Genomic DNA, 144,179 nt, shown 5'->3' on the forward strand with positions numbered 1-144,179 from the left:
AGCTACAGAAATAAATCATTTCCATTTATCCAGATTTGAATGTGGACTCATGAATGTCTAAACTCTCTGGGGTGACTTCGTAACTTTCAGTTCTTGTTAATGCCATTAGCTGAGGGTTCACATTCTTTTTCAAACCTACACAACAATGTACAAAGATATTTTCAATATGGACATGACCAAAAGAATGATTTGTGTATTTTTAGCTCAAATTTTGAGTTGTATTTGTTGATAATTGAGGATGTGATGATATTTCAGGACAAAGGTTCACTAACTCTTACTTGCCACTGTACATATGAATCATTAAAACATGAGTGTCAAACCTTTACTTGAACTGACCCCCTACATCATGATCTGTCTGATCACTCCTTGGTAGCTTTGCCAAACAACAATAGCTGGTTTAAGTCATTTTTATATCAAGGACTTAAAGCTTGTTTTCTTTTAAATCTATTGTTTTTGTCTAATTGCAGTAACTGATCCTCAATATTGTGTGATGACATGAAATAACCACCGCCCTCTTGCAAACAAGATGACTTTCTTTCTCCGGTTAGGCACAGCTTCTTCTATATTATGTACTTGAAAAAGCAACAAAAATGAAACAAGATGAATTTATATTGGGGAAAATGAAACTAGAGCAAGATAGAACCATAAGCATGATCTGACTTCTGTGATATCCACTTGTTGATCTCATGCCACAGAATAATAAACAGCAAGAGGGACTCTCGTAACAAAAGCAAAAAGAAGCTGTTCTTCAACCAGAAAATCAACCTGCAAAGAAAAATAACAGCTGCACTTAGAGCTGCAGTGCAGATAGTAGTCATTTAATTTAAAAAGTGACAGCAGTGAATACAAACGCACTTCTCCGTCTTTTGTTGAACAAAATGTGAAGTACAAACTCTCATGTCCCCCTCACTCATTTTCTTTAGTAGTGGCAATAAAACAAACAGTAGCATGCTGTCCCGATTCTTTCTTCAGATAACCAATAAATAGAAAATAAATAAAAACTACACTTCTCTCCGTTCAGTAGCCACAGTCTACAAAGCTAAAGGGTTCATCCGAGTCACACAGTCCACATGGCACTAGAGATTTTGTCCACTGAGCACACACAGCGCACCAGCCAGGCTCATCCTGAATGGTTTATGGGTGCTATGGCAACAAAGATTGCACTGGAGTGATACACCGAGGCGGGAAATCCAGATACATTTACCACTCCTGACAGGTAGGTGGTACAGCTACAAAGTTAAAATCCATACACTCAGAAGTGGCCGCGCTGTGGCAGCTGATGGGTTGGTTTCTGTGCATAAACATAACAATGAACATGAAATTTTCCACACTGCAAATACGGCATCTATATGAAAGAACACCGGGCGAGAAAGTGAAGGCAATGTCCTTAAGAGACATTGTGAAAATGTTCTGGATGATGCAATCTAAAAATCAGACTGGGACGACATTATATTACCAGAAACCCAAGTGAGGCAAATGAGGGGCAAAAAGCTTGTGATGTAACAATTTGGCATCTCTTCCTGCAATCGTGGCCAAATTCTCAACCACAAAACAATAAATACCAAATACCTAGCCACTGCAAATCGATTCAAAATAAACTGTATGCTTGCAAAGGGCAGCACTGTTTCTGGCAGTGGTGAATAAAACTGCTTGACATGTTCAATAAACAGCAAGTCCCTCCCATCGTGATTTCAATCCCTCTGGTGCTATAAGGCAGTCCGAGCTCCCTCCTCAGTGACATCAGGCCAGAGAAAGTTCGGAAGTCGCCAATTACAATTCTTCTCTGGAGTCGTCTAATCTCAGCCGGCGGGAACCGTTGAAGGGATGAAGGATAACCGTAGGTCGAGGTCTTTGTCATTGTTCAAACAGAACACGTTTCTTTTGTCACTTGTACCTTTGCACCAGGTGAAATCACTTTGAGAAACCCCTGAAAATGAAGGTATCAAAAAAAAGAAACTGGCAGGATGTGTTATGTTTTTTTTTTTTTTTTTTTACACTTTTTTTTTTTCGTTGCTTATTTGTTATAAGCGCTTCTCGTCAGGCCGGTCATCATTTCTGTGGCAGCGTTGCATGCTGGTTGCCATATTGGAGTTACGGAGGGAAGGCGATAGAGGGTGTGATCAGGGTGTTCGGGGGGTCATGATGGGGTGGCGTGGTTTCTGGAGCCGGTCAAAACCCAGAGCAGCGTCAGCTGAAGGCCGATCATCAGCCAGAGCGAGGGGCTCAGGCCGGATGCCCCGCCACAGTCAGGGTCCTCCTCCTGGTGCCGCACAGGGAGGAGAAGAAGTTGAGTTAATATTTGTTTAAAAAACCAACACAATTAACATTTTTTCCAGCTGGTCATTACAGTACCAAACTCCTGCTCACAAACAGCTATTGTCCAAATATAGCTGAATCCACTTAAAAAGGGAGGTAACGTCCTGCTACACTGGAGTTAAAACATCTACATTTCCTGATATAGTGTTACATTTGTAAAACATATTCATATTTAAATCCTCTTTTATGATTCTAGATTTAAAACAAACAAACAAATCAGCTACAGACATTAAAAAGTCAACTAGTGACAGTATTTTTAACCAATATATGACGCCAGTTTGTTTAATTAGCTAGCTAGCTACTGTAGAGGCTACGTAATGTAATTTCTGCTGGTGACCATTGTTTTTTTCTTCCTCTGTACACTGTAAACTGCGTGACAAACGTAGCTATTTAGCAAAACTAGCAAAGCCGGGAGAGGCTCGGCAAATGGTCAAGTGAAGCTCCACAGGGATGAAGAGGTTAGAAAATAGAATACGGCTTCAAAATGGTTTTTTTGTACTTGACTGGAAAACTTTCTGCCGTTATGTGTGACAAAAACGGATATGATACTCTCTGAGTGCTTAGCATCTGGAGAGGTAGTGAGGGAGGAATGTCTTTCCTCGATATATTTTTGGCCGAGACAGAAACAGTTGACAATCATTAAGAGACGTACAAGCGTCTGGATGCAAATGAGTAGTGAGCGGTCTGTTTTAGCTAGCGTCTGGCTACATTAGTAATCAGATGTCAGTTGAGATTGAAGCTAGAATTTATTGCCTGGGACGGATAATGATAGATGGGGAAAGGTACAAAGAGCATAGTTTGAAGTTCAAAGTCAGGTGGGATGGAGAAAATGTTGGCGAGAGTCAGAAAGAGACAGGGAGGTAAGTTGGGGGAGGTGAAGACAGATGGGGGTAGAACGTAAGAGAAAGTGACAGGTAAAGATGATAACTGAGGGAAAACAATAGAAAAGGCATGAAATACTGGAAGAGAGCAAAGACGTAAAATACAAGAGAAGATAAGGTGTGGAAAACAAACTGAGAAGAGAAACATCAGGGGAAAGAGAGCAAGGGTCACAAGCCAATGACTGTTAGATTGAATGTAAGATGATGATAAAATGTTAATGAGAGAGAGAAAGAGCTAGCGTTATGGGACTGACCCGAGACAGCACATGAACAGTGGCAGCAGTAACATGAGCAGAGAGGAAACCAATGGGGAGCCTGCGCTCCTTCGGCACATGGCCTCATCCTAACCATCAACAGCCAATCACAGAGCAGGAAACAGAGAAAAGAGAGAAAGAGAGAGTCATGCAGCAAAAGGTCCACATAGTTAGCAAGAAGTTAGAAGCAGAAAAAATTAGTTTAAGTGGACAAATAGTACAAGACGGATGCATTCACTTCTGTGACACAAGTGTGAGAGGGAGAGTTAGTGTGTGGGTGGGTGGATGTTTGTGCGTACGTGAGTGTGAGTGAGCAGGACAGTGCAAGCGTCAAGAGTTAATACAAAAGACCCAAATAGTCCGACATTGGAAAAAGACTATAGAGTGAAAACAAACAGAGCAGTCAGGCACAGAGGTTTCACACGCAGAGATCCTGTGCTCCTCCTAAAAAATGTTTGTTTAGCTTAGCTACTCATAAGTCGAGCAACAGCCGACTCTCTGTCTTTGCGTGGGAAATCCGCGCACGTAAAGCTTTAGAGGGATTGCGAAAAAACAAAAAAACAAAATGACATGCTCCATGTAAAGATATTAGTGATGGAAAGGTGCTATGGGTAGGGTTTCTTCACTGATATATTGTTTCCATATCAGGAGAGCAGCTTAGGGATTTTGGGCTCTGGCCAGAGAGGTTTAAAAAAAAAAAAAAAATCCTTCTGGTCTGTGTTTTTTATTGGTCCCTAATATGCTGCTGTTGCTACCTCTTATTTTCCAGGTGATGTGTCAAAACAGATCAGGATGTACACTCTTAGAAAGAAGGGTTTCAAAGGGGTTCTTCTAGAAGGGCTGAGTTTCTACCCAGAAGAGCAGTAATAAGTAAGAGTAATTATATGGTTTTCGCTTTCCCACAGAATAAGTAGTTTCCTGCAAACATGTGTCAGTGTTTATTTGAATATACTGTACACTTATAAAAGATCCACTCTCTGGTTTGTTTTAGTGGTATTCCGAATTAAGTGTGGAACTCCCTGAGTGAGTTCTAGGTGGAACCCATAGAAGTCGTAAAGGTTCTGGATGGAACCCCCAGTAAGGGTTCTGTCTGAAACCAATACACCATAGAAAGGTTTTTTGTAGGACCTCTCATTGGGGGTTCTGGGTGTAATTGTTTATGTTGGGTTCTAGGTGAAACCTTTATAAAAGGTTCTACCAGGAGCCAAAAAGGGTTCTTCTATGAGGACAAGCTGAAGAACCTTATATGGTTCTACTTAGCACATCTATTTCTAAGAGTGTATCATCATGAGAAAAAATGAAAAAAATGCTCTCAATAGCAGACACTCAAGATAATATGCACCTACAAGTATATGACAATAAATTATCACATTTACCTTGACAACCTTTCATGTAACTGTAATATTTTTGGCTGATAAACTGCAGTCTGATCAGTTACAGATGGATTTTTTTTGTGGCTGTGCTTTTGGTTACATGTTGTAGATATTCTCAGCTAATGGATCAAATGATAATGAGGAATGTCAAAGGTTTTGGCCAATGGGAAAAAAGTCGATTTTTTATTCTGGTGTTGTCTACTAATATACCGTTTCTATTTCTTATTGTATGTAATCACTTATTTCTGACATCTTTTGGCATTGGTGTTCCATGAGTCCTATTTGTATGTCTTTATGTGCTGTATACAGTATATCCCACTGCTGTACACCCTGAAATCATTGATTTAAGTTATGTAACAGCATCAAACAGCTAAAGAGCCTTCAGTAGTTATTAAAAACAAAACAGAGCTTAAGGAAAAAAAGTTTCCCCTGATTCATGACTCCAAATAAATGATGTTTGTAACCGATGTCTGGATGTATTAATATCCAACTCTTTTATAACACAGTGACCACATAAACTGTTTAAGGTTTGATTATATTGGATTCAGACAATGTGATACGGTTAATTTAAGGTCATATACTGTAGTTATATTACTGCTCCGGTAAAATGTCAGGTTCGGATTTCCAGATGATAATAATAGTCTTAGTTGGTGCTGTGAGTCGTGAACTAATTGAGAACCTGTCCTGTAACCAAGCCTTAAATTTCCTTGACATCGTCTGATTTTAGCAGTCAAACCTAAACAGTGGCCTCGGGGGGGGAACGCAGTTTAATTTGAAAGGCTTTTCTCAATTTCAGGCTGGATTTTCTGCAAACTTATTTCACTCTTATGAAAGCAATAAAGCAGCAACCGTCTCACATGAAACTCTACACAGAGCACCAGCAGCCACACATTTGCACAGTTCAAATTGTCCTAGACTAGAAGCAGTCAGACAGCTACTTACCTGTCCAGTGTTGTCGAAGCAGGCTGACGGGCCTTTCCTGTACCGAGGATTCAGAGCCAGTTCACAGGGGTCAGGACCATCAGCTGGATGAGTGACGTCAGGAACATAACATAGTTTACTGTATTCATACGAACGAATATACTTGAGCTTGATTACCACACGGAAGATTATTATATTAAACATTTTGATTGCTCAGGACAGGATGTTATTACATTAAGCTTCAAAATAAGGTAGATCCAGAAGGACTACGGAACCAAGTTGCCTCTTTATAGAAGCTGAATACATTGCTCAATACCTCAATGACGTGGAGGTCATTTTCAAGCATTGTGTTTTCCAAGGAGTTGAAACTATAATTGACCACAGCCCTGTGTACTTGAGAGATTGTCATAGGCTTGTTTATAAGCTGTTCGGCTGTTACCCTGTACAACCATCTGCTAGACAGACACGGAGAAGAACCCTGAGTAGACATGTCTAAACTCCAGGCCAAATTTTAAACGTCAATGCGGAAATGCTCGCTCATTATTGTTGCTGTGGGATTTGTGAGGCAAATGAGAGAAATGGCGAGTGGTGAGAACCGCAAACGATGGGAAACAAGGCTTTTTTTTTTACAGAAGCTTTGGAGAAGGATCGTTCTGTTGTTTACGGAAAGTTTTTCTTTCAACACTCAGTGGTAAAAATATCAGCTAATAGCAACATGTCATAATCAGCGTCTGTTCATGTTTATCTCGTCAAAACATAAACGTTTCAAACATCTGCTGACCGAATCAAAGATGTATATTTTCTGCCAGATGAAAGCTGTGTTTGGTAAAAAAAAAAAAAAAGAAAAAAAAAAAGGATACATGGCTCCTCATCCTGTTTCATCGGGGTGGTGTCACAGTACAAGCAGGTGTGTCTTGCATCAGCAATGATAAAGACCAGGTTTGTCTTGGGCAGCTTTTCAGCGTGGTACATCCTGGAGAGGAGCAGACACACGAGAGACACAAGAGCAGTTGTTGACACATGGGCCTGAGTCCAGGAAAGACGGAGATAAAGTTTCAATGAAACATGCTCACAGGAGATACAGGAAGCTGAATATTTAACCAGAAAGCAATGGAAGCAGGAGACTAGTCTAGTCTGTTACTTTAATATCGTTTTCACAGAGGAGCTCCGAAAGTAGACAGTAATTACTCCTCATACATGACTAAGCAACACTCCACAAACCCTTTAATCTTGAACACAACCCCCCAAGTCTGCAAACACAATGAAAAGAACACCGTGGGTCACTAAATCAAGTTCCTTAACTGCTTCTATTCCTAAGGGGACAAAAACCTGCTGTGCCACCCCACTGTCGTCCAAGACCTTTACTGAAACCCACATGTCGCTGGTGCACAAATGATTTTCTCTGCTTTTTTATGGCGGTCGTTAAAAAGAAACGTGTGTGCGGCTAATGTGCAGGAACGCCGCACGGCATGCGGGCAGGCACTCCATTAGCCGGCACGAGGGGGCCTTAAAACGGCGTACGCACACACGCGCGCAAAGTGCACAGTCGGTCAAGACGGTGGTCCGTGCGAGTGACTTGACTTCACCTTCATGGCATGTGAATTTTTACGGCCCTGCCTCTCTCTTTCTCTCGAGCGCCACCTCTTAGGGACTTCATTTGTATCTCATGGATGCAAATGTATCACTGCGGGTCAGGAAGGTGTTTGGACTTTAGCTGTACTCTGGGAGTGGTTTTGAAACTTTTACCTGGAGCAGTTTTCACAGTCGACTGAGCCTCTGAAAGACACGTTGTTGTTCAGAAAGAAATACTGAGTCTGTTTGGTGATGCAGACCTCTTTAGTCAAGGCATCGGACACCCCATCATCCATTTCAGCTGTAGAAGAACACATGATTACATCAAAACATGTTTAATGTAGAAATGCATTTTTTGCTGCTGAAATGTAAAATGTAGTGAAAAAAATATTAAATACGAAAACTTTCCATTTGGTAGAAATGATAGAAATATAAGCAAGCGACTGCCTCCTTACTGTATCTACCAGTCAAAGAGCATTTGGCAGACACACTTATTTGCACACATGCATACATGACAGCCATACACACACTCAAACACTGATGCAGCAGCTTATAGGGGCTATGTGGGGTTTCATTTTGCCACTTTGATACACAGCGATCGAGCCACCGACCCTCTGGTGGACAAACTCCTCCTTTTAGCTCATTTTTGGTCTCCTCCAACTCGTGAGGGAAATGCCTAACTTTACCTGCTAAATGCTCCACAAACTCGTCTGATTATTGAGACTTTTCTTAGCAGCTGCCCACTGCTCCTCGATAAGCTCGGTGAGAGTGACCTAAAACTGTGGAATTCTGGGTGATAAAACCAAAACAATGAGCTGAAAGATACTTCAACAGAAGCTTTAAGCCTCCGAGGACTCGTCATTAACACTGATGTCATTTCGGCCATTAATGAAATAAGAGCAGCAACTGAGCAGTTGAGCTTTTAAAGTCTTTGTCCATCAGCCTCGTGGATCTGTAGTGGTACAAAATAACTTGAAAAAGAAAAGAAGAAAGATGCATCCGTGCCAACATCAGCTGACTGTCTGACTCCTACTGTACATCCAGATGCAAAAGAGCATATTGGATTTCAATTTTTGCAGCAGACTTTTCAGACTCCATGGTGCTTAAGCCTGGCTCTTACTGCGTTGTTCCTCCGCTCATGCACTGAACAGTTGGTTCGCTCCAATTTTCTCACTTATTCTCTGTGGTGTCTCCGTTGATTTGGTTTTTGAGTATTCTGAGCTACAAAACATTTCTTAAGAATAATCTTAAATCAATTATGAAGAGACATGTTGACCTTTTGTTTTGTTTCAGATCTGTTGGAAATCTGAATTTTATGAGAGCACATTAGCACATCATGAAAACATTGCTCACAAACAAGATGTTTTCAATTCACATCCATCTTCCTCAGAAAAAGAGATTAACTGTTTTTATTGTGACACTACATGTTCCTTGTTAGTGTTGATAGAGATTTCCCGGATAAATAAACTGCTCCCAGACAGTGTGTTTTTTTTCCTTTGTCTAAGAAAACACTTAATGACATTCAAGTTATACAATGAAGCCACTGTTTGGAGTAGCAAAGCACTTCTCTTTTATCTGGGTTCTCTCACCTGCGTCCAGGAAGTTGGGGAAAGTGATGCTGACCAGTATCTGTTGCAGTATTGACCTAATAACAAAAAAAAACAAACCCCAAGGATGACAAAGTGGATAACATCTTATAGAAAATCATCAGTGTAGTTGCTAACACGATTCAAAACCTCAAAACATGCTGAACCTCATAAAGGATTTCATCAAAACGTCTTGTACGCTATGACTTAACTCTAAATACGACCACATTGTGTGTGACCAGATACGAAATTTTTATTGGACTTATGGTAAAACAAGCTGTTAATGACATCAAGTCATAAAGACAAGAGTATAAATCAAGTGAAGATTTTGTGGAATGTCGACTGCCTTGGGAATAATTCAACTATTAAACAGATGCTATACAGTACATCCATCCTGGAGGAGCAAATCCCTGCCTGCTTTCCATTAGGATCTGAAGTTAAGGAATCACATTTCTGGTTTTATATTGTTATTTTGTTATTCATCACTGGGAGTAAAAAATGGGATGACACTAATACCAACCATATTGGAAAAGGTTAAAAGAAAAATAATTTTTTTTTCGAACTCACCAGGCTGCAGCCGTCGCCCACCATCCTAAACTCAAAATGTCTGCTATTGTGGGCTGAGAGGAGAAAAACAAAAATGAAAATGGATCAGAAGAAAACAAAATTATGACTATAATGAATTGTGTAACAAATGGTTTTTGAGCTGGCTGATTCCAAACCTGAACATCCTGCTTGTGTTTACAGTGGCTGCAGACAGTTCACTTTTGCCAGGCACACAGACCAAAAGGTCCGGCCAGAGATTTTATTTTCTTCCCTCTCGGAGGAAATTAGTGCACAATCCCCCTCGACAGACGCAAGTATAAATATGTAAACAAAGGGCTAGTGAGAAAACAAAGTAGCACACGGTTTAAATAAAAGGCCCAACATGCTGTTTTGATTAAACTTAGCATGCGAGGGCCTTATTTTGGTCAATCAGGGCTGTATCCTTTCCCTTCAGTTGACGGTGTGTTGAGTCATCAGGCAGTCTTAACTAACCGTGTTAGAGGCATCACCAGTTGTTGACGGTGGCTTTGATCAGAAGGTGCGTCCTGCTTTCATCTCACCTTGGCATACTGTCCGTGTTTAAAGTCATAGATAGGAAATTATGTGGAAATTTGTCTGTTTTTTTGCCCAAACTAAACCCCTTCCTCTTTTCTTTTGTTTCAATTTATTACCTCAACCTCACTCGCGCTACCACTAACATCAACCCCTCAGGACCTGAGACCAATCCATCCGTTCTGGGGGATTGTCTGCCCAAAATCTGCATCATTTCACTTCAACTAGTGTGTTTCGTAAGTGATGAAAAACAGTGCCGCTTTCTACATCGCTTGGTGTGTTAGCCAAGCACGCCAGACCACCTAATCCTGTTACTGTTACTGCAACTCCCGCTCTAACACTTTCACCATACCCTCTGCTTCCCTTCTCATCTGCTCCACACAGATTTATGGCTCCCTGGTGAGTGATGGTTTGTGTGTAAGCATGGGCGTGTGAGGGAGCACTTATTAGTAAAAAGAAAAGGCTTCATGTGTACTTCTGCATCTGTCTGTATGTTCATGAATGGGTAAATGTATGGATATCAAAATGTGTGAACATGTATGTGAAGGGGATGTGGTGCTTAAGTGTGTGCGGTAGGTTGTGTGTGTGTGTGTGTGTGTATAAAATCTCTGGCTTATGTAACTCACCACATAGACGGATCGCAAGCCTGCATCCGTCTTGCCGCCCTTCTTGGGGTCACAGAGCGACTGGTAGTCGTAGGTCTGCTTCAAGGTGAACAGGGAGTCGTTCAGGCTTCTCATGAGGGCGGGGTCGATCAGTCCAAAGAAACGTCCGATCTAATAGAAGGAAGGAGAATGTAGAAGGAAGTAGAAAATGTTAAAGGGATAGACAGTCACTGGCACAAAATTGGGAGCATATTTCTAAAATGACCAAAAGCTCTGAAACCTTTACTTTCCTTCTGCAAAAAAATAGTTTCATATCCATGAACCTTTAACACAGGATTAAAATTTCATAAGGTGACCCACAATGGAAGTAGAAAATAATATATCTCTGAATAATATATGTGTGCAGTCAAATAGAAACTCTACAACACATAACCACACCAGACTTCGTTAAAAAACACCGTCTTTTTAACACACAATAATGTAAACCAACCCTTCGTCCATTATTACGCCTCAGTACCAGCATATGACCTCACAGATTCATAGAGGAAACAATTTCAGTAACAAGGGTCCACTGAGAAATGTTTGAACCCTCTGTGTGAGCAAAAAAAAAAACTTTAACTTGCACATTGTGTGTCAGGGACTGAGGATTTCCTCAATATTTCTCATTTACAGAGTGCTTAAACACTTTTATACTTTGGGCTCGCAGCAGTTAAATCTATGTAAAACACATGCACAAAACAGCCAAGAATGTGTAAACATGTGCAGAAAATGTTCACAGTAAATTTATAGACACACACACACAGTAAATCTCCCTCAAACCAGGATGATGGACCTCACTTTAATCTGATTAACACAGTTCACAGCACAACTATAAATTTCTACTCAGAGGAAGTAGTTTGTCTCGGCGTCTAAGAGGTGTGACACCACCGCGTGCACGGGAGTGTTTAAGTACTTGTGTATCTAAGAGGTAATATGTAAAGTTAGTAATATTCATCTGTGTGTTTTTGCTGAAAGATGTGGAGCTTTGCATGCACTTGAATGCATGTATATGTGCACAAACTATCCCTTTCCATGCACTTTGTAAGGTCACTGTTAACAAGCCGTCATTCACATATCCATTCCTTAAGTCCAACAGCCAAAGGATAAATCTTCCAATCTATAAGGTAAAGGAAGCCTTCACTCCTTCCCCTGTGCAATAACACAAATAATGAATTAACAGTCACAACCCTGTTGGCTGCAGACTCCCTGAGGGACGTGGAGAAAGAAAAGAGAACGAGCCGGAGAGAGAAAGACATAAAGCGGCAGAGAAAGCAGAGAAGCTTACAGAGCGAGAGAGACTTCGCTCCTGTAGGAAATATGATTGAGGGCACACGGCCTTTTCCAAACAAGGCCTCAGGACCCCGGGTTTTAGTGCCGCTGCCAAACTTCAGAGGGCCACTGATTTATCCAGCGCACACCCAGCCCTGATTAGGAAGGGGCCGAGGCCGCATGAAAAAACATTTACTCAGACGACAGCAGGGGCCCGCTCTGAGTGTTTAGGATAAGGGCGAAGAGGAGCGGGGAGAAACGAGCGTGCTTACTGTATACTGTAGGTGTTTACACGTGCATCTGTCAGTTACTGGAAAAAAATGTGTCACATTGCATTTGAGAGGCTTCATTGGTTTATTTTAGTTCAGGTTGTTATGGTTGATTCTGAGTTCACAACAGGTGTGAAGGTATTGCCTCAGGTTTGAACATTTATGGACAAACTGAGTGTCATTTAGATTATGAAGTTTTTATAGATGACTTCAGTGCAGTAATCAAAACTTTAGAAGTGCTATAACGTCAGTGAGGTGAGTGTTTCATACACAAAAAGGATTTCCACTGAAATTCAATTGAAATTCGACTCAATTGCACTTCATGTACGGGCTTTGCTCAGTTTTCAAGGAGATGGCGCAGTTGTGATCATGTCTCATGACCACAGGTGACCATACATATGAGCTTGGAACCCTTCCAGTCTGGGAAGAGATAATGTGTGTATGAAAGCTGTTAAAAACACAATATTTACAGATTAAATGAATCACTAGATTGTCATAAAACATCCCAAAATATGAATCAAACAGAGGGGAAACTGTCATGTGGAGCATTTTTCCATGAATTATGGAGCTAATTAGTCCATTATGCCTAAATGTACAGAAGATTTCCATTACTGCTCCTCTGTGTTGAATAAACTGTTAATAATCCTTTTAAATTTCTAATGACGCAACCTTTGGAAAGATGTTTCATCATCCTATTTATAGTCAATAACCCTTCGCTAATGCTGATAGATCTGGTGTAAGTCACTGATGATATCATCTTCTGTGTTGCCAGGTCGTGTGAAACATTTTAAGAGCTGAAATATTATAGACACTTACAAATCAAGATAGGATAACCTTAATTAACTACTTTTTCATATTTATAACTGCTGACCTGCTGGGAGTGTTAGAAACTGTGAGACCCATGAGCACAATAAAGGAATAATAAGCAACACAGAAAACTGTTTTTCTTTTTAAATTACAACTTAAACCTGAGCTATAAACCCGAAGTAAATAGTTTGATTGATGCTTCACCTATTAACCTGCTTTAAAAGGTGTCTAATTAGATAATAGTGCTACATTTTAGTAGTATGCACTAGGGGTGTTTTATAACTTTATGTAGTATAACATATCTTAAGCTACATTTTTGTGAGTGGTAGTAAAACGCAGCACCTACCTGATCATTATATTGATCTCGATTGGACATCACCAGGAAGCCCCCGTCATCCAGAATGACACAGTCTACGTACTGGAGAGAGAGAGAGGAATGAACTGGCGTTGCACTCCCCCCATGATTCGTATCTATAAATAACTGCTGAATTATGAAGCATGAAAATATTCAATTAAAGCTCTTACCACATCGTCTCTCTGACAGCCGCAGATCTCATCATTGCACTGGAAAACACAGTGGAGCGAGCAGAGTGATGAAAGCCACAGTCTGGATCGTGTGTGTGTCCGTGCACACATGTGTGTGTCGTGCGGACAGAAAAATACTCACATTCATCCTCTGCGTCGTGTTGATGAATCTGGCCATCCAGTCACTTTTGTCCAACATCACGCCGACCACTGGGATAAAACACAAAAGCCAGACATCCTACATCATGTTGGACCTCTACGTCAACTTTACTCTCTGAACTTCGAAAACGCAAACTTGGCCACGGATCAGAGGAGACGAGACAACCTGATGTGTGGTTTGTGTGTGTTTGTGTGCATGTGTCAAGGGGAGGGGGAAAATAGACAAACGAGGAGTAGCAGACTTTGAATAAGAGCTGGAGAGTGTGTCAGAAACAACAGAGGCATGAATAGGTTTAAAGCTATAGGGTTGCAAATGTATGTGTGTGTTTATGTGTTAATGTCATAGAGAGCGATTCAATATGAGAAATTATGCGTATAAATGTGTAAATACACTCCCCTCAGTCTCTCTGTGTGTGTGTGTGTGTGTATGTGTGTGTGTCCTCACCAGCTGGTTTCACTGTGATTTCATCAATTTGGAGGTTTACTGCTCTGCTCACCAGGACCGAGTCGTCGCTCGCTGCAAGAAGATGGACAACAGAATCACTGTGTGTACTGTATGTTCAAATACATAAATGAAAACACACACAAATACACATACTCCACATGGTGGCCGTTACTCACTGTTCTCTTTTTGGGGGTAGGGCGTAGGAGTGAAGATGTACACATCATTGTCTAAACTGCGCTTATAGAAACTCGACTCGTACGTCTCTGCTTTTTCTTTCCAGTACATCCCGGCACTGTGAAGGCATTCACACAAAACAACACACACATGGACACAAACGCACAATTTAGCAATTGTCTGAGAACCCAAACCATGTCTTAGATACATTTAGCAACTATAGACCCATTCCTAATCACCATGTTTTTTCATGTATGATAATGGCAAATGCCCCTAACTGACTGATCATATGTCCACCATTGGTCAGTCAAAAAATGTCATGTGACTGATTTGGAGTTCCTCACTGGTCATTTTCAAACTGATTTGACAATCTGTTTTTATATGTGGGACATTTACAGTCCTCGGTTTTACCAACTTAGTGCATTTGTTGCTTGATTTAAAGACTTCAAACAAGATGAGGTATAAACCTTGTGGACTGTAGCAGCTGATGGATGAAATGGAATTCAAAAGATCTGGTTCATTAAAAACCATCTCAACCATCTAAGATGTGTTTTTCTTGTCTGACCACATCACTTTTTCTTATCAGGAAAATCCCAAACATTATCTACTCCCTCCCATGCACCTAAATCAACCCACACACAGACACAAACCTTTTGGGGAAGACCCGAGTGATTCCTCCATCAGTGGCAACAAATCTGGCGATGACACCGAACCTGACAAGCAGAGAAGATGAAGCTTTAAAACCACAAATCACAACCACATTTGTGCTGGAAAAAATATAATTGTGCTCGACTTACTGCATCTCGGTCTGTTTCCAAATCTTGATCAGATCCGAGGTGATGCCGGCATCTAGGAGCAATCTGTTCACCAGCTCCACGTTACCTACACAACAAAAACAACAAAGTTCAGCTTCAATCTTTGAGTAGCATTGAAGCGTTTGAATGCTCGATCCTCGATCAGTCAGACATCAGCTCTCCAGAGTGTCTCATCTTAGCAAAAAAAAAAAAAAGATGTTGTAAATTTGTTGTAGCCAGAAAGCTGCGACGGCAATGTGCCAGAAAATGTAATTCAACAGAGAACCAAACAATAATGTAATAATGTGAGAAAAATGAGAGAAGGAAGGAAAAGAAAAAGGAAACATTTACATCACATTTCAGGCATCCATAATGAATGTCAAATCGAGTTTCAAATGGGAATAAACTTCACTTGATATATTGCTACATGTTGAAGCCTGTGGAAGGTCCAAATGCAAGCAAACGCAACAAAACAAACAAAACAGAATCCAACTGAGAGAGAAACCTTTTTTTTCTTCCACTTTTTAAAAAGAAGAAAAGACTGTGAAGAAAAAGGTTATATCTCAAAATGTCCTGTGAAACAAAACAGAAACAGACTCGGTCCAATAATGAAACTGACGCAACCAAACCGACTTCCAATGAAATATGTATTTAATTTCGAAAAAGATTAAACAAACGTGTCTGATGCTGGCAAGGTGCGAGGTGTAGGTGCCGGGTTGATATAGGTGTAACAAATTATTTTCTGAGACATCCGACAAGACCACATGACAAACATAACAGGCGATAAAAGCCGTTCGCCCATTTTTTGGGCCGTGTCCGTCCCTTTGAACCCTCCGACGACCCGCTTCAGTCCATTAACGTTGAGGCTCGTCGATACGCCCCCACCACCTCCTCCAACCTTTATGACACACCACACACATCAGAGAAAACAGCTGGTGTAACACTTTATTTCTCCCACCCCACCCCACCCCACCTTCCCTCCGTGTCCAGTGGTTTTCATTAGGGATCCTTTATTGAAGGCAGCCCAGGAATTCCTAATGTACTTCAACTTCTTCGCCACTGCAGTGGCTTAACCAAGTAAAGCGTGTAATGATACTCGAGCTGCCAATAGTCCACATGGACCGTACTCCTCTCCCTCTCTCTCCCTTTCTCTCCCTCGACGCTCCCTATGGACTCCATTAAACTAGCAGGTAATAATGGTGAAAGAAATATTTCAATTGGGTGAAAAGTTTTATTGGCGTGATCATGTGGAGATGTTTGAAGTGAAGTTCTTCAATGCAACGCATCAAATTATACTGCGGGACAAAATAAAGGATTCTTTTATGAATATCTGGGGACCTTTTGTTTTACTCAACAGGCAACAAAAACTGAGCGATGCATATCAATGAGTGTATGCAAGAAATGGCAAGGATGTTAATGCGTTGGTCAGATGTTTGGGAGAAGGTCAACTGGGCCCTGATTTGTGTTTTATTGCTCCGCTCGCGCTCTTGGCTTGACGTGTCCTGCTCTTTCTCACAAACACACAGTAATTGGATGAGGTCGAGCGGCTGTAGGTGGGGTGTGGAAGGAATATTACTGGTGAATATTGTGTGTGTGTGTGTGTGTGCGGGCGCGCCTGTGTCGCATCTAAGCCGACGCACCTCACACATGTGCACTTAGGCGTGTGATGGTCAGGCTTTTAGAGTTAGCATCAAATGGGTAACACGAACTCAGGGGTTCCACATTACAAAGCTTTGCCTGGTCATGCACAGCAAACCATCCAGCCAGACCTGGGTTTCACTGGAAAGAGAGACCTCTGGGGGGAATGGGTTTCGGTTGGCGCTCCTCCATTAAAATGTTCAATGCACACCTCGATGCCAGGCCAGATGTCTGAGATTCATTCACATATTCATACTACAGCAAACACCGAGAGGCTCAGCAGCTCTTTGACATGTAAATAGGAGTCTGTAGTGAGAGTGAGGTCCAAGTGCTGCACAGTACATGCAGATCCAGTGTAAAAGCTTTGAATCTTTAATGAAAATGTCACAGCTGATGGCACCAGGAGTGTTTAAGATGGAAAGAGGTAAGTTACTGTAGATACTCACACATGGGGTTGTTAGGAGTCTTTGTGTCGATGTAAGCGTTGAACTCCATGAGGAACTCGGTGTTGTTTTTATTCTTGTCAGGTGTCTTCAAGTCCTTACAGTACTCCCTATGGGAAACAAAAGTCATTCATAGTGAGCTAATGTAAGAAGAATAAAAATGCTATTCAGTCATGTTAAAAAAAATCAGTAATTGAAATTTAATAAACTAAATGTCATCTTACCTCGGTGCAATAAACGTATAGCCGTATTCATCAAACTTGTCCGCAAGCAGGCTTTCAGAAACTAATGAAAAGGTACAAAGTATTATGAGTTTCCCATTTTAGATCAAGATTAATTAATATCAAGCTTAAAGAATCAATTTACACAGATGAAACTGAGCTCCTTTGAATAGAGTGCTAACACCTGTTGAATATTTAACAGTGCACCAGTAAAAGAGAAATCCTACAGGGACCAAAAACTGAAATGAGATTTCATGTCTAGCCAGGAATGAAAAAAAAGAAATGAAAATCAGCATCATAGCTCCATATAATTAGCATTTCTACGCTTTCCTTTTAAAAACAATAAAACGATATTCAGTTAATATGCAGAGGAGCTTTGTAAAGTGAGTGGCTGGTACTTTAAGACAAAATAGGGAAATTAAAAACCAAACTCATAAAAACGGACTAACTGAAGCTTAAGACAGTTTTACACTGTACAGATATAGAGCTCGGCCTTGCACAAATCAGGTATAAATAAGAAGGACCAGAATAGACTTGGCCAGACATGCCGGGTAAAAATGACCGACAAGGCTCAAAAAACAGGAGGGAGATGAAAGTAAAAGGAATAAAAAAAATACTTGCCATTTTTCCCTGGAGTGGAAAAAAATCCCGGCAGAGAGAAAGTGAGCGAACAAGAGAATCAGCCCCCGGGGAGGTTAAAGACGAGAGGGAAAAGAAAGGGAAAAAAAGACAGGGTAAAACCACAGGGGTCAAAGGAGACACAATATTTTATTCACAGAGCGAGTCCTGAATAGAAATATTGCATTCCAAACAAAAGGTTTTAGGCCTTTGGATGTAAATGGAGACAGTGCTGATGGAGAGGCTTAAAAATGTGGTCACGAGTGTTTAAAGTGATGATTTAGAAGTTTTCTTAGCATTAATATTAGCATTCTTTCGGTGATACAGTAAATCCGAGGACTTACTGCTCCTCATTGATGTATTCGCATCAGAATATGAACTGAGGAAAAATTAACCGCAGCTCATAACCTTTACGTTCCTTTGACATTCTCCAAAGCGCACTGTGTCGACACTTGATTATACAGTGCGGCAGATTTTCTCATGACGACATGGGCTACTCCTTGTCCTCTTTGGTGTTCACGATTGGGAGATAATTGCCCCCATGTGGTTTTCCTTTGATATTCGGTCACCGCTTGCTAATCCAACAAAGTATCTAGTAATGATGGATAGCAGGGAGATTTTTTAGGGGGGAGTGACGACTGCATATATTTCCTCCAGCCTTGCACGCTTTTTCACACTGACGATGACATTCCTGCCAGTTCTGTGAATATTTTGAGTCAGTAAAATATCCACGAAACGCAGCTCAAATTCGCCCAAAGTGTGAATTGGATTTCAGCACGAATCAATCTCGCACACACAGAAACGTGCGAGACGAGAAGTGGTGACGACTTAACAAATGCATGACAAGTAGAGAGGGGAATTGGGACATGATACGTTTCCAAATTGACATTTATATTCGCTGTCTGAAAGAGCATAAAACAGACATGAGTCAAGCTTCAGTTTCAGATAAAAACCGCAAGAGCTTAACAATGTCCTGTGAAGAGTTTGGCTTGGACTGCCACAAACAAGATGAAGATGATGACAAAGCACACAGAAGGACGAGCAGAGGAGATGAAAGTTAGTGTCCTAATAGGGAGCCTGTCTTTCATTAGGAGTTATTTAACCAAGTTGTAAAACTCAAAGTGAGTGGATAACAAAGAAAAGCACCGACTCATGTTTTGGGTGCAGACCTACAGCTCTCCTTTATGGCTTCACCTTTAAATAATGCAAACATCCTGTTCTCTGTTGTTTCTGCTACACTGGGTTCGAGCCAAAACCACATCTGAGGGCCACTGGAACAGGTGGGGGTTAAATACATACATGCGCACACACAGACACACACGCACACACGCGCGCCGTCTGCAACGTGCTGTGTGGGCACGCATCGCATGCGAAGCGCTGCCTCTGGGAGCAGATGCGAGTTTGATTCAGAGAAACACAATCGTCATTATTTATTAGAGAACAACAGATAGTGAGAATGAATGAGTGTTTATGAGTCCATCACCACATTTGATGCACAAAAGTTAGAAGTGAGGTTACATCCAAAGTCTGGTGGTAGTGGTGGTGGTGATGATGTGAGAGTGAGAACAGGACATGGGTTAAGAGGTAAAGCACAGGAGGAGAATACTTGCCCAAAAATGCTGCAGGGGGTCCAACACAGCAGGATTGGTCAGGAGTTGAGGAGGGAAACAGGAGGAGGAGGAAACAGGGAGTTGGAAAAGAGAGCACGGAAGGAAAGAAGGTTGCTTAATTCAACTCAAAGTTGAAGTAAGGAGCCAGACGAGGATACACGGGGTGTTTCAGGTAATTTAGGGTGAGTTTGTGTGTGTGTATGTGGACACAAGATTGTTACGTTGTGGATTCCAGCTTAAAGTTGAAGTTTTATTAATAAAGTGTGGTTATGGTTACGATTCGAGTGAATTTCCTGGGAAACACATGTAAATCAAGACAATGTGCTCCAGAGGAGACAAACACACTGAAACGTCAAGATGATTTTCTACAGATTCACATGTTTTAACTGAGTAATCACTGAGTGTGACGCTTCACTGCTTTAACTACATTCACACAGTATTTTCACAGGCGCATGTTGAGTTTTAGATTGAACACCTATCGTTCAACTAATTTCACTCGCAGGGATTTGGCACATGCTGAAGATTCATTCTACATTTTGATACATTTAGTAAATTAAGTCATTAACTGTGTTTAATGATGTTCTTTTAATGTTTGGATCCAGATGTGAAACAAAAAAACACAGTTGTAGGAACAACTGTGAGAGCACAAGCGGACCGAGTTTTCTTCCTGCTCGCAACTGCACTTAATGAAACTCTGCTAGAAAAAAAAAAAGAAAGGTGGTGAAATGTTCACTGTGATGGATTACCATGGTCGAGAAAACTTCAAGCTGCTGCCAACTGATTTTTACAGCTCTGTGATATAAAGAGCAGTCGATTCCTGCCTGTATGGTAGACAGAGTAGTCCGGAAAAAAAAGAACCATGTGCTTCAAAAAGTGGTTGTTATTCATGTCAAGTCAATGGAAATCTATAAATATGTGTTCATTAAATGGATTAATTAGCTGAATAGCCTGGTTTCAGCTACAGAGAGCAGACAGACGGACAGACCTTAAGCAGGGATGGCTCCATCCTAACACACACTATAAAACTGTCCTTTGAGTAACACTATGAGTCAATGACATCTTTTACTAGTGGGAACAGTCAGAACTCAAAAGAGACATGAGACGACGGCGCTGCACATATGGAGCGTCTGATCCAATGTATCCATTCACTAGGCCTGAGCATGGACACACACACACACACACACACACACACACACACACTTGTGGACAAACACATTCGTACAAATACACACACTCACAGGGTGAGGCACTGAGCTCTAAATGAATTGATGAGTACTGTATGTGTGAAAGGCGACACTGGAGCCGCTCGTCCCGCTGTCTGGCGACAAAAAACTTTGAAACGGTACCACAACTGAGGGTGTGTGTGTACGTGTTACCATAGCGATCAAGAGGCGAGGGCATGCAGCGGTGGTGTGGATGTACAGTATGTGTGTGTGTGTGTGTGTATGTGTGTGTGTGTGGGTGGGGGGGTGCTGTGAATGATGGATAGGAACCATAAGCTGAGGCACAAGCATTTCTCAGCCTTACATGGAGAACAGTGACTGGACAACGTTAGAGTCGCTTTCCACCCGGTGCTATTTATCTAAAGACTGTAGAGGTGGCACAAGAGGCTCAACTGATTTAAGGTGGAACTTACATTTTGCTTGAGTGATCGTGTCACCGATTGTGGCCCTGATGTAGTGCATACTGTACTCAGGAAGGACCAGGCCCAGGCTGAGAGAGGAGAGACAAACACACACACATGAACACGTCATTGCAAAATATCAAAACAGTGTAATTTTTCACCTTCTGTTCTACATCTATTTTGTTTTTCCAATAACTTCTGTGAATCTGTATTTCTTTGTTTTGTCACATTCTTTCACAAAATACGCATTGCATTGTCTGAGTCTGAGTAACTGTGTGCACACAATCTTGCTCAACCAAAAACACAAAAACACCTAACCAGATTATAGCAACTTCCTGACCCCTGAAAATTGTTTTATGAGATTATGATGACATTTTTTTAGAGTCTGCCAACACGAAGCATCTGGAGCTCCTCAATTTCTGGATGTAATTTGGTTTAAAAAAAGGACTTATTCAAATACAATGGAATATCACTTTGTGGCACGTATACCTGTAATCCGTCCCCTTCACTGGTCCATACGTATACAACCTCTGACCCTGGTCCATGTAGCGCTTTGAAGAAAGGAAGGCGGTTTGGTCAGTAAACACAATCGTTTATCAGCAGATTCACTTATTACCGACATAAACTATGAAACTGTGCAATCAAAAAAAAAAAACATTATAATAATTACCTCATCTTGGGATTTCACCAGTGTATTTATTGTGTGACTTCCTTTTTCTCCGTCAATCATTTTTGTGCGCATCTGTTGACCGTTTAGAAAGAAAAAAAAAAGTTAAGAATAACCAAATTTGTTATTATGAGAAATTGCACTGCTACTGAGTCTGATTTGAGCTCATGAAATCATACAAGTTGGGGTCATTCATTTTTTCTACCTCCACTTTGATCTCATTCTCTATCTCTGCATCCAGGAAGTCCAGCGTTACAGGTTCATTAAACTTGGCCGTCTACGTGGAAACGCAAGCAATTAGTCAGTCTTACAATTAATCATTTGAGTACAAAGGGGAAAAAGTAAGCAATGAACAGCAGTTACTCATCTTCTCTTTTCAAAAACAGACTGACATTTTGTAGCCTTGAAGAGGAAACAAATTATAGACCAAACTGTTAACTCTTGACTTTTTAATGTTGTGATCATCTGTGACCAATGTGTGTGCGATTCACAAGAAGAGTGCATATCTAAAAGGTCAATGGGAAACACATTGGGATGTTTCGACAAACATCCTGAAGCCATGTGATCAAATTATTCATAAAAAAAAGAAAGAAAGAAGACAGGAACTGAAATGTCAGCCAAGTGATACAAACTGTCATGTTTAAAATGTCATGTGTGATCAAAGCGTGTTGTGTAACATGTAACAGTGGGTTGCTGACAGGTTTGACTGATGCTAATGTGACCCTAATGGGTTTTTAGAAAAATAACTGACCACATTCGTTCACTGAAAATAGGAAACATCCAAATCCAACATAGGAACAGTCCCTGTAAACAAAAAAAGAAGTAATGTTCGGTTGTTTCTTTATCAATCGGCGACAGATTCGGCCTACCAGAGGCTGGAGGTTAGGATGAAGCAGCACATATCCGTTAGGGTCAATGGCAAAGTAGTAACCATTTGGTCCAAACTACAAGAAAAAGAAAGAAAAGAAGGAGATATCTGTGAAAGCAGGGAACAAAATATGACATCTACTGTATCTTCTGTACAGTGTTACTTGTGCTGTGTGTGAGCTCTTACAGTAAACCGAGGTGTGAGTCTCTTGATATCTTCCAGGGAGACATCAACAGCCATGACTCCCAGGATGAGCTGGTTTTGGGATTTCTGAGAGAAAACAATAAGAAAAGGAAAAAAAAAAGACAGACAGACGGACAGACAGAGAGAGTCACTGTTAGACCTGTGTATGAGTCTTGTTGTTCTTTCTGGATGAGTCAAGTCCCTCTGTGCACTCTGAATGATTTCAAGGAAATGGAGTGCAACAGAAATCTGGTCAGTCTCATTCCCAAAAGCCTTACAGGCCGCCATGACTCACTGACAAGGCATTTCCAGCCTTGTGTTCAGTCGTATTGGAGGTAAACCCTGAAACCTGCGAGGTAGACATGTAAACTCATCTTGAAGCACTTAGCTACTGGATCATTTGTCTCTCTGATGTGCAGGTTTGATCTCATTTTGATTCCTGCTGCAAGACATCCTAGATTCTCTTCCTGTGGAGGCACGTGGGAGAGCTTCGAGGGGCCTCAGCGTCAACAGAGGATATAAGGAAGAGCCACAAGAAAAGCAGAGGATAAAAGTAAAGGATGGGATGGGATGATAATTGAGAGTATTCATGTTGTATGTTTGTTTTTTTTGGTCTGGCCCACATTATGGAGTGTCACGAAACTGCAGACTCTCATGGGGTCAAAGTGTAAGCCACAGTCAATTTAGTCAGTAAAGTCAGCTGTAAAAAGATGGATGTGAGGGAAGACAGAATGAAAGAATGAATCAAGCAATTTAAAAATGGAAACGTAAAAGAAAAAGGTGGGATTTACATTGACTCGCTTTCTCCCAACCTTTGAGCCTGTGCTGGTTTTGTTGAAGACGGGCAGAGTTCCAGTGATCACCAGGTCGAGCTCCTGGAAGATCAAACACAAAACAAATTGTAAATACATTAAGTATTTAAGCAGTTCACTCGTGTCGGATTCATTTCTCATGGCCTAAATTCACAGAGGACTTACTGCACTCGCTCTGCATTCACTGTGAGTATAACTGCGAGCTATACGGCTTAGAAATAAGAAGTTACCCTGAACAAAAGGCAGATGCATTTCTGGTGCTGAGGAGGTCAGTACAGTCACAACAGTTGACAGCGTCTTATCAGCAAACTGATGGCAATATCCAAACCATTTGGCTCAGTTTACCAGTCTGCTTTCTTATCTACACTCTCGCCTAAAAGTTAATCTTGACAGAAGCTTAAGCGCCACTTTAAAAAAAATGGCTCCATGTAGCCTGTTTGAAATGACGGTAATCTGTCCTTTCACAAACACAGGGTTGTAGCAGGGTTGAAGTTGAGTTTACCAGGATGGCCAACAGCAAATGTTTGGCACGACTGGACGAGACTTATCTGAAATTCTTCATCTGACAAAAAACAGATTTCATTCCCTAAATGTGAATACATATCCCACATTCACAGTTTTAAACCCCCCACATCTGTCTCACGGTTCTTCATGTCTTCGCTTAAACTTATGGGAAACGCATGCGACATACCAGTGCATCCAGGTAGACATTGGTCCACTGCACCTGCTTGGCCCTTTTGTCTGCCTTAACCATAGGCCTGCCCAAAACATCCAGGTACTCCTGCAGTAAAAAAAAAACACCCAAAAAACAAAGGAGACCAGTTTTATTTCTCAACTTGCACAGCAGCCATTCAACCACAAGAGGGCGTAATATACATCTGGTTGAGTGAGCCACAGTAGCAGGGATACACAGTTTAAATCAATGTGTGTACAAGAGTGAATGTGTTTACCTGGGTGTTGAGCCTAATGGCGCCTATGGATGGGATCTCATAGTAATAACCTGAGACAGAGAAATAAGTCATCATCTGATTACAACATGTTTAGCAACAATACTCACATTTATCCAATACCCTAATGTCCAAAAGCTAAAAATATGCTTTCTTGGTAAGAATAACCGGATTTGCCAATAATGGAATTGCACTGATAAGCAAACACTGCTGGCAAACAATTTAAAACAATAATTTCTTTACATTTCAATCATAGTAATCAATTATTTTTTTAACCTCATCCTAGAAAAACAAAACAAAACACACATACACATATATTCACATCAGATTTATGAATGAAGACGATGTGTCATAAGATCAGTGGAGCTCTGATGCACCCTCATACCTTTATTTGCACAGGCCATCCACTGTATTGGTCCCTTGTCGTAGTTGTGTTGACCGACTGAAAATGTGAAGATGCGAACCTGAAAGAGGGGGAAATTAAATGTAGAAATCAATGACTGAATATGATGAAAAACAAAAAGCTTTTGCATTCTTCTATGTGAATATTGTGTGTCGTCTGTCCTACCGTTTGTTTTGGGTTGTATTTTTCAAAGATCTCCTCCGCCCTTTCCTCTCCTCCGTCAGTGAAGAGCATGATGATCTTGTTACAGTTTGCCCTCGACACATTCGTCTGTGGGATACGAAGGCAAATTTGAAAAAAATCTGTTGAACCACGAAAAATGAAAGACAGATCCAGGGCCGAGGAAGTTGCAAAACGGAGAAATATGAGCAGGAGAAGCATGGGAAAAAAAACTGCACTGTCCAAAACAACCAGAAGAGGTCGACACATACTCACTCTTCCAGGGGGACACAACTGGGACTGAGTTGTCAGTATGTCCAATGTCCCATCATTTTTTAAAATAATTGAATAAAATGATAAATTAGATAAACAGAAGCGTTAAGTGGATTTAAGTTAAGAGGTGTCACACTGCATATTTTAGGGGGCACTGCTGGGTAAGATAATTAAATGCAACAGACTGAGAGCGACGTCCTCTACATCACTACACCTACACACATCCACACACCCTCCTACATCCCTTATGTTAGCCAGACAGATATATTCCAGCACGCTCTCCCACGCTGACACCTTACCTGTGAGAGCTGGTCAAAGGCCAGCTCGAAGCCGCCTTTGTAGTTGGTGATACCCTTCGCAAGGATGTTCTTAACGGCGTCCTTGAGAATCCTCTTGTTGCGCACGTTGGCCTGAACCAGGTTCTGAAAGCACGCTGCATGTGTGGCCTTTTCATTGAACTGGAGGGGAAGAGGGAAGGAGGGATGATGGGAAGTGGTGGGAAGGCACTTGCACATATTTTCTGTTAAATATGTGGCCTGTTTTCCCTTCGTTGCAGAGTCATGCTATGTCCCTTAAACATATAGGATGTACTTTAAATACAATATGTTAAGAGAGATTAAATGATTCCATTATGAAAGAAAAATAATAACTAACAAAGGAAATAAAATAAATAGATCTGCTTTAGTGAGACTTTCACTTCTTGGTCTTGCTGTTGTAAAAAAAATCTGTGTGAAATGAAATCAATTTTAATCAAATCTGCACAAACCGAAGGGATCTATAGGAGCAGAAGGAAGGATTGGCAGGAGAGCAGGTAGGGACGTGAACACAGTGGCATAAGGAGGTAAAAAAAACAAAACAATGTTGATTATGGTGAGGTTATGCCACAGAGACAGATATTAGTGTAACTCCATTTTCACAACTCTACATGTTAAGTATGTTTAGATTAATATTGGTGAATAGTTAATGTGGGGAAACAGATGGAACCCAATCAATTCATGCACACACACATATAAACATACACAGACTCACACCATCTATGGAGGACTGGGATGTGGCTCATTAATACCCAACATCTGTTTTGGCCTTGACTGTACCCCTCCAATTATGGTCATGAAACCCACACACTCTTAGACGTGTGCACTCACAGACACCAGAGGTGTGAGCTGCTCGCTTATTTGGGGATCACCGAAAAACTTTGCAGTACACTAACACAGGCAGCCACAAACAGAAGTCATCATTGAGCTGGCAACCAGTAAGGACAAGCTTTTAAAAGATTATCCTCGCTTTTAAGTGCACTGTCGGAACAATAGTGAGTGTTTATAGGCCCATCAGGCTCAAAATAACAGCTAATTTCACTGGTGCAAGAGGAAATATTTCAGAGATCACTGCAACATATGCCAAACACAGAATAAAGAGTAGAAAAATGTGCCTGAACTAAAAAAGAAATCTATGTTAAGAGATTCACACAAAAAACAGGATGTCCAAGGAAAAGATAAAATCTAACAGAACTCGTTCCCATGAGCTATTTTTCTCCATCTACTTGGGTTTATGTTTTTAGAGCGCCAAAGGATGCTGCGGCTCATAATGTCTCTTTCCAACTATTCAACATGTTGGCGGAAGTTTCAGGGCAAATAGCTGCCAAGACATTTGTCCTCTAAACAGAAGCACGCCTCCGCACACGCTAATATAAACCACAGTGAAGCCCAGAACTTCATCTAACTATAATGCACACATCTTAAAATATCACAGACACAGTAATATGGTCTCTCTCTCTATATATATATACACACACACACACACACTGTATGCTTGTGTACTTGTCCTAACAACAACACTGTCAAGACCCTTTCAGTGCAAACACAGATATGTATCCAGACTCAAAGCTTGGATATAAATTATACTAAAAGGGAATTAATTTAGTTCAGAGTTTTAAAGTCAGTGCAGAGCAGGCTTGCTGTAGACACATTTAGAATAATGTACATTTGTCTACAAACAAGCTTGTTGTTGAACAAATAGAGTGAAAGATGAGTGTGTCAGTTTTAAATGAGACTTGATGGAAATTTGCTCCAATATTTTTAACTCAATACAACTCAAGCAGCTGTCTTTGAATATTGGCACTATCATTTGCTTTAAATCAGAACCAAATTACAAACTTCCCCCCAAGAGGATTTCGAGAGGTCTGATGGGACCCAACACAAGTTTAATACTCATACTCTTATGCAAGTCCTGGTAATGACAATAATTCACTACGATGGCTAATATACTGTATGTTTGTAAATCAGACACGTCAAAGAAACATAAAAAGGAGGAATAAAAGATTTAGATGTAAAAAGTCCAACTGAAATATAAATGTTCACATCACAGGGAAAAAACTGTCAAAGTCTACAATCACACAAAAACGTACTGGCTGGGTGAATGAATCAGTCAGAACAGCTCCACACGCACCCATCAGAGTTGTGAGTAGACCCAGTTCCTTTTAATTACAGTTTTATTATGAAAGGCTGCAACAGACTGCACCTTCAAAAAGCTTCAAAATGCTACTGGAAGGTCTACAAATTGAGCTGGATGCCATCAATATCCTTATTACGATGCTGCCTGACTTGATTAAATTCAAAAGCCTTTTCACTTAGTTGATTTGAAAGCTCCAAACAAAAACATAAACCTCTGCGTTATTAAAGGAAGTGAAAGAAAATGTAATTAATGGTTCATTTGGAAAGCAGACTGCAAAATGAATTCATAACCACACTCCCCGCATTAGGAGAGAATAAAGGGATTACAAAGAAGAGATAGCCTACACACTGTATGGATCAAGGAGATTTTAAGTACATTATTCACCCTGTGCCAAAAATGTCAAGGTCCATAATGTGACATTTTGCTTTTGCATGTCGAGTCCATTGTGACATAAAATAAACAGAAAGCCAAGAAAAATATGAAAAAAACAAGACAGCAGCTTAAAAATGATAGTTATTTGGGAAACATTTACTTTCTTGAATAAGCCATGACCGACAACACTCCTCTACGCTTATCTCCCAAACTAACTGTTGGCCTGTTTCCGTTCTTGGCCTTCTTTTTCAGTGGTAGGTGGACAAGGTGAGACATATATATTCACTTAAATTAAACAAAGACATCTCAACTTAATGGGATTTCTACTTCAACCCAGAAGGTTTGACATGTCTGCCTTCCTCCTGCTAGCGTCATCGTGTTTGATGCTTGGCCAGACGACTTTGTCCTTTTGAAAGCTACGTGGAAGCAGTGTCATTGTGTTGTTGTTTAATTGTATTTATCATGGAAAATAACAAATGCAACTAAGGGCAAAAGGCTTAAATGACATTTTGGCAGCAGACGCATCTATTTCATTACTTTCAATGTGCCTTTGTCCAGTCAGACACAATGATCACTGAGGCTTCTCCTCTTACTTTCAGTGTAAACTAAAGGACAGTTTGGTGGTGATTAATTCCCCTCCATTTGTTTCACCAGAGAATATGTAATTGTGTTAAAGTGTTGTTAGTGTTCTTTGGACAGCTAACAACATTAGCTAACTTAAGTTACGCTTACTAAATAACAGACAGCAGCAGGGTTTCCTGGTTGCTTAGCAACAGAGTAAAGAGCAGGATGCCAGCGCTGTCTCCGAAGGGCTCAAAATCAAGTTAGAGTGGTAACCTTCACATTTCAACGTCTAATCTCATCTAGCGGGATTGCTTCCAATATATCTTAGGTTAGGCTACTTACAAATTTCTCGAGCAGAGGCAAATAACCACGGTAACCACTTATAAAAGCCATGTTATTTTTCTTTTCAATGTTAATATTGCCAGGAAGCATGACCGGGCCATGGAGCTTTTTTAAATGATGATGGATGAATATTTCCTCGATAGCAATGTAAGTAAATCCTTTGATAGCTGAGACCCATACTGAATTTCAATTTGACTAATATTGACTTTTCCACTCCAAGCCACTGATGCGATGTGTGGGTCATAAAGCAGCGCACATTCATTTGTCAAACTTATCTTGCGTCACTCCAAGGGTTTGCTCAAATTGTGTCATGAGTCCGCTCTATTAGGCACACACACTTTGACTCAGCTCTGACCCTCTTGACATATTTCTCCCATACATACCACTACATAAACATGAACACACATACACACTCATGCTGCATACATAGCTACACATAGATTTGAGTCAGACAAATAAGCAAGCCGGCAAGCATGCAAGCACATATGCAGCCACAATGAAGATCCATCCATCTGTGGTAAATTAAGTCACTCGAAAGGTCACTGCCATGTTTATACCAATGACTCAGACCACAGGAGTGAAGCTATGTAAACAGCCAAGCCACAAATAATGGCCACATTAACATTCAGCAATGTGTAAACCTGGAAATTTCGCACATGTACATAAACACAAGAACTTTCTTGACAATATTTTACAAGAAAACATACAACTTTATAACTTGAAGTCATAGAAAATGGAGTATTTCTCCAGTAAATGTTATTATAGGACACATGTATTTGTATTGGTGTTCAAATTCTCAAGTATTAGCTGTGTGAATACTCACGGAGACGACGTTCACGTAGTCGTCATCAGACAGGGTCTCCAGCATTTTGCTAACGGATGTTCGGATGAGTCTGAGGGTGAGACCTGAAACGCTGCCACTCCTGCAGGAAAAAAAAGATGATGTGCATCATACAACATAAATCAATAAAATGGTACAAACAATTTAAAGTGAAAATTAGGTAAGTTCTCTTTTAAAGCTACTTTTTTGTTGCCACATAAGGCAAAGAATAGACGGGTGAATAAACCAAAACCTTTTAAAGGACAAATACCTTAGTCTGTCAGTTTACCCTTTGATATTTTGCGCAAAGAATAACGGACCATCTGCCTGGTCAGGGCGCTGAAGGAAGGGTCAATGGGTATCCAAATCACAGTTATCTGTATCAAATGTCAGAGCAATGTGGCTTGCTGGTGAGATATCCACATACGGGACCAAGTTTCTTCCATTAATATGAAAGCTAAGATGTAGATTTACGCACCACATTAAAAAAGGAAATCAATAGTACTTGTTAATGACATGATTTGAGTGCCACTGGCATGTGACAGCTAATGAACTACATACAAATTGTTAATGTTAGCAGAAAATGAACGTCTCATGTAATAATTCTCCATCTTGAAAACATGAGCCCGGTCTAGACACATCTATAAATATATCACTTAATTGGTTCCTCCAGGTGACAGAATAGAAAAGGAGTTCCAAGCGTGACGGTGGCAGATTTGAGTACCAATTACCAGCGCTGTGTTAAGAGCTACGAGTGGACAAATTTAGTTTCTCATTCATCATGCTGCATTGTCATTGTAGCCCTGGTGCAGTGCAATGGGTGTCATTTATAATGAAAACTCCAACCGAGTGAAAATTACCAGAGAAATCTATTGGATGCCGACAAAAATGCTACACAACAAGAACAGATGTTCTAAGTTAAACTTGTGGTAAATAAGGAAGAAACTTATTTCATGTGTGGGTTAATACACATTCTGTGAGCTAGGGAGTTTTTTTTTTACAATGTATGTACAGTTGAAATGAACTACAGTACCCATGTTCATGGTAATGAAGAGACATATCAACCACTGATGGTCTATTATTTAACAGTTCTTGGACAAAAACTGAACTCTATGGCACAGAGGCAAGAGCTATATCAGGATTTTACTATTGACAATAATGAAAACACAGAACATTTCTAGGCTTATCCTTGACGTTTGGGTCGCTCTTTCCACTTACGTAATGTAATGCTACTTAAAAGAAGATGTAAACATCCTCTCTGAACATATTAGTCCTTCTAAGCTTTAATATTTGAGACATAAACCAGAGAAAGACACAACCAGACTGTAAATGATGAGCTTGCCCGATACACTGATTGCGTTTTGTTTCGTCAGTGTCACAGGAGCGCAGAGGCAGCCGCGAGCACAGTACAGCAGCAGCGCCCAGCGGGACGAAGCCAGTCAGAGAGTTAGCATCAGGGCCATCTGGCGTGCAAAAATAAAATAAAATCTGACTGTAATGGATGAATCATGGGGTCGTCACTCACGCATCCACCAGGATCAGCATGTCCTTGGGTGACGCCGCCCCTTGAATGTACCTGGTGAGCAACAACACACACAGGTCGGGGACATTGAGAACATAAAGAGATTCACATGTGCACACAAGTGGCAAAAACACAAAAGGGACATAAAGGTGACTGTAAAAATGCAAAATGTCTTTTTTATGTTTGTTTCTACACTGCACAAAGACTTAGCACATCTAATAGTGTCTTTCATAAATAAACAGCATGTCTGTGTTTAGAGTTTGGGTACACAGGGGCTGAGGGGGCTTTTGCAAGTAATGAAATTTAATAACCTAGTTAAAAGAGAATTGGTGGCTTCCAGCCATATTTTAATCATTTTTGGATTTAATGAAGCTTTTGAATTGGTACCCTTTGATCTGCAGCAGCTTTATCATCATAGTGCTCTGATGTGTTTGTTTGGCTTTGGTCAGAGACCTGGATTTGCTTGTTTTAAACTCTGTGTGTGTGTGTGTGTGTGTGTAGGTCTTATATGCAATCAATTTATGTAACATGCAAATATAGTTTTGGCAAATGAATCTTTAATGTGACTATTACACAGGTAGATTGAATGAGCTTGTGTGTGTGCCCTTGACAAACACTAGAATAATGACTGACAATGAGATGATAAGAGACACAGAAGCACAAACTGCACGTCCCATAACAAGTGTTTGCACTCACCACGGTCGCCTGCGCACGTCGTACAAGTCGATCTTATTTTCTGAGTTGCTTAAGTCCATCCAAGGGGATGCTGGGGTTTGGCAGAAGGAAAAAAATGGTTGACAGTTATGCAGCATATTGAATAAACACACTGCTCTAAGGTGATCCCACTGTAAGATGCTTTATGTCTGTACTCTTAGCATAGCTGATACCGTAAAGGAATCGTGCCCACCGCTGTCAGCTCATTGTCTATGTGCAAGTAAATATCCAACAAGACCCAGGAGGCAACATTTAGTCTGGCTCTACCTTAGGAATTAAAAACATGTACTCATTGGCCTGTCCAAATATTTAATCTGTACACAAACCAAAATGTAAAAGCAACAAGTTGTGTTTTTTTAAGGAGGTTTCCTGGAGCAGGGACTTCCTGGACCTTGCTGCGACTGTAAAGACTAAAGAAATATGAGGTAGTTGTTGTTACTGCATCCTGTTTTTATGTCTAAGCTGATTGCCTCATGATTCAGCTGATTCTCATAACTTGTAGTTTTTGTGATGATGAAGATCAGTTGCACCTTTTTAAATATTATGGGAAAAACAATGATCATAGCTGGTGTTCACACACACATATGTTTATGTTTTCATAAAATAACTCATTCATGACTGTGTGGCCTCTCTCAGCCCACAGTCACGAGACCGAGTTGTGACCAAGTCGGCCAACAGAAGTCTGCATGTGTTTTTACATCTGTCGCCAGCTTGATGAAACGGCCCTTTGGCAGCAATTTTTTTGTTCCATCATTGACCACACAAAAGTCAGTGGGCTAGAGACGGAGAAACCTCATTGGCTGCTGGGCTGCTCACCTGGGTAGTAGCGAGCCAGTCCGGTGGCAGAGCCAAACACCTGCCAGAGGAGTGAAGGGTCTTCCTCTTTGTTTTTACGGAAAACATCCTCCAAGGCTTCTGTCCAGTTTAACTCGTTCAAAATGATGGTAGCTAGAATAAACACACAAACAGAGATTAAATGAGTCACATTTGTGCAGAAGTGAAAAATCATAAAAGTCACACAAGCAGAAAATGCCAAGGCTTTTCAAAAACCATTTACTTTGAAAAAGTAATTCTGAGGAAGGAGAACCCATGCTTGAAAATTTAACACGCACAACCACACACACGCAGATTCAGTATTAGGCTGCCGACATTGACGACTTTGAGGAAGCCTCCTCACACATATTGAAACTGACGTCAGTCTGCTTTGATGAGATATTTCCATTTCTTTCAGTGAAAAAACTCTGAATACACACTCAAAACACACAGCACAATCTGCTGCATTAGAAAGTGAGCAAAAGAGAGGGGGGAGGCACAAAGGAGAGAGAGAGGGGGTGAAAGAGGGGTTAAAAACAGGGTGATTCAATTTGATATTTCTGGAATAAGACAAAATCATCTTGTGGATACTCAGGGGACAGACATACAGTAAACGTTTTTGTTTACCTGTTTGTCTGCAGGAGCTCTTACTGCCTTAATGCTCTAACAATCTAGTTTGATCCAAAAAGGCAGCGCTCAGCCTGAGAGAGTGGGCTGCATGTCAAACTGATGCTGTGCATGACTCATACTAGTGTGATGTGTGTGTGTATGTGAGAGAGAGAGAATGTGTGTGTAAAATGCCGCCATCTATAAGTATTTACATGCTTTTGTGTGGAAGCAGCTAGATTTAAGAAACATGAACAAAAAAAAAGCAAGACAGGGGACATCCAGGAAATATGGGGTTTGCTGAGGCCGAGTCATACGTGACAGATGACGAGTAGGTGTGTGGTTCAAAGTGAGTTAGTGTGAAGCACCTGTGCCCGTAACGCCGTTAGAGAATTGTATAACTCAGCAAAAAGAGAAAGCATTGCAGAGGAGAGAGGGGGAATTGAATTTGATCTTCAGCACTTGACTGACACATCTGCCTGAAAAAAAGCCCACAAACTTCATTTATTTTTAGCCAGTACTCAATCACAACACACAGGTTTTTTGCCAACTCATAGGATCTTACAGAAGAATCAAATTCAGCCAGTATCAAGAGTCACTCAAATGGCACTGTGATGTTCTCTAAGCTAATGAACCTGTGCTAACATGCTCACATTGACAATACTCGCATACAGTAGCAGCTAAGGCAAATCCGCCTATCGCCATAATCCCTGTAGTTTTAGGAGTAGGTTAATTACCTTTAATTGTTGGTGCAAGCTGTTTTTAGATCGGCGGGGCAGAGACGCGAGCTGTACAGTACTTTCGCGTTTCCCCTCATCAAACTAAATCTAAATCTAAAAAAATAACTTGAACCGACGACAATTAAAGGTAATTAACCTACTCCTATGACTATAGGGATTATGGCAATGGAAAAAATTGTCAAAATGTTGAACTAACCCTTTAACATCTCAAAAGTTCAAAGAATTCATCCTGAGGTCACAAATTAATATCTGCACCAAATTAGATTGCAATTCATCCAATGCTTGCTTAACCATTTCACAAAAAAAGATCAGACCCAAATGATAACGTCATACGTATGTTTCTAAGAATTTGACAATACTATGTATGTTAATGAGAAGAGGCTAAATATATTGTATATATATAAAATGCCATCTGTGTAAAATGCAATTGAATTCATCAGCACCACAAACTGAAACTAAGCCCAAAAAGAAAACTGGCAACAGAGTGAACATGGTTTGCTATGTACAAAAAAAAAAAAAAAAAAAATTGAAACAAACTTTTGAACCTTTGTTTCCTGAGAAAGTGTCCTTTCTAAGATCCCTGAGAAAAAGGTTTTGCTGCTGCACAGTGAGAACTAGTTTGTTTGGACAAAAGACACCAAGAAAAACTCTTTTAACCAAGTAAACAAGCAACGTCCAGCCTTAAAAAATATATATTTTTCCTGTGTGACATCCCCGACCCCCCTTCATTTTTTCCACTGATTGTCCTGAAACCTCCCTCAACAAGGCTCTATTCCCATGCTTTGTAGGTTAAAGAGAGGGTTTTGGCTTTAAATGGCTCCCTGTGGCATTGTAGAGGAAAAGCATATCCCAATGATAAGTGGTGACAATGTGTTCAGGCCTGATCTCTGTACTCCCCGAGGACGGCCCTTAATGGATTAGTCCTGCTAGTTTCCGTGACATCAGTAACAAGAAGTCTCATACAGGAGGCACTGGCATTTTCCACCCCACACAGCTCATGCTTATAGTGAACTACCAAGAAAAGAGCATATTCAGTTTTTCAGTTCAATGCTGTGACCAACCCATTAGGTGATTGGTGTGTGTGTGTGTGTGTGTGTGTGTGTGTGTGGACATAATGAGCAGCGACTGAGTCTGTGTTCTTACTCACTGTGTGTTTCTATGCTTCCTTTGTGCAAAACTGACAAATCCATTATAGTCTCCCATAGGAGCCTTGGATACAGACACACACACCACACCACAGCCGAGCTCACACACCACTAAAATGATGGGCACGGTCAGGCACCAACGATAAGCTCACAGCAACATCAAAATCAAAAGGCGTGGCGAGGCAGCGTCCTCTGATCTCAGCCAAATACTGGAACAAATCACAGTTTCAGTGTTAACAGATCCATCTCTGTGGAGATGTGTGTTGGCGTCTCGAGGTTGCCACGGCGAGAGGCTGAAATGAGAAGCATCTCCAAACAAACAAGCAAACATGAGAAAAGAATAACAGTTTTTTCTATTTTCTGTAACATTTACTCCTTCCCTTTTCTCAGAATTATAGATAATTCTGTTCGATAAATACTAGTTGTGGTGGAAAAAAGCTCGGCAATAATTCACAATGAACATAGCTCATAAGCGACGGCTAATTTTGGACCTTCTGGCTCTCCGTATATTCAGAGTTCAGCTAAATGGTTAACAATACAAGTTCATGTGACATAATTCACCAAAGCTGAACTTGAAAACAAATGACTATTTCATGTTTGGTTGACGGTCTGGTCCAAAATTGATATATACAGTGTATATAATGTTTTTAAGGTTGGATTCAGCACTGAGCTTTCAGGATTTGACGTTGCTTCTCTTTACCCATGCTAAACTCTTGTTGAACTTAACCTACTTTGGGGTTTGAATTCAGATTTGTCACACAGAAATAATGAATTAAGTGAAGATGCCCTAACAACAGGCCTCATAAATTGCAGAATTCAAATATCACATGGTTAACAAGTGGGAGATAAGAAAAAAATAAAAATAAATGAATGATTCATGGGACGAGGAGAGACATGGGAACTGAATATGGAGGAGAAAATACTAAATATCCCCTGCGAGGCATGTAGATGCTTTCAAAAACAAATCAAACAGGATTCTGGCAGTGAGTGATGAGGGTGGCGGCTGGCGGAGGTGAGGGAAAGAGAGAGAGAGAGAGGAGGGAAAGCTGCGCCGTGCTATGCCAAGCGATGCCCCTGTGGCATTCCCTGTCATCAGCTAGCTGGTGGCTCAAACTGCCTGTGCATTTGAAAGTAATTACATGGTGGGGGCTGAAGTGGTGAGAACCTGTAATCATCGTATCAGAGGGGGCGCCTCCACTCGATGATACTTTGCTACTCACGACTCATTGTGATGTGAGCACGAATACGTACAGTTCACACAGCGCTGATATCCCCTTTAACTTGTAACACACCTAAGGATCAGCAGTTCAACAGAGAATGAACGCCCATATATAATACATCCTTTCACATACATCCACTTTTATACGTCTTGACAGTGAGAGGGAAATACTTCACTTAACGACCTAGCGACGACCTAGCAACCGATATTTAGGGCAACACAAACCGGCAGCGTGTGATGCACATCAAAAACACTTGTTCCTATTGTTCATCATGACGGCCCACAAGACACACTACGCTGTTTCCCAGCACCAACACTTGTCAGCTCAGTAGTAACACAGCAGTGCTCGAGATCATCACATCCCCCTTTCTGAGCGCTGACAACTTTATCTGTCTGAACGAACGGCACCTCTGGTGTGTGCTGGGAGCATCAAATGGCATGATGCTCTGTCGAGCAATAGCACGCAAACCCTGAAATCCTGCATGAACACAAATAGTCCTTTTTCTAGACTAAATAAGAAAGAAATGTGTGTAAAAAAAATGAAAAATTAGTTTAAAAGATTTACACAAGAAACTGAGAAAGGGGCAAACATTTGGATGAAATGTCTGATGGACAGGCATGGACAACAAGAACAGCTGGAGGAGAATAAACTTTATGGGTGACTTGAGCTGAACTGTGATGTGCGATGTTGGATTATATAAAAAGTCTCATTTACTCCATGTCACACTATTTTACTGCATCTGATGTTTTCAGACATTTTAAAAGATTATGATTTGTCCTATTGTTACCATTCTGAAGTTCAGTCCTGGGATTGGCTAAATCCAACTTTATCTATTTGGCCATAAAGCCTAAAATATAAATTTATGATGTGATGAGATGGGTGAGAGAAAAATGAAACCTCTAGTCCAACATGTGCCTTGTTGGTCCTTGGCTCAAATATGGCCCATATACCTCCAGCAGATTCTGGCTGTTATCATCCAGTGTTGTCTGGCATGTGGAAGTAGCATCATGCTGTACTGTATATGGGCCAGATTCGGGCCGTGGCATTGGGCGTATACTGGGCTCATCCAAGTGTGGGGGCCAGATTTATTTTGCTATCTGGGTAACAAACACATGGATCGATCGCACTTCAATTGCAATGACGTAAATATAAGTGGATGTTAATGTGTGTGGACCATCAGACACATGGTGATGCAACAGGAGTAAAAGCTGAATGTAGTTCAAATATGTGTGAGAAACCACTAGAGGTGACATGAGTAGAGACACAGCACACACACACACATAACAACTATGGCTATAGGTTTTGGAAACCGGCACACACACATACTTGATTTCTATTTTTATTTCTGTAGCGTGAGGAAGCTGTTGAGATCATGAAGGTGAGAAAAGCCCTTTTTGTAGTCTCCACTGCTTTCAGATGAGTTACACACTAGACACTATTGACTATGTTTAAGCCTCATAGGGATCATAACGTCGCAAATTTTTCACTAAATTACATTTTACCATCACAGATATAATTTAACAATACGCCGTGTGACATCCAAGAAGTCCTTCATTATTTTCTAAGAGGTTTTATGGAGAGATCAAACAGGATTACAAGAAAGAGACTTGGTCTGGGGACTTTCTGGCCTGGAGGGGAATCCAAATGAGAAACGCAATCAGCTGATTAGAGCATCCTGGGAAGGTATCCAACTTGTCGGAAGGACACGGGTCGCGGGAGTAATGACAGTGAAGGGGGGGACAGAGGCGGGACAGAAGGATGTGGAGAGAGATGGAAATGAAGATACCTAAGAGTTTGGCAGCCAGCACTGTAAATGAAACAGGACGTGTGTCAAGTGGCACAAGCCTGCAAAAAAAGAAAAAAAAAAGAGGAAAAAAATCAATTTGTACGCTGTGAGCTTTGCCACGGGGGCCGTGACTTCAACACAAACACACTCACACACACTGTGTCAGAGTATCTCAGCACGTCACAGTGTGTGCGTGTCTCGGGCTGACAGGTGCCACACAGCGTTGATGCAAACGGGCATCAGACGAGCCTCGGATCTTCTTGCCAAGGCCGCGATGCTCTCCTCTCATCTCCTCTCATCGCATCCACGCCAATCTGCCTAATGAACGAGAAGCCACGCATACGCAGCCATGAGATCCGTATACAGTACAGTAGGTGCATGTGACGTGACATGACGTGACGCACACACGGCGACTCTCACAGCCCGAGCGTTTCTCTTTCTTTCTTTTCCATTTCTCTCTCTCTCTAAAACATGTTCACACACGCAGACAAACTCTGATTCATCTCCACTGTGCGTGCACACACACACACGAACACGATAATGAATCCCAGTCTGACCACCCACACTGCATCAGTGGGGGGAATAGATTCCAATCAGCAGGAGTAATGTGGGAGAGAACGACAGTAGCACATTTGTCTCAACACACCCCGCTATTAATATGCTTAATAAAGCGAATCAGGAGATGAGGGGAGAGGTGGATGGAGGTCAAGGTGAAGATGTAGAGCTGTAGATGGAAGGAAGCAAGGTGGTGGAAAAGGATGAGAAGGGAGAAGAAGGAAGAAAGAGGAAGAGTGTGGACAGTGTGGGACAATTAAAGGAGAGCTGGATGACACACCTCTCCTTCAGCAGCAGTAAAAAGCCACAAGGACGCCAGTCCCGTCTAGACAAAATCCTCTAATCAAGTTACCACTCTTTCCCCCACACAACAAGATAGAACATCAGGGCGTGTCCCACTGTGTGTGTCTCCTCCTACACACACGCACACACATACACACGAAAACACATTGCCATAGCAACGCTGACAGTGCTGGCCAGCCGGAGTGGCATCGATGTGGCAGCCCATCCTTGGAGACAGAGAGAGAAAGAGAGCGATAGATGGAAAGAGAGAGGGAGAAAAGAGGAGGAGGAGGAGAGAGGGAGAGAGAAAGAAAGAAAGAGGACCAACATCAGCTCAGCTTCACCACTGGAGCTCCACCTAGAACCGCCCTCCACCACCTGCCAGAGAGCTGAGAGAGATCAAACAGATGCAGCTTCAGTAGAGACCAGTTAATATATGGATTATGAAATGAAAGGAAAGAAAAGAAATGAAAAGAGAATGAAAGGGAGAAAAAAAGACAGACATGAATCACGCTGGGACCAAGCCCCAACCCTCCCCTCCGCCCTTGCATCATTATAACTGCTGCCTGTAAAAATAACTGAGTGCATTTGGCCATTTGGCAATGACAAAAATGTCTGCACACTCAGAGGCCTCAGAGGCCCATCACACTGCACATTTATAGTCCAACTTATGTGGAGTGACTCACTGTATAAGGGCATTAAAGTCATGTGACCCAGTCCACTGCATTTAGCAAACCCACTGTGACGACCATTAGTGAAATTGATATTGAATGCTCAATCAATGCCAGGCAGGCTATTAGCTCATGCTGCATATGAACTGGGAATAAGGAAATTATTTAACTGTTTTGATCCCTGCAAAATTTTATAAGGTTCAATGAATTTACAATATAACAATATTAGTGTTCCTATCATTTCTTATTTAATAATCACCCTTATTTTCTGAAGCCAGGCGATCATCAACCTTCTTTTTTGCCTAATGCTTTTTTTTTTTCCTTTTTGCCATATACTAACTGTGTGTATAAATATCTCTCTGTGAGTGTGTCTGCAAGAAAGGACATCCTGTAACTCATGTTTCAGTGTGCAAGTGTGTATTAAGACGTGTCGGCATCCTTTTGTGTCTTATGTGTGTCAGTCCTTCCACTGTGCTCATCATTGTCCTTGAATAAGAGTGTAGTAACCCAGAGGATATGTCAATGCATGCGTGTATTTATTTGTGTCTATATGTCTATATGTGTGTACACAGTCAACCATCTACGTTAGTGCTTTTATCTCTTCTGAGGAAGCTTGTGTTTGTTTCACATAATATTGTTTTCAGAACAAATGTGTAAACAAAAACCAAGGCAATGTATATTTCAAATAATCTAACACAGCATATTGTTTCTCAACCACATATAAATGCATACTACAACACTCACCACCACATATCATGTGTCATATTGTTGTCACCTCAGGTTTTCCAAGGACAAACTGCAGACTGTAATACTATGCATGTCTTGTATGCAATTATCACATAATAAAATCATCTAGATTGGTATCCGTGTTATTCAGAGTCATAAAAAAACAACAAACTCCATGCTACTCAGGCAAAAGCCATTAGCCCGATAATATTAATTTTACAGTAATGTCTGTTTTGGATTTGGCACTGCTGGGTCATAAAGGATAAAAGTCCAATTATGTGGCTCTTGATGACTCAAATTTGTCTCAAAGAGTTTCAAGCTGGCCACATCAGGTAATAGCATGCTTCATCATACCAGATTTAATTACTGTAAACCAAATCTAGTTTGACTGGTGACCTGTCTAATGTGCTTTCCTCCGTTATGTCCAACACATACTGGGAGAGGCTCCAGGAGGGAGTGGTGGAGAGTTATCCCGATGAAGTTAGGGCTCTAACTTTAGATCAGCTCGATGTGAGAGAAGTGTAATTAGACCACATAGTGGCAGTTGATCGCAAAAGGAGTTGTGGAAAAAGTGCCCAAGGACATTTGAAGCCCTCCTGTACCACCAGTGCAAGATGCACGTAAATATTGTTATGCTATATTTCTGTGTCTAACATATCCTTGTTAGCATGTGCTATAGTACCATGTCCTAACATTTGGTAACTGGCACTATGAATAAAACACAACTACATGAAATGAAAAATCTATTCATGGTCGTAACTATATAGCCATTATGATGCATCACCTGGGCACCATTAAAGTATTTACAAAATTTCCCCAGAGCTGCACCACTCACATGACTAAATTAAACTTTAAACTCTTCACAGCACAAATAATTCAGAAGATTAAAGGAATGAATATACAGTATAAAGTAGAAAACCTGAGATAGTGGAAATAAAAACTGTGAAACATAAACTAAAAATAAAAACAATGTCACACTGGTACGAAGCAGCCACAAAAAAAGATCTGACATCCTGTACAACTGTCCCGAGAGGTTGAGGAGGGTCAGCTATGAGCGGGAGGGAAAGGAGCAGCTGGTGACCAGGCTAAAGAGAGGGCTCGAGTATGTTGGCCATTGGCCCTTTTGGTAGCTGGGCTATATATAGAGTAGAATGGCTCGGTGTGGAAGTGTCTACACTGCAGACGGCGCTGGGAGCCCGAGCTCCACATCATGGGAACGTACAGTAGATACTGCACATAGTGATGACGGAGATACTGTGAGACAGAGAGCAGGGTGGGAGGTGGCAGCTTGCTATGTTTTACTATTTATAATAGAGGTGTGCTCGGACAACATGAGAGAGATTTTAAGTGCGTCTTTCAACTTACAGCCTTCATATATATCCGTAGGGATGTGGACAGCGGTGGTGTTGTAAGAGACGAGTCGTTTGAAGTCCGGGTCTATGTGGAAATCATCTGGAACATACCGGTTCTTCTTGTCAGTTTGATTCAGCTGCAGAAAGGAAAACAAAAAACAAAAAAAAAACAGGACATCGAGTTTTGAAACTGTCTTGCAAAGCATCTTTTGGCTTGAGAGCAGTTTGTGTATCCATGTCCACCCTAAACAAACTGCATGTAGTTCCTTGTTACTGTGAGTGACATAGTGTCAATGTTGAGTATTCACTGAAATGTCACTACTGACGGATAAAAAAAAAAGAGAAACTGAATCTTAATTTTGGGCAGTGAAACATAAACCCAGGCATCCAGAGAGAGAGGAACGGGGGAGACAGCCTGTCAGTCAAATACAGAGTGACATTAGTGTGCTGTGGGTGTGTGGCTCTTTCCCACTGGGACAGTGCAGAGGAATTAGATGCTGATCCCTGTTTATCAGAGCAGACAGATGACGTCTGAGGCCAGGGGAGGCGTTCAATGTCTCACGCATACTCATGTGTTTTTGAGTGCGAGGCGGCTAAAACATACATTGGCCCCGACAAGAAAAAACTGCAACTTTGCTGCACAAGGGTAAAATATATACTTACAGGCCATCAATAAAGCATACCATCAGGTTTGTTGCCATGGTAATAATTTCTTAAGGGGGTGGATATGGGTTGCTCACGGGCTTTTGATATCAGAATGGTGGAATCAAGTTATACTTACGTCATCTTTGGCATTGTAGTAAACAATCTTGTCGGCCTGTAAAGGGATTGGAAGAAAAGAAACAATGAGTGATAAAACAGAGGAAATACAAATCCATGAAGAGAAACTTAATAACAGGTAGCTATATAAAAAAAGAAGGTGTTTCTCTCACTCCACTTTGGTTTAAAGTTTTAACTGTATCGTGATTAACATCAGTTACTTTGTCACACCTGTATGACAACACCAACTTTGATAGACCAGACAACTCCCTCATGGACTCATGGAAATGTGTTTATCCCGAACTTATTTTGCTATTGCCATTCAAAACCAATTTCACTAAAAACCTGTGCCTGATTTTGAAAAGCAGTACTTTTTATGGGTGAAAAAAGATAAAAGGGAAAATGCTAACTGTATATCACAGAGGCTAAAAGATTCTGTCATGGAAAAAAAAGCTTTAATCTGAGTAAAAAAAATAAAATAAAAAATAACAAAGTCAAACTGCCACACCGGGAGGCTTTTGAAGTTACTTCTGCGACTGTGTAAATGGTTTGAATCTCGCTGTGTTACCTTACAGAGCAGTGGCCTGTGTTTGACGCTGAGTATCAGTGAAATAAGTGGTGTTGTTTTGCTCTCACACTGCTGGGCTTCCTGTCAGCACACAGGCTAAGCAGGGCGCTAACGAGCTAGCCTAGCTGCTGACATAAAGATGCCCTGCAGCCACAGAGCTGGCTCACTGACTCCCACCACCTGCCTACCACCTCTGCAGCTGCAAGCAAACAGGACAGCGACTCCGCCTGCCGCTGCCACCGTTAGCTTAGCTTACACAGTTTAATATCAGCTCACAACGAGTATTTAGCTGAGTAAACGCTGCCAAAACAACAGCATCTGCTCTCTGTTGAGCTGTTTTTATAACTGTTAATGACTTAGGACAAGGAAATGTGTTAAGTTCAACAATACGCACATTGAACAGATGTGAGGCAAATATGCTGATATGCACATGCAAGCAAAAACAATATGCACAACAAAAGAGATGATAACAGCAGACTGTCCCATGATGCTCTCTGTCAGGTTATGTTACTGCAGACGATGTGCACCTTAAGAGGTGATGATCACACCAGGGTCACGCCTTCACACCCCTCAGGGGAGGCTACTGTGTGCAGGAACACTTAATGTGTGAGAGCTGCAGACTGATGATCAAGGGGGAGGAAGTGCTGCAATGTCAATAAATGATTTATGCCATTACTTCCATGGCGTGTTGTGGTGGGAGTGTGATGTGTACTGCCAAGTGAATGTGCGTGTGATCTGAATCTATATCTTGTCCAGATAATAAGATGCTTTTAAAACATCGTTATTACAATTTTCTGTGTGACAGCGGATTGTGTCCACATTTGTAAAAACATAATGACTTAATATGCCATCCAATCACTGTATAATCCTCCTCCTTAACATCATCATCATCATCATCTGCTCTCGCCTGTTATGGTGCTTTTCCTTCACAGCAGCTGCAGACACTCGTCTGTCAACACAGAGTTGTAAAATTTGACCTTTTTCTCCACAAATGAAAGTTTATACGGGCCGTAAAGTATCACATTTAATGACCTGGAGTGTTTATTTTTGACGTGCCAACTCTTAGCCCATTCGTGCATAAAAATGAGATTAATTCAGACTAAAAGAACTGTAAATATATAAAAACCACCACGTAAACATGAAAACCGTACTTAACTTTATCTCTGTGCAGCAGCCTTTAAAAAGAGGGTTGTCATTGTGAGAAACTGAACAGACGCACACAAGTGTGTTGTTCGACTGTAGTAGTCACATCTTTAAGTGTTTAAAGTCAGCAGGGAGAGGTGCCCAGTAGAACTGGCCCAGTTATCAAAGGTGACAGAGAACAAGCACATGCACATGAATGTACGTAAAACACACAGTACACTCTGACGAGTGTACTGTACTGTACGAATCCAAACAGCTTGTTTACATTAAATGTAGACTAATGTAGAATTTCCTTTATTTAACCGAGTTTGATGATGGACGTTACTGAACATGTCATCAGGTGTCAGGCTGATTTACACAGAACGGCAGAAAATGTGAAGTCTCACTCAAGATGACCACACCCAGGGCCGTTGCATAGACAATTCTAGGGGCCCACAGCCCAGTAGTGGCCACAAAACCCCCGGTGGCCTAATCTTTCTATGATTAAATTATTCTCCATATAACCCTGACTAATATCCATACTGTGCATCAGCATCAAAACATGGACTAAACCATAAAAATGGTTTAGTCCATGCTGGAGCAAAAGTAGCCCACCATGTGTATCAGGCACTGTCAAGAACATAGAGTAACAGAACAATAAACAAAAAAAAAAGATAATACATAGTGGCAATAACAAGTCAGGGGGCAGGGGCCCACTTCAGTATTCTTTCCAGGGGCCCAGAGTTCCTAGCAACGGCCCTGACCACACCCAATGATAAAAGGTTTTTACATGCACCAATTGGCTGCTTTGTTAAAGCAAACAAATGCCACATATTACACATACTCAAGTGCACAGTGTTATTCAGCTTCTGGTATACACTAAAGGACACACATGAGCTGTGTGTAATGAAAGCACCAACAGGTCCATGTGGGGCTGAAGTAGCCTTGGGCAGACACAGCACTGCACAGTTACAGTGCAGCTGTGGCCTCAGATGCGGGGCCACCATGATGATGTGCCACCATGTGTGAGTGAGTCTCAGGCCTTTATGCATGTCCTCAGTATTCTTCATTCTTGTATATTAGTATCAAATCAAATAAGTATGAGCTAATTACTTAAATCAGTTGCTTTTAGTTTAGATGAAAGCATATCAAGGCCAACTTGCTAATTCACCATAAAACTGGATCAAATGTTACGAGTTGTGTACTACGTGTCACTTTGTGCGCTGCAAATACACTGCGGCAAACTCACTCTCTCATCTTTCTGATCTGCGATAGCACCAGCGTGAATTAATTCCCTGCACACATCACACACCTTTGCCTATTTACAATGCAGGACAGATATTTAATTGGTTCAGGTACGCAGGAATCCCCATAACATTAACCAAAAAATTAATTTTGCTTGCTAGCCAAGCGTCTCATGCCAAAGGAATATCACACTCGGTGACTAATACAGCGGGTAAATGACTCTGTTCCCAGAGAGGATATTTCCCTCCCTGTTGTCTAAGCACAAGACAGCATGCAAGACATGTGAATAATGAGAAACTTTTAATGGAAACGCACCATTAAAGGTTTGGCAAATATGACTGAAGAGTTTCCTCAAGCTAATAGGCTAAATGGCAAAGTTGAGTTGCTCCAAAGTTCTTCCACTTGGGGATGTAAACACAATACCATTAGTCATTTGTTAAAGAGCGTGAGGATTTTCTCACTGCAAATCAGGGGGAGGAAATAACGCAATTTGCATTTATTATGGATCACAGGCAGCAAAGAGCTGAGAGATCTGCATTGTAATCCCCAGAGAGAGAGAGAGAGAGAGAGAGAGAGAGAGAGAGAGAGAGAGAGAGAGAGAGAGAGAGAGAGAGAGAGAGAGAGAGAGAGAGAGATTGTGGAACAGGGCACAGATTTCACTGGGCCACTACTCGAGCAAAGTAATTGAATGAGTAAAATAATAGTGAGCTTATATCACTTGCTGTATATTCCCTTCTCATGTGTTCTTAAACTACTACGGTATCAGAGTGTGTGTGTGTGTGTGTGTGTGTGTGTGTGTGTGTGTGTGTTTGTACAGTATGGTCATCATAATCATGCCTGGTTGTTTCTGCCTATTATGTAAAATAATGAAATTCAATCTAGTATGAAGTCATTACAGGATGATTGTCATTGTAATGGGATTTGCCATCCAATTATACCAATCATATTGGATGATGATGTAGCGGACAAACCGGGACCCGGCATCAGCCACAAACCACTAAAGAAGTTAATTGTGCAGACATGCAGAGTTACGGATCCAGAATTGACACTTGATTACTCTTCTCACCAACTAACTGTCAGTTTGACAGCAGACAGACCAAAATAACCTCCTCTCACAAACAACAGACCTTCTTTTAGCAGGTCAGGGTGATGGACGACCAGACTGTGGGCCAAATGGTTAACGGCACAGGATCAACAAGTGGACACTGGGCCAACTGGAGAAGAACCTCCATTTAAACCTCAATTTAATCACAAAAGACTCTTATTCGTTGGATTTTTATACAGGTCTGTTACTTGGCAGCAGGTTTTGCCTGTCTTGCTGTTTCAGCCACTTATGCACTTGATGATTTTATACATAAATTATTCTTCATTCTTTCTTTGCCATGGCTCCAAGTAACTTTTTCTTCTTTGTCAACACGTGTGATCTCTTTTTTTCTAAGCCAAGTCAAAACCAATTGAATCAAACAGCCGAAGTGTGTCACAGTAATTTTGTGTAACTTTTTGATAAATATCACGTTTTTCTTTTTGAAGCCTTTTAATAGCTTTTGAGTCATGCCTGCCTCCTCTAAATTTATCCTGCTAAATAAATGCAGGATAAGTTGAATGCATTAGATTATCAGGACAGATGCCAGCCCACAACCGCCTGCAGAGACACAACATCTACTGGCCAACTCCAGCCAGATTTGAGGAGAAGTCACCTGGATACGGCGGTTGAGGTTAAAATCTAACAATATTCATCAAATCTCATTCATAGATGCAGCAGTTATTATTTGTACAGCCTATTGTTAAAATCCATCACGTGTTCTCTCCCACCACCATCAACTTATTATGCATTTCATTATTTTTTTCACTATATTGCATTTACTCTGTAGTTAATGGTTTAGTCAATAAATCTCATTATTTTACTAAAGACTAGAGAGGTAGCTGCTAATTGATATGACTGACTGATAACATTAATCAATAAACTGATCCAATAATGTTTTCCTCTCTGAGGACCCGTGCCCCTTTTTCAATAAAGAATTCTTATTCATAAATTGAATACACTCCAGCTCCTCTTGTGGAGTTCATGCCACCGCTTGATCTGTACGTAATGCAGCCGCTGTTAATGAACATATCAGAACATGGCCGCTCGCTCACCTCGCTGTCGTCCCTCCACGAGTGAAACATCTGATACCGCTCTGCCTCCGACGCCAGCCTCTGAGAGAGGAGAGAGAGACACAGCATGTTAGAATTTATTTGAGATTCCTATAAAAAAAAAAAAACGTGAGGTTAAACATCTGCTCCAAGCTGTGGAAAGGAGCTAGGGTTACGTTTGAAATTGTGACATTTAACCCCAAGGCAGCTTTCAGATGATGCTGCTGCTGATGCAAACACAGTGTTTCAAGGAAAATACCTAATTCCCTCTCAGCATCCACTGGTATGAATTAGGCCCATACAGTGACACAATGTTATGCTAAAATTAGACCCACAGCTATTCCATCTTTTCCCCAGATCTGGTCCTAATGACTAGGTTAATGGATTTATAATGGCCCCAGCTTTTAATCTGTACCTGGTCCAGAAATGCACTGTACTATTAATTTCCCTTGGGAAATATCAAATCCAGCTCTTTTGCTGCTTATGTGTACGAGCACAGGAGGGTCTGGCGTCACACACACACATATGGAGAGGTGAAGATCCGGCGGAGGCACAGGAGTAAATTAATTTATGAAACGAGAGGCGGAGGGAGGTGAAACAATGAATTATTGAATTAATTCTGCTGTGAAATGAACAAGACAGCCACAAGAATCTCATGCCGGGATATCACCTGCAGCGTTTGCGCACAAAATCAGACATTAAAAAATGACACCAACAATTTTGCACTGTTGATAATTTCAGAATCACTCATCCAAAATCATTAAGTTGTACCTTTTAATAAGACTTCAACAGATATTTAATGGTTGTAACTACTCTGTTCTGCTGCTTCTGCTTTTTCTTTTTCTCTTTTAAAAAAAAAGACCCCCACCACTCTCTCCCTATATATTAAATTGGGACTGAGGCAACATCTTGATAATGAAACCTCCCCTCCTGCAGATCTGGCTTCACATCACTCGTTATGCCTGTACGCCGTGCTGCCCCACAATATCTGCCGCCACGGTGGTGGGCTGACACTCTTAGCGGTCTGAAACACGGTTACCTCGGCTATGTCTCATTAGGGTTGGAAAATTCTTGCGGCGGCTGTCACAGAGGACGGGAGCTCGTGCGCGGCTGGCACAGGAGCAAAGGTGAAGCTGTGCGTGTTATCTGCGCGGTAATGGCAGGGGAGGAAAGTTTTGCTGCACCTCTCTATGCGTCAGTGAGAAAGCATATGTCACTGGAGGAAAAAAATTATTATTAAAGTTATAATTGGACTACATTTACATGACATTTCTGGTGTACATCCACCCGGTTGGCCTCCCTTTACCACATTAGACCTTTATGTTTCTGTCTCTCCATCCACACAAAAGCATTTCTAGTCTTCAGCTGCCGGTAACCACCAAGCAGCATGGACTTGATGGGAATACTGCATGTGGTTGGTTTCCAGTCAGGTCATCATTGGTGAGAAGAAACATTCGGGTGTGTGTTTCAATCAATCTACTTAACTACTTATCTGACCCTGTGGTTACAAACCAAGCAATGTTGATTTACTCTGGAAGTCTATTCAAGCTCAAAGCACCATCAAAAGAATGAAATATGATAAGATTGAAGGACTGAGGCTAACGCTGCTGCGTCTGACACGCTGCATTTACTTCACTGGGAAAGCCAAGCAGTGAAAAGCTGCTAAATCTTTACATCGGTTTACATTTTAAATACGCATAATTAGGTAATTTCTGAACATGCACAGGGATTATTCCAAAAGATACTGCTGCTACAAATGTGTACTAGAAAAGGAAATAATAATTACACAGCAATGCATTCACTCACTTATGGCTTATCTATGGTTTTATTGAGTTCACTTTGTTGACTTAAACCATTACAAAGGGAGCTGCTGACCTGGTCTTTGACTCCTGTTGGCTAAAAGTTACAGCTGTCAGGACGAATTCCCAGCAGCTAGACACACAGACACACGCTCAAAGGAACAGGTTCATTAATGAGCGTTTCTAGGAGCAGGCTGAGGGGTCATAGAGTCAAAGGTCAGCAGCTGTTGCAGTTTCCTCCACTTTGTATCTGCTGCTTTCATGCCGAGTCCACAGCGTGCACATGTCGCCTCTCCGACTGGTGCCAAGCCTACGGTGCCTTCACAGGTGCCACGTGAAACACATGTCAGAAAATCTGGGCTGCAGCACAAATTCAAAAGTGCTGTAAGTAATGAGAATAAATAAGCATGGCAAAAATATGGACTGGCTAATGAGCTGGCATAAAATTTTATGATGTCAGCATGTCGTTATAGAATGACTAATGAGAGCATATTGCTGAGGTGCAGATAATGAGGATGATGTGTGGCTGGTTGATGCTGTGCAGCCTCCGAGTAAAGAATCAGACGGTGTAGCTGTTGTTCTACTTCCTGTTGCTTGTGAGAGCAAAAACCTTTTTGTCTCTTTACTTTTAAATGCAGTTAACATGCAGCCACAGGGGTAGAAGAGATATACGTTTATATACTGTGATATAAATAAAACAGCAAATAGAGAAAACTTACAAGAGGGAGAAAAAGTGTGTGTGTGTTTGACAGGCTGAAAGTGACCACTTTAGAGCAGCTCCAGCATTAGCCTGTGTGTGTTTGTCTGTACGTGTTTGGAGGAAATGAATCATATCCACTGTAATGCACTAAATCTCCTACTGATGTCGATACACGAGGAGCCAAATGGAGTGATTTACGCGACAAAATCCTGGCTCTCCGAGGAGCTTCTCCTCCTGTCGTATGTGATTAACTGAAAACAAATATTATCATTATTACTGTATGCACATAATTGATGCATACACTGTTCTATAAATAGGGAAATGTGACTGAGAATGTTAAAAAAGAGCAAATATGACAAATAATGTTTGACCTAAATGTGTGTTTCTGTCTACAGCACAAACACATGTACCCTGCGGAGACACAGTGGTTCCCTCTGTTTTCAGCGTCAGCAGCTGCTCTTGAACGCAGCTTTGTGGCTTTACAGTATAAACCTTCTGTCAGGTTTGATTTCCTCTACCTTTGGTGTCTTGTTGGGGGGGGGGGTGACGTTGGAGAGTTGGAGCGTAGGTAGATGAGAGGATGGATTAATGTAAGGTAACACGCAGAGTACAAAAGTCTCCCACGGTACCCTTTACGTCTGACATCTAAAAAAAAACACCGGATTACCGATTTAAAACGTTTGCGCCCAGCAACCTCCTCTTGATTCTGATTCTGCTTTTTGTGAGCGACACACAGAGATGTGCCGCGTAAACACGCACACTTCCTTCGCTGACACACGTTTCCTGGCAGTATGATTAGAGCATCTCGTCCTGCCAGGACAAGAAAACACACACAAACACACACACAGAAACGTGCGCACATACTGTACACTCACAAAAGAACGTACACACACACCTGCCATCTCGCTGATGTGTAGGGAGGCATGGGAGAGCAGAGGAAACATGAGCATCTGCTGTTGTGACTGGCAGCACTTTAGTCAGATCTATCCTGCTCAGTCTGTAGGGAGCCAGCAGCAGAGTGAGAGAGAGAAAGAGAGCGACAGTCTCTCAGTCACACACACACTACGAACTAGGGTTGCAAATTTCTGGGAATTTTCAAAGTTGGAATTGGAATTTCCATGGGAATTAACGGGAATAAACGGGAATAAATCCAAAATGTACAAAATTGAAGGTTGGCCCTTAATCCTCAACATTCATGTTTTTGTTGTTCAGTAAAAGAACTGATTGTTCATTCAAGAATTAAAACTTGATAAAGTTCTACTCACAAATAAATCTGTTGAAATGTTTTTTAATTGTATCATTTTGCATGGATGTCTGCTTAGGACAAAACAAAACATTTATGTTTGAATATGATATAGTTTGTTTAAATTACCCCCAATTTCCAGTTAATTCCCATAAATTCCTAATAATTCCCATTATTCCCATAAATTCCCATGGAAAGTTTCCAATTTGGAATATTTCCAAAATTCCCTAGCTTAACTTCCCATGGAAAGTTTCTGGAAATTTACTGGAAATTTTCCGCCCCTTTGCAACCCTACTACGAACACACAGACTCAGACTAGCAGGACAGTGGTGGACAGCGAGCGTGTACAAGATGAAAAGTGAACCATACTGTGCAGAAACTCGGTCAGTCAGACAGGGAACAGCCTTCCACCAACCCACCCACTTGTTACCTCGCTGTCCACCACCGTGCTGACTGGTTTGACAGCTCATCTCTCCTGCAGCAAACTCCTCTTGTGTGCCAGCTGGCTGCAAACGACTCCCTGTTACAGCTGTACCCGGCTACTGTGTTGACATGGCAGCTCTCTACACACACCTATCCCTCCTCCATCTACACACACAGATTTACTGGATGTCACATATCGTGCAGGAACATCACAATTTCCATCACCTCGGGATTTTGGCTCTTTGTGTCTCTTTTTAAATGATTAGAAGGATAATTAGCCTGGTGGAGCCTCCTTCAGCTCAGACAGTGTTTTGGCAACAGCGTTGTGAAGATGTGAGGATTTATTGTCTGCAATCATTTCACAAGACAGTTTTTTTTCACTCTCAGTGCTCATCACGTCGAGCTAATGTTGATGTGTCAAGCCCTAGAGAGAAAAATCCGCACACACAAAACATGTCAACTATAATTTTGCAGATTGCACACCTTTGTTCTGCAGCTGTCTGAGACTCATGAGCAATAATGAGTGAGACACATCAAATGTTGATCCCAGTGTGGCTATACTGATAGGTTTCATGGAGGGAAACAGAGATGCCAAACACAAAGCAGCAGCAGCAGAGACAGAGTGCGACAGCTGGGCTGACAATAGCAGCCACACATACACACACTTGCACGCTGCAGGAAGTGGTAAATAATGAGTCACTGGTGGCCAAAGTCACACACACATGCACACACTATATCCCTCTGATTCAACATTTTCTGCAACATTATAGATATGAAATATTAATGGATTCTCTGGTGTGAGGAACAGAAACGTGTTTGCATCATATTACATCACACACACACACTCCACAACAGGCCCTTTAAATAATCCCAAACTCTGAATGGCTCCACTCTCAAACACTCCCAAGTTGTATCTTTAGAAGTGCAATGTCACAGCAGGATAAAACAATTCATCTCCATTTTGTTTGCGAAAAAAAGAAAGTATGCAATATGCTTTGCAATAGTTTTGTGCATTTGCCAAACCATCTGTTTTTAGCTTCTGTGTGCCGCCTCCTCACTGCTAACTGTGTATACATCTTTGGCTAAGGTTGCCTGTTTTAAATATGCTTCATACTCCTCTGGCATGGAAACACAGAGCAGGAAGTCGGCCACTTTGGCTCGAGGCATGGGAAGAATCATCCTGGATCTATAATTTAGACAGAGAAGAGGTTTTGGCTGCATCATATAGAAAACAGCAAACTAATATATCAGATCAAGCCAAACGTGCCTCTGAAATGTGACCAACTGGTTGTAACTTTTCGCTGCTTTCTGATCATTTACTGGCCAAACAATTAGAATCAATAATGAAATGTGTGCTTGTATTTGTCCAGTATAAGTTATTTACACCTGTAGGCACAATTAACACATACACGGACAAAAAAACAAAACACAGGCAACACAAATCCCAAGACCCGTGCTAAATGTAAATGTGAAAAGACATTTAGTAGCCTACAACTATAGTATAGTATTATACTGTACACAGCATGATTGTTTCTTAGGCTTCTAGGTCCCTGAACACAGATTAAAAAACTAATTGGAAACACACTGACAAATTCAACAATTAGTATATTTTCCATTTTGCTTTGTTTTTACCAATCCTATGATTTATTATGCGTTTCCATAACAACGGAAGCTTTAAATTTTCCCCCCTTCACTATGCAATTTGACTGCGACCAAAGGGGGTCATATTTTAATGTCTTGCGACTACTCACAACATTAATCATACCCACTAAGATCACTCTGCGAGAGGCCAGTTTACTCTGAGAGGCCTCGCCTGCAGCCTGCGACGCCACCCGCATAAATTACCTGCCAATAATACTGTACTGTACCTCTGTGGCATGTGACATGAGCAGAAATTTATGTTGTTTATTCAGCAATTTTAAGATAATAAATTGCACCTCTCTCACCTTCAATGAGAGACATCCTTGGAAGAACATAATTGTGTAAAGTGCCCGACTGTATATGCTGGGCTTTCTTCAGAACGGCATAGAAAGTAGTAGAGAAGTTATTACTTCATTATTTCAAAGTGATGTTTGAGCATAAGTGGACACACACTGATGTGGAATCACACAGGGAAAACTATTTTCAGTTAATAAAATAACGTGTGTGAGTGAGGAGCTTAATGAGCATCTGAATGTGTGTGTGTGTGTGTGTGTGTGTGTGTGTATCTACTCTGTGATTAGGGTTTTAACAGCAGTGTCTAATGACTCACAGCATGTCATCCAGTGTCAGTTTAATAACGCACTTCCAGACACTAGAGATCAGTGACTCCTCTGTAATTACGCACCACTACATAACACAATGCTTAGGAGTTCTATTCAAGTGTGACGCTCTGGCTCTCATCCCTCTTAGACAATTTAACGAACACGAATGCGACCATGGAGGTAATTTTGTGATAAACTCATCCATATGGTAGATTACGGAAGATGAGAGCACTTGAATGAATGTTTTCTCATTTCGGTTGCTCCTTGTTGGACGTACAAGAGAGGGGCAGTGAGAGAGAAGGAGAGACTGACAAGTGATTCATTTTTTGGAGTCAGGAATCTGTTTATGATGCCCATGTTGCTTAGCGACCAGGCTCAGGCGTGCTCATGGTAACATGCCACATCCACGGTCCATGCACAGTGGAGAGCCAAAGCTCTCGTGCGATGGCAACACAAGAGACCCGGAACATTTTCTTCCATTATGTTCCCACTGTAGCCCAGGCCATCTTTTACTCCTCATCTCAAACCTGTCGCTCTGTGTTAATGCCAACATCCCACTCATGATTAAGAAAATTTGGTTTCGAGTGAGTGATCAAGAGGCCAAGGTTGGAAGGCAACTGTTGTTTTTGTCTCAAAAAAATGGCAACCAATTGTGGCTCAGACTCTGGTGGTCAGCCAAAGCCTTTTGGATCTGCTGCCAAAGTGCTAATGCAATCCCAGGCCTGAAATAACCCCCAACCAATCAATATTCAAATGGCACAGCCCTCGGCTCTCTGCTCTGTAGACCTGTATCATCTCCTCCCTTTATGCCGGGGGATGAGAATGGAGAACCTGGCTCCAGCTGAGAGCTGGTTCAAATTGACCGAACCATTGAAACTGTACGCCAGTGAGTTCATCATTTGTCAGGAAGCAATCTCTGAAAGTTACTTCAGTTCACTTCAAAGCCGTGCATCTACATGAATGGAGACCTTCAACTTTAGGAGGTCATGGTGGAGAAGAAGAAACTGTCACCAAGAAAGATGACAGCTTGCATGTGAAGCGTTTCACTAACATTAGTTAATTGTCTATCAATAATGTGCATGTGTCCTGATTCTGATATATAGTGTTGATGCTGAAAACCGACATAAAACCTAAAAAGAAAAAAACGTTTTTCTGCCAAACAGAACATTTGTCAGAAATCGTTATGGGGAATCAATACAGAATCAGACTGATAAGCACAGTGCACTAAGGCACCGGTATCAATGAAATCTTATCAGTTTCCATCACTGAGCTCTCCCTGTCTCTGTCTCCTGGGTGGTCTTTGTCTTTTTCTTTTGACTTCCCTCAGACAAAGGACGTCTCTCTCTCTTCTCATCCTGTTCTTCCTTTTATTCTCCGCCTCTCTTTGACTTTAATCACAGCGTCTTCAGTACAGGTCAGTCTGCTCTCCTCTGTGCAGGCAGTCTGTCCGGGAGGAGATCTTGGCCGGCCGCCACGTCCCCCTAAGCAGGTGCTTATGTCAACAAGCATCCCTTCAGGCTGGTACAAAGCATCAGAATCAGAAGGAGTTCCTTGAAGCCACTCACACAGAACAACCCCCCCCCCCCCAAATGTCCCAACAATCAGTCCTCTCCCTTTACTTTCAGGCCATCTCGAGACCGGCCATCAGCTAAAACTGATCTTGGCAGCCAGAGTAATCCCTCTTGGCTTTTGGATGTCAAAATTGAAGACAGTAAGGATTTTATATTTCAGAGGACACAAAAAGGATGTGTCACTCCTTTTGCAGTCATTTTATGTTGTCTCCAATGCGTAAATATTTCAAACGCAAAGTGAAGGACACATTTGTCAGCAGTTACTTTCAGTGAATTACCTACAGTACTAGCATAAAGGATGAACATAACAAAACTTAATTAAAATGATGGAGTACTGAACTTAGATCCTGAATGTCGTAATGAATCTATATTTCAATCCCAATGCGAATCAGTATTTTATGTTTGTTTTATACTTAAGAGTATGAAAACATCGTTTTTAAACTTAGCAGCCTGAATCTTTTGAATCTGTTTGAAAGAAGTACTGTACCATCACCTCAATGGCTGCACTTTCTTCCATTTCAAGGTTTGAAAACTTTAATTTGACTAAAATAATTTGGTTAGTTTTAGTGTTTGCAGTGTATTTTGTTGCCGTCACTTCTGTTTTCTGCAACTGTGAAATTCAGCTTTTGTAACAAAAAAGAAAAATCTCCTCACATCTATGATTGATAAATGAACAGATCTGGAGATCTGTGTCGGCGTCACTGTCGGAAGAGAAATGACCTATTCCGCCGGGGGAAGTTAACCACAGGCCCCATCAAAGAGTATTGGTTAAGAGGAACGAGTCAATAATTGATGAAAACAGAGCCAGAGGTGGCTTGGATATCAGAGAGAGGCGATCTACTGTAACTGTCAGGACGGGTATAAAAAAAGAAGCTGTGGTCAATGGAACAAATGGACTAAAGGTGTGTGTGTGTGTGTGTGTGTGTGTGTATGTGTGTGTAATCTGCCCTGAGTTCATTCACAATTAATCAACAGGACACGTCTTCTCACAGTTACAGTGGAATACAGGGTGGATGTAATGATGGAGGCAATTGGAGCGTAATACAGTGGAGGAGTCACAGACAGAGACAGAAACTGAGGAGGGAAACAAGGCATGTAGCAGTGAGGCGAGACTCTTCATCCCTCCGTCAGCTACTTTCTATGACTGAGTGAGTCAAAGTAAATCACACAGTAAGGAGCTTTCTATAGGCGGTGCACCCTGCCAGGCTTTTTCATTGCATTGTGATGTATTTACAATGATTTTTGTAAATGTCTGAGATTTAAGGTTGACAGCATGACAGGTTGAGATACTGGGAGCTCAACTAGGATATGACAGCATCAGAAATAATGTACATTTCCACCGTTTTCACAAGGACTGAAAGGGAAAACACTGCACAACCATGCAGTCTGTATCTCATTTTTGGCAAAACTGGTACCAGAAAATGATCCCATATAATAATAATACTACATTTTATTACTTAGTGCTTTTACAAATGCTCAAAGACACTTTAATTTTTATTTCATTCTGACTTTGCTCTATTTTATAATTTTTAAAGTGTAAAAACAGCAATAAAACAGTATAAAACACACACAATTATATATTAAAAGCTCATTTTAAAAGGTGAGTTTTAATGTTTGGAGGTGTGTGCAGAATGGGTTTGGTATACCCAGCTCCAGTTTGCGATGTACACATAGATGAAGAGACAAACTTCAATACTTCAAAATGTCATGATTTTCAGGCAGTTTCTGGAGTTATCAAGCGGTTTCTAAACTGATTTATTGATGTTTATTGACACTAGACACCACAGATAATGACATTCTCTGAAAGTGTAGCCTAGAAACGTACCTATCCTGTCTGTGTTCACACATCTCTGAGTTATGAGGGGAGTTATTTCTAATGCAAACTGCATGCCAAAACAGAAACAGAAACTTGCTCTTTTACTTTCACAACTTTAGGATTCAACTCTCTTCTCAAAGAGGTGGTTATATCATTTCAAGGGCAAATTTCGTCTTTTAAATTGAATGTATGCCTAAGCAGACACTGACTTTCCTTTCTATGCTTTAAGATGTGCACAGATAATGATTAGCAAACTGAAAATGTGTTTCCCATTATCACTGTCCGCACTTATCTTTTTCTGCGGAGGGTATGCCAACGTTTACACAATAACACCTCTACTGCAAATAAGAAAAGCAACAGTCTGGCTGCTGATATCCATGTACAATGTTAAGATGAAACATTTTCTTCTGGTTTGTTTTTAATGCACGCTGAAGCTTTGCAGCTTTAATAGGCAGAATTGCCTGAGGAGGGAAAATGTCTGCAGACGACAGAGATGCAGGAGACAGGCAGGGCACAGAGAGGGGAGATCACATTTTAAAGTGAAACATTTCTTTACTTTCAGAACAATTTATCGTCCGTATTCAAACTGTGCCACAGACACACACACCCAATGTCGTGGACACACACATCGGAAAGGGGAAGGGAATAGGAAAGGACAAGAAGGGAGAAAAGACGAACACAGGGCAAGGCAAAAACCGGAAAATGGGAATAAGGAGTGACAGAGAATCAGGGTGAAGTTATGGGAGAAGAAGTTGAGAGGGAGTTTGGAGCAATGAGGATGGAAGGACAGGGTTGGAGGAGGAGGGGATGAAAGGAGAAAAAAAAAGGCAGACCAGGAGAAATACAAGGCCAAGATAGGAGAACGAGGAGAAATTCTAAGGTTGGATAAGGTGAATGCGCTAATGTATGTGCATGCAGAGCCATAGGCAGAGCACGGTGTCTGTGTGTCTGTAAAGACCGAGCGAGTGTAATCTCCAGAGTTGTATCAGCAGAGAAGCTAAGCTGTGACAGCACCCGCCTTAAGAAACTCATCTTCTGAAGAATCAAAGAGATGTGGGAGATGACTCTGAGTCTGGCACACACGCACATCCACACACACACACGCACATCCACACACATCAATATCTCCCCCTCAAAAATAACTCAAATAATCAGCCACAGCATACTGAATGCAGAATATTGTGGCGCAACATGAAAGAGGCAAATTCTTTGATCACCCTTGAGTGGTTTGGAAATAAAATTATTTCCCCAGTCAGATCACCAACGCTTTGGGAACATTAACTTGAAAAGGTTGAAACAGACGAGTAAGGAGTGATGAACCAGACAGAAGAAAAGAGAGAGGGAGGGAGAGGGAAAGAGAGGGAGGGAGAGAGCAACACATTTGCAGCCTTTAATGCCGTCACACTGACACCTGGCACCATCAGATCGTGGTCCAGTCTTTTCAGAGTGGACAGTAGATGTGTGAATGTGTGTGTGTGATTTTGACGCCCCAAACAAGATGAATTGAAAGAAAAACGCTGTGACAACATCAACAGAAGGTAACAGAGAGAAGCATGCTGGAGCAGTGGGAGGTATAGTAGGCAGAGAGAGGAGGAAAACTGAAACATGAAGAACTTAACATAAAAAAAAGTCAGGAAGATAAAAGTCCCTTTAGATACTGGATACTGATGCAGACCCAAACTCAAAATGAATGTTTTAAATGAGCACTAAAATCTCCAGCTATGCTACGGTCACATACAAGAGCAAAACAAGACGAATGTTGGCAGAAACTTACATAATGGTCTGGGCATACATTTAAAATGCATATTGATTATAGATTACCAATAATGATTACTGATTTCCAAATGGAGGTATACCACTAGGAGGTACAGCTGCAGCTGCCTGGGGATGTAGAGAGATTGAGGAGCAGGAAATTGTGAAAATCAGATACTATAATTGCGTACATATTTGTGTTAGATGAGTGAAAAGACAACACACAAATATTATTGCAAACTGATTGCAGATTGGTGTAATGCTGATGTTTAGTATCTAGATTAGTCATAATAACCATCACCCAGCATAAATAAGCAAAAACTTTTATTTTGAAGATCACAGGTTATTTGGAATACCAACAAGGTATTAATACACTTGATTTCACTGAAGGTCATATATATTTTAATCTTCCTAAGTGGTTATTAAGTATAGCTGTTGTCTTATTTTTATATCTATATCTCTATATATCTATATACAGTATATCTCTCTATCTCTCTGTTACGACAGTGTAAAAGAAATGCATTGATTTATATGAAGATCTATGAGAAGTGATTGTTGTACAGTATCAGAGCAGCTTTTGTGATCCAGGTGTGCACTTTTTGCCACAACCAACACCTTGCATTTAACAACTGACGGACATTTTGATGGTGACATAAAGATGATCTGTACCATAAACTATTTGCTCTGATGTGATGAAAAAAGCTCTCTCCCTCTAAGTAGCCACAGCTGCCAACATTTGAGAGATTGCATGTCAGGGGAGCGCTGGCGTCAAACGCTGCGATTGAATCGAGGTGACAGGATGGGCAGATGTCAGATTGACAGACAGCAAATCCACGCGGGCCCCTGATTAAGTTAATGACAGCGGCCGTCATTCTAATGGGATTGTGCTCACTGACAATGGCTGGAACACACACACATATACGCTCAGGGACGCTCGTACACAAACACATAAACACTTGCAAAAGCATCGCCAGAGGAGACGACTTGGCCTAGTGAGAGAGAAGGAGAAGGAAAAATGCCACCAGTGAGAGGCCGTATCTCTTCTGCCTATTTCAAGCACAACTGTACAGCTGAAGGGGATGTACAGAAGATTTCCATGGGTTTTAAAGTGCCCTGGCACGGCGCCTTACAGTACTCGTACTCGACTGACTCGAAGGAAAGTTTAACCCTTTAACACTTTGTGTGTGATAGAGAAAATGTTACATCATAATGGAAATCAATCAGAAAAAGAGAAGGGAAACATCTCATCATGGCCACTTCAGCTTATAATGGAAAATGGTTGGTGGTGTACTGTATTGTGCAATAGGTTTTACCTTTTCCCATATATTTTTTTCTCAGTTTAATTTCACTTTTTAATAGCTATACCTTTTTGGAAAAGGTAGGCCTACATTTGTTTTGTTTTTATATTTTAAAGGAAAAAAGAAATGAAATATTGTTTGTTGTGTATTTATGTTAAAAAAAATGTATATAATGTTGTTTATTGATGTGTGTACTTGTGAAATAAACTCACTAAATGAAACTAAAATATCGTATAACTGTATCACACACAATATTCGCCATCATGAGAACATGTGACTTGTTCAGTACATCTTGATGTACTTAAGTACTGAAGTAAACTATTTAATGTAGGCTTTCACCTCTTTGTATTACTTATATTTTACATTCTTCTATTACTACTTTTAATTAAGTAGACAGGAAGAGACCCATAGCTTAGGAAACTGTATGGTCTTACTACTGTTCAACACATATTGCCAAAGGTTGTTGTGTAACATATGTCAGATGAAAAGATGCCAGTCAAAAAAGCCATTCGTAGGATTTAATGACAATAAAACAAGACTTTGGTGTTAAAGTAACTTTCTTCCTGCACCTGTGCACATTGACTGTTTGTTGGTGTCTAATGACACAATGACTCAGTTGAATGGCTCATAAAGTTGAAGCAGTGCTGTGTGAGAGAAGAAGTGGCTGCCTGTTGAATTGCACACTTAGAGGCCAGGATCCTAATAGATGGAGGGTCTGCAACAGGCTGCCAGTCTTTTGTGTGTGTGTGTGCATGTTGGCGTGCATGTGCGTGCGTGCGTGCGTGCGTGCGTGCGTGTCTTAATGCTCTCATGGACTTCCTACCACTATCGCTCTCTTTTCCACTCATCATCGTTTGTCTCTCATACACATGAGGCCATTGAATTTCACCCCCTCTCCGACAGAAAGCTATAACCTGACGCAATCGCTCTCATACATGATCCCTTCATGCTGTGTGTAATCGGCCCTCCCAAATGGAATAAGGGAGAGACAGAAGGACATGAGGGGTGGGGGATGAAAGACAGAGGAGGAAGAGAGGATGATAGGGAACAAAGGGGGGAGGATACTCAAGGTGGCAAGGCAGAAATAGCAGATTAGATAAGTGCCAGTCAGGTCAAGAACATTACAGATGCTGCGGTCGTCCTCTCCCCAGCTTCATTTGGAGTCATGATTCAGCTAAGTGGACCCTGTGACTATTAACTTAGATAAATTGATCACCTTAACGCTGGCTCATTCCACTTTATTACCCTGAACACCATTTACAGTAGACAGCAGACCACCGAGAGAAATCTCCTCCTCAACGCTAATCCAGCAACGAGTAAATGTAGTTTCTAAAGGGAACAAAGAACATCAGCATATGGTGTTAGACCCTCGCTATTCTCACATTTCCACCAAAGAGCTAAACAACTGGCGGTACATGTAACTCGCGCAGGTGGACCACACAGCAGATGGTGTTGATGGGATGCAAGAACACAGCCTACAGTTTCAACATCTCTATTCTGCCGTCATCAACTCACTGAGCTGCTGTCTCTCTGTCTCCCAAGGTGCGACACGACAACAACAAAAACTAATTGTCCCTCATCCCTTGGCAGTTATTGGGAGGGATGTAAGAAAAACAAAAAACGCTTGGTTGGATTGATGGACTAATCAATGAGAATGTAACCATGGCAACGGGCTGTCAAGGCTTTAATTGGATATTTGTGGCACTCAGACCCAGATTGATGGGAACCGGGATTGCCTCGAGATCCTTATTTAGCTGGCCTGCTACAGCCGAGTTTAAACTAAGGAGCAGAGGAAAGTGGTGTGAATCAATTCAGCTTCCCCTTTGTTAACTCCATGCAAACAAGGGCCAGAGTCTAAAGCCACACTAGCTACTCTGTTTGGCTTTATTCATGCTGCTGACATCTGCTAACATGACAATGAAGGAGGTACGGTATATCTCCACCCACCATATTAGTTTAGGGAACTAACATGTTAACTTTTTCATGAGCTTTGCTTTGTGTGTTGTATGGTTTTATAGTTGGTGACAAAGAGGAGCTCCAGGCATCATTGAAGCCATAACAATTCATGTCCATTTTTCTTTTGACAAACGATACAACAGCTGTTGAGGCATTGAATGTTTACACAAAAGCTTGTGTCGGTCCATTTACCAGATGTTTTGACCTGCAACAGATGAAATTTGTGGGGATCATCACCCTAGTTAGGATTCAGTATGAGTGTCACCACTATGTTTGTTTATTTGGAATAATTAGCCTAGTAGGATTAATCTTCTAGGCACAATGAATAAATTTCTTGGCAAATGAAAAATGTTGGCCCGATAGTAGTACTGAGTTAATATACAGTGAGCAGGATGCATCCTCTGAAGACTCTAGTTGAGTTACTTCAGGACCACAGTCATGGACCATCCAGCCTTGCTCTCCTTAGAGAGCTAGCATAGGTTCAAATGTCACGCTGTAACCAAGGTGTCCGTGGTTTGCCAAACTGTTTTACTGTATAAACCAATTTAAAAGACAAACAAGCGAACGGGGGAAACAAACCTGACACAACCAAATGTCTAGTAAGCCACTCAACCAAGAAGCTACATGTGGCCAACACTGTCAGGACCACTTTACGACAAAATGAAAGCATTTGGCCAGCGTAGCCCTCGTAGCATTTTCCTTCAGTTCAGCTCAGACAAATGACCCACGAAGGCAGCCAGTCTGGATTAGGTACAAGGGCGCAGAAGGCCTCAGTGGTCACAGGAAAGACAAAGGTTTCCTTAAAGTTGAAACTGAACATGCTTATCTTTGACATCCCCCCCCCCCCAAAACACAACGCAGCACAAAAATGATACAACACATACACACGTAATGGAATTTTTTATCGTTATTTGGCATGTAGCAACCCAGACTGGTAACTTTGAATTAAGTCATCTGGCTGGAGGATGTCTGCTTATATTGGATCAGTGGATGGCCTGAAGCGGTGGCTGTGTTCCAGTGTCTATTCTGACGTGAAATGAGGAGAAGCAGATTGTTTCTGTGCGTTTCCTTGGGCTCTAGCCACTGTGCTAGGGAAGACGTTGAAACTGATTTTGTAAAATAAATGAATTTAAAAATCTGTAGAGAATCTGTATTATCTTTGGTTTGTCTCTCTAAAATCAACTCCTCTTAAAAGTCAGGGTTGATGACAGTTAAGTATCACTATGACCAAAGAGGTTACAACTACACCTTATCCTCCATCACAAAAGATAATGCTGTGTTAGGAAATCACACTGACCTTTAGGGCTTCGGAGCGTTTGGCCAGCAGTGTCTCGAATTTCCCAGCAGCCGTTGCCACCAGTTGAGTTGCATCGTTGTACTCGATGCTGAAGTGAGCTTTGTGGTTTTTATATATCTGAGACAATCAAAAGAGAAAAAGATTGGGTCACAACTGAGCAAAACTTCAAACTGAACAAATCCACATGCCATTGTTGTTAAGAGTTAAATCAGCAACCAGACCTTCTGAATGAAACAATAATTTTCTGCAGGAATGGTTCTCTTTAACAAGCAAACATTTAAAAATCAATCTACAACAACACAGATCAGAAAACATCAACAATGATGAAAAAGTGTATTTGTTTTAGTTGGGATGATCACAAGATAACCACCTACTCATCATGAGGTCATCACAAAATGTGCAGTATAGATATGATCAGTTAACAAAATGATCTTGCTTGAGTTTTCTCCGTATTAAGATATTTTCGATCCACTGACTTGTGGTATATGAGGCTGAGAGTGTTAGTCTACATCAGTGGTCATCTTCTATTCTTCACCAGATCTCACTGACCAAAGTACAGTGACGGAAAAAAAAAAGGAATCTGGGCGTCCACTGATTAAACTGCGATGTCAGGTTATGTAAGAAGACCGTTTACTCTGCTATGGAATATGCTCCAGCAAAAGATATAAGAAATACAAATGCCACACAGCCAATTATTTAGCAGCCTAGAGGAATCCTATTGTCCGACATACAAACCACAGCACTAGGGCGCGTGCATGTACAGTATTTGTCTTCATCCATCCAAGCAATCTAGATAATTCCTCACATGTATTATTAACGTGCAAGCTGCATAACACTCCCTTTTAAATTCTGCATGCTGTGTACAGTAGACTCTGTTTAAGGAGGGGCGTCCCCAAAAGCTTTCAGCCTCTCTTACAAAAACAATTCAAGTGGAATCAGTTACACAAGAATATTGCTAGAAATGTTTAATTCTCATTTCTGGGAACAAGTCATGTCAGTGCAGGAAACAAAAGCATGTTTTATAACGATTTCAGCGATGCATTACAGCCGACTGATCATATTCTTGAGGTGAACGGGGAGTAAAAGTGCCAGATGCATCATGTCAATCAGTGTCAATCTAAAACTCTCTCTCTCCTTTGTCAGATATGAGCTTATGCATGAGCATGTGTAGGGACGATAGGCGCCGCAGTATGGTTGTGACGTAGATCTTATCTGAGCGTGTACAGAATGAAACGATGCCGTGCTATCTGTAATGAGAAGCTTCTATAAATAGACTGGCGATGTCTTCTGACAACTGAGGTCAGGGACGGAGCCTTAATGAAAGCAAGAGAAGTGACAAAAAGTATACATGATGGTTCTTGTCAATATGGAATCTGTGTTTTCTTAAAGGTAAAATTCACATTTAGCTATAAGACATTCATATAACCTACATTATTTAGATCACAGGGTGGTACAGTATACGAGGCTGAGGGGACAAACCCTCACGTTGCTGCGACTTTTGATATTCGGATCATTTGAATGAAAAGAGACAGCTAACACTTCCGATACCTCACTTGTTTGTGTGTGGGATTAATACAGAAGTGAGTGTGTGGAAGTTTGACAGTGCAACAGGTATTTAGACTTAGACAAAAAAACAAGTCAAGTTGGTATCTATGCTTACTTTAGCAGATAGACTAAGTACCTTTCACTTTCTCTGGCCTTGCTTGCTAGTTTTCAATTTCCATGCAGAATTCAGACTCAACAGCACTGTGGGTCCTTCTAAATGTTACTTGGGGGTAGAGGTCCTAAATGGTACATAGCTAATGGTAGTTGATCTAGCATAAAAGTGGTAACAAAGCATCCTGCATCAGTAACAGAAGCTGATAAACTATCCTCTTGCAATGCTGACCCTAAAATGTTAGTCATGTGTTGCCATGTAAAAGTAAAGTTTAGATGCTGTTTCCATTCATACGTATGTCGAACTATTTCCATCTCTTTACTTCCTTTAAAGGGGACATATTATGGAAATATCACTTTTTAAAGGCTCTTGGGTGTTTGTCTTGCCTTCAGGCCCCCAAAATGTGAGAATTGACCAAAAAAGTCTGTAATTTGCAGGAATTTGAGTAATTTGAATAATACCACCCCTACCTGTGAGTAGCGGTACCAGGGGCAGGGTGGGCAAGCAGTGGCTCATTTACATTTAAAGGGACAGGCACTGAAACCAGCCGTTCTGAACAGGGCTGTTTTGAGCAGATGAAAAGAGCTGTGATGTTTGATCCTTGGGGTATTTTGATCGAAGCATGTCACAGACATTATCTTTAAGACACCTGGGAACTATTTTAATTTGTGGAAAAGGGGGCATAATATATCTCCTTTAACAGAAAGTCAGGAATGCAAATTTCACATTCTGATTTAACAGTGTGTGTTTATCGTGTTTACCTGTATAAGCTCCGGCAGGCCACTGGCTGAGTCTGTTATTGAGATCAACTCTTTTTGCATCTGGTCCACCCATTCCTTCACCCTGAGAAGACACACACAAAAAAAACAATCGATTAGCCAATCACACTTCACCCACCAAAAAGCCTCCTTACTGGCCTGCACAGTCTAACTCCATTTTGTTGGAGCTGCTCTAATTTCATTTTGTCCGAATACAACCCACATGATCACATGACCTGAAGTGAGCTTTGCTTCTTACCATAACAATATGCTTAAAAAAACATAGGGAAGGGAAGCATGAAATAATAATGCTTAGCCAAGTGAATACATTGCTCTATTCCACATGGACTGTGCATTATGGTGAGAGCTATTCATAGTTGACAGCATGAGAGTGTTGCATCCTCTGGAGTAAGATGCTGGTTAATGTAATGCTCTGAAAAGAAGCAAGACAAAAGGAGAAAGAGAAAGAGCCATATAGAAAAAGACAAATGTTTAGGGATTAGGGATTAGAGTTATATTTTAATATGACTTAAAATCAGAACAAATCTAAGACTCCAGCAATCAAGTAAAAAAACAAATTAACTTTTGCTGCAGTTCAAAAGGCTCAGTATCAGTAGTGTACAACAAACTCTATGTATGTGATGTCCTCAACATATTTTAACTCTAATTACCTGCATGTTAAAACAGTTGTGAATCAAATGTGTTGAAATAGTCAAGAGGATTTTAAGGACAGTGGATCCTTACATGGAAAACTTGACATTGAGTTCAGGTTTTGTGTACATGTGCATGGAGTCTATATGAAACCATGCCCAGCACACCCCCTAGCTGTCAAAACACCAATGAATTACTTTACACAGCAGGTGAGACATGACATGGCTACACACCCTACAGGTTATTTATGTTCATTTCTAAAAATGAATGAGGCAGACCAACTATATTTAGGCAGTAGAAAACCTCTTGGTTACATATAAATGTGGATATACTTCAAAGACATAGTTCAAGCTTTTAGGAAGAAAAAACAACAGGTCCCCAGGTAATAAAACCCCTTCTGCTGAACATCACATAACATGTTCTGTACCTGCTGAAGACAATACACTGTGAGTGCACATACAAACCCTCCACCAGCTCCTTTACAACAGCCAATAAAAAATACATGACATAATCCATAAGGAAAATTGCCTTTTCTCCCCTACAGTGTGAATTAACCTCTTCACCTCCCACACTGCCGAGGGGGCCTATGACACTTGAGCCCCGCCTCTGTTATCTTATTTAAAAAATACAGTGTAATGTGAGCAGGGCTAGCTCACACTGGAAATGTGTGGCGTAGCAGCAACGTAGTATATTTAGCCTTCTGAGAGACAGCTGCTCATGGCAGAGGATAGATATAGGATGTGCATGGTGTCAGCACATAACTTCATGGACCCCCCACACCCACCCCTAAGTCACAAACACACACATACAGTAGGCTGTATAGGGGAAAATACAAGATAATCTCCTGCTGATATTGTGCACTAACGATGGTGAGCTGGTTGTTATGAGTGTGAGTTTTCTAAATGTAACATTTGGCCTGAAGCAAGAAGGGTGGGGGCTTTACAACAGCTGTCTGGTAGGAAAATGCAGACAAGGGGTTGATTATTATCCTTCCACTGTTTTCAAAATTGCTGACTTTGCCCTTATACAGTACAACTGAGCAAAATTCAGTGTTTAATGACCACTTCTGTTTATGATCAAATATACTGTACATGTACCACTCTTTTTTGATATTATTACCACAGCATATTCTCATTCACACATCCTTATAAAAGCCTAGTATTTTATTTATTGATGCAGACAGTTCTGCTCATGAACAAGCCAACACTTAATCAGTGTTTGCAGAACCCTGATGAGCAGAGGACAGCTACAAGTAGGGCCTAAAGAAGCGCCTGATTACAGTTGTAATGGTTTGAAGTGATTCGTGCCCTCTCTCGTCTGTAGCAGCACATGTACGAGGTCAGTTTGTAATGTCATAAAACTCGCTTGCTTACTTTGTGCTGTAATTTAGTAATCTCTCTGATCTTGGTTTAATAAAATCTCATGGGTGATGCGTGAAAGGCTAAGCCGTGCTCTGATGAGCCAATTTCCACAAATAACCATCCTGCTCTTATCAGTCAAAAACATAGATTTGATGCATAATACCCAGCAGAGAGTGTGGCTTCTGCATTACCAAAGAAAAAAAAACTGTATTTCTGAAGAATGGAAGCAGATGAAAGATATTGTTTGGAAATTGGGGTTTAACAAAGAAATGTGAATTTGATGAGAGGATGGAAACTTGAAGAAGGGCATGGGAAAATGAGATAGCATCATAATCCTTGGGGAAATTTCACGGGGGATGGAAGGGAAAGGGGGAGGGGGGGGGGCAACAGGGAAAGGAAGGAAGTCACCAAAATGGCTGGTGAGCCATGTTGAAGCCACTCGGCTACAGTGGTGGCAGACTGCGGGGCTTGAAAGGAAGAGGAACCATGAGAAACTCAGCCAAGTGTGAGACCTGCTGGCAGTACAAGGCTCTTTTCTCTCACACTCGTCTCACTGAGTCATTAATATCATCCATTTATGCAGCAGACTGTTTTTTTTTCTGTCAGGAAATTGTTGAAGCTTCTTTTTTCCTCCTTAACTCCCTCTGTTCTTTTTGGTAGCTCATTCATCCACCTGTTTTTTCTTTTTTTTTTTACTAAGTCTACTGGCAAAAAAAAAACAACACAGTGTAGATCATTTCACTGACACATCTGGGGCTGATTGATTTGGGTCACAACAAAATGATCTCAGTGTTTCTGCTGCAATCTTATTAAGATTCTCAATTTTGCAGAGAGATTTAATTTGAAACACTGCATATACAAAGTGGGGACACACGGTGACACCTAGCCAAGGTGAGAGAGAGAGTAAAGAATAGAAAAAGAAACAAGAAATAAAAAGGTGGATCCAACAAGCTGACAAATGCTGCATTCATGATCCTCAAGTCAATAAAAGCTAAATTAATTCTTTACATGTGACAAGACAATCACTGTGCTGTTCTTTCACCTTTACTAGGCTAATTAAAGGGGCCAGGTAAGAATGTTTTTTGTCACCTTTTTGTTTTTAGTAACTGTATTGAACACATTTAATAATTAATTAATTAATTAATTATTTAATAAAGTTAGCAGGGAAGTTCAAATGTCTATGACATTAAAACTATTTTCCTTCCTAACACAGTTGCATATATATTGTATGAAGGATACTCAGATATACAGCCAGCCTATACTTACATGACGTCACATACTTGTGTTTCTTGTGTACACCATGGCCCTAGTCTGGCTCATCATACGCAGCATGATTATTAGATGCTACTTCCACATCTGGACCAATTCTGGCACACACACAGAAACTCTTCCAGCTGTCAGGTAACTCGCCAACACCAGAGGATAACCAGCCAGAATGTGCCCAGATGTGGAAGCATATGGACCAGACTCGGACCAAGGACCCAGACATATGTTGGGTCCGAAGTTGCATTAAGGCTCACATGAGTATCCACCTGTTGCTGAAGCAGTAGTAAAGCTTTGTGTTTCAACAGCAGTGATGTCAGCTTTTCATCCCTTTTACTTCACTTGTAGCAGTGTTAGGGTTAGCTGTAAGTGTGACATCACAAAAACAAAATTGTTAAGAGGATTAAAACTGCTTTAAAGTGGGGTAACTTATTTTGTCTAGTAGAGGATACAATTCTCTACACTGGATATTGAAAGAAGTAACAAACCGGCTTTTAAGAAATGTTTCAGGTGGAAAATATCTGTCAGGTTGGATATCATTTTTCTGTCATATGCAATATCTGTGATACCGGTGGAACTGAGCCTTAGACACACACACACACACAGTCCGATACCTGTCTCACCCACATGTTTTTGATAGCGTAATGCGACTCATGGTGCGTGCGCTACAGATCATCACAGGTTCACTGACTTCAGAGAGTCAGGGGACACACTTGGTTGGAGCTCAGACGAACAGATCGTCTGATATGAAGGCTCCAACAGAGAAACGACGACATTAAAGTTTCATCAAGCTCCTTCCATGTCCTCAGCCTACGAGCACAAATGTGCCAGTGAGTTAAACGGTGTAAAATTAGATGAGGTGCTTGTGAGTGGTGTCGATATTATCACTAATAGTGTCACAACACATAGCTGCTCTCAGCTCGGACCAGTTCAGAAGAACACATGCACACAAGACGACTGTCATCTAAGGGTCAGGGGTTAGGGCGGTGGTTCCCAACCTTTTTTGGCTTGTGACCCCATTTTGACATCACAAATTTCTGGCGACCCCTCACGTGATCGCGGCCGTCAAACAAGATGCACCAGCTCAGATATTTTTATATGCTGCATTTTATTTGAACTCAATTTATATTCAAGAAAGTGAAAGTATAGAATACAATTGTTTAAAGATTGGGTATGGTGTTTTTAATTATAATTTTAAAAGAATAATAATTAGTTTAAAAAATATTTTCATCAGTAATTTGTTTTTCAATTACTAGACATTTCAGGCGACCCCATTTGAATTCCAGGCAACTCAATATGGGGTCCCAACCCCAAGGTTGAAAAACAATGAGTTAGGGTTAGACACACACACACACACACACACACAAGACTTTGTTCAGTGCTGATTTAACTCGTACTGCGACTGGACTGGTGACCATGTGTCTTCATTTGTGCCTCACCCCTGTGGCCTCAAGTACAGTGGCTGTTGGGTAAACAAAGTAGCCCCGCCCCCCTCTCATTTGAGCCTCCCATCACTCTAATGACTGGAAGAGAAGCTGCCTCTATTAAGACAGCTGTCCCATGAGTGTTTCAGAGTGTGTGTGTGTGTGTGTGTGTGTGTGTGTGTGTGTGTGTGTACGCCTACATGCACATGTTAACGCCTGTATGTAACCAGAGCACTGGGTCTTTCAGAGGGCAGTAGGGGGGTTGCCCGGGGTCAAAGGTCACCAGGACAGGTGCAGCCCTTTTGAAAAAAACACTTAATGTAATGAAGTGGGTGTCAACCATTTGTGTATGTGTGTAGGACCAGTGTTAAGTCAATAACCAGAGTGATGGAGCAAAGAAAAACTGAAAACCAAGCTGCAGACATAACTTTAAAGCTGCACTTGTCTTATCAGTGTTTCATACAAACGATGGATTAAGTTACAGTGTGTAATGTAAGTGGTGGAGAAATATGACCTGACTGCAAATTCTGTCTTTCTTTTACAGTAGCTCTTTATTTTGGTTTGCAACCCATGACTTTACTACAGTATTTTCACTCAAACTTCAAATTCAAACAGATGCTTAAACATTATTTGAAATAACTTTATTAGATCATAATATGTCACTGTTGTTGTGAGGAGCAAAGTCACCAGTTGGTGACACAAAGCATCGTCAGTGCTTGTTTTTGAAATACAAGGAAGAACATGATCTTAAAAAAAAAAAAAACTGATTTCTATTTTACAAGGAACACCCCGACTCGACATTGCAAAAGAAAAATAAACAATATAATGTCGCTCCGCCAGTTTGGAGCAGACTGTCCAATCGGAGGGGTGAACACAGGGAAGTGGACACAATCCCAGAATAGAGAGCATGACTCAGCATGAGAGCACTTCTGTCTTACTTCTAACCACATTAACCCCCCTGGCCCGAGCTGTTTGCATTTGCTGTGGTTCTCCTCTCCCTCCGTTTCTACACTTCCACACCACAGCCTCTGGCCGTTCGCTGTGCAGCTGCGTGTTACACTCCGAGCAGGCTTACAACACTTGTAGGATGATCAGCTGGGAGACAGAATACCCTTCAATTCTCAAAAATGAGGCATTTTATATTCTCTGGGGTTCAACATATCAGGAAACCAATTCGATGGAAGGATAATTCAAGCTCCAAGGAGAGTGGTTGCATTTCACATTTTGAAATAATTAAATTATTTAAAGGATAAAAAGATAAAGACATCAGATGAGGCAAGAAATTCACTCACTTTTCTTCAACACACAATGAAGGCAATGATGACGCAAACTGTGACTGAAAGTTTGTTCTTGACCTTGAAAAGTTAAGTTTATGAAAACAAAAGCGATCTTACCACAGGCCCCTTAGTAACTGGTTTCTTGTCAACTGCAGTTTGCACAGTCAAGAATAAACTTCACGTCATACTAGAGTATCCATGGTCATTGTACCGTGTGTTCAAGGTGTTGTTTTTGTCAATTACCCAACATCCATCACACTGTATAGGCCCACTTCCTGGTTTAACCAACCTACTCTGGATGATGAGGGCTTATTAACAACATTTTGGATGTGCTCATTTAAAATAAAGGGGTTTGGATAACCTGGCTACAGTTATAGGTTTGTTTTACGTCTGTTCCAGTGACTGCTCATTTTCAGCTTAATTGCACACTTCATAGTAACAGCGTTGCCATGTTTGAAGGTCTAGTTAGTGCAATGTTTATTAATGATAAAGTTTTATTGAACCTGAATTCAGATTTAGATACAAACTGACCTCAAACTGTCCTTGACAGACACTGCTTCTCTTTTACAATTTCAGTAACTGACAATGTAGGTTTAGACCAAAAAAAAAAAATCATGAGTTTGTAATCCAACTTTAAAAGCCGGTTCCCAGATGGAGTTCATGAAGGGAAGATTGGGAGGGTTTATCTAAAAGATTTCTCTGCAGAGTCCTGTGTGTATTTCGTATTAAACTTATTTCTACGTCCTTACAAGAAAGAAAGCAGCAGCACAACTTTAAATAAATACCCTGTAGACTGAGTGCTTTGGGGCTGTCAAAGTATTGGAACAGTTTGTCATAAAAAAAAACACTTTTTTCCATCCCGCTGGTTAGGGGGAAGCAGCTGCTTCAGGTCTTCTCATCTCAACTTGAGTTTCTCATGGTATTAATAGTATAATTGCATGCAGAGGGTGTGCACAACGCCTTTGATCAACAGGGGAAGAGAAAGAATGTCCAGGGGGAGCACACACATTTTTAACGACAGTAACCTTACATTGTCATTCAGGAGCAGAGGTTTTCACATATATCACTTCCATAGCGTTTTAACTAGCACTTCCCATGTCCCTTTCCTCTTACAACAAGATAATCCTCACACCATAAGCCCAGTTTAAGTCCTGAATATTGATCCAGAGATGTTTGGGGGTGCCATCGTTCCAACCAAATTGCCGAAAAAGTCGGCTTCGGTCCGGCTCCGAGGCCCAACGTGCTTTTGCGCGAGCGGCTGCAAGAATCCAGGGCTCAACATCCAATCTCAGAATTTCCACTCCAGCACCCTCACGTCTTGTAAACATCCTCATGTTTTTATACTCGGAGCCCAGTCTGTGGGTCCACAGTTGATCTCTTAATACCAGCGAAACCTTCGTGCAGGGAGAATCTGGAGGCATACACTATTTTACTTTTCTCCCCTCCATCTCATCATGCTGTGGAGACATGGTTTCCAGCAGCGGGAGACTGTTTGAAACCTTAAATCCTCCACTAATAGTAGTAATTTGGGCTTCTAATCTGTTCTGTGAAGCAAGAGAGGAGATGCACAAAAAAGATAAAGATGTTCTAGGATGGAGTGTGGATGTAATTGAGCCACTGGGGGATAGCTAATAAGAGCTCTGCCTATGAAGCAAGACCGACAGTGCATTGAAGAAGACAAACAGTCGCTTTCTGCCCTTCCCTCTTTTCTCACAGCACCTTTATCCTGCCTGTGTCAATGTGTTTCTTACGCTGCTTCTTCCTCTGAATTTCGTCTCCCTCTTTCCCTTCCACCTCTCTGACTCCACTATCCGTTTGTGTTTCGTATCAAACTGGAAATCTGGGTGGGTTCATTTTTTTTTCTTGATAACGTTTTTTCAATTTTACAAATTCCACTTATTTAATAGCCTCACTTGCCATCTATTCCCTACTTCTAATCTAAATTAACATATAATGTTATCATATCTTCCATTTGCCCCCTCCCCTTTCCCTCCTCTTGCACCACGTAGCACAAAGGAGTCAAGTGATGATATCTTCTCCTTTTATTGAGGTCAATAACGCCATAATTGCAGGCTTTGTAAATGCCTTGCAGCCTCATTATCCTCTATGGCAAGATGTTATTGATGTTTCTGCCGCTCTTCCACCATTTTCCTCTTAGCAAGTCAGTCGGGGCGTTTTACCACTGCCCCCCTGCCTCGATCTCAAGAGCAGTGTTTAAGTGAAGCCTTGACAACAGTATTTTCTGCGCTCCATCAAGCACTTATGCGTGTTATGTTGTATTGCAGCTGTGGAAGAGCTGACTAGACATTGCATGAGATCATTATCAAATGGTGTGCGTTACAGGAAGCTGGTTCCAGAGGGATTGATTTAACAGGTGACTTTTGGCCAGAGACAGCCACATATTGACTTTTTATGCTCAGTTTATCTTCTAAGCTACACACTGTGCCGCTGTAGGAGGAGAAAATCAATTTTAGAAGCTGTGAACAAATTGCTTTCTCAATTAACCACCAAACCTAGTGACCTAAATATTTTCCAATTAGTTGGATTTGAGTGGCAGATTTATACGAGAGGCAATTTTTTATTTTTACTTGCACTATTTTAGTCACGAACAGTTGACTGTACAGAGGTCAACGATTACTGCAGCCAGCAACATACTGTCTTTTTACATATACTGTACACACACTGCAAAATGTTCACTCCACATTTTTAAATGATAAACTTGCATGATGTCGTCTAACAGGCAATTAGGAGACATCTCTTTTTGGGCTTGGGGTTGACATTTCATACACTAAATGAACAAATGATTTATTGATGAAGAAAATAAACATAGAATGAATACAGAAAACAATTATTAACTTCAGGCCTAAATCTAAGACTAAACCTTTTATTTGCCAATGTTTGTGTCTATCATTTCAATAAGCCATCAACAGCAAAGCCAAAAAAACAAGCAAACAATACATGAAAAAAAATCGAGAAAAAAAATGTGTCCAAGAGAAATAATTTTAAAGTTTGCCCATAAATTGTCCAAGAACCGAAAGGTTTTGTAGCAGCAAAGTGATTAAGATGTGGATCAATACCTGTAATTTACAGGATTTGATTTTCTATGTTCACCTCTCTACTTTCCACATTTCTAGAAGAGGCAAAATAAAATCACTAAAATAAAAAATGTTCATTCCTCCCTTTCTTCAACAAAGCCACATCAGACCATTTGGATATCTGAGCACTGCTTTAGTCTGTCCGCTGACAGAGGGCCAGGGGTCTGTCTATCTTCCTACCCTTGCCCACGTTTGACCTCACACTCTGGATCAGGGCTAGCTGGGACTGACTCGCTGTCCCCCTAGCGCCTAGTGTGTCTCGTCCACACCCTCCATGTCAAACGGTATATACTTCCTGACAGAACTAACAGCTCCCATTGTATCACCTCTCCCCACAGGTGTCCGGACACATTAAGTCAGAGGAAGCAGAATTGTTGTGACACCTGCAAGTGTTTGTACTCGCTGCATAGCAATCACACCTGCTGGTGAGATTCCAGCATCATACCAGACTAAAGCACGACAACAGCAGCCAAATTGAAATTACACTTTGTGTTGTCTTTCAACAAAGCCTTTAGTCTGTAGTAATGGCTCTGGGTGAAAGATGTGTGTCCTCACTGAAAAAGTTGGGGATAATTCCCTTGGATAATACTGTACTGTAAATGTCCAGGATAAAGAGGTGACATCCGACTGGAAAGAGCCAGAAATAAATGCAGCATCCTGTTTACACATGGTATTAAGATGTGATCTGTATCCAGATTCATTATCAAGATAAAGATAAAAATGTAATGTGATCAGATCAGACAAGTTCTGGAGGTAGTCTTGCTCGCATTTTGTTTTTGAATATGTGTAAACATAGTCTTTGACACACCTATAACTGACTTGCCACCACCTCAGTTACTCATGCTCAGGTTTAGCTTATGGAGGACAGTGATTTCAAAGGTGATAAAAATAACACATTAAAGATCAGGTTGTTAATTATCTGGATATCACATTATAATATCAAGTGTAAATGGGGCCTAGGTTGTAGGTGCAGTGGCATTTTAAATTCATGTTCTAATATAAAGATGCATGAGACACTAGTCCGTACAGATTTTAGGGTTCTCATTTGCAGATTCAGATTCTAAATAGACATATATCTTTCCCTTAGTCTTTTAAAAAGTATCACTGGAAACTAAATTGTCATTCAGTTAACAGTTTGTGCGTTTTTCCCTCTTACTCATCCTCTCCCTCCAGCTGTCTTTCTCCCCGCTACATGTCATTTTGAACTCTGCTCAAATGACTAAACCTCCACATCCCTGTCACCTTCACACTTTCTGAGCAAACTCTCGACCCATCCATCCATACATCAACGCTACCCTTCTGCCTCACCACACACACACACACAATCTCGGACAATGTGTATAAATAGAGAGATTAGAGAAACCCCCTGGCCAAAATGTCCAATTAACGTCAATCTAGACGCCTACACAAGCAGGCCACCGTTAGTGCTGTACTGAGCAGTGTCCAGTATGGTCTGAGCACTGACATTAACAGCTCTTATGCTGCAATACAACTCCATTAGGGGGGCTCAAGAGAGGCCATCACAGGCCATCATGGGTCCACTTTTCTCTGTGTCTCCCTCTCAATATTACACACCAGATGGGCTTATGGTGTCTCACTAGGGACATTTTAAGCATTTAACACCTCTAGTGTGTGATTAGGATGCGTAGGCTTATAAAGTCCCTTACTGCATTCATGGATATTTACAGAAAACAAAATCAAATTTAGACAAAAATTTGCTGAGGAGGAGATGAGCTTAGCTGAACAGAGAGACTGGAGATAGGTGGGAACGTCTCAGCTGTACTGTGAACGTAAAAACAAGACTCCACTAGCTTCCCTGAAATTTCATGATACCAGAAAGTCACTGTGCCCAAGCTTACAACACTATATTCAGAGAATATATAAATGAGTGAGTTTATTGTGATGCTATTAGGTTAAGTTTTCAGCTTAAAGCAGAATTGGGCTAGCTGTTTCCCTCTGTTACCAAGCTAAGCCAAGCTAGGCTAATCAACTCACTGTGCCTTAATATTTACATACAAATACCAGTGCATAAATGTGACGCAGGGACAAAATCTATTCCATCAATATACATGATGCAGCATCAAATGGATACTGTTTGTTGACAGTTAGAGTGGATATTTCTACTGTTGCTATTTCTCTCAACTGTCATGAACAAGTCTTTAATGTTAGTTTGATTACACATTTTTGGTAATGTAATGAGCAGGTCATTAGAAAATCTTCATGACGGCAATATACTCAACACACAGACAAATATGTGGTCATGAACTTAAAAGACGAGGTGACAGCCACAAACACAACTGGTGTGACAGCTGGCGAGATGAGCCAGAGGGTTTGATTTTCAGCTCTCAGTCTCACACAGCCTCTTTTCTTTCTACATTTCACACTTCCTTGCTCTTCTCTATCTTGTGATAGCTTAGCCTCCTTGTGTTTTACAGCATTGCACCTTTTATTAGGCTACTCCACTAACTATTGATTAGTTTGGTAAGGCCCTCTCTCTGTAAGGCACTCTCAGAGGCTCATACATAAATAAAACTCAAAATCAGGGAAGTAGTGCTTTAAAAACTACACTCCCCATGCTTTATATTATGGTATACAGATGTGCCTCCTGCACTGGACACGGCTCTCATCCAAACAGCTGTTTGCTATTCCCAAGGTTGCCCAGGCAACGCTGTAATGGAAAATTCTTGGGAATTTCCATGTGGCAAAGGATTTGTGGGGAAGTAGTACAACACCCCGGTTGATTCTTTACTCCCCGACCTCCTTTTTCGCACATGCTTCACGCTTTGCCGAAAGGAACTTGGGATGAGAAAGTTAAACCAGACACTAAAGCAACACCCAGAGGCCACACATAAGCAAAGGGGTCCGCAAAATGTCAGTGGAGAGGCCGGGGGGGAGATTTATGGGAAGCCACCACGCCACCCTACTCCCTTCTGTCTTGTATCTTTACCTACATCTTAGTAAGGACAACTCAACGCCCATTCCCCACGGACAAAGGCTTGTCTAAATATAGCCAGAGCTGAGAAAGAGCAATAGGGAAGTGAGTGGGAGAGGAGGGGGAGAGTAAATGAGTGAAAAATGAAGGAAAGGTTTGGGAAAAGAGCAAAGAAAAAGTGCAAGAGAGGGGGAAAGAAAATTATGAGAACAAAAAAAGGGCAAAAATTATCCATGGATCTTGCACTTTTGCATTTGTGTGTGTACGTGTGTATGTGTGTGTCTGTAACAGATACAGCCCACCAGCTGCTTGACTCCAGGCAGGAGCATGCCTCCTGAAATATACCTGCTATAGCACCAACTCCCCCATGGCGGAGAGGTGCAAATCACAGCCAAGGAAAGGAAACCCTAGACAGCCCTGAGCTGATCGTTTCTATCTGCTCATTACATTTGATTCATCCTCTTCGAACCTCTCTGGATTATCTTCGTCATACTCCAAGGTAGATTTTTGACACTGGGATAAAAATTGAAGGGAAATCTAAGTCACGAACTGACTAAGACAAAAAAAAAAAAAAAGCTCTTCATTACTTGATAATATTTAATGAGACACTATTAATTCCTCTGTCTGTTCCAAAGCAAGGCACAGGCCGGGTCCAAGGCTGTGTGATTCAATCAAGAAATAAAGCCTGGAGCTTTTTAAATTGACAAAAATAAAACTGACTTTGTAAAAATAATAACCAAAGACTAATGTGTTGGACACCGTGACTGCGGCCAGGGTGATTTTCCAGGGATATAGCCAGATTTTCTGGTTCAAATCTTCTGACATCACGATGACGTAACGCAAATGTGGATGTAAAAGGATTAACAAGTTTTTGGGTGCTGCAAGCCAAATTTTAAACCATAAATGGTTGCAGAAACTGAGATTAGGTTATAGTCTTTATCTCCATATTTGACAGAGTTTTTATTGTTGCAATATGACTAATGTTCAGTATCAATGCGTCCAGGAATCTGGAGGCTGCAGGAAGCTTGATCAAGAAATAGGATGCATGTGTATGTGTTCAAGTCGAGAACTAAGACATATTCATTACAGGCCAGTCAAGTGTCAGGTCACTGAGATAAAAGTGTCAAGGCAGGCACACATAAATCATATGAAACTAAGTAAGGCAGGAAACTAAAAATACCGTGAATGAAATTAGACCAGAGTCAAGAAATTTCTCAAAGATGGATTGAAAATAAACAAAGGAATAGTTTGACATTTTGGGAAAAGCCCAAATTCGTCTTTGTCCCTGAGGGATAGCTGAGAAGGATGATACCATTAATTTATCTGGTAGATACTGTATGAAACTGGAGACAACCAGTTCAGATAAGTACACCTGCATTGGAGTATGTGAATTGTGTGAATGTGAATTTTTCATTCTATCTTTATTTATTTTTCTTTCCTTATCCTGTTTGATGATAAGACATAATGACATGTGTACAAAATTAAGAGCAACATTCTGTCCCTAACAACAACAACAACAAAAAGAAACAGCTGCTGGTTAGCTTACCCCGTTCCAAAGGCAACCAAATTTGCTTATCAGTTCCACTACAATCTCTTGTGTTTAATCTGTGTAAGGAGTTTGTGGAGTTACAGGAGGGGTTGATGATGGATGATGACATGACCATAAAGGCTATTTTCCAAAATATCGGCCCGTTCCTTTAAATAACTGTTGTTGACGTCTTGTCTGGCCTCTATGTTTTGATTAGAATCCATACCTCAGCAAATCCTGTGTATAGATGTCAGTTTATTATTAACACATAGCAAAACATAATGCAGCCTGATATAACAGTCCTGTGAGAACTCCTCCTCCATGGATGTTCATTTTTTGTTGAAACCATATGAAGAGGTGTTGCCTCAACTATGTGTCCATCTATGTGAATCTACACATAGCTACATAGACAGGTGTTGTGTTTCTATTATATTGTCATTCTCCATTCAAATAAGAATGGCAAGGCTAAACAACACACATATAGTTCAACGGCACCACAAATTGTAAAGTTTATGTTTCAACAAAAACTGAACATTACAACCTTCATTAAGGTATAGGGCCCCTTAGGTACATGAAGTCCCAGCATGTCCTATAACAAAGTGACAAGTTTATAGTATATCTTTTACACTCTCCCTGTTCACAGCTGCCTATGTTGCTCTCTGTTCGGATGAAGTGCCTCCTCACATTATGCCCACTGATCGCCAGAGATGAGGCCACAAACACAAGAAGCACAGCTCTTAAGCTGGTTAAGCATGAAATTTAGTTAGCCTTTAAAAAAAAAATACGCACGAGAGTGGGAGAAACTGAGCAGAGGGTGACAAAAACTGTGGACAAGGAGGGAGGATGGAGAGGGAATGTATCCGTTGGTGACTAAGATGATCACATCTTAGGTTGAATATCTGAATTCATCTCGGTGAACTGGCGAGCAGTGGCGATGACACAAAGATCTGGACATGTCTCTGGGATTTGGCTCTGACGGTGTTAACAGTAAACGGTCCTCATGCAGAATCCATGCAGCAGAGTTGATATAGAGTAGACGTATGGGATCAACAAGGCCAAGTCTAGATTTTCTTGCTGTCTCTTCTCCTCTCCATCTCTATCTTTTCTTTTTATCTCCCCTGATATCTCAGTGTGTTAGCTGGCGCCAGGGTCTCTGGGGCACAGTCTATGACATCAGACTTTGCAATTCAGATTCTGTGATGTTAATCATCTGCCTTCAGGCAACAAGGAACAGAGGAGAGAGAAGAGAGAGAGAGAGAGAGAGAGAGATGAAGAGACACAGGGAGCCGGACGGAAAGAAGATGGACAGGGAATGAACAAGACGGAAGGAAGGGGAGAGGGATGAGAAAGCGAGTGAGAGGGGATGCAGGAGAGGGCTGAGAGAAAGAGAGAGGGGGCATGAACATCTGAAGCAGACAGATGCTGGCATGTGAGGTTAAAGATGGAGCCTAGAGATACAGTCACACTTCAAGCCAGGGAGGTGAGAGAAAGAGAGAGAAGGAAACAACATGGCAAAGCACAAAGTACACACGCTCTTTGTTAATGTCCCTTTAAAAAAAAAGAATCCTCCATGTTTCCCGTTTTACCTCGAGGAGAACAAGCTGGGTCAGACTCTCCATCTTTGCCCTTCCAGTTTCTCTCTTTCTCTCTGACTCTCACCTTCAGGACTCAGCCTGAAGCTTGTCACTCAACATCACCATCACCACACAAGCACAGCAAGGACCAAGACTGGATGCAGTTAGAGACAGAGACACTGAGAGAGCGACAGCATCATTTTTGCGGTGCTTTTTAAATGAATAAAACTGTGATTACAACTGACGGCTAAGATGCAATATGTCAAAACAGAGGCTGTGCATGATGGCTCAATCTGGCATCATCTTTTTTTCTCCTGAATGTAAGTTTCCCAAATTGAGAGAAGAAGTTTTGTTATCGTTTCTCCTGCCAGACTGCCGGTTTCACACATCAAGTCCACTGTGCAAGGGAGAGTGGGTCTGCAGCTCGCCGAGCCTGTGTGAATATCATGTACACATCCCACAGATCAATCCACTTAGTGCCCATGAAATATAGGGAGTGGGCAGGCCACTCTGCTAGTCTGACATCATTGTACTCCACCATTAGGCTGAGTGCCATCATGTCTCACCACCCCTCTGGTAGACTGTACTTGGGCTGCATTCAAAACCAAAAACGCTGTAGCCTTGCCTCAGTTGGAACCATCTGGAAAGTCTTAAACCTGTTGATTAAGTGCGAGGTGCAGCATGGTAGACGAGCAGCCTCACACACCTACACATTTGTTTAATTTGGGAACTGTATCCTTGTGTCTGTGGGCATATTGCGTGTTATATCTATTAATGTCGCACTGCAAATATAGAGGTTGGGAGTCAAATTTGGACACGCTCCACTGAGCTAAAGCATCATCTCCACTTTATCGTGCAAGTTCGTAGGCCGAGTCACCATCCTGCAAGGACCAGTGGAGACTCCTCAGCTCAGACTGTAAATGAAGCCAAGACTACTGGGACGTCTCACTGTGAATAACAGAGAAAAACTAAAAACTGCTGGCCTGCGTGTTGGAAATAATAAGTATAAAATTTAATTCAAAACAAACTAGCAGACACGCACCTACTGAGAAACCATCTGGTTACCTCTGAGTTTGAGTATTATTTTAAAAAATATGCTATGTTTTTTTTTTTTTTTCTCCAAAGGACAAGGCTGACAAGATCCACAGTCCCATGTGGTCTGCAGCAAAATGAGAAAAACTTGTTTGCACTCACTCTTCTTTAACTACCAAAACCGTCACCTCTCTGGCTAAAATTTCAACTGCCCTGTGATGTAAAACACATTTCCTCTCTGTGGATCCCACTAAAACATAATAATCAGTGGGAACGCTGAAGAAGGGGAGGGGGGGGGGCTTTGGGAACCTCTGAGCCACATTCAGACCACAGTCTACCTTCCTGGGGGATTGATTTATGTAACTGCAAGCCACATGTCACACCAGTGCATGCAAGCTGGTAACAAATGTGCAGCAGCTTTAAATATCCCGTTTGGCAAAGTGAAGTTGTGACAAAGTAATACGCAATCAATAATCATGAATTGGAAAGAGGGAAACACATTCTGCTTCTGCTGGAAATGACCAAAAACAACCCAAGTTAAAACTGATTGTAAATCTTAGTAAATGGTGGTTAGAAAATAAATTTAACACATCGGACTGTTAGAAAGTTCAATCCTGACTCTGATAAATAACATTCGTTTGTAAATCGGCTACAGAAATCACATTATCCAAGACTTTCAGAAGCCAACAGGCTGTTTTTGAAGCTGTACTCACATCTGCGCTGATGGGAATTGTCCGGTGGACACAGACGAAAAGCTTGACAGGAGTAAAAGTAAGCAGACTGAGTAATCCATGGCTTTGTTTATTTCCCTTCGACCAGGATCCAGACACAGAGAAGATGAACAAAAGAAAAACAACCCAAAAAAAAAAAGAAAAAGCTCCACAATCCCACCGCGCCGTGCGTACTTCTCAGCCAAACGCCTCACACCGCCATCGGTGCGCGTTTGGAAACAAATCTCATCTGGTATGTCCCCCCCACCGGTCGAGTTGAGGAGGAGTGCTTATTTTTGGATCATCGAGTTGTGTGTATGCATGTGTTTGTGTGTGTGACGGGAGAGAGTGTGTGTCTCCAACTGCGATAGGCTATTAGAGCAGATCTATGGCGTGTGTCAAAAAATAAAAGGAGAAAAGGGGAGGGCTCATTTAGATCCTCGGCTTGGCCGGCGGAGCGGTGCCACTCCGCACACTGCAAAAAACGTCGTCCCCCGGCGTTCAGCACTCAGGGTCTCCGCTGTTTAAACACGTGGGAAAGTGAGTTAAAAAGTGGGTGGGATCGGCTCATGGTCCGTGCGGTTTAATTTACATTATTTACTAGAATTACATGCATCACATCGAGCGCGACTAAAGCGAGCACTAAAATGACATTAGATATCATTTCTTGTGGATATATAAATGTGGATGACTGTTAATAACATTTTTTTTTACAGTGTGCGTTTTTTGTGTTTGTGTTCCTGACTCACAAATGTGTTTCCGGGCGCCCTCTCTACCCACAACACACACACACACACACTTAACGCACTTGCGCACGCTCTCTCTCGCCGTCGGGGTCTTATCAAACACCGGACACTTGACCCGAACTCCACCTCAACACCTCTCAGCACCATGCAGCCACTTTCCTGTGAACCAGCTAGAGAGTTTTCATTCAGACCAATGGGTAGCTCTGCTTTTATCAATCTCATATGACCTCCAACTGATGATCACCACAGTCCAAACAAGCAATAAATAAAACCAATAAAAAAGAATGGTATGTTCTGTCTCCTTAGGTTATTTCTCCATAGGATGCAAAATCCTGCAGCAGCCAGTTATTTCTTATTATTAAGCATAAATCTGCCTCCGTAACATCCCCTCCTTGAATGAAACCTGCCATTGCTGACTTTTATTGTGCTTCTTCCTCCTCTGCATAACAAATATAACCCACAAACCAGGTGGGACCTGTGAGTGCACATCAGGACGGGGTTCTTTCTATCTGATCACATGTTGCTGAAAGCGCTTCCCAGACCCTCCAAGACACTCTTGTCCATGCCAGACTCAGTGAATCATCACAGGAAAAACTTTGGCTTTATTATGTATATCATTACGAGGCCTCATTTAATTTCGCAAGAGCGCAGTGTATCTACTTATGCAGAATTGTTATAATAAATTCTGCTTGCTTCAAGGGCCGTGGCAAACTTAATATGAAGTGACATTTCCTGGGCTGGGACAATCAGCAAGGTAAATACCAGAACAATATACTGTACTTTTTAATGAGATTCTCTCCAAAGCCCCTTGTCAGATATAAAACTAATCCCTGACTAATTTCCTCAGAGCTCTTCCGTTATTATGGAAGCCCAAAGTTATTATTTTGGAGTTTAATTTTTATCTACTTGCTTGTGTAGAGGCAGGGAAGGGTCACAGTACACAAACAAGGCAGAATGCTGCTCACCTGCTGTCAGATGAATCACACAAATAGATTTACTGCACAAGTGGTTGTCCATGTTCCCCTAACTCAGGTTTCACTATAACCCATATACAAGCTGCTCCTCTGGGACCTCCTGCCAGGCAGGGCTTGGAGGTGGGAGGGTGGGGGTGTGTTTACAGAGCAAAAGTGAAGAGGCTGTGCAGAGTGCAGTTAGAGTGTCAGCCTGACAGAAGAAGTAGAGATCATACTGAAGATTATATAGCTATATGAAGGTAGCGATATACGCCTACACATGCAAGAGAGGAAATTATTGGTTAATTATTACAACAAAAAGAAATCCATCAGAAAATCCATCAGCCTATTCTAAAATTGATTTTTCAGGACATTTTCTGGAAGGAAAAAAAAGGCACCATGTGTTGTCACTACAAAAAAAAAAATCCAACACCAATCCCTCATGCTGCTTCTGTTTTTGTACCAAGGTAGCGAATGCAACACTCTCTTAAATAGGATTATATGGGATTCTCCACAGGGATTAGTTTCGTTTCACAAAGGCCTCTCAAAAACAGCAAATGCAGTTTGACTAAATACAACCATTTCCAATTAATGATCAGATACAGACACACAGTGTTGTTTTATGTACTGTTTATCCTTAAAGCATATCTGCAAGTCCTATTTGTAGGTTTTTTTTAAATTGTCGCTTGACAAGAGCTTGAGGCATTTACAAAACCAGAGGTTATACTGTCTTGTAAGAAGCACTACATGTTCAGATTGGAGATCAAGTTACTATCGGAAAGTGACAAGAGGGGCCATGGCTAGTTGTTTAGCATGCTACCTGCAGTAGCAGGAAAGACATAATAGAGTTAAAAAAGAGTTAACATTAGTCTTGCTTTCCACTGCTGGGGACAGCTCCAAACACTTTAACCCTCTGTGTGGAACCTGCTCAACAAGCACAAGTTATCTTATAGTTGGTGATCATTAAGGAGCTTTAAGCAGCTAAAGAGCCAGATACAGTATAACCTTCAGAAGTGAGTGGAAAGCAACAGAGCTAAATGTAGGATGAATATTGGACTGCTGGATGTGTAAATAGTAACTGTTTGCCAAGACATCTCCACTGAATCAATACAGGTTTAGGTATTAAGTAACAGGCTGGTCTTTTTATTTTATTTCTAAAACTGTAATCATGCACACTGATTATATTTGTGCAAGTCACAATGAGCAGAAAGGCTAAAATGAAATGAAAAAGCTCAAAATGGCTTCAATTGGACATGGATGCTGCAAAAATGTTTTTCTGTTGGGCATTTTCTGTAAAGGTTGTGTGGTTCTCAGGGATGTGGTTCACTGCACTTTGATTTTAACCTGTTGACCACAGAGTTGCATTTTGCTTCAGGTCATGTTTCAGGAAAAGAGCAGCAAAAGAGGTAAAATCCAGAGAGCAAAGAGTGTGTGTTTAACAGGCAGCGACAGGGAGGGATGATATAAAGGTTGTGTTTCTGAGTGAATTAGGAATGTGTGTGTGTGTGTGCCCGTGTGTCTGCCAGGCAGCAGGTGTGGTCTCTATCACCAGCTCTCAACCCCACCCACCTGTAGAGGGAATTGCCCTGCTGCTGTCGCCTAGCAACCTCTTTGCCGTCTCCACGCCAACTTGTCACCACCGAGCCACAAGGTTGTTGTTCTCCCCAACTAGTGAGTGCACATCTGTGTGGTGCTACACTGAAGGCAAAACGAGAGAAAGAGAGGAAAATGTAATTTTATCAAACATGATCAGTCTATGGATTAGTGTTAAGTTCACCCTCTCAGCCAACATCATCTACAATGAGGAAGGACTTTAATTTTCTGAAGGAAAAAAAAGTCATTTAAAAGCCATTGGATTTTTATTACACGGTGTTGTCGTTAAGCCTACTCCTGCAACTGTGATCATCCTAGTTCTTTTGTTTTTACAGCTGCTTTTCCTAACGCTGACATCAGTGGAAAAATGCAGGTTGTAAGCATTCAGAGAGCAGTCCCATGCGGCATGACATGATACAATATGGTGAAGCATCTGTCAAATCTTACTCCTGTCTGAAAAGTTAAAATGTCACCTCTAATATTTTTCAGCGTCTTGCAAGACAAACAAATTGGGGTACGTAGGCTACATACTGCTGAGCCCTCGCTAAAATCCTGAGGAAAAAAAACCTGAATTCATGCAAAAGAAAAAATTCTTGCCTTATACCGTAATCATTTATTAATTCTTCTGGGCAAGTGCGTTACCCTGGCAACAAATGATTGCTGAGTTTAAAGTTTAATCGGCATCTCCCCCGCACACTGTCTTCCTGGCAAAGATGATGGGACATGTGTTTTATCTCCACATAAGCTGACACAGATCCATCCTTCATTGTCAGATCCAACTTCTTACAAGAAGAAGAGATGGAAAAAAAAACATCCTTGTGAGAGATATGGGTGTGATTTTGATTATTTAGTGTCTTTTGAGGAAAAGCGTATGCTAAGGGTACAATTACAACATTTCTGTGGAAATATGTTTTTCTCTCCAAGAACTTTCATGGAGGACTATACATCAAATATGAAGCTTGGGCCTGCAGCTGGTTAGCTTTGGGATAGAACAAACACAGGAGAAAACAACCAATTCTACTCTTTGGGAGTCTTAGTCTTAATTTATTTCCAAAACCAATTTCAATGGGGAATCAGACTTTAAAGGGATAGTTCACCCTAGAATGATATTTCGCTCATTATCTACTCACCCTCATGTTGACTAAGGGCTGGAAGAAGTTTCAGATTCCTCCGTGGCTTCTCTGAGTTACAGGGGGTCTCGGCATAGCAGTGCATGTCCATATAACGGTTGCAAAGGGACACCGGAGCTCTTCGTAAAAAAACACACACAAAAAAACATCCAAATACCTCCATGATGCTCGTATGTAATGTCCGTCTTGTGCTGAAGCCCCAAATTGCGTAATTGTCCCGAAAAAAATTAAATAAGTCTATATTTTAAGCTTGTTTGTAGCGGAAGCTTCTCGAAGCTCCTCTTCCTGGTCCGTCCAAATCTCGCGTGATTTGCGCCGGCGTCAGCATGCGTCAGCATGCGTCAGTGCGGTTACTGCGAATCACGCGAGATTTGGACGGACCAGGAAGAGGAGCTTCGAGAAGCTTCCGCTACAAACAAGCTTAAAATATAGACTTATTTAATTTTTTTCGGGACAATTACGCAATTTGGGGCTTCAGCACAAGACGGACATTACATACGAGCATCATGGAGGTATTTGGATGTTTTTTTGTGTGTGTTTTTTTACGAAGAGCTCCGGTGTCCCTTTGCAACCGTTATATGGACATGCACTGCTATGCCGAGACCCCCTGTAACTCAGAGAAGCCACGGAGGAATCTGAAACTTCTTCCAGCCCTTAGTCAACATGAGGGTGAGTAGATAATGAGCGAAATATCATTCTAGGGTGAACTATCCCTTTAAACATTTTTCTGCATTAATTTGTCCTTTTTAGCCATGGTAAGGTCAAGGTCAAGGTCAAGGTTTCTTTATTAATACCAGCTGGTAAATTTGTTGTGCAGACAGGCACTCAGCAATCCCAGTATAAAAAACAGCCGCACTGTCCAGATTCCTAACTACATGGAGTTAGGAATTAGCACCATGTTATGCTACCATGAGAGGTTGACATTTGTCTTTTTTGTGACATATTTTGACAGCAAATGGTATTTAATTTCACAAAGTGCCAGAGACCAGCTTTGTTCTCGTGTCTGCCGTTAAATATGAAGCTTCTGCGGGCGTTGAGTTGATTCAGCTTGGAATAAAGACTAGAAAACAGCCTAGCAGTGTCCTCTGGTTGTGCAGCAACCCTAGATCCATAACTCCCAGTAAAACTACAATATTTCATTTTTACTCCTTGGTTTTTGTATGGATTGGTTAGCAGAGATTCGTCACAGCTTTGGACAGAACCAATGTGTTTCCCCATCATTTCTAGTCTTCATGCGGGACTAAGCTAACCAGTTGCTAGCATGTGGCTTCATATTCACTACAAGCGTGAGAGTGGGGTGGGGTTTTCACATCTATCTCAACAAGAAAGCTAATAATCAATTTAAAGTATCCCTTCATGGCTGATTGATTTAAACAACACTGCGTCTTTGCACTTTCATAACAACTGTTGAACATCCATCTCTTTGTCTTTGACTGGTCATCGACAGTTTGATACGCTCAGCTTTTGTCGGTCAACACACACACACGCCCACACAGTACACCCACATCTGTTTTTTCTCGCGCCACATTCTCCTCCTTGGTGATGGTCGCCATGGCTGCGCCTTGTTGACTCAGTGAAAGAGGAGTGATGGCGAGTGTGTGTGATATGATGTCTCACTTGGGACATGGGCAGCCTCAGTCCCCTCTGTGCACTGACTGATCACATTACTATTAGTGAAAGCTATTCTGTCAGGGGGAGAAGTTATGACCCAGCGAAGGAACGACCTCCGGGTGAAACAGGCATCCAGTGACGGGAAGTCAGCTCCAGGGGGGGGATTTGAGGTGATCGGACATGAAGGGTCCTTGCTGTCTTGTTCAATTTTTTTGTACTTCCAAAATCTTGTTTCCTTCCCACAAAATTATGTTTTGCTTCAGTACTTTTCAGCGTTGTCATTTGATAGATGCTTTATATGTCAATGACTGGTGTCAAGATTGAAAATATGGCCCTTGGTTAAACCACATGTAAAGCAATAAACTGTCAAATGTGCAACAGGTGGCTCTGACAAATGCCTCATGTGTAACCATACTTCCCAGACTTCTTTATCTACGGTTTCTGCTTTGGACATGCCTCTGTTTTTTAATTCACATTTATGTTCGACTCATCTAATTCATCTAATATTAAGACACCAACATTAGTCACTGGTTAGTGACAGCAGATCCCTGTCTGTGTATCATCTGGACAGTTGAACTTTTCCAGATGTCCATTTCCCCATTTCGTATTTAAAAAGACAAATTTAATAGGAAAAAGGTTCTGGTCATTAAATCAAAGTCCAGATGGTTTCTACCCTTCTGTTCTCCAAATAACAGGCCTGCTGGTTTGGTACACAGAGTATTTCATCAGAAAAGGACACGCAATTTGCCTTGAATATCATCATCAACTGTAATACAAGCAAATTGCAGTCTGTAAGTTTGACCTAAATTTTATTGTAACATAAGGATGCCATCATGTTCACAGCAGCAGGATTTTGCTTACTTGGTATAATGTTCATCATTATCTTAGTTTAGCATGCCGTGCCTCTAAAGTATGGCTGAGGCAGATGGTCGTGTCTTTAGTTTTGCAGATATTTTGCCATGGATTAAAAGTATTGAACAAAGTCAAAGTCAGCAGGATTCATCCTCTGTAGATCCCGAATGTCTGCACAAAGTTTCATGTCGATCTTCCAAATTGTTAAGCTGGTGATGATGAAAGTGATTGATACAGCCATGCCACTTAAAAACCAAACTAACACAGACTAGTATTATTTTTCATTGACTATTCATGCTCTAGTGCAGCTCTAATCCCCTCTGCAACAAGATCCAAAGCTACAATGAACAAATATTGCCAACTGACACCTCAGCTGAATGTTTCCTGCCCCTCTTTGGACATCAAGCCATGTTCAATGGACGTGTGACCCCCCTCTGACCTTAGATGAGATGTTGCATTCAGCGCCGTTACCTTGTGTGGCCTCGCCAGATCTCATTCTCTCTCATTCATTTTGATCATCAGCCTCACAGACGCAGGGCGACATCGGCGCATTTCCAGCCCCCCTTGTTCTGACGCGGGCCACATCTTTGAAGGCAAAAAAGAAGGGAACAAACATCTTTAGAAGTGAAGGATCTGAGGGATCCATCAGAAAAAAAGAGAGGGATAGAACAGAGGGAGAGTTGCCGAGAAGAGGGATGGAGAGGGTGAATATGAAAGACAACACAGGGAACATTAAACGAGAGGGGGAGACTGAGAGGGTATAATGTAGACAACAGAGCGGGATCTGGCAGGAGAAGCCTGGCATCCTTTGATCAAATTGTGAGCATTTTCAGCAAAGAAGCATATGAGAAGTTAACCATGGCATTTACATCATAGTGTGACAGACACTTCCGGAGAGGAATAATACAGAGAATTGTACGTGACTACAGTAAATAAGATGTTTCATCACAAAATTGAAGCCAAGCGCCAAATGAAGAGTCCAATATCATCATTATCATCAAACAAAGCTGGGCCTATTCTTTTAAAGCTGACCACTCTCATATCTGCCCACTAAACATGAAGCTACAGCCAGCACACTGGCTGGCTTACCTCCACAGTTTCCACACACACACACACACACACTGAACTATTTCTTTAAATACACCGATTTTTAACTCAATAATTCAGTCTTTTAAACCAAGTGCGGCTCTGAATCTCTCAACACAGCCACATGTCAATCTCTCTGAATATAGCATGTGCCAACACCTCAGCAGTCCTCTATATTTAAAATGTTATATCTATTTAAAAGTACAGATGAGACTCGTTGCCGCGCACTGAGCCACATCGCAGACATCACATGGCCTCTGCAACAGGTGTCTATAAAAGTTGCACTCTGTCGTCAATATGATGAAAAGTCCCTGCATTAGTCATCAAGTCTCAAGCAAATAAGTTTCTGTTGATTGTGATTTAAAGGAGGACAGCACTGATCACCCGAAGGAGCTGAAGCATTATTAGTGGATCCAAGTTCCTCTCTGAGATTTTTTTTTTTAATACATGTGCAGATCCACACTAAGGATCAGGGGTTTGCTTTCAAAAGCCTGATGATTTCTTGTTCATCATACACAAACCCACATTTTTTCCCCTACAAGAAACTCACATAAAAACAGTAGAAAACTTGAGGTTCGATAATTCTTCTCTTGACTTATAAATGATTAGTTCTGCTGTTCCTGTATATTCAGAAACATTTTTGGTGACTAGTATACTGATTAAAAATACAATTCCAGCTAACTTCTTTGGGGATGTTTGATGATGAAACATCATCTGCACTGTGAGGAGCTGGTGGTGTGTTTTTTAAAACAAATCTGTGCAGCCAACTCATTTTCTGTACGGTTTGTTTGTGACAGACTCAGCAGACAAGCAGGTGGGTTGTAGCTCCAGCTGCAGAGTCACCGCCCAGCAGGTGCTGACACACACACAATCCATCGACAGGCGGTCGGTAAACACACACACACTCCTGTGCTTTCATTTTTGTAAGGACACTTCCTTGACATGATTCATTCCCTCATTCATCCTAACTCCAACCTTAAGATGAAGTCTTAACCTTCAAACAACCTTTTTGAGTTGTGCTAAAATGTTCCGCTTTTCAAAACCATCCTCACACTATGACTCAAACTGGTCCTCACAAAGGCAGAAACAGAAGAACACACAGCCCCACCCAAACACACATGCTCTACATCAACAAATTAAAATGCATTCAAGCATTTGGGTGCATTTGTATCATTTTCCCCATGAACCCTGACAATATGCATTTGTCAGAGGGGGAAATGCACAACAGGTTAAAGGTCCAAGAGAAAGCCTCAACAGAGGGAGACCATTGGGTGCGTCTGCAGAACAGGTCCACCACTCCCCCTGCAGGTAGGAGTAGAGAAATGCTGGCATTCAAATTAACTGCTCCCTCAAAATGTGATATCATTTTCAACATTGGCCTCATGAGATCAAGTGACAGCCAGACAAGTGTGTGTGTAGACTTAGGCACATTCCCTATGAGCATGCCTCACATTTTATAAGTGTGAACAGTTGACTTTTAAACACAAAGCTTTCAAAAGAACTTGGACAGATGGATTCCATTACATATTTATGTCATAATGAGTTGGAAACACAAACATAAAAACTGGATGACAAGAGGGCTTAATGATGTGGCTTAGAAAAATAAACCAACAAAATGTCTTTTCCAAATGTGAAATTCTAAAAATGGCTTCATTTGGTAACATTTGGAGCTGGAGTATTTTCAGCCTGTGGGTCGTCAGACACAAAACCCAATCCAACTACACCTCATACTCAGGAAATAAACAACACATGTCCACTCTTTAAAGCTTTTGGCTGCATCTCAAAGTGACGATTATTTCCTTTTCATCAGTGTGCTGTCATTGTTTTCAGCACATAATTCATCGATGTGTCCTTCAGGCTTATTCTTGATGTCTTCCTTGCATTGCATTATATGTAGTTTGCATGGCAACCACAGCTGGAGCTCTAAAAAAAAATCGCTGATTACACTGAGCAGTGAACAGCAAGTCTTTGTTTGCTGTGCTTCACACAAAACATATGTTGACCTCTACAATGTGAACAGTGGCCAGAACAGCACACAGCTGCTCAGCTCTAGAAACTTCTCAGCTTGTCTGAGCTTTTATCATCCAACTGATTTACTTCTGTTTGAGCTGCACCATTATAACTTTCACAGCTGCCCAAAATATACAGAATCCTTGATTTTAAATGCTAAGGTCCAGACAAATGCCATGTTTGTCTCTGGAATAAGTCTAGTTTGCAATCCAAGATCTTGATTTGAACATGAATATTTGTGTGTGAAGTTTCAAACTGCACCACTGGCCTCTGAAATGCCTTTGAAATAACCTCTATCCACTCTCACTGCACCAATCAGTAGTGAGTACAGAGAGGACAAATGACACTCAGCTACAGCCACTTAAAAGTACACACAAGGATGTGGATGCATACTACTTGTTGATTCTTTTTATTACATGAGGCAAGGAGGACATAGGCCTATTTTAATTTGTACCAGTTGAGTGGGAACTTATGCCATAACCTAGTACAATGCAAAATGAGGACAGAAAAAATTCTATTGCTTAAAAAGAGAAATTACTTATAAATAAAGGTGGACTTATATATAGGGGAGAGCCCTTTATGTATACTTTCCTTTGCCTGAGGGAATTTTATAGTTAAAGTGACAGTCAACCACCAAAACAACAGGAAAAATGAGATAGAGCAGTTAAAAAAAATACAAGCATGGGATCAAACATTTGTATTTTTGGTTTCTGAACAGGATTAAATCTGTTTTCTATGGATATATCCAAAAAAGATTATATCATTTTGACATATGTCATTGAAGTCTGTGAAGATTTCAGGGAAGGATCCTAACTCTAACTGCAGCAGCCCGTTTAAATTTGTGTTGCATGCCTTCCCTGTTTCCCTTCTCTATCATAACAACAAAGGAAGAGCCCCAGAAATCTCTTTTAAAAAGAAAGGAAGAAAAGGGACTGGGCCTTGTTTTCACTAGCTTAACTAATGAGGGAGGTGAGCTGAATAACAAAAAGAGGCTTGAGAGAAGGCTGACCATGACAACAAGCCCCTGAACACATCAAAGTTAGGAAAAAAATCGACTTAGGCTACCTTGACTCCTACATTGACAAGTGAATGTCTGACTAAACTAAAGCATCCAAGACTCAGTCAGCACAGAAGAAATACAACAAGTTTGATAATGTAGGAAACACATATTACCTGTTTCCTAATGGTAACAGTTGGTCTGACTTGCAAATAGATACTCTGTTCACGCACTTTCGTTGCTACACAAATGCCACTTTGATAGCTAATTATGGGCATTAACGGTAGTTATCTTGGCTACTTAGCGGAAGAGGAAAAGCCCGCCAATTTAGGTCTACTTTCAAACATTTCCGGTAACTGATAAAGGCCTATCACACGCACTGGTTCACCTTGAAGACGGACGGCCCAACGACATTGGAGAAGAGGGCTGTCAATCAAACACACCAGCCCCACCCACCCACGTGGTCTTGAGACGAGTCTGTGCAGGTGTTCCGTTAATATAATACATCCATGAGGTGTTCCCATGAATGACAAACGACATAAAACAGATACCATGAAGTCATTCTTCGACTGTAGCTTAAAATGAAAGGCCACAGCACCACCGTGTGGTTATATTCTGATACTACGTCTACTATTGGTGTCACACCTGACAACACAACACTTAATTTAACATAGCCCAAAATATATCCATAAGAAATCAATGCTAATGGCAACAACTCTTAATTTGTACTGATATTTAATATTTAGACATGGGGCAACAGCCATTTTTACAGCACAATTTGCATAATTTATCAATACCTCCTGTATACAATCACAAAACCATGACAGTAGATTTTTTTTCTGTTTACTTACAAGTGAAAAACCAGACAGGTTTTACAAGCATAATCTTTGTACAGTCAGCATACATCATCGATAATTTGAATAAGTTTTTTCCATAAGTTCCCTCTCTATAACATTTTGTTCTATATCTTTCTCTACCTCAATCTTTTTTTTTCTTTAATAATATCTGGACACAAAAATAGTATGAACCACCAACGAAACATGCAACATCCAGTGTGAGCACATTTAGATTCTCCTGCAACTACTTGAGTTGTTAAGATAGACGTCTGTGTAGTTAGACTCTGGTAAACCTTTAGTGTTTGGTGTAGAGGGTCGGGTTAATCTGGGTCCCTATAGACAGACATAAAGTCATTTCTCAGTCTATCCACTGTACATTGATCAAGAGAAAAAACAAGTTCCTGTTACTTCTATGATCACACACCATTTTGTTTGTCTGCTAAAAGACCTATTGCTCCCCAAACCCCAGTATAAAAAAAGCTATGTATTTACAAGGTTGGAAATAGAGAGATGGCATCTGTGTGTGTGTGTTTGTGTGAGTGTGTAAGTGTGTGTGATTTTCCCAGTGTAACGAGAGATTTTAAAGTCGATATTTTCAAACAGACAACACTTAAAAGAAGGGATATGCGTTGGAGCCAGTGACATGCATGGACATTGTATGGAGATGCCAACATACACAAGCACATGGGTATAAAAATAAAATAAAAAAGACCACACATACATTGACCTCAAAACTACTATTGTTTCAGGTATAATGTCCACTGATTACAATGTTCTTCTTTTGGTCGTTTCTCATACACTTACTGGAAAATGAAACTATTGAAAGGGGGAGTGCATAAAAAGATGGGGCAATCGACACAGGAATGTTTTTTTTTGTTTTTTTTGTAATCTTAGTTCATAACTAGATGATAATCAGGATCTCTGCATGTTTATTTCCATATGTGAGTGTGTGTTCGTGCACAAGGGCAAAAAGGTTGGTTCTCTGAGTTTCAGGCCCTCTAAACATTGTAAACAAGCACTACATTGTGTATAAAAACAAAATTCCTCAACTCTTTTTATGTACACCTGATATGTACTGTAAACAAATATAATACAACATATGAAATAGTCTCACAGGCAACAAATAAAGATTCATACAGCAATATAAAATAATACATAAAATAAAATAAAATAAAATAAATCATATTAAAGCAGTAACCATTTCTGAGTTGGACATAAAAACACAGCAGTGCAACAGAAAAATCAATAGAAATGCTTCCTCTCCCGCAAAGTGTTACACTTCTAGCAAGTCAAGATGCAGTTATCACCGTTATATAGTAGACGTTGCATAGAAATCACTCTGATATTTAGTCGTGTTTTGCTGCTAGGTTTGACTGAAAATGTTGAATGAACCAGCCGCTCTGCTTCTTGACCCCCGTACAAGCATAAGGACGACTCTAGGTAAAAAGGGGTGTAATAAATATCTAATGACACAACATTACAGTTTTGAATAGTAACTGATAATATCAAGACAACACAGACTTGACAAAAAAAAAGCTGGGACATAACATCAACATGCTACTGAGATAGCATCGTCGCATCTTAGAATGGTAATAGTGGTTTTCCATATACGTTTCCAGTGTATTTGTCTTTTTGTTCGCTACAATATCTCCTGATGTTGTTGTCATGCCTTTTTAATTTCTTGACCTCTCTACTTCCTCACCTTGGAAAAAAAATATCTGCCTATCTCTTTTTTTTTAGCAGGATGATGGTATCAGTTTTACATTCTAAGCAGGAAAAGTGCAAAATACCACAAAAAAAAGCTGACTGCCCTTACGAACCAAAGCGGGACTGTGTAATGTAAGACTCGTAATGTGCTTGGATTTTGCGAGGTAAAAAAAAAAAGGTGCTTAACTCTCACACAGTAAATGTCTCACATTCTAAGGGGTGTCATGGGTAAATAAAACTCTATGTCACAATCATCAAGACTCGATTGTCTGTGATAAAGATATCTATATATCTATCTATATATGTTAGAATTCATTTGCATCTATGACACTTCACTATATACAAAGTGAACCTTAAAGGTGATTTTTTTTTTTTTGTGCAGAACATGTGGCACTGCATACCAAATACAGTAGATAGACTCATGCGCACAATATATAGTGTCCAATTTGCTATATATTTATATTTATCATTTATCAAACAATAATTTGATTCAACTTAGTTTACACTTAAGGTGAAAAAAGATGGAATTAATAAATCCAAAAACATGCTTGCTGGGATTTTTTTTTCTTGAACTGGAATGACAGGTAGTGTGTTATAAAATATACTATGCTTCCTTCCCAGGATAGATTTTTTTTTTAGTACTTAAATAATTGCGGAGAAGACAAATGATAGAACTCTACGCTAAATATCATAATACAAAAATAAATAAGAGGTCTCCATAGGGGAGTCTTCAATATCTCATTCTCAAAATGCTTTGTAAATCAATAAAACTCTGCAGGTCATAATAAAGCAACAAGGAAAACCGTTCATGGGTAAAACAGCTAAATAAATAAATTTTGGATCTACAAGTGTGTCCATTCCCTGTATCTCTTAGAATTAAAATTTCTCTTCTGCGTGAGTGACTGTGTGCAAAGTTGTCGTAAATAATCGTGTGCATGTGTGTATGTGTGTGTGCGTGTGAATGAAAGTGTGTAATACCTGGTTGATTCGCACATGACCTCCAAACTCATCACTTGCTTTCTCCTCAGCCCTGGCCACACTACTGTACACTGTATGTCCTGTAAACATGTGTTCATTACCTGTAAACACATAAATTCATACATCTAACGTCCCACATGACAGAAATCATCACCAGAACTCTTCTTTTTTTCACCTTCCAAAACTCCAGCTATCCGAACCCTGAAACAAAGGTTGAAGAAAGAGATATTTTTTGTCCTGTTCCGTAGAGATACCACCCTTTTCCCCCACCCAACGAAACCGGACCAGCGTCACAGATGTTGGATCCAAGTGTCCCCAGATGTCAGAAACCTCTCTGTTCCTTCTGAGGTTTGATTTCCTTTCGAGTTAGTCTTCTTCTATGAGTGGATCTGGGCGGTGCTGGCGAGCAGCTTGTGCCAGCTCACCACACGCTTACGAAGGTCGACTTTGTCCAGCCAGACGTAGGCCTCCCCGATAAGGGTCTTCTTCATAAACTTGCCACCGTTGGACACCAGGAACAGCTGGAGAAACCGAAAGAACAACACATGTCATGACTGATACTTACATGTGTGGGAGGGGAAACAGACCTTTTTACTTTGGTAAGGTTGGGTTTACCTGTAGTGAATGCCCGGTGGGGTTCATAGAGAAACGGAAGGTTTCGTTGAAAGACGGTTCGCGATCGTGACGACACACTCTGGTCTTTTTCTTGATGATCCTTTTCTGGGTGGCAATGTTCACCACATAGAGCTTCACATAAAGATCTGCAGACACACACACATCATTGTAAAGCTGACATTATGAATCCAAAGCCCCTCTCAACACTGCCTTTTGATTACGTCATGCATGTGTGTCTATATACAGTATAACCTTGCTGTGTCATACATGTGTCATCTTTTGTATGCACGTTTTTCAGTTTGTTATGTTCACAGCATTTAATGAGAGACTAAACAGAAACCCAAACCAGAAGCTTCTCATACTCTGTATACTTAATTATGCAAACATGCATGTACCCACACTGTCTGCAGGAAAGTATGATTTAATGAATTTATTATAAAATATTTCACACCACAGTGGGAGCTGATAAAATATGCAATTATAAAATGTAGCACCAAAGAAGTTAATCAATGATACTTTTTTTTTTTGGCACTGTAGAAGATGGATTGTAGTTATTACTATTTGAGGTGGGTGGAGGTTCATTTTATTCTGCAGTCAGCCACTAGAAGGCAACAAGAGAGCTGTAACTCCGCAGACTGGTGCTAAAACCACATTACACACAGACAAGAGACACCAAGGATTCAGTCCCCCCAACAGGTACCGATGTGTGTATCCAGATTAGCATTTAAGTGTTGGTGTTATGAGTCAACGAGGCAAATTCTGAGCAACAGAACAGCAGCAATCAATAGAAATAAAGCCTTGTGTGTGCAGATCCCATCTGGAAGCAAAATGCAAATCAAGCAAGTGGCGGGCAGCTTGGGTATTAGGACGAAGATATTATGAGGAGGAGGTGAGGTGGGTGGCAATCTGTGGAGAAGTGTGATTTCACCATGTACACCACAGACACGTGTCCAGTCGTTGGTTCAACATATAATCCATAGTATCATCATGTTGAATATACAGTACTGTAGATGATTGAAGACCTTGTGATTCAAGATGTTGCTAGTTTTTGATCCCATGAAACATTGAGCATCATCACATTAAGTTGTCTGGGTGTTAACTATTACATTTTGATATTGTTAATAGGGTTAGGGTTAGTAATAAATTGTGAAATTTTCAAGTGCTTTATATAAATTCTTCAATACCAATTTACCTATCTGAGTTACTCTTGTTTTAATGGAGCTTATAACCTTGCACAAACGTACAGTATATACCTTTGGACAGTAGGTAAATCTAATGCCTACTGTTGCTTTACAAGGGAGTGCTGGCTGGAGACACGTGCAGCTCAGCATCTAGGAAAACTGGCAAGGAATTTATGGTATGTCAGATGCCAGTCTTTTTGAACAATTGTCTGTGTGGGTTTCACAGCTGTCAAATATATAAAAAAAACACACATAATTATCATTAAACACTTTTGATTTTGATGAGGATTTACAGGAACATAATTGAAAAAGTAATACATTTAGAAATCAATCAAATAAGTCTCTATTTTTGTGCAGACAAGTATAAATTTGATGCTGCATGCATAAAAGTATGTATAGTACAGTTATTCACCATTACCAGGCAGATGGTCTGGAGACTTGAACTTGTAGGTGATGTTGCGACATTGAAGAATCTCCAGGACCAAATTCTCACCCTCTGTCTTAATCTCCTTCTTCAGTGCAATCTTTATTTCCCCCATCACCTGGGATTTACCTAAATATACACACACATACACACACAAATTAGGTAAAACAAAGTCAAATATCGACAACATATGGATTTGAGGACCTTCAAACGAATAAGTGGTACAGCTAATGCATGGATGCATCTACTCCATGACACCGCCCTCTACTGGACACTAAATGTATTCATGTGATGAGTAATATCAAACATGGCCTGCAAGCAATCACATTTATTTGTTTAACAAGGATGGGGAGAAGTTATGAGGAGCTTTGCCTGTCCTGTAGTTGCCTTGGCAACTGAACGAATAAAGCAACAAGACCTTGCCAAATGGTAGGGGTAGCCTCTGAGTGTGTGTGCATGTGTTACAGAGAGAAAGAATGAAACATAAAGACAGGGAGTAGGTGGTGAGAACGTAAAGAGCTGAAAACAAAGTTCAGGTGTGAAAGTGAATATGAGATGATGTTTACACCTTTGCATCAGTTTTAATTACATGACAAAGACAGAACAATGAAAATAACCTTTAGATCCTGGCAGGTCTACGGTATAATGCTAATGTTAAAACAACATTTTCAATATTCTTATTGTTATGGAAACAGTGAAATACACACTCACACGCACAAGCACAGTACTGTACAAGCACAGAGGAAATTAACATTTCTGCTTGTATGCAAATATAACATAGTGTAAAAGTTGAGATGACTTTGTAAGATCAAACTTATCTGCTAAAACCAATTTTACATTTTCAGCATTGAAATGAACAATGACTGAACAATGTGCGTAGTGTTATATGTTTTACATCCATACAGTACATGAACACACACTCACACACATAGATATTTTACCTTCTCCATCATTGTGTCCCATGGATGATTTCATCACGTCTGTGCCGTTTGGGATCTTTCCACTGAACAAAGAAGGAATCAGAGAAAGGAAACTACACATTACAACAGATATTTTATTTATTGGGTATTTGATAAATCTTGTTTATTTGCTGAGAGCGGTGACAGTGATAAACGTTTCTTTTAGATAGAATTACACAGAATAAGCTGACTCACAATCGGGGGACCTGGAAGATGGCACTGTCCACCTCGTTTGTCTCTGCCTCTTCATCCAATAGGCTGTAGGCGCTGCCACTCAGGCCGCTGTCCAATGAGGCCGCTGTGACCGGGGCGTCGCTGGATCTGTAGCTCGACCGAGCTGTGCGGAGATACGACCACATCCATCACAACAAGACAAGGACAAGAGACAGGGAGAGAAATTGCACGTCTGCCAGGTCCAGGAACGTTAAAAACTAGGGCCAAGAAGCATTAGTTAATATCTGCAGCGACTAAAATCCATCATAAACAACTTTAATACGCATAATAATTCATGTCGCAGTCAAAAGGATGACTCTTTATGAAAATCACACAAACACAGAGGACTAGCAAGAAGCATATGGACAAACAGCAATTGGAAACTTTCTCTCAGACAAAGACAAGACAGGAATAACTCACATATAAAGCTTCAACATGACACAGACAAATAAATCCAGAGAAATATCACACAGATATGTTTATGCAGACCAAACAAGAGGCACGTAGACCCTAGTGACATTGTTAGTCTACTATATGAGCTATTTATAATAATCTAATATCTCAGTCTGGGCATTTCTTTAGTTTAAAAGTTTAAATTACATGTATATTGTTTCATATCAGGAGTTTAAAGGATCTTTTTTTTCATTAATGTTTAAAAAACCTTTTTAATATACAACATATTTTAGATGTAATTCTTTAAGAAGTGCATGTTTAAATGTTTTACATTTCAACAGCTGATCAGGCAGTGTGGTAGAGTATGAATGGGATGCGTGGATGTGGTGCAGAACAGGATCCATGCCGACACGACTTCCTTTCGGGCCACTCAACACCATGTCATTGACGGGTTGCAAAAAGCTCACTAATACCAGTTCAATGAAGCAGTGGGGGAGTCATGACGCAGCAGATGTGGCGGTTGCACAGCGTTAACTCTCAGTGAATCATATCACAGTTTGAGACATTCATTTCCTGGTATTAGTGAGCCGTGTTGGTGGCCGTGGAGGAAGTGTGCGTCGCTGCATGAATCCTTGGTGATGTGCAACTTTCTCTCTGTCTTCCTGTCTCTTTTTTTTATTAGCTTGTAAGACTCCCCTCTCTCTCTCTTTCTGCAGGTGTGCGTTAGTAGTATCGCATCCTCTCTTTCTTTCTCTCACTCTTTCTCTCTCCTTGCTCCATCTGTGCTTCAGTCACACGACAGGGAGGAGACTCTTGGGCAAACGCTCACCTCCGATGCTCTGCGGCCTCTCTTCTGACACAGCTTTCCTGAGGGTCAGGTGTCTGCCGTCTGCTCTGCTCCCTTTGGCCGACACAACCGATGGCAGGGCAGGCAGCCAATCGGACTGGGCTCTCTGAATGGTGAGCACGCCCACTACGCTGTGTCTCTGGTGCCTCAGTGAGAGGCGGCCTCTTTGGCCTGGATGTGTTTGTTTTCGCAGGCGCAGGTCGGATGTCAGGGGAGTCAACGCCGGGAAACAAAGGTCATGGGGGTCGAAGTTCAAGATGGAAGGAGGGGGAGGAGCAAGATGGAGATTCAGAGAGCGGTTTATCTTCACCATGGCAACCAGCTTGACTGTCAATCACATGCAGCCACAGTGTGCGGTGCACATTCGCCCCTCCCGCATGTCAGTAATGGGCGGGGTGTGCAGCATCTACTGAGGTGCATTGTGGGTCCGGTAGTTATTCAAACAAACAAAAAAATAAAATAAAATAAAAAGGGAGGGGTAGTGGACTGCATGCACAGCCATCTCAGTGGAGGAGCCCCAGAAAAGCTGGTCATCGCTTGTTGATAAACAGAATCAAAAATAAATCCAAAGAATAATGAAATAAAAATACCAAAAGAGGTTAATGATATCTTAGGGAGGGGGTGGGGACTGCATCTTTTTTTTGTTTTAAAGGTTGAATCAGTAAATCCAAAATTATTAAACCTCTCCTGGAAGCATAATTTTTCTCGGCTGAACAACATTAACTGGACTTGTAGCGACAAAGATTATGCTGGTCTTGTCATTTTAAAGTGAGCTGGAGACATTGCAGTGCGCTTTACTTTTTTTTCATACTTTTACTTAAGTAAAGTTATTTAACTTCAACCAAGGTAAAAGTAATTATTTCTTGTTTAACTTAAAGTAGCATTAAAAAAGATAGGATTTATAGCCTCAAAAACTATATTTAATTGTTAATTGTTAGGTAGGTTAAAGTAGTCAGAAGTGGCCTTTTTTAAGCAACCATTATGCCTCTTTGGGGTAAATGAAAGGGCGTCAAACTCAGGAAAGTCACAGACAGTGTGCTACGGTACAGGTGAAGTGCTTGCTCTACACACTTGTGAGTACATACAGAGAAGCGGTGAGAGACACACTGTGAATACAACGGGGGAAGAGGACCAGAGGGTGTAAAAGGGGTGAGGGGAAACCAAGAATAGAAAAAGGAAACTAAAGGAACAGAAAAAAACCCCAACAGAAGGTAGAACAGATGAGTGCGAGGAGGCCATGCTGCGTAGGCTTTATTTGCGTCTTGGTTTACTTGGTTGGAGGCGTTGCGGCGGCTGCTGCTGTGACTGCTGTGGGGCATCGCCCGTTGCTATGGCAGCACCTCCGCTGCTTCCAGTGCCGCTGTCCTGATGGTGTTGCCGTGCGGCGCTTTTGCTGGAGCGTGAAGCGCCGTGCGAGCGAGAGTGTTGGCTGTGTCCATGGCTTTGGCTCTGGCCCTCGGACGGGGAAGGCTTCGATGTGCCAGGGCTACTGTGAGATTTCTCGATAGTGGGCACCTGCGTGTCTAAAACAACCAGATTCACCAAATTACCAAAGAGACTATCTTTTACTTTAGTGAACTGTTACCGGCTGTTAAACGCTGTTACGGTAACTTCCTTAGAAGTCTATGATTGTCCAACATCCTTATTAAATTTGAGGGTTATTTTTCTAAATTAGGGGGACATTCAAAGCCTTCCACGGCCATGTTGCCCTCTGTGTTAGAAGACAGATAGAGGGAAGCTAAGGCTAGGCCTCTGAGCTGGGGTGACAACATGGTAACCGAGAGAACAGACCATGAGAAAGCAGAAAGCATGGAGCTGAAGCTACAATGGGGGTGCAAAAATGGCCATCGGAAGGTGCTGGGAGAAAGGAAGGATTGCAGAGAGAGATACAGGTGGACAGATGTGGACACTGAGATAGAAGGAAAAAACTGAAGTAAGAAGCAGTGACAGGAAGAAACCACAATGTAAGAGAAGTGAAAAGAATAAAGTAGAGGAGAGAACAAATACAGAGAAGACGGAAACAAGAATAGCAGAAAAGCAGAAGGTTCACAGGGGCTGTTAGGGGATGATGGTGATCAGGTCGAGCGGGGGAGGGGAATTCATCGTGTCCTACCCTTGGCCGGATCTGGAAAGATCCCGTGGCTTCGGCTCTTGATGACAGATGATTTGGGGGAATCCTGAATATCATGTGCGGAGCCGGCGGTTTTGGGGGAGGAATGCTGTGAGGAAGGTTTAGAGGAGCCGTGTCGGCCCTGGCCTGTGTGGGAGCGCCGGTGGTGTTCCGCCTCGCTCTGCTCCATCAGGGTGAGCCACCGCGGGACGTTGTCCAGCTGGGTGGTGTTGGACAGGTCAATAAGGACCTGGGGACGGAGAGCGTTTTAATGGGAATACAAATAAAAAACCTACCTGTACGCAGCTGATTGAAAACCAGTGTTGTCAAAGGGGTTTACCTCTCCTAAGAAATCATTGGAGGAGCACTTGTCGTAGTCCCACACGCTCACCTCCAGGGTCTTCTTCCTCAGCTGGGAAACACAAAATTAAACCAAGATTAGCATTAACAGTTGTTCACTCACCAATCTAGAAGAAATATTAACATAACTAACTTTATTCCTTCACTTTTGCTACTATTTCTGTAATTTCTTTCCATCTACTAGCATGGTATGGTCACACAGGTGGGGCCTAAAAGGGTCTCAGATGAATTGCCTGGTTGGGCCCCACTTAAGGTCCAGTCTGATCCCTCTTCGGCCCATGTGGGCACATGGGTCCTGTGCAACTCTCCAAGTTGGGCCCCTCCTGAAACCCAGTCAGAACCAACTTGAAACCCATATGGGCAAACACAGGTGAGGCCACCATGGAAACTGCGGACAAACCCACTTGGGACCCTTATCTGCAGCCCAAATGTAGCCCTTATGGGGCCCACATGGCCATGCTAACATGGGAACAAACTAGCTTGGCCCTTTCTGATACTGAGTCACTGTAGCATCCACTCTGCTCTGAAGATGCAACACCACTGAGAGGGTGTTTTATAACCTCTCGTTGCTGACGCAACTGACTGAAGCTCTTGTCAAGACTGGTACAGTAAGTAAACAGTTGCTAATGTTGGCTACGTAGCACTAGCAAAAATGTATAAATAGCTCCTTTAATGTGTCTTTATAGTGACCTATCTTGGCTGAGTGTACAACAAAATACCAAAATAAACCTTAAAGAAAAAAAATGTGCAATCATTTAGGCAGATTAAAAAAACCCTGACAACAGACGTTCACAAATTTGCTAGGATTGATAATTTTCCAACAAATCTAAAATGGGCTCTACCATGGTATGATTAAATCCCAGTGGCATATCCATCTGCTCTAATAAAACCAATGGCCATAATACTCACCAGAGTGCCAGCAGAGAAAAGGCAATTTTTTTGTGTTTGAATCATTTTAATGTAGAACCTGACACATTTAATGTCTTTGTTTGTGCCGACTGCCTTTGCTATATAGTTACAAAAATTCTTTCACTCTTTAAACTTGACTGTCAAACACTTTAGATGTAGTGTGTATGCCACGTCTATTCTAGCCCAAATTACTAATCATTTAATTACAAAATGAAAAAAAAAGAAGCATGACACTGCGCTGCGCTGTGCCGCTGCGTGTAATGGACCACATACAGTACCTGCTCCAGGTGGATGTTCTTATAGATGACAGTCTGGTTCCACTCGGGGTTGAGGCTCTTGCCCGCATGTTTGGACCTCCTCTTGTTTTCAGCACTAGGGGTGGGGGGACACATCGCAACAATGGTCACAGACACGCAAGAGTCGTACAGGGAAGTGGAGCACCACAATGTACTGAGCACAATTTACTGGAGTTAAAGGGCACAACGTGACAGTAGAGGGGAGAGAGAGAATGAATGCGATGCACATTGTTTGGACAGTAACAATGTATGGGCCTACGTGCATGGACGGCCGGGTGCGATGTCAAGGTGTGGTGCAAAAACGTCCATTTTGATGTCCATCAAGTCATTTAGTCACATAAACATTTCTATATCTTAAAACAAGTGAAAATGAACGCCAGTAAAATAAAAGGAGAGAAAAAAAGTAGAAGAAGCAGTCTCACTTCTAATTACATTTTTCTAAACTTAAATCAAATAACTTAAATAAGTCAATTTGCAGTCAGAAGAAATATACTCTGACTCACGGACTCTTTCACTTGTTTTGAGAAAAAAAATATTTTACATCACAGTTGACTGGAGTAGAATGAATGACTTGTTAGATGGATGTTTTTTGCAGGGTGTAGGGTTCGATTTAAGATTGTAGGATATGAGTCTGTAAGAGTTAGTTTGGTAAAGACAAGGACAATCTACCGTATATTGGAAAGTAATGGGATGAATAAAGGACTGCAGAGCAAAATAATGAGAGTGTGTATTGAACGTGGCACTGAGGGTTACATTATGATGTCGGGGCACGATGTAGGACATTACTGAGGGGTCTTAATCACAAAACAGGGACAAACTAAAGTGCGTCAGGTTCAATGTTAGGGTTTCAAACTACAATGGGTAGGAACAAAAACAGACCATCTACCAGGAAAACACAAAAGTCAGCTGGGAAAGCGTGAATTGTCAGCACAGATTGTATGTTTATATGTGTTATCTTAAGCTGTTAATATGTTAGATGTTAATATTTAGGGATTTTTGTCATCCTGAAATGCAATGCAAGGACACTAAAACTTAAGGTGAGGGGAATATCATGAGAATATGGCGACTAAGGCAAAATGCACACTTGTTCCAGGGTGAAGGGAGTTAGTTGGACTGAGCTAATTAACGTGTGTCAATGAGCTTACGATCGGTTGTTAAAAAAAAGAACAAAAAAAAAAAAACCTGGATGTTTTGTAACCTTCACCAAACTGACAACCAAATTTCAACCAAAACAGAACCAAAGTGCCAAAGTGGGCAAGTCACATACCTGGCGTTCTGGACAACCATGACCTGACTGAGGGGGTCCAGCATGCATTAAATATAAAGAACAACATACAGAAACAATAGTCAGAGGGAGGGTGGGGGTCAAAAGAGTGTCTGTGGACTGTGAGTGGGTATATGGGAAAGGGGAAATTACTGTAGTAGTCTGTATGTGATTCATTAACTGTGTCTTTAGGAGAAGGACAAGAGCAGGGAGCTGTGGTATGCTGGAGTGGGTGGATTAAGTTTGTGCTTTAGTGTCTCATGAATATCATGTATGTGTGTAAAGAGGACTTTCAGGTGATGTTACGCATCCTTTGGCAATCCAAGTGGAGATCTGCGACCTCATGGGCCACCCTCTTAACCTTAACCCTAACCTCTAACCCCTGAAACCTTACTGACCATTTAACTTAAATTAAAGTTAAATCTATATTATTCATGTGTTTCTAGGATGCAGTGGTTTGTTTCATCTCCATCTCCTGATTTTTTTTCCTGCATTTTCTTTACATTTTAGTTTGCTAAATGTGTTTCTGCTTCCTAATTGATACTTACATTGAACATTTCCAAAAGCAACACCTGTGTATCTTTACTTGCATGTATCCCAGAGAATCAAGATTGTAAACAATGACATGTAAATGTATGTAAACATGTTTTCCTATTTCCTGGTTCCTGTGCATTGAATAATAACGTCAGACTATTCAAAACACTGCAGGACCTCCATGTGGTTGCCAGGAGATCTGTGATGCATCTGAAAAGCCTCTGCATGAATTGCCATTGGTGCTGTGATAGCTGTGAGATTGACCATGTATACACATGCAGCATATACAGTATGTGCGCACATGCACTTTAAATGTGCATGTTTCTGTAGCAACTATTGGTAAGGTGGCTGCGGGGGCTTGTGGCTGCCACTCTCTGGTGACCTCAGCATAAACCTAAGCCACAGTGATGTTTGCATCTGCGCATGTGTGAAACTGAAAGCCTGATAGAGTGGTGGCTGGCTGTAAAGCCTACAGCCATATATTATTGCTTTTATCTGAAACGATGACAGGAAAAAAACAAAAAAAACACTCTCTCGAGGGACCTCATACAGCAGAGAAGGTGGGAGAGTCAATTACATTAAAGCGCAATCACAGTGAGAAGGGGGCCCTGGATGTATGAGGGAGTGAGGATCGTATTGCAACTAAATATGAGAGCTATTGATTCAGACTGCACTCACACCTACGGTACAGTGGAGCACCCATCAACAGGGGCCACATCAACACAAGTACACTAAACCTCATATCATTTACATAGCATTCATGTCATTCAGCAGCGATAAGGGGATGATTAGTCCCATAACAATAACAAGTAACAACATAAAACATAGCCTTTGATGGACTGTGTATACATAGGCACTGAAGGAACAGATACCAAAGAGAGGTCATGTGCTGCACATTGAAAGATGTCATGGTAAGCCAAAATCAATTGTAAATCGATTTTAAAATGAATGGAAATCAGGTTTGAGCTTAACGAAGTGGCTGCCTGCATAGACACTGATGTCAATGTGGAAAATCTAAGCAGGTCTGTTTAAATTCTTCCACCAAAAGTGGCAGAAAACAACAGCAAAGCACCAAATAAAAGTGGCATCTTACTCCCATTTATCTGTTTATACTAGTACACCTCCAATGTATTTCTCATTTTGTATTATTACATCATTAAAACTGACATTGCCCCTCTTTTTAACTTTTTTTTTCTAAGTTGTGCTTGCAGGTTCCACACCCTTGACTCACCCTCTCCCTGGCAGGAGATACACTTTAACAAATGGGTCGGAGTAGCCGTTGTTGTCCCGCGGAGTGAGGTTTCTGGCCTGCAGGACGTGAACGATCAAGTTGCCAAGCTGCTTATCATAGTGGATTTGAAGCTGCAGAGAGAGTGAAAATGAATTCAAATGGACTTCGGGAGAAAAACAATAGAAAACACTGAAAACTGTGTAGAAATGTGACAATTAAAAAAAAGGGCTTCAACTTCCATGGTTTGAAAATACAAATGATTTCACATAATCAATGTAACATATACCCCAGATCTATCATAACCATATATTTGCTTTAAGATTACATAACTCATGGTTTCTTTTCACAGACCTGTATCTCTCCAGTGATGGGATGGGACTGGGTCTTCGTTCCCTCTGCAGTCTGTGAGAGATAAAAGCAACATGTTTAGATCCTGCCTGCAAAAAAAAAAAAAAAAAAATCTGTGGGTGGAGAGTTTGAATTTACTGGTGGGTGTTGATACTGTACACTGCGTTCTTTACTGTGCTGTGCTGTACTTGATGCAGCACTTGAGGCAAAACTCCAAGTTGCATCTGTGCATTTATTTCAATATTCATTATGTACCACTGTGTTTTTAAAGACTGATATCGCTCAACAAAGCTTTTTGGGAAATGCGTGAGTTACAGAAATGTGAGGGACTGGTCTGCAGATTTAACCAGCAACTCAATTTTGAGATCATAATGGCATTAACACATCTGAGATATACATGTACTGTCATCTGTGATCAACTTTTGAAAGTGGACCGGCCTTGCTGCTGTGGCGTTTCTTGCTGACGGATGGCGATCCTGGCTGGGCTGGACTGGAGGTGGCCGAGGTGGTGGCGGGCAGTCCTGAGGAAGAGCCGGACGTGGGAGCCTGCTGTTGTGACACTTTCTGCAGCTCAGCCGCAAGCTGCTTAGGGTCAACCCCTGGAGACCTGGGCGGTCTGTCACCTACAAGGCACATACATAATCATAGCATCATACCTACATAATCCAATGCATTTTGACAGCAGCACAAACACATAAAATGAAGCTGGAAACATTTTTTTTAGCCTCTCTTTATCAAGGGAAAGATGGAGCAGGAACACACACTGTGCAGGAGGTTGAAACCAGAAAAGTTTCGGTCGCCAATTTCATTGGAAACGAAGAAGACATGAAAAACCACAAATAGAAAACTTCAAGTTGAATATTAAGGCACCACATTACAGCAGCCCTTTGAAAACAATCTAGTGTTCCCAGAATGGTTCAATTTAATGCAGACAGACAGAGGAAATAGGCCACAAGTAATGCATGGCTGAACTTGAGAAATGAGCGAATCTTAGATGAAAGTGATATGAGAAGAGAGTCGGAAAACTGCAAGAGACAAAAGTTAATTAGGAAATGTGAGTGAGAAGTGAAAAGACCTAGTTATAGGAATACTGGAACTCACTTTTGCTGTGCTCCTGGAAATTCAGATGTTGGGAACCCTCAGACTCAGCCAGCATGTTGAGATCGCTGAAAAACAAGGAATTAATGCGTCATATAATTCTGGAAATCAAAATTAAAACGGAAAACTGAAGAATAACGCAGATGAGGGTAAAATGGCTCTGATTAACTCGATCGGAAACAGCAATGCTGGCAATCATGACTGGCTTTTAAAAAATGAAATGAGAGAAGGATGCTTTGTAGAATTGGATGTGTGATTTAGAGGGAAATTGCAATTTTGTAAATCATAAAACAGACCACAAAAAACAAAGAGGAGCAGAGTGAAACATTAGGTGGATGAAGAGGCAGGAAATGAAGGAGGAGCAATGATTGGATTTGGATCAAGGATAAACAGAGGAAGAAAATAAAAAATGGCAGAAGAATGAATATGGAGTGCTATAAATACAGGGCGGAGAAAACAAACTGTGACAAAGCTTATACTCACAGTCTGACACACACTTCTGCATCACTGCACGGTTGCCCTACGAGCCCTTGTACCTCTTCATAGGTTTTCCCCGTCAGAATAACTCCATTCCACTCCAGCACTTGCATTCCTATTACATAGGCAGGGTGAAAAAAAAGTCAACAATACCATATGCAGTGTAATACAAACATTTCATTTCAAACCAGAAAGAAACCAAAAGCTTGAAGTGAGAAGAAGCTCTTTGAGTGCATAAAGGGATCAATTCACGGGAAAAATAAATCCCTGTTGGCTTGGATACGTGACCAGTTCATGGTCTCAAATCCATCCTTTGACTCACAGCGAGGAATCTTTTGAGAGAGAAAACAAGCTTTGATTCTTGCACTCAAACGACATGTGCATCAGACTGCAAGCCAAAACGAGAGAGATGAATGCTGGTGACAGCCCAAACAGCAGCTGTGTGACAAAGCTGCTCACGGGGCTCTCAGGCACAAACAGAGGAAAAAATCAACCCGAAAACGGCCTTGTGTTATTGCAACTATAGAAACTAGAGTTTGCAGGAGAACAATTCAAACATGACGCATGGAACGCCTGGAACGAAGAGAAAATCAAATCAGATTCTTTTTGGTATTTCTCCAGCTATGACAAATGTCTCATAAAATTGACCATGTATTTATATTTAATTCAGCAGTGAAAGCTTATATGAATCCACACAGCACAGCAAACCCACTAAATCCTTCCAAAAACACACCCTGCACACTGGCGCGACTTACACAGGTTGAAACAGCTCATCAGGAGGGTCCTCTGTTTGCGCCGATACTCCCTCGCTGCATGTGTGAGTGACAGGGAAGCTGCACTGTAGTTTCACCCTGATATTATTCACCACATTGGTCCCATTGTGAGGCTTGTGAAATCTGAATTTCAGCAGCAGCAGAGAAACAAACAGGCATTCCTACACGCGCCCTCTGTGACACTAAGCCTCTGTGCCTGTTGAATCTGACGACATTTCTCCATATTCACACGACAGGGGAGGGAGATACTGCGTTACCAATGGCAGAACGAAAACACTTTGCAGTCATTCTGCTTAGTGTTGATGACAGGGTTATGGCTGTTGTCATGGCCGAGTTGTCCTTGTGGGGAACAGCGTCACGCATGCATCTTGACTCCTGGACCTACGCAATCATCATCAGCTTTCACCTACACCACGGAGGGTTGTCTGTGCTTAGAATAATAAAATAGATAAGACTACAATGTATAAGAGGCTGAATAATTATAGGTGAGTCATAATATGTAGCAAAGTAGCAAAAAAGATAAATACATAGGAAGCATTACAGTTTGATACAATATGGTGATATATGTATAAATGAAATAAAACTGAATTAGGTGAATTAAAAAATGTACAGTCTAATGAGAAATTACACTGTGTGATCTATTATGTGCTCTCTGACCTTTTCAACCATTGAAACCTTAATTAAAACTTGAAATATTTATTTATCATTTGGGATTTTTGTTTCCTGATGTAAAAGTTACAATATATACTGCAACAATTTCCACTTTCATTTAATCTTTAACCGTACTGAAAACATGATCCACATTTATATTTCTCTGCTTTACTTAGTTTTCCATTAAGTTTCACTGGAGATCCCATTGAAAAATCTATTTAAATCCAAGCAAAACCTTTAAGCCAAGTTAAGCTCCACTTTTTCCACAATTTTTCACAGTTGCATTTTTTTTATCTTCATCTTTTGATGATGCTGTCTTCACAGAAAATCTCAGAATAGCCTGATATGATATATAAATGGAGAGAAAAACATCCATGGAAAAAGGATATTTTTGAAAAAAAAGAGGGAAATGGAATGAGAGACAAACAAGAACAGAAAGTGTGATTAAGAAATGCCCACGCTCAGACACACACACATCAACAGAGAACAGACAGATGGATCACACACACTCTGCAGGTCCAGACTAGGCCGTATTTCTCTCCATCCATAGATCACCAGTGTGGCAGCATCAAAAAAGGCTCGGGCCACAGCTTTACCAATTGTCCGACACTGTCAATGTGCCTCAACACAGAGATTAAAGGCGAGTATGAGTAGACAGATGGACTGGGAGGGTGAGAGGGTTAACTGTTCTCAAACCCCCCCGTGTGAAATCAATAACACCTTGTGAAAAGTGTTCCTGTTAATACACCACACAGCAATTCATCCTCAGGTGGTGTCAGTGAGAGGTGTGTAAGGGTGAAATCACAGGTCATATATCTGTGAGAGAGTGCATTATGGTTACATGGTGACGAGGTGAATAGCTAACTGTAGGTGTTGCAGCTACCACCTATATAATACAGTATACAGTATGCTGTGTTGCTTCCATTTTAGAGGAAAAATGATCAGTGCCATTATTATTAGACCACATCTACATGTATATACACATATACGTCTACAGTATATGTATTTGAATACAACCAATAAAATGTATAACACAACTCCAATGAGTCATAGCCCATTGGCAGTATGTGATGAAAATTGAATGCAAATTTAGACCTCTTTCTGTCACCACTGTTTTTCTCAAAAGTGAATAACATGTTTAAATGTGTGATTAGGAAATGTCACTTTCTTGTCACTATTTTTTTTGTTAATCTTTGATGGAATGCTTTTAAAACTTTACAATCTTTTCATTTGACTTTTGGTATGAAAGAGAAACATATTTACCCAAATTAAAACCTATCCTTGAAAGAGAAAGGCATGAAATTGGACATGGCCTATAAACTTTTTTTCCCCCCTTGTCTTCATATCTACAACATGTTTCTGCACAAAGGGAAGTGTATTTCATCAAAAACCATACCTTCAAGAATCTTTCCGGTTTGCTCTGCAGCTCCACCAGGTAGCACTTTGGCAACGTAAGCTCCGATGTCTCCATTACTGCCAGGGACCTCTTTCCCTCCAACCACACGGATACCCAGACCATTTCCTGCTTGGGATCAAACACAAAGACCGAGTGAGTACCATTAATAATTAGCATTTGATCTCTAACATTGACATTTAACTTTATTGTTTCTTTTGCATGTTAACAAACACAGACTCACCAAAACAGACCAGGGTTAGCCTAGATGACGAGAATAGCCTATATTTACTTCCTGTTTTTAGCTGTAACCTGCTTCTAGCTAAAACCTATAGTTGAAAACATAATCATAGTAATTTAACTTATCTTTATTCCAAAAAAAAATTGAATTGAGAGCTAACCCCCCCCCCCCCCCCCAATTTTGATAGGAAAGTCTTGGCTAAACTGCAGCTTAATGGAACTAGCTTAGGAGAGCAGAAGTGTCATCTTAGCTTTTGACATAAAATGATATACTTTAGGTAGATAGCTCGGTAGAAAAACATTTCACTGTTCTGTAGGTGCTGCATTTGTAACAGCACACACACCAACTCCTCTATTGATTATCTGCAACTCATGCAAGGGTATAGTATTCTTCCATGGGTCACACATAAAAAGGCCCTCACCTACACAGAGCCACAACCTCCTTCATTTTGCTACATAAACCGCTTTAACATGGTTACTGCAGCGAGAAACAAAATGACTCAGATCACCATCAGGCCCCTCATAAACAAAATGCTTCCTTTGTGGGCTGTTTGTTAATTGTGAAAGATAATCCTGAGCGTGAGGGATACGCCATCTTGAGCATGGCAATGACTGATGAGCGTGGATAAGAGCCAAATCAAAAGGGAAGCCAGGAAATGAAATGTCTGTCTGCTCCCAGCCTGGAGGAACGGTGTGATGGAACGTAATGGCAGAAGGAGTGACTTGCCAGTTTCTTGAGGTTTGGCATGAATATCAAGTAAATAATATGTACAAAGCATACTAGTCATGCTCTGTAAACCTAATGAGACATTACAATCAATATTAATGTATACATTTTACTGCCTTTACCCTTTTTAAAATAATTTTGAATCTATTTTATGATCAATAAAAGGAAAACAATGTCCGTGATGTAAACAGTGCATATTTGATGCAGTCAGTAAGCAATGGGGTCAATAAGATCTAATGCATGCCTTACAGTCAATAACACATTAGCTTTGAATACATGCCTCTTTGAATGCACATTACTTCTCATGCAGTAGCCGGCTGATGTTGTTGTTGTTGTTGTTGTTGAATGAAATGTAGTAAACTGTGGTACTTTACCTGAGACACTGCGGTCTTTGGGATCCCTCTGCAGTTTGACCCTGAGGTGAGGGAAGGGGTAGAATGGACCTTTTCCCTGTGGTCCATACACAATGGTGAGATGTCATGTATGTAAGGTAAATGGAAAAGAGTTAGGTATGGATTCTTTGCAACATGAACATATATGTGGTGTTTAAGTACCTTGCAATAGCATCTGATTGTACATACCACATATACAGTAGATATCCAGGTGAATGGGTGAGGGTGCATGCATTTCATTACTGCTTGGACTGGCTAAACAGTGTAAAGTGTGTGCATGTGTTTTGTTTGTCCTCTTTCACCTGTCTCTTTTCTTGTCCGTTCTCTGAGCGCCCATCTCTTGGTTTGTCAAACCAGTCTGTCTCTTCTCGTCTAAGGTGGTATGCTTCAGGGATAAAAAAAAGCACTACTTCAGAACCAATGTGAGAGATCCTACCAACGAGGATGGGTTTCATTTCATTTAAAGGTGATTACAGACCATTCAGTAAAAATGATAAAGTAAATACCGATTAGTGACTCGGGATGAAATAGGAGGAAGGTAAAAAGGCCAAAAGAAAATTGAATTAATTACTTCACTTTTTTCGTGAAAAGGAAAAAGGATGCTGAGCATCAAAAGATTTTCACATGTACTGAAAAATAAGTGGGGGAAATAATGCAGTTTAAATAAAAAATAGTATTAGTACAGTATGCATAGATATAAAATCTAAACTTTTAATGTGCTAATTTTCTGTGATTGTATGTTGGTTATGTACACATTGATTATTCTCCAATTGTTAGGGAGGTGACTATGTGTTTCTTACAAAAAATGTGTACAACACATTTTCTCATGACATTTGTAAAATTGCATATAAAATTAATTGAATTTGTTAAATTAAAGATGTGCTTATTTATGTGCCATTTTACAAACTACATCCCAAACATTCAGTTACAATTGTTATGTGGTAGACTTGTGGTGCAAGGTTAATATGTTAGCTAATGGATGACTAAAGAACTGAACTAATACTCTACCATTGGTTGCATCGTCTCTGTTCAAAGCCATCAGGGAATCACTAAGGGCTGGAATCAAGGCAAGTCAGTTTAGAGTGCAAAATGAAGGGGTCCATATGAATTTATTAACAAGTAGTTGTGCTGCATTCAAGACAACTGCAAATTGGGACCTTTAAAGATAAGTAAATAATCCTAACTTCAACCGAGTTTGCACTTGCTAGAACTGGCATATTTTGATTCATGAATACTTCATGAAAACACTTGGACTGAAAGCTGACCAGCTCTATGCTGTTTTAATAAAGTACTTTTATTTAATTATACTGCAAATAAGTTGCTGTCAGTGCCTTGCAGCAGTAACTAAACTGTATCACAATAACTACTGTGTTTTTATAATGGAGTTTCACTTTTACCAAGAAGAAATATATGAGTTAAAAAAGCAGAGATTGTACAAAAGTGAGATTTATCCAACTTTGTATTCTCTTCCTTCAAGTCTCTTTTCTCTCATTTTACCAAAACTGGGACTTCTAAATGATGACAGCTGGGAATACAGCATACTCTCAGTAAAAGAAAGTGTAGATAAAAATAATGAAACTGAATATTTGCTCAGCAAATGTTAAATTAAATCATTTAATTTTCAGTGCTTTCTTGCATTATTGATTTTTTCATTAGATTCTTTCCTATTTTATAATAGAAAGTAGAAAATATAATGGGCTATCCTAACTTTTTGTTTAAAGTAAGGCAGTAATACCTTTACGAAATGCAGTATGAAGAAAGTGTATAGAACATTCATAGGCATAAACGTATTTCATGCAACATAAAGTCACTCATGTATCACATACATATATACATACAAGCAAGTATTCAAGACAAGACATGCAAGTTAAAGTTTTATATTTATTACACATTGCAACCACATATCATGCATTTAAAAGATAAAAACAAGGTCTCCCTACTGAGCCCCCTTAAACTAATTCCAATCTTTCCTATTTGTTTGTTATCATAATAACTGCACGCATAAATATATTCATAAACTTCAATGTCATTATGAAATACACCAACAATATCCACTATCCACTTTACACAACTATCAAAAATATAATCCATGTACTGTTAGTTATGTTGTTATTACAGTTCAATAAATTGTATTTTTGTAATGAGTACTTTTAAAAGAAGTGGCTTAATTGATTCAATTGATTCTGGACCAATTATGTAAATTTTCAAGTGGGGAGGCACTTTTTCATTGTATGATGTACGGGAAAAATAGATTTCTAATTCTTGACTAAGTTCCACGATTGTGCCTCAAGCCTTGTATACTTAACAAGTACAATTTGAGAGTCTTGAAAATCTGAATAAAAACAGCTACAAATGACAGCATGCTCTAAATAAAATATGGACGACCATAAGCGGAAGCCACCCACACAATGTACAGTAGCTGTAACAGAAAGTTAGACTGTACCATGCCATGCAGAGAACTAGGAAGATGTTACACAACATCTGGAATGCAGACAGCAACACAATGCATGCATAAAGAAGTGCACATCCATGCTCACCATATAAGACATAGAGCAAAATGTACAAAGGTATGCATTGACACCAGATCTCATCAGAGTGACCACATAAACTGACACCAGAAGTTTAAAGGAAGAAGTATTCAAAAAATGTATGGATAAACATGAAAAGACACATGCAAGTTTCCAATGATTACACAACAGCTAAACATTACCCACATGAATACTAAATGCATGCAAGAAAAACAATAAAGAGAGACTCTCAAGGATGAAACATTAAACAGGAAAAGAGAGACAGTCAGACAAGGCTGTTTTTTACCTTCACTATCTGACATGGTGCCCTGAAGGTCATCCAGAAGCACATAACCCCTACCCCTGGTTGGCTCTTCCCTGATATGTTGCTGCTGCTGGGAGTCCTGCAAGGAGAGGCAGGAACCAAACTGGTCCCTTGAATCAGCTGAGATGGGTGGCAGGGGTCCTGCTGATGCACGGGCCATGCCCATAGGCTGCCCAACAGGGCTCAAGGGACTCTCTTCCTCTGAGTTCTGCGCTACTATAGGTATTCGGCCACGTCCACTTTGCACAATAGGAAGGCTGGTGGGTTTGGTGCGGCCAGAGGGCGTTTGATAGCTTGGCCCATCTCCAGATGCTTCACCATCCCCTTTAAGCCTCAGTGAAGAACTGGAAGGGTCCCTTTTCATAGACAAGTCCAAGCCATAACAAGATGTGGGTCTGGATGAGGGTCTTGAGCGGCTACCACTAGGATAAGCAGAGTCCAAACCCAAGCTCTGGCCCAAATTCAATGACCCAGCCAAGTTGGCACCCAAGGTGGATCCAAGGTATTTTTGCTGTTCAGCAATATTCTTACGTAGGCCAAAGGTAATCTCATCCTGCATAAGCCGGCTCGATCTTGGTGATGCACTGGTAGACCCCAGATAGCTGGTATAGTCTGTTTCCAGACCTCGGTCTGTAATAGAGGAATACTTGGAGGAGATTTTAGGATCTAACAGTGGAGTCTTGTGTTTTTGGTATAGCATAGATGCTGGGAGTTGTTTAGCTGCCTGTTTCTCCAGAGTAAGTCGACTGATGCTATACTTGTCTGTTTTTGTATATGATGGTCTTTGGGAGTAACTGGAGATGCTAGTGCTTGGGGTATAGTAGTGCTGGGAGAGACCTGCTAGTTGCTCTAAATTTTCTGTCCCACCTGTACTTCTCCTAAACTCTTGCTTTAGCTGCTGCTTAAGGAGTTTCAGTTCATATGGTTCCTCCATTGTATCCTCTTCATCAGGGGTCTTTCCATACGTATGGAGCCTAGAGGTGGATCCCAGATAGTCAGTGGAACCCAGATCTGCAGCACTTCTTCGTAGCAACTTCTCTGCCTTGGCTAGTTCCCTCTCAGCCAGACTATAAGATGAAGATATTCCAGTTGAACCCTTGGCCAGTTCTGCAGCATCTTCCAGCAGCATGTAACTCCGAGGTGTGTGGTGATCTACATCTGGGTAATAGGAATCAGAGATAGCTGACATAGGGCTACTTGCTATGCTTCCCACCTCCAAGGCTCTGAGGTCAAGGTGGTTGCCATATTTGTCATATTTGACACCCAGGTAAGCTGAAGATGTGGGATCGGGCTGTCGACTAATGACCTCATATTTAGTTGCATCCAGCTCTGAGAGGAGGGCTGCTTGTCTAGCAGCTTTCTGCTGCAACAAGAGCATCTGGTGGTAACTCTGCTGCTGGGAGCTAGTGAGCGAGGGGACAGAGGAATAGATGGAATGAGACTGGTAGGACTGGGGTGTCTGGTAGAGAGTCTGTTGGTATTGGCTTTGAGGGTATTGATATGAGTATTTTCCATACTCATGCTTGGTTTGAGGTGGGACAAAGTCATCTAATTCAGACTGAGGAGCTGTCCTGGGACGTTCAAGACCATGCCCTTCAATCTCTTCATCTTCACCAGCTCCATGCCCGCCTCTCGTCTCTCGAATGTTACTGACCTCACTGTCTGACATGTAGTCTCTGTCCTCAGCAACACTCTGTAAGTAGGCCCTTTCTCTCTTCTCTCTTTCTTTCAGCAGTGCATCTTTTCTCCGATTAATGCCCATCTCCAAGTACCTAAGCTTGGCATCAATCTCTTTCTCCTCCTCATCAAGCTCTGCTTGTCTTTTGCGGAGTTTTGAAGACTCGCGCTCCACCAGATCTAGCTCACGATCAATGTCTTGTAGGATCTTGGCACGTGCCATGTTAGAGTTGCGGCACATTCTTCGGCGGGCAGAACCCGTGCTGTATGCCGTCTGGCCAGTTGTTGTGGACTCATCCTCTGACGGTGGATTGGGGAGAGTCCTCTTCACCTTCTTTTGAGTGCCTGTTGGTGTGCTGCCTGAGCCTTTCCCCTATGAGAAAAATAATAGAAAACTGATTGGCACTGTAGAAATTCCAAAATTTACCATGGTATAATATACTGTATGTTATCAAATGTTCAAGAAGAGGAAAAGTGTCAATTCTGGTTTCTCTGTGGTGCTAATATAAAATTAAGACAATTAATTAGGACAGTAAATGTTGTATTTGAAGGTTATTAGAAAGTACATTTACTGATCAACTTTTGTGCATCCCAAAAGATATGTATTCATTCCCTTAAATGGCACTGACTTTTCGCTAAATTGTACAATCCTAAGTGTAGTCTCAAAAGAAGTAATTTATTCACATTAAGCCTCTATGGATCTCTGACAGCTCAATATTTTCCTGCAAGCTCAGCTTATTTCACATCCTTTTATGTATGTATGAGATTCTCAGCAGTGAATTGCCCAAGCAGAAAACTGACTTTCATACTCCATGAGGGCCAGGAGCAACATGGGATGCCTAAGCTGTTATGTACAACCTGTTCAGTTGTATCTTTTATTTCAATTTTTCCTCATGTATGTCAGGAAAAAATAATAATTTGTACTCTATCTGTATTATGTGCTTATCACAAATAAAACATACTTAAGTAGATATGCATACTGTAATGTTTAAAGCTTTCACATATCCTTTAGGCATGGAGGCATAGAAATAAATGGACAAATGTTATGATGTAGGCCAAAAATGAGCTTCCCCTCTTTAAAAGACCAGCAGCCACCACTGCTTGGGATAAGGTAACACCAATTTACAGGATGAAAATTGTATGGCTCTGATTGCAGGATATCAGCATATAAACATGCTTCCTTGTGTACCAGGCTCAGAAAAATGTTCTCCAACTACATGATGTATTAGATTGAATGGCCATCCCAATAAATCTATTAAATAGTTTATATTCGATTCACCCAAATGTTTAGGAGAAGTTAGCAGTCATGGTGTGGCAACCTGGGTGAATGGCCACTTCTAAGGCCAGAAACAGCAGCAGTATTCCCAGTACCTAACACACATACATGCCATGTGGTATGATGTGCCACTTCCTTCATGCAAACATGAAGAGAACATGTAAACTCTTGCTGAAGGGCAGAAATCACTGAGCCATCATGTCTCCTTGTGCTACATGAGCATGACATGAAAAGGGACAGCAAGATGCTTGACGAGTATAAAGCAACAATTCCTGAATTCTACTGTATTAATGCTTGGGTATAATATTTGAAAACTATACAATTATTTACCAATATGTGAAGCTGAATCAAATTATGTAAGGCCTACTGCCACAATGAACCAAGTGAATCTGTCCTCATTGGAAATACTACTGGGGTATTTTATGAAGAAATTTAATAAAGAAATTTCTCAAGGTAGAAATAGCTCTTGATACACAGCTGGACAACATTTAAGTGCTATATGTAGTACTCACAGTATAACTTTCACCATGCTGGGTGCTGGATGTTGCCTTTTCTTCACCCGTTGGACTCATGGGCTTAGGGTCAGACATAGATCTCTGCATGGATTTTGGTCCCCTGGGACTTGCTGGAGAGCCTTTTGATGTATCTGCACCTCCCCTTAGCTTCTGTGGGCTTGTATCACCCAGTGATTTCTCATAGGACACAAACTCAAGGGATTTGCTAGGGGATATGCATGGGGAGATGGGGGAATAGAGCACTTTTGGAGATTTAGGATGGGCTTGAAGCGTAGAGGAATCAACTTTGAGGTTAGGAGACTGGCCTATTTCTAAGGGAGTAGGTCGTTTCTTTGGTGATGTCCTTTCAGAGTCAGACAGCTCCATCCTGGTGTCCATTCTAATATTCCCCTCTGTATCAGTTTGTATGGATATCTCAGTATGGGCTTGAAGAGATACCTCTGACTGTCCACCTCTATCACCCCTGGCCGTACGTGGCCGGCTTTGTCGGTTTCTAGTCTGAGCCTCCCATTCCTCTTGATCCTCATCATCAGTCTGCACACAACTGTCAACACTCTTCTTTGCACTTCTCTTTTTTCTCCCTGCTGTGTAAGCTTTGCTGACTGTCTCATCCTCATCATCTGTCTGGCACCCGCTATCCGTGATTTTACGAGACAGCACTGTGCCATCGGGTCCTAAGACAACTGCCTCCTGCACACCATGCCCTGGCATGTCCCCACCAGGGTACATCTGACGAAGCTTTTGCTCTTCCAGTTGCAATCGCAGTTGTTCTTGGAGTCTCTGAATCTGCTCAAGTTGCTGTTGTTGTTGAGCATAGGTTTCTTTCTGCATCATAAGGTGAGCCTGTCTTTCCTCTTCTTGTTGGGTCAGGATATGCTGCTTCATAGCCTGAAGCTCCTCCAGTTCTTTTTGCACTAGGAGTTGTTCCTGCTCACGGAACCGCTGAATCTCATGGCGCTCCCACTCTAATTCCTCAGCCAGGCGCTGTTGCTTGAGTTTCTCCATCTCTAGCCTCTCGCGCTCTGCCTGATACTGGCCATCACCAGGAACCATGGGTGAAGACAGAGCTTCCAGTGAAGCAGCTATGGCTTCCAGTGATGCATCAGTGTAGGTGTCAAGGGATAAAGAGGCTGTCGCTGGGGTGACGCCATCTGCAACAGTGGTACCCCCTCTAGAGATCTCCAGATTAAGTGGGGCATCTCCTTGTTCTTCTGTTACAGTAGTGGAGATGGTGGACAGGAAACTGTGGGACCGGGTAAGTGGCAAGTTCTGGAGGTTGGACAGGGAAGGCATGGTGTCACTGGTATGCATACCTGACAGGGTGTTGTATGATGTACTAAAGATGGACCCAGGCTGGGTGGTAATGGCATAAGTAGATGGGATTGGTGCTGCAACAGAAGAATAGACCACTCCATTTGATGACCTCAAGACACTGCTTGTACCAAAGAGTGTACCAACAGCACTTGTAACTCTCGCTGAGGAATAGGGTGGAATTGTCATTCCTGCGTAAGTTCCTTTCTTGGAGTAGTCAACAGCTTCACCTGTCAAAAGTCAAAAATATCAGTTGAGTCCAAATAATGCAGACTTATTCAATGGTGAAGCAAGCCATGCTTTATCCAAATCATGAAAAAAGGTGGAAAAGGGGGGGAAACTCCAATGTTGAGAGGTGCAACAAGCAAACAAAATGTACAGTAACAGCATGCAGGCACATGCAAAAGTATGATGATGACAAAACAAAAAAGATTGTCCATGCAAAACAAAACAAAAAGCAAAAACAAACAAAATGGTTTTGCCACGTTAGCCATGAATGAGTGGTGGCATTTCAAAATGACATTTAAGTGACAGGTCCGCAATGTCACTGCACTGACCTGCATCCGAAATCTTTGCTGAGGTAAGATCTACAGCACCGTCTGTGGTGCCACTGAAATTATAGCTGTTCTTGCTCTTGTATAAGAACAGGCCAGCTTCTGCTAGGTTAGTGTCTGACATTGATGGTTTAATTCCACCGAACCCTCTCATTCCATATGGTGATCGGTCATACTGATAATGGTCATCACGATATCCAAAGCGATCTTCAGGCAGAGGTGTGGTGGGTTGCTGGGAAGTGCAACTCCTGGCAAATGGGAGGTTGTAGACGACATCACAGCATACAGCTCTTTTGCCTGCGGTGAGATCCACTGGTTTGCCATCATCATCTGTGATTACAGCTGTGACAACTTCTGCCGAAGAGCCATCCACTGACACCACAGTGTGGAATGGTTTTGTTGTGCTAAGGTCAACAGCTCCTGCCACTGTGGTGGTACCCGTATTTAATCCATTGGCAACACAACTTGTAATAGGAATTGGTGCAATAGTGACAGGGGTGCTCTGGAAAGTTCCTCCACCTGTGCTTGATCCAACTGAGAGGTTGATGGGAATTTCTGTGCCAGCATGAGTGGAGGGCTGGGAATCAATTGGCCGGTAAATAATTTGAGATACAGGCTCAAATGCTTTATTTTTTGTCAGCTGAAGGGGTACTGAAGATGCTAGAGAGGTATCTACATTGTCAGATCGCTGGATTGTTGCAGCACAGGTCACAATGGTGATACTGTCTGTCACTATAGAAACAGTTGATGATTCAGCACTGAGGTTGACCACAGATGACTGCACTGCACTGTTCTGGCGATTGACATCAGTTACAAATGGCTGACGTCTTGAGTCTGGGCCTGAAGACAGATCCACACCATTTTTGTGTGATTCTGGGTCAACCTTCATAGTCCTGAGATCTACCACTTCAAAAGGTTGGACACCCTGTCCATTCTGTGCAGGCGTTTGGGGCTTGGGTTTCTCCATCGAGATTGGGACACCATTTGCCCTTGGAGCGGGCACTGGTGGTGGTGTCCTTTCATGAACAACGGAGACTGTTGTCCTTTGGACTTCTGTGGTGACCACTTGAGAGATGAGGTTAGGCAAAACCACAGGTGGCTGTGCTGAAGCAGATATGGCCTCAATAATGTGACAAGAACTAGAGACATGTTTTTCTGGCCCGCAAATCTCTTGGCTTTCAATGGATTCTGTGACTCGTGTAAATGCCAGAGGCACCCTGCCTGTTTGAGGAGGGGTTGGTTTTGGATGCTGCTGTGAATATGACTGAGGTTGAGGCTGTGGTTCGTGATAACTTTGGGGCTGAGCTTGGTGTGAAGGGGATGCTGGGCCACGGCTACTGGGAGCTTGGGTTGAAACACTCTCTACAGGAGAACTGGGCTGAGATGGCAGTGTGATAACCACATACGTGTCTCGAAGATTGCTGGCATATCTTGGAGAGGAGGGAGACTTTGGTGAGGGTTGAAATGACTTGCTCTCAGAGGAGGGGCTCAGATTCAGGGCTATGTCAGAAGGACCAGTAGCAAGTGCAGTTGGTCTTGGTGGATGTGGGACATGGGCAGGTGAAGAAGGCTGTGAGCCAGGCTTTGGTGCAATTGGTGGTTTTACACCATGCCCTGGTCTGTGGCTGTCGCCAATTCCAGCAGGAATGGATGGCTTTGGGGCAACAGGGGGAGGAACATGAGGTTTGTATGTTGGTGTAACTGCTTGTCTTGTAGGTGGCCCTTGGGTTGTAGCCATAGCCACTGTATCCTGTCTGATTGGAGCAGTTGCAGCCTGAGGAGGAAGTGGAACTGGAGGTTTCCTAGGAAAAACAGTAGGTTTTGGTGGAGTGGGGGGAGGCAGTGGTGGTGCAACAGGTACATCTTCTTTTTCCTGAGAGTTAGCCCTACGAAGGACGCTTGGCTTAGGGGGCACAGGCGGGGCAGTTGACACTACGCTGGGAATACTGGGTGTGTACTGGGGGACTGTGGGTAAGGGCGATACACTGGAAATAACAGGAGCTGACATTTTTGGGAGTGCACTAGATAAGTCCACAACATCAGCCTGGGATGCTCCAATAGTCGTGTCAGATTGCTGATCTGATGTGGATGATGGAGAAGACTCAGGAAATGCCTGGACAGGCTCAGTTTCTGTTGTTGATGTGTCTGATGCTGGAGTCATCTCATCTTCTTTTTTAATCATACTCTCATCATCAGAGGACAACTCTCCTGAAGAACACTGTGTCACCCTTAAGTCTGGGATGGGATGGAGTGCCCTTCTAGATGCAGTGCTTTCTACTTCTGGTTCCTGCTGAGTTGGACTTGTTCCAGGGGTCAGCACTCTTTTCATTAGCTCTTCATAGGCTGTTTCAGCATCCAACAATGGCTTCCCATCTTTTGCTAGTGTTACTGGACAGCTTTTGGAGAGGGCATTTTCAGCAGGTTGCAACACAATTTCTGGAGTGGTGCTTTCCTTTTTCGGCTGCATATTTTGATATTCTTGCTCCAGCTGCATGAATTCCTTCCTCTTTTTTATCATGTCCTCATAAACTTCATCTGGTGATCTCAGCTTTTTGGGCTGAGCAGGAACAGAAATCTTCTCTTGCTCTCCCAAATCAACAGTTGAATTGTCAATAAGAGATGAATAGGCATAGTCTTCGATGAGCATGCCTCCATAAAGAGACTCTTTTCCTGGTTGAATCTCATCTTTGTCAAGTGTTGGAGACTTAGCTCTCAGCATTATTTCCTCATATGCCTCATCAGCAGATTTAAGAGATTTTTTCTGTGATTTATCAATGTCTTGATCATCTGTTGGGGAGTGAAGAGATACTGATGTAGGCAGTTGATATGTTTTCTGGACAGCTGCAATCTTTGCGGCATGGATTTCAAAACCCTCAGGATCTGATTCAATACTGGGGGAGAAATCAGAGCAGGATGATCGTCTGATCTCCTCCATTTCAGCTTCTTGCCTCAGTTCCTCAGTTGGTGAGGCGTCTTCAATGGGGGAAAGGTTGCTAGGTGGTGTCTTCGGACGCTCTCGCCTCCTCTGGGCTCGGATCTCTTCTTTGTCTTTTTTGGATTTTTTCCCTGAGCCCTTCTGCTTTTCTTGCTCCCTGAGCAGCTCCTCTTCTTCCCGTAACTCTTCTTCCTCAGAGGAGTCTTCGATAGTTGGCAGCATTTGACCAGGCTGCCTGTGTTTGGCTTTCCTGTGCTGTTTACCTTCATCAGAACGGATATGGCTAGGACTGCTACTGTCACTGTCCTCATCCAGTGATGAGAGGGATGTTGGGGACGTCCCAGGAGTGAAGCTGGATGCATGTAGACTGGATGACCCCTCACCCCTAGACCGATCATCTGGAGAGTCTGTAAGACTTTCCATTTCAGGCTCTCCATCATCATTTGTTATGCGCATAGGGCTGCTGGTTGCATTCAGATCCATACTTTGGAATTTGCGAACTGCAGTACCACCCTGTTGCCCCTCCTCTTTTAATTCTGTTCCTGCCTCTTTGTCAATGTCAGGTTTATCCAATGAGCCATGAAGTTGTTTATCTTCTCCATCATCTGGACTTATAGTGCTTTTCTTGGTAAGTCGCCGGGATTTTCCTGATGTGCTCCTCTCTATAGCTTCGGTTTTCTTCTGCTCCATTTGTTTCTTCTCATTCTCTCTGATCTTTCGCCGGATTAAGTTTTCCTCATCAGATGGGGAGGCATCCTCATTTTCACTCATTTCCATTATCTGTTTTCGAATAAAATCCTCATCATCCCCTGACATTGGACTTTCTTTTCCAAAGCTTTCACTGCTATCGTCCAGAGAATCTGCCCTGACATCCATGGGCACAAGAAGCTTTTTCTTTGTGGTACCTTTGGTGTTCTTCTCAGATAGCTCTCTGTCATCCTCTGAGCTTGGTGAGTCAGGTGAGAGAGGAAGGACCTCCAATTTACGTCTGGTCTTTAGAGTGTCTGTTAGTTTCTCCTCCTCATCCTTGGGTTTTGTGTTTGTTTGAGCCTCAAGAATGGGAAGGACTGTATTTTCCAGCTTTGCTAGGTCTGATGGGCTGGTCGGACTGCTCTCCTTTGGACCCATTTCTTTATCTCCAGGCCCTTTCAGTGTCTCCAACGTTTTCATCTGTTGAATAAAAAAAAAGAAAAAAGACAGAAATAAGTAATTACAACAAAAAAGGCAATTAGTTGCTCCTTACGAATGTCCACGATCAAAACATTTTATACATTTCCATGTATGAGTAGTAGTATCTATTAAATATGACAACTTAAGATAATCATATAATCTACCACTACTTTTGCCTAATACTACGGTCACCTCAGCAACTGCTTCTTCATCAGTGGGTTTTTCCAGAGGCTGAGCTTTAGCCTCCCCTTTCTCTTCCACATTAGTGTTCCCCTCCTCTGGGCCTTTGTCCTGCTCACTAACTACAGAGACTGGGATTTCAGGTTCTGCTACAGGGACTGAAGCTACTGTTACAGAAGCACCTCCACTTTCAAAAGCCCTCTCTGACGCTTCATCCGTCTTTGATTTTGTGTTCTCTTCTACATCAAACTGTGCTGTGCTGTCTTTGTCACAGACCGCACTTACTTCTGATAAAGGAATAGTTTCCTGAATGCTGCCAGCGACAGATTTGGGCTCACTCTCTTTTTTGTCAAGTTTGGCTTCCTCCTCTTTGACTGACGGCTCTGCAACTTTCTCAAGCTGTTTTTCATCACTGCCTGTTAAAGCTATCTTCTCCCCCTCTACTTCATGTTGATTTTCAGCTGTGCAGTTTGTCTTTTGTGACCCAGCTTCTATCTCACCCTGAATGAGTTTCTCTTTGCAGACTTCACTTCTGTCTGATGTCTCACTAATAACAGCTGAGGATGACACCATCTCTACACTTTGCGCTGGCTCCTCAACACTGACCTTTTCTTGCTCTTTAGAATCAGGAGGTGGGCGAACAGACATAACTGCTGCTTCCTCAGATTTATCATCTTTTACCATGGTATCTAAAGGTGCCTGCACTTCCTCTTTCTGTGCTGCACTGTGTGCTTCTTTGTCCTCTGACTTCTCTGGCAATGACACCATCTCTACAACGTTTTCCTTGACAGCTGATGATTCACAGTTTGCTCCTACTCCTATCTCTTTGTTTGTTTGTTTCTCTTCTTGTGGGATTTCTTTAGCGACAGTCTGGGCTGCTTCTGTCTCAGTAGATGAGGGTGCTAGACTTGATTTTGCATTATTAAGCCCCTCCTCTAGAGGTTTCTGGTCATTTGCCCTCTCATTTCTGCTCTGTTCAGTTGCTTCTTCTTTAAAAGCTTTCCCTTCGTCAGCTTTCACCCCAGCAGCCTCCTCTGCAGCCACATTCATCCCAACTGCCTCATCTTCAAAGGCTTTGCCATTAGATGATTTATTCTCAGTGCCTGTCTTCTCAATAGCTCTCTCTTCAGCAGTTACCTTTTCAATAACTTTCTCCCCAACGATTTTTTCATCAGCAGTGTCCTTCAATGTTTTGTCGCAAGGCTTCTCATGTATTTCTTGCTTAACTGTTTCCTCTTTAGTCAAAACTTCATCAATTGTTTTTGTCTCAGTAACGTTCTCCTCATTTGCTTTCTCAAGAACACCAGTTTCTCCCTCACCTGGAGCAATGGGAGCTGTCTTATCTGTTGGGTTAAATGGCTCAGGTTTTACTGTTGGCTGGGTCTCGTCAGGTTTATGTACATCAACATTGTCAAGGTGGTCTACAGTTGATGCATTTTGTACAGACTCAACTGGAAGGTGAGGAGCAGCCTCTGTGAGTGCTGGCTTCTCAACTACTGCTTCTGGTTCTGCCTTTATTTCTGCAGTCGCTTCAGCCTCAGTTTTTTTAGTACTGTCTGTTTGTTCTACATTAAAATCTGTGTTTACTGTAACTGCTAAAGCAGCTTGGGGTTCATCTATCTGGGGTTTCTCAGTCGCAGTACAGGTTTCTACCTCTATTGTTTTCTCATCTTTGTTTGTGTCTGAAACTGGCTTTGAATCAAGGTGAACTGAAACTTCCTGTGTAACTGCTTCTGGGATCAAGACGGGACTTGGCTCAACTGAATTTGCTGTCACATCTGGAAGCTTTTCTGTAGTGGGCTCCACTTTCTCATTATCTGTCAGGGGAGCTGCAGCCTCACTCTGACTAATCTTGGGATTTGGCTCAATTTCTACCTCAGCAGGGACTGTTGTCTCGCCTAAACCTGTATTAGTCAATAGATTTTGCGTCTCACTCTCCAAAGGGAGGGAAGGGTCCTGTGCATTCACACAGCCACTCTGTTGTTGCTCAGCAGCTGGGATTTCACTGACAGGTGCATTCTGTGCTTGTTGTTGCTCGACATTAGATGGCTCTATTTTTGAGTGACAATCCTCTGCGGCTTTCTCAGAACTACTCTGTTGTTGCTCAATTGCTGGGATTTCATTCACAGTTGCATTTTGTGTTTGTTGATCAGAATTAGATGGCTCTGTCTCAGGGAGAGGATGGTCCTCTGCTGTTTTCTCAGAGCTACTTTGTTGCTCGACTGCTGGGATTTCACTCACAGCTGCACTCTGTGTTTGTTCAGTCAAGTTAGATGGTTCTGTCTCAGGGAGAGGAGGGTCCTCTACTGTTTTTGCAGAGCTACTCTGTTGCTCGACTGCTGGGATTTCACTCACAGTTGCATTTTGTTTTTGTTGATCAGAATTAGATGGCTCTATCACAGGGAGAGGAGGGTCTTCTACTGTTTTTTCAGGGCTACCTTGTTGCTCAACTGCTGGGATTTCACAGACAGTTGCACTCTCTGTGTGTTCAGCAGAATTAGATTGCTCTGTCTCAGGGGCAGGGTGGTCCTCTGCTATTTTTTCAGAGCTGTTTTGCGGTTGTTCACCTGCTGGGATTTCAGGGGCACTCTCGGGTGCAGATTCTGAAATCAGAGCCTCTCGTTCAGGATGAGCTGCAGGTTCCAACACTGGTTGAACCTGCACCTCATCTGCTAGCAGTGGTTTTTGGTCATTTGACTGTGGTGCTTCCTTAGGGGTGCTATCAAGAGGAGGGACACTATTAGAAAGAGATGCATCATGATCAGATGAAACTGGTGCATCAGGTGTAGGGATGGTTGTGGTTTCTACCTTGGTCTCAGGAACAGGTGGGGTAGGGTCTGCTGCTTCTACTACAGGTTTGCTATCTACAGCAGCAGGGGCAGGGGTGGCAGAGGGAGCAGGCGCAGGAGCAGGTGGCTGCTTCTTTGGGGAAGCCATGGATGGAGGTGGCATGTCTCCCAGTTGGCCTGACATGGCTCTTTGGGTCTGACAGTTGAGGCAAAGCCATTCTTTCTGCAAGACAAAAACAAGAGGGAATTGTTAGTAATAAGTATAAATTCTTAAAATCTGTTTTAAATCACTAGATTAGAAAGTAATTAACTAACACAGATCAGGCATGTGTGAAATGCAATGCCCACATATTAATTAGATGTATCCTCTCAGTGCTGACACAGTCATGTGAAACAAAATGTCTCTACGTAGTTAGAACGTCACTGTGACCAGGCACCAGTGCAACTTCTTCTATTTCAAGGGAAGCTTTTACATTTATGGGACTTAAGAGATGGGCCCATGCATAATGCATGGTAATGGGACAGGGGTTTACCAAGGCATGTCAGAAAGGGTTGGGTGGCTTGTGCAGACATTTCATGTAGCATACTCAACAGGAAGACTGCCTTTGAATGTGTTTTTGTCTCATCATGACAGTGGCATGTGTGCATTCCCTAAATCTGTTTATAACCGGATACAATACAGCCTACTAATACAATCACTAATAAACAAACAAGGTTGAAAAGATGAGGTGTTTTCTGTTAGGCAGTGAGACACAACTACTTTTCCCAAGACGGTGTGCTCCCTGGACATCTAATTTAGTTCCAATTACACATCTAATCAAATGCTGAAGGCCAGCACAGGTCAATTTGAATAATGTTTTCGATGCTGTTTATTTTGCATGTGCAATAATTTTACCTTAATTTCTTCCTTAAAATCACCTGTGATTTAGTCCCTGCCCAAATCTTCACAGTGCTGCCGTTTGCATAGATCAGGCATATACTGTAAAAGAATCTGCTTTCTTAGAGCTTTGCTATATCTGTCCTGTCATGGCTATCTTATCTATGTTGTATATTCCCAGGTACACACTTAGACACAGGGCTCTAGGGAAGCATATCTAGGCTGAAAAAGCTCTGCAGGGGGCTGTTATTCAAACGCTACAGCCATTATTGGTATTCAACATCAAGTAAATAAAAAGTAGTGACAAACAATCAGCATGATGGGATTTGAGAAAAAAAGACATACACAAAGACTCATCTGTCTCACTCACACACGTATACAGTGACTCTCAGATGAGGCAGTAGTCAGCATGTTTTCAACCAGCTTCCACTCTGACGTAAATACCTCATCTGACATCTTTACAAAGTTTCTGTTCTTCTTTGCCTTATGAATTCCTCTGCCTGGCTCTACAGCGAGGTTTATGCTAAAATGCGGGCTTCAGAGAAGATCACCTGCATGTTAAGCCGCACAGCAGACAAACCACCGATCCCCAAGTGTCAACGCTCAACTCGAGAGAGAGAAACAAGGAGACAGGAGGAGGATAGAAGAAGAGGACAGAGGGAACGCTGCAGCAGCACAGTCAGGGTAAATAAGGCATGAGCTTCCTTGTTACAGCTGATGTCTAAACAGTAGGAAGCCAGTGACACACCTGCATACAAATCTCAGTGGCAAGAAGCAAATTATAAAAAGGCAGCAAAGACTTTTTTTTTTATCACAGTCTACCTTAAAGAGTGCAAGTGAAACTGTGGCTCATGATGTAAGAGGAGGTAATGAAAGAGATCATATTAAGGATAGAATGAAACAGACTAATGGACAGAGACCGACGAATAAAAAGAGATGCCAGTGCTCCTTCCACCTCTAAGGTTTGCTGACGTTAGTAGGTTGCTTCCCCAGCTCGACAGAAATCCAGTTAATCCTCAGACGTGATGATGGACACAATACAGGTATGAGTGCATTTGTGTGTCTGCGTGTGTGCTTTGTACCAGCATGCTCTATCAACATGACCCCTCCCACTCGTCCCTGCTGGGGAAGGACTTGAGATGGGAGTTTCTCCAGCTTGATGGTTCTATCAGTTAAACCAGAGAGAGCAGGCACTGAGAGCCGGAGAGATGGCCGCCGATAGCGAACGCTGAAAACCCACTCCAGTCAGACAGCCGGTCAGCCTCAGCCACTTCAGAGCCACTCATCACCGACGTTATCAACACATCACAACAGGCACATTTGAGCTTTTGCTGCTGCCTCAAAAACACATGGTCTTACAGCTGCTGTGAGACAGAGCTATCCCTCCCTTTCAAATCGGAATAACCTCCAGATATGTTAATTTAGCTCACTACGGCTAAGTGGCCATCCGCTGCTGTATTTCCTGCTGACATTTCTTATAGCAATCATCTTTAAAGGCCATCATCAAGTGTGTTTTTGGCTTTATCTAAAGTTACACAAGTGATCCACAGCAGATCAGACGTCAAAACACACAAACCAGTACATTTCAGATGAATGCATTTATTATCACATCAGGATAGCCTTTATAATACAGGAAAAGCTAAATATGTCCTGTGGCATTGCTTTGTCACTGTCACTACAGCGGATTTTCAAATAATGTTGAAATGTTGTAGTTAGGCGTTAAGGTGCTTGGACTAGATGCTAATGTTAGCATCTTTACATGTTCACAATGACAAAGCTAACTTCTACTTCTGTTCATTATGTTTGTTTGGGGTGTTAGCATGTTAAAGTTTGCCAACAACACAACATACATCCAAGGCTGTTGAGGATGTATTTATAGCTTTGGAAGTATTTCAGTCAAAAATCAAAGTGGTCACTTTTTTTTTTCAACCTAAAACTTAAGGGGATCAAGGAAGTTCATTTTCAGGGGATTGGAATGAATGAGACCAAAAGTCAAATGTCAGAATCATGGTGACTCATAAGGAAAAGTCAGGGGATCATTGAAGTCCTCAGACCTCTACCGACAACCATGAAGCCACACCACTAGCATGGCAAGAACTGATGATGACAATAATGAGTAGCACCAGCTTTAGTTCAGATTTTTTAATGAGGATTGTCTCCTTTAGTCATCAGAAACAAGATTTCTCCCCAGTTCCACCACACCCATCACAAATCCACAGGGTCTAAATTAGCGGAGCTGGTAAACTCTTGCTTCGTAACATTGCCGTGCAATTAACACTAACGAGACAGGTGTATTTATATAACAGCAGTTTTCTGCGACATGCCTGTGTGTCCCTATCTATTGTGACAAATTCTGCAAACAGCAGTATGGATGATTCATAAAAGCAGGGGAGTCAGTCACCATTTTACAAGGACGTTTTCTAACCTCACATGTGCTTGGATAGCAAAGAGCTGACACACCAACACCCACAGAGAAGAGTTTGTGACGGAGCTGATAACAGACATACTCCGATGAAAGGAATGAAATACCTTGGAAGGAAATGACAACTCACGCTCTCTTCCGACATGATACTCTCAAACAAATACAAGCTCATACATGAATGAATAAGGTCAGATTCAATGTGAGTGCTTCAAACTTTCAATCTTCCTCAAACTTTCTCCAAGGACACAGAGAAGACAGAGTGAAAACCGCAGACGGCAACCAGACATTTAGACAAGATGGGCTCTAACCATGTTCGGTTATTGTTTCCAACTGGGAGCTGGAGCGTTGTGAAGGTCGGTGAAGCTCTTTGATTAAGACAAGGGATCCTACGAGGGTTTTACCCAGCTAAATTTAGACGGAGCCTGGCATAGAGAGTGGGAGAGGTAGAGGATCTAGAGGATGATGAGACAGATGGGTAAAGACAGATGAGAGCATGGAGAATGAGAGAGGAAGAGGAAATATAAGGGTGGGAAGGATAATGATGTGTGAGACAGGGGTAGAAAAAGGATCAGTATTAAACTAAAGATAGGAGGAGAAAAGGAGCATGATCTGGTGAAGGAAGGAAAGGGTGAAGCAGTGGAAGTGACGGAGCTTAATCGTCATTGGAGGTGACTCAACACCAGCTACTGCCAACAGGCTTGACATTATCACCCAGTAAATCTGCAAATCAGTTGCTGGGAAGTCGGAACAAGCTGCTGTTCGTGATGACTGCCAGGAATGACCTCAAAATGTTACACTGCAGGTTAAAAATTTAATGGACATCACTTATACATAACACGACACACAGTCATACCCAGCTTTCTAGCATATGTCCTATTAGCTGTGATCGTTGAGTGTTATTATTTTGGACAATAAGCTCATCTGTTCTCTTGCTTAATTGGTGAGAAGACTGATGCTGCTCATAGTTGTTTGTTACTAACAAGGCTATTGTCAGCTGCTGACTAGTTTAGCTTAGCATGAAGACTAAACAAGGGCAAAGCTCTATCCAAAGGTAACTAAATCCTTCTATGAGCATGATGAAATTCATGGTGACAACAAAACTCCACACACCCAATCAAAACTCTGATGTATAAACCCCGAAAACCTCTACCAGAGCAACATTAAATACAACACACTCATAAATAAGCTTTGTGGATCTTGGTTTCTCCCTTTTTCTGCTTAGCTATTGACTAGCTTTAGCAATATGTGCAACTTTCTTCATATACAAGTAGCATCAATCTTTAATCCTCTCATCTTAGTCTTGACAAGAAAGAAAATGTCATGAACAATGTCTTTAAACCCAATATTGGTGTTTTCAATCTATATGCTAATATGTGAGTACTGCTCTGAAAAGTAAACACCTTGTTATTTGGACCAGGATAAAAAAAAGGTCATTTTGTCAGCATGCAACAACTATAGGATACACTAATAAAAATGATTACGATTTTCTGATCAACTTTGCTTCGATGACGGACTATGTCAACAACATGACGTAGATATGTGGCCTAGCAACCTTTTTTAAGAAGCAGAAGTCAATGTATGAAAATACAATATAGTCCCTATTATACGAGTAGTAAGGCTGTTGAGAAGCTGGACCACTTGATTCACCTTTCAATGCTAAAGCTCTTGCTAAAATTAAAAACTGGAAGTTGCTGCCCTTTTCTCATTGATGAGTGTTGCTGAGTGGCCAACTTAATTATACTGCACTAGACTGAGAGCAGAACATCACAGCATCAGCTCCTTTGCAAGCCAAAAAAGATCTTTGTCCTAATAAATGTCCCACTGTTATGGATGTTCCCATCTCTGGGGTTCAATGTGCTGTATGTACCTTTTCTGACTGATCTCTGCACGTGTTGATGTAATTCTCATTTAAATCATGGGACTAAATGTTACGTGAGTAGTGATGGCCCTAAGGTTGGAGAACTGGGCTTGAAACCAACACACTGTTGGCTTTAATCCCAAAATGTGGGCTGTGAAGTTGAATAAATCGAATTCTGCCATCAAAAAGCTTAACCCAGCTGCTTGGAAACCAGCATTAGGGGACGGTGGTTGTACTAGGAAGATCCCACATGGATATATGTGTAGCCGAATGAGTGGAGCAGAGTGCTGCAGGAAACCAGAGTAAGCCATCTGAGGAAACACTCCCAGGATAAATGAGGGTTGAGCAAAAGTTAATTATCCACTTCTGTGTACAAATCTTTCACCTGACAGATGACAAACACGAGGCCGAACGTTTCTGTTCTCTCATGACAAGAATGTCAGGCTGCGTTGCTCCATTGTGGATTGATATTCCCCTGCCAGGTGAATGAATAAGTGCCAGAGGAGACAACAAGTGGCATGTTCATGTGTACAAGTCTATGTTTTTAAGAGTGGATGTGCCACAAAGGAAGAGGTGTAAGTCTGGGCCTATGAGCCCAGGGATTAAGGAGAAAGAGACACATTAGTTTCAGGCCATTTTGTGTCTGCATCTGTGTTTGTTTATCCACAGCCCACTCCATAATCTGCCTGCATGTGTCTTCTTCCCATCCGAAAGTGAAGAAGTTGAATTTTGTATAAGACACCCAGGGATTTAACCTGGTATTCTCTCCTCCGTCAGTGACTATTAAGTGGCTTATTTGGCTAAAAAAAAACACACACCCACTTTACTCCTTAGTCATCTATCATATGTTACACAGTGTGCACTTTCACTCAAAAGAGCCATGCAGCAAAAATAGATGTCTGTAATCCTACCTATTTAAAGCTTTACTTATCAATATTTTCTTTATATTAACTGAATCTTTATCAATGTGACACTGAGGGAGTGATGAAACCACAGAAAATCAGCACCATAATCGCCAGTTTTATGCATGTAGCCTCATGTTACCCATTTATATCAAGCTGTAGGTGTGTGCAGCGTCATCGCCTGATCCATTTTTGCCACTAATAAGCTTATCAGTGCAGGTGGACAGGGGGAAGATGCCAGACAAGAGAGGACAGTGGAGATGAAAAAAGAAGCAGGATGGAGTGAGTGGGGGGTCTCACCCACGTCTACATGCTGTGTAAAGGTTAGACCTAATGAGCTGTGGGCTTCAGTTTAACAAAAAATACATTCAAAGCTTTGCTGTTTAAAAAGAAGATATGATGTAAAAGGCACTGGCACACATACACACACGCACACACACAATCGGGGAGAAAAGGGGCTGTGTTTTCATTAAACTGTCGAGGAAATTACATGCTCGCGTGTTGCACAACAAAGAATGTTAATTATCGTTTGCTGCGAATCCATGCAGCTGTGTTAAATTAACCTGTGAAATAAAAATTATTTATATATACGCCTTACAACCATGTACACCAGCACAAAGTCATGCATACTTAGTATTTCATGTATGTTTTGTGTTTGACATTTAATTTAATGCAGACTTGGAAAGAAACATAATGTAGAAGGATTATGGCAAATACAAACAATTCTGCATAGGCCTATATGCTACAAATTGTATGTTTTCACTTTAAATGCCATGACCATATTTGGATGCCACTGAGAAATGTTACATTTACCACTAATTTGATGAATGATTACAGTATTTTTCCTAAGAAGAATAAGAGAAGTTTACTTAGAAGGTCTTTTTTTTCAACTCATGAAGAGGAAAAGACAATGGATATTCCTCAACAATAAACAACTGCACTATTTCATCAAGGAAAACAAAGTGGTCATGGTTTAAACATATAAAAATTAGATATTTTCTTCCGATTGGTTGACTCCAGCAGCAACAGAGAAAATTTCTACTCTAACAAGCACAACTGATCACAGTGAGGCAGTTCAGCCTCCCAGAGTCTAATCAAATCAACACAGCAGCATGCCGCGCTGAACCACGGTCAGAATGAGTTCAAGTGATCTTAAGTGTTGACTCCTTCCTATACTCCCACAAAATCCTGCATGACATGGCGCTTCCTGCTTCATCAGTTGTTCCTGCTTTGACAGTAAATTCTGCCTATAGGTGCTTTTAATGTGACTCACAGGCACCGCTCACAATCACTAAAAACAAACCACAACAGTCAGGTTGTCATGGGCTCCGCTGCTTAGGGCAGCAGAGGTCGACACCCATATTCTTTGTGACATTGCCACCCCCTCGTCTCGACTCCTCCTCCTGTCACAGTCGTCTCTCTTGTCTCTAACTCTCCTCTGTTGTGGGCCTCCGCTCCTCTAGTCCACATCCACATCCACAATATCTGTCTGTGTGTTTGTTACTCACTTCACAGCTTTTAAATCTTTTTTTTCTCACATCATTGTGAGATGTGCACCGGTTGTTTTTCTACTTAGATGATGTATGCGTGTTTCTGCTGATGTCACATCTCACTATTTAATTGTAAATGAATGTAAAAAAAAATAGGCAGTTTGAGAGCTTGCTATTCACAACCTGTCAATCCAACCACCACCCTCCAGCAGCACTTCTCTTTACCATTTTGTTGTATTCTCCAATAAAGATGAAAGGCACTACTTTAAATGTGTGAGTAAAAAAACGCTAATCCACTTGCCTCTCAGGTTTTCTAATGCACGAAAATGATTTTTGGAGGTGAAGCCATTTCCTAATCCCGACTCTGCCGCTGGCCTCATCTATTGAATATCAATTTTTAGGGAGGAAGTCAGAGTCAGACAACCCATGCGTCCAACAAAGCCCATGTTGCTTTTTCCATCCAAATCGGAGCCTCCTCAGTCACTGTGGTAAAGGTGTGAGGGAGAGAGGAGCAGCAGTCAGGATGTAAATACAGCTCCCTGTGCTAACTAGATGAGGCCTGTGCCAAGTGTCTCTGTGTCTCCGCCTGCATGTCCTTGCCTCCCTGTCTAACCTCAGTGCTGGCAAACACCACATCTTGTCTCAACCCCCCCATTTCTTGGCACCAAAGGCTCAGTGGCTAACATGTAAAATGTGGCCCTTGCTAAGGATGCAACCACAAGTAAATTAGAAGGGGGATAATTGGAAATCACTCTGTAGTGGAGCTGGAGTGGGAGCTGAATAAAAAAGGGAAAGAAAAGTCAGTGTGCAGTTTGCTGCCTGAAGACAGTTCATTTCCATCATAGCAATCTCTAGAACAACAGTAAACCATTTATCAGAGCTTGAAAAGGAAAATGTGATGGACAAATGCTTAAGAATAAATAATATCTACACTATTTTCCTATTCATGGACCAGCGTTCCAAATGCCAAATGAGCTAAATTGCTCCTCCAACAGACAGGCAGTCGTTTCCAAAGCACTACACACACGCACACTCACACACACACCTGAATGTCTAAAAATACTGTCCATTTCAAGCCTTCCAAGTTGGCCATGTGGGGAACTCAGTGGGTTGCCTGGTGCAGCAGAAAGACCCTTTTAAAGGAGGAAATATGAAAGAGGGAACACAAAAGAGTTATAAAAGAGACGGGAGAAGGAGAGAGGGAGAGAGAGCTGCCCTGCAGTCGCTTGTGTTCTCCTCTTTGTGGCTCCTCTTTGTGGCGGTGACTATTTTTGTACGCCTCAGCCCCCTGGGCAAGTGATGGGAGAGCTGAGAGGCAACTGGACTGTATGGAGCAGATAAAGACTAGCACACAAACAGGAATTAAACTACAGTAAACAACAAATTCCTATAACAACAAGATGTTATATAGAGAAGAAAAAATAAATTACACCAAGCTGAAGCTGAGACTGAATCTCGACTGTATGCGTGTATGTGTGTGTGACAGGCAGCTGGATAATACTGAAGGATGTAAGCATGCTGTATATGTTATATGTGTGTACTGTATGCATGACCACTGAGCCTTTATCTGCCAGTGCAGACTCAGGAGGGTTCAGAGTGTGGGAGGAGGCATGGGCACGACCACAGAATAACAATGAGGAGGGAGGACACAGGAAACACCACGCAGTGAGTGTGTATAAGCATCAGGCCTCCGAGGCATACAGACTCACAGTAACACTCATATGCAGTAACACTTGGTTTTGACAGTAGCAAGAATTTGAATTAGCTTGAATTCACTCACTGGTTTTATGTAACCTGAGCAATAACATGAATATGACTAAACCAAACTCTTAGCATTTAAACAGTTTTTGTGGGGGCCACCTTTTATACTCGGATAGGAGGTAAATTCCCACAATGCAACTGTGTGAACAAATTGCTTGCTGTCTCAGATAGGTCAAAGACGTGTTCAGCCTAGCAAGAGAAAACACTAGCCCAGCTCCATCATTTACACATTTAAAAACAATTTATTAATTCTCATGCATTAGGGTTAACCCTAACCCTAACCCTAACCCTTTAGGGAAGATTAGGCTACAGGGAGCTGCTTTTGGAGAAGGATGAAGCTAGTTGGTTAGCATGCTGATGTCAGAAGAAAAAAACAATGTGACAGAGATGTGAGTTAGCATTGGTTATGCTTTCCACCACTGGAGACAGATCATAGTGAGTAAAGGAATGTAGTTTGATGCTGAACTCCCAATGTTTGTCTTGTACTGGTAAGTAATTAGCCATTTTTGGGGCTATGTAGCTATGGCAAAACTAAATAGTTATTTTAAAGATACATCACATCATCTGTATAGAAAATATGGTGACCTGCAGAATTGCCATCAGGGTGCAATGGGCTCTATGCACAGCTCCACTACTTCCTGAATTTAAGGCAGGTCTTTTATTTCCTGTCTTACATTATTGGACAAACCGATTAATCCAGGTGTGTCTGAGTAGTCACAATGGTCAGACACACCTGGATTAATCAGTTGGTCCAATAATGTAAGACAGGAAATAAAAGACCTGCCTTAAATTCAGGAAGTAGTGAAGCTGTGCATAGAGCCCATTGCCAGCCTTGCTAGCCGACGCCGTTTTACCTGTTTCCAGTCTAAGATAACGAGCTGCAGGGACTGGTTTCACACGTGGAATCAAGCCTCAAAAGAAGCTTTGGTTCACATTTAATTCAGATATGTTTTGTCAAGTGACCTGTAGTGGTCGAAGTGATAATGACAAGGAGGAAAGAGAAGCAACAAAGGCCCCAGAGCTCAGTTTGGCATAATCACACAGACAACCACTGTTTATTTCCTTTGAAACCTAATCTCCATAAATTAACTCTGTATTTACTATTTTATCCATGTCAAAAATGGTCCTCAAGTCTTAACAACTGTAACTCACATCATGATCTTTCCCCTACAAACAAAAATGTGACATTTCCTTTGGTCTAACTACAGTATTTTCCCCTGTTTCCAGTCTGACACAAAACAATTCCTTGAGATGAAAGCCATGCCAGTCTTCCTCTAACTTGAATGTGGGTTTGACATAGAGGACGATGACCCATTTACCGAAAATACTGAAAGCATTACTGTACTTTACAGCTGGTAAAATACAAAGATCACCAGTCACTGTATGACTTCGTTTATCCATTTGACACTCAAGCCGTCACAATGTAAATTCATCCAACCAAACCAAACAAAGGCATCTGGAACAAAGCATTTCAGTTTCTACGAATCTTCCTCTCCCACAGCCTCACAGCGTTGAATAATTAAAGCCTCGGAGACTGTTTGATATATTAGAGCAAAGCACATCTTCTGGTGGGTAAAATACCTCGTCTGCTTTAGATGATGTAGTGGTAAATAAAAATATGAGTGTACTGCATACCTCCAATCAAGAGTTACTAGAAATAAGTTTGCCCCTATGAACAAAAACAACAAAAGATTCAATGGTTTTATTCAAAATTGTTAGTGTTCTCGTGCTCCACCAATGAACCACAGATTGTTAATCAGTGGCTTAGTATCTTTAGGGTTTGGTAAGAAAGGTAAGATCTTGTTGGTTATCCACCTCGGTCTAGGTGATACAGGCTGTAGCTCACAGGATCCTTTGATTTGTGCCTGTTAGCAAAGTGGTGCCTCACCCATTTTACGTAAGACTTCTCTGACGGGCACACTCATTACTGATAAGGGCAACATGACATGGAGCCTGAGCAATGGTAACATTGCTGAGCAGCACTAGACCCAGATGCACATTTACAGATTTCCCCACATCAAAGGGAGTGACAGTGGGGAAAAAAACAGAGGGGTAGCACGACTAAGTGAGAACCTGACGAGGAGAATATACTGTGTTTAAAAGGAGGATAAGCGCATAAAAACAGCACAGGCATTAAGTGAGTTGCCTCTATGTCTTATAAAGTTAGGAGGAGATTAAAGGATAGAGACAAAGAAGACATGCTACAGAAGGGAAATGATATAGATATTCTGAGAAAAGGTGGCAAAAACAACAGAGAAAGATGGAGGGCTGTGATGGAAAGCAGGGAAGAAAGAAACCATTAAGGTGAGTGCTCCTCCTTCTGGGGTGCCTATTTTCTAAACTCATATTGATGGGGATTAAGCACAGACACCTGAGTGTAGGATCAAGCCACGATAGAAATGACAGGCTTCCTGTTGCCCTTTAAATCCTTTTAGGAAACTGAGATTACGCCTACACATGCACACGTGTTGACACTTAGTATGGATGCACGCTCATCCTACAGTTTTTTTAATAGGAAAACATACAGAAATTGAGTTAAATGGCCCAAATCCTCACACCTCACTGGCATATTGTCGTGATGAAAAGTCATTTAAACAAGCAACACACCTACACTATGCAAACTCACCACAGCCTCCCCTGTCTACACCTCAGTACTCAACAATCTTGCAAAACATACTCCTTGGTACACTCACACACACGCACACTCACACACACACACACTCTGACCCACTCACATGCGTCAGCAAACGGACCCTTGCTGACAGCCAACATTATGACAGCCAATGACACAGAAGCGAAGCTCGGTACGTAGGGGGTAGATGACTCAACCAAGGTGTTGTGTATGTGTGTGTCTGTGCGTCTTCCACAGAATATTCCATAAGGAACTTCTTCAATCAAATCCTACTATGCTCACTGAATTATTAAACTTAATTTTATCCTGTATGAGTCACAAATGATTCATTATTTCTGTAGCGGTGTCGAGCTCCATCATTCTTAAAAACACATAACAGAGCTCCACATTCTGGCATTCAGAGGAGATGCTGTTAACAAGGACTCATCTATATCCAATTACAGCATCAGTGGCTTGGATGCCCATCTCTCAAGCATAATTACATTTTTTTCCTCATGCTTGGCCTCAATTAAGTGATTGTGCAGTTCAGCTCCTCGTTATCCCGGCGAGCATGTACAATTAAGGGGCTGCAGAAAAGAACAAAAATCCCCAAACTTAAAGAACTAGAGACTTTAATAGCCCTGTCATCACTGTAAACAAATGGCAGCCATCTTGTTTTAGAGTGCTAACCGTGGGCAGGGAGCAATTGAATTAATCATAATCGAACATGCCATTATTGTGTTGCATAACAACAAGTACAGTAAATACTCCACAATCTGCAGTGTCACACCAACACAAGTGCATGGGAGATGCAATATGAAACTATAAATTCTAGCTTTTTCCAGTCTAGGATGCATTTTGGCATTTCAAAAAGTTGTTGCAGAAATAATTTGACTTTTTTGGAGCTTCAACTGTTCATTTTCTGGCAGATGTTAGATGAGACTTTTGGTACCAGTCTAATGGAGTCTGGCTTAGTCCAAAGACAACTAAATGAGTCTGAATGTTCACAGGTTAATCCGTACTACAAAAATCTCTGAATGAAGTCACTGTTTTAAAGGTGGTATCTGCCAGACTCCAATAAGTCACTGCTCCAAGCTGCGGTTTCCTCCTGTCTCAAGTCTTTAGGCTAATCTAAGCTGCTAGATGTGGCTTTATGTTTGATTCATATATATGAGTGGTATCAATCATCTAATGTAACCAAGAAAACAAATAACCCTAAATGTCAAACTACTCCTTCAAAAGTTCACAGACAAGAAATCAATGGTTTTTTTTGTAAGATATAAAAGATACAACCTATATTTCTACAAAATAAAATTTGGTTTCCTATGAGAATTTAGCAGTAAAGTGGCGGTGGATTTCACTCCCAGCTCAGATGAGCTCTCAGTTACTGAGGGCTCTTCGGAGAGCCAGAAATAAACAGCAGATTACTAAAGACACATTTAAACCAAAGGCTAACAAAGCACGTGAAGCCACGATAGAGCTGCTGGTTGAAAAAACACGTGATCGTGGCCTGAATCATATGACCATGTCAAGAGGACAAAACCAAACGTCCTACTTTAACTGACCTATAGTTTTGTTTCGTTTAAGATCAGTCTAAATTTCAGTGAATGAAAAATCACTGACTGAATGAGTGATGCAGTATCATTATAATGATGACTACAAGG

General features: G+C 41.4%; 2 protein-coding genes across 9 annotated transcripts in view; both read right to left on the reverse strand.

Annotated features, from left to right (window-relative positions):
• Nucleotides 1–797: 797 nt before the first annotated feature.
• On the reverse strand, nt 798–83,835 carry LOC146962573 (voltage-dependent calcium channel subunit alpha-2/delta-1-like). 2 transcript variants are annotated; one of them, XM_085769767.1, is made up of 38 exons: nt 83,425–83,835; nt 66,578–66,659; nt 64,160–64,276; nt 48,065–48,124; nt 43,016–43,051; nt 42,248–42,371; nt 33,155–33,286; nt 32,321–32,390; nt 31,628–31,678; nt 30,106–30,205; nt 25,853–26,011; nt 25,287–25,391; nt 25,104–25,182; nt 24,722–24,771; nt 24,463–24,552; nt 23,772–23,834; nt 22,963–23,046; nt 22,778–22,852; nt 22,114–22,185; nt 21,912–21,983; nt 21,731–21,792; nt 21,254–21,330; nt 17,393–17,453; nt 17,172–17,278; nt 15,091–15,175; nt 14,944–15,006; nt 14,296–14,411; nt 14,120–14,191; nt 13,658–13,725; nt 13,516–13,554; nt 13,337–13,408; nt 10,628–10,777; nt 9,471–9,523; nt 8,907–8,962; nt 7,492–7,618; nt 6,606–6,718; nt 5,767–5,849; nt 798–2,260 (listed from the first exon to the last, which is right to left on the reverse strand). In XM_085769767.1, the coding sequence occupies exons 1-38, from the start codon at nt 83,502–83,504 to the stop codon at nt 2,138–2,140; spliced, it is 3,228 nt and encodes a 1,075-aa protein (XP_085625893.1). In that variant the 5' UTR covers nt 83,505–83,835; the 3' UTR covers nt 798–2,137. The 2 variants fall into 2 exon arrangements, with proteins under 2 accessions (XP_085625893.1, XP_085625892.1); XM_085769766.1 differs by having other exon boundaries at nt 23,751–23,834; nt 83,425–83,803.
• An 11,826-nt stretch (nt 83,836–95,661) lies between these two features.
• pcloa (piccolo presynaptic cytomatrix protein a) overlaps nt 95,662–144,179 on the reverse strand; it is a 55,558-nt gene continuing 7,040 nt past the window's right edge. Inside the window, exons 5-28 of one of the 7 annotated variants that reach the window (XM_085769503.1) lie at nt 130,614–130,817; nt 123,524–127,625; nt 121,653–123,196; nt 118,170–120,237; nt 116,364–116,411; nt 115,658–115,740; nt 115,338–115,413; nt 114,000–114,125; nt 111,186–111,294; nt 110,706–110,770; nt 110,043–110,227; nt 109,608–109,658; nt 109,257–109,387; nt 107,495–107,521; nt 106,210–106,303; nt 105,003–105,074; nt 104,666–104,912; nt 103,824–104,075; nt 102,535–102,723; nt 101,295–101,436; nt 101,082–101,143; nt 100,135–100,269; nt 98,536–98,681; nt 95,662–98,441 (exon numbers count right to left, since the gene is read on the reverse strand). In XM_085769503.1, the coding sequence (XP_085625629.1) occupies nt 98,298–98,441; nt 98,536–98,681; nt 100,135–100,269; nt 101,082–101,143; nt 101,295–101,436; nt 102,535–102,723; nt 103,824–104,075; nt 104,666–104,912; nt 105,003–105,074; nt 106,210–106,303; nt 107,495–107,521; nt 109,257–109,387; nt 109,608–109,658; nt 110,043–110,227; nt 110,706–110,770; nt 111,186–111,294; nt 114,000–114,125; nt 115,338–115,413; nt 115,658–115,740; nt 116,364–116,411; nt 118,170–120,237; nt 121,653–123,196; nt 123,524–127,625; nt 130,614–130,817 (10,302 nt within the window). In that variant the 3' untranslated portion in view covers nt 95,662–98,297. Of the gene's footprint in view, nt 98,442–98,535; nt 98,682–100,128; nt 100,270–101,081; nt 101,144–101,294; nt 101,437–102,534; nt 102,724–103,823; nt 104,076–104,665; nt 104,913–105,002; nt 105,075–106,209; nt 106,304–107,494; nt 107,522–109,256; nt 109,388–109,607; nt 109,659–110,042; nt 110,228–110,705; nt 110,771–111,185; nt 111,295–113,999; nt 114,129–115,337; nt 115,414–115,657; nt 115,741–116,363; nt 116,412–118,169; nt 120,238–121,652; nt 123,197–123,523; nt 127,626–127,817; nt 130,818–144,179 lie in introns of all 7 variants that reach the window. The other 6 variants (XM_085769502.1, XM_085769499.1, XM_085769498.1 and 3 more) reach the window with 6 other exon arrangements.

The sequence above is a fragment of the Trachurus japonicus genome, chromosome 23, assembly GCF_045865225.1.
Source record: "Trachurus japonicus isolate A0001 chromosome 23, Traja_1.0".
Classification (NCBI taxonomy): Eukaryota; Metazoa; Chordata; class Actinopteri; order Carangiformes; family Carangidae; genus Trachurus; species Trachurus japonicus.

What these genes read in the sequence shown, in the direction of transcription:
- LOC146962573 (XM_085769766.1), bottom strand. Translation starts at nt 83,504, where the DNA reads ATGGATTACTCAGTCTGCTTACTTTTACTCCTGTCAAGCTTTTCGTCT. An exon ending in CGTGGAGGGACGACAGCGAG is followed by an intron (nt 43,052 to 48,064) that starts GTGAGCGAGCGG and finishes ATCCCTTTACAG; the next exon opens with GCCGACAAGATTGTTTACTA. An exon ending in CCTTTGACCAGCTCTCACAG is followed by an intron (nt 25,392 to 25,852) that starts GTAAGGTGTCAG and finishes CGTATCCCACAG; the next exon opens with ACGAATGTGTCGAGGGCAAA.